Source organism: Dysidea avara, chromosome 12 (assembly GCF_963678975.1).
Source record: "Dysidea avara chromosome 12, odDysAvar1.4, whole genome shotgun sequence".
In the NCBI taxonomy this organism is placed as follows: domain Eukaryota; kingdom Metazoa; phylum Porifera; class Demospongiae; order Dictyoceratida; family Dysideidae; genus Dysidea; species Dysidea avara.
Window position 1 is genome coordinate 3,291,641 of NC_089283.1, and position 144,179 is coordinate 3,435,819.

At 38.7% G+C, this 144,179-nt stretch overlaps 8 protein-coding genes, 3 long non-coding RNA genes and 1 pseudogene across 12 annotated transcripts in view; 5 read left to right on the plus strand and 7 right to left on the minus strand.

Moving 5' to 3' along the window:
* Positions 1-14,103: 14,103 nt before the first annotated feature.
* On the minus strand, positions 14,104-14,895 carry LOC136240362 (uncharacterized). The gene is made up of 2 exons (XR_010693776.1): positions 14,841-14,895; positions 14,104-14,334 (listed from the first exon to the last, which is right to left on the minus strand). It is a non-coding gene; the product is annotated as an uncharacterized lncRNA (long non-coding RNA).
* Positions 14,896-47,531: 32,636 nt separating this feature from the next.
* LOC136241295 (uncharacterized) lies at positions 47,532-50,450 on the plus strand. The gene has a single exon (XM_066032491.1). It carries the CDS (start codon positions 47,532-47,534, stop codon positions 50,448-50,450), a length of 2,919 nt encoding a protein of 972 aa, XP_065888563.1.
* A 2,458-nt stretch (positions 50,451-52,908) lies between these two features.
* LOC136241239 (uncharacterized) lies at positions 52,909-54,280 on the plus strand. The gene is made up of 4 exons (XR_010694219.1): positions 52,909-52,975; positions 53,192-53,709; positions 53,768-53,874; positions 54,177-54,280. It is a non-coding gene; the product is annotated as an uncharacterized lncRNA (long non-coding RNA).
* A 516-nt stretch (positions 54,281-54,796) lies between these two features.
* LOC136241238 (uncharacterized) lies at positions 54,797-55,791 on the plus strand. The gene is made up of 3 exons (XR_010694218.1): positions 54,797-55,406; positions 55,457-55,509; positions 55,568-55,791. It is a non-coding gene; the product is annotated as an uncharacterized lncRNA (long non-coding RNA).
* Positions 55,792-64,273: 8,482 nt separating this feature from the next.
* Positions 64,274-66,791, plus strand: LOC136241297 (52 kDa repressor of the inhibitor of the protein kinase-like; annotated as a pseudogene).
* A 1,043-nt stretch (positions 66,792-67,834) lies between these two features.
* On the minus strand, positions 67,835-90,388 carry LOC136240154 (epidermal growth factor receptor-like). Of its 2 annotated transcripts, none has more exons than XM_066031049.1 (23): positions 90,293-90,388; positions 89,504-89,576; positions 88,976-89,050; positions 84,622-85,104; positions 84,534-84,569; positions 84,313-84,446; positions 84,123-84,264; positions 83,953-84,063; positions 83,793-83,904; positions 83,339-83,733; positions 81,235-81,397; positions 81,102-81,177; positions 74,055-74,887; positions 73,887-74,001; positions 73,785-73,826; positions 72,111-72,224; positions 70,616-70,711; positions 70,368-70,553; positions 70,253-70,316; positions 70,034-70,201; positions 69,158-69,304; positions 68,470-68,570; positions 67,835-68,403 (listed from the first exon to the last, which is right to left on the minus strand). In XM_066031049.1, the coding sequence occupies exons 2-23, from the start codon at positions 89,517-89,519 to the stop codon at positions 68,035-68,037; spliced, it is 3,978 nt and encodes a 1,325-aa protein (XP_065887121.1). In that variant the 5' UTR covers positions 89,520-89,576; positions 90,293-90,388; the 3' UTR covers positions 67,835-68,034. The 2 variants fall into 2 exon arrangements, with proteins under 2 accessions (XP_065887121.1, XP_065887120.1); XM_066031048.1 differs by having other exon boundaries at positions 84,492-84,569.
* Positions 90,389-91,414: 1,026 nt separating this feature from the next.
* Positions 91,415-96,985, plus strand: LOC136241298 (uncharacterized). Its single transcript, XM_066032492.1, has one exon. It carries the CDS (start codon positions 91,415-91,417, stop codon positions 96,983-96,985), a length of 5,571 nt encoding a protein of 1,856 aa, XP_065888564.1.
* A 4,664-nt stretch (positions 96,986-101,649) lies between these two features.
* LOC136240145 (epidermal growth factor receptor-like) lies at positions 101,650-111,912 on the minus strand. The gene is made up of 22 exons (XM_066031032.1): positions 111,672-111,912; positions 108,961-109,443; positions 108,830-108,907; positions 108,651-108,784; positions 108,455-108,596; positions 108,294-108,404; positions 108,112-108,223; positions 107,671-108,065; positions 105,147-105,309; positions 105,018-105,093; positions 104,126-104,967; positions 103,933-104,074; positions 103,818-103,883; positions 103,656-103,769; positions 103,506-103,604; positions 103,265-103,450; positions 103,157-103,220; positions 102,937-103,104; positions 102,743-102,889; positions 102,593-102,690; positions 102,381-102,536; positions 101,650-102,316 (listed from the first exon to the last, which is right to left on the minus strand). Exons 1-22 carry the CDS (start codon positions 111,781-111,783, stop codon positions 101,744-101,746), a joined length of 4,461 nt encoding a protein of 1,486 aa, XP_065887104.1. The 5' UTR covers positions 111,784-111,912; the 3' UTR covers positions 101,650-101,743.
* A 6,177-nt stretch (positions 111,913-118,089) lies between these two features.
* Positions 118,090-121,299, minus strand: LOC136240175 (uncharacterized). The gene is made up of 4 exons (XM_066031084.1): positions 120,669-121,299; positions 119,575-119,653; positions 118,791-118,980; positions 118,090-118,342 (listed from the first exon to the last, which is right to left on the minus strand). The coding sequence occupies exons 1-4, from the start codon at positions 120,850-120,852 to the stop codon at positions 118,286-118,288; spliced, it is 510 nt and encodes a 169-aa protein (XP_065887156.1). The 5' UTR covers positions 120,853-121,299; the 3' UTR covers positions 118,090-118,285.
* The window catches only part of LOC136240161 (epidermal growth factor receptor-like), a 93,959-nt gene continuing 71,078 nt past the window's right edge, over positions 121,299-144,179 (minus strand). Inside the window, exons 10-11 of the mRNA XM_066031060.1 lie at positions 121,535-121,610; positions 121,299-121,481 (exon numbers count right to left, since the gene is read on the minus strand). Coding sequence (XP_065887132.1) covers positions 121,302-121,481; positions 121,535-121,610 — 256 coding nt within the window. The 3' untranslated portion in view covers positions 121,299-121,301. The remainder of the gene's footprint in view (positions 121,482-121,534; positions 121,611-144,179) is intronic.
* Positions 124,813-126,541, minus strand: LOC136240173 (epidermal growth factor receptor-like). The gene is made up of 6 exons (XM_066031082.1): positions 125,551-126,541; positions 125,420-125,497; positions 125,241-125,374; positions 125,054-125,195; positions 124,888-125,008; positions 124,813-124,842 (listed from the first exon to the last, which is right to left on the minus strand). Exons 1-5 carry the CDS (start codon positions 125,900-125,902, stop codon positions 124,986-124,988), a joined length of 729 nt encoding a protein of 242 aa, XP_065887154.1. The 5' UTR covers positions 125,903-126,541; the 3' UTR covers positions 124,813-124,842; positions 124,888-124,985.
* Positions 142,402-144,179, minus strand: part of LOC136240160 (epidermal growth factor receptor-like) — an 8,174-nt gene continuing 6,396 nt past the window's right edge. The window contains exons 12-14 of the mRNA XM_066031059.1: positions 143,417-143,495; positions 142,982-143,174; positions 142,402-142,686 (exon numbers count right to left, since the gene is read on the minus strand). Of these exons, the coding sequence (XP_065887131.1) occupies positions 142,630-142,686; positions 142,982-143,174; positions 143,417-143,495 (329 nt within the window). The 3' untranslated portion in view covers positions 142,402-142,629. The remainder of the gene's footprint in view (positions 142,687-142,981; positions 143,175-143,416; positions 143,496-144,179) is intronic.

The window sequence follows — 144,179 nt, forward strand, 5'->3', positions numbered from 1 at the left end:
TTCACTTCTTTTTTCATCATTGCCTTTCTGAGGGCCGCACTCTTTTTTTACAGCTTGGCTGTTTTGGATTAGATTTCACTTCATTTTGTATTTGTATACCCAAAGTCAGCCTATGGCCGGCTTTAGGGCTTTTTAACTTATCATTTTTTCTTTACCACAGGAAGAAGAAAAGATGAAGCAGGGTGATTTCTTTGTAGCTGAGCTCTCTAAAAGGTGATCTTTCTAGCTGATCTCTCTACCAGATGACTTGTTTGTAGCTGAACTCTCTACAGGGTGATTTGTTTGTAGCTGAACTCTCTACAAGGTAACTTCTTCTAGCTGATCTTTCTACAGGGCAATTTGTTTGTAGCTGAATTCTCTACAGCGCGATTTGTTTGCAGCTGAACTCTCTACATAGTAGTTTCTTTGTAACTGAACTCTCTACGATGTAACTTCTTCTAGCTGAACTCTCTACAGGGTGACTTGTTTCTAGCTAATCTTTCAACAGGGTTACTTGTTTCTAGCTGAACTCTAAACAGGTGATTTGTTTGCAGCTGAACTCTCTTGCATGATGGTTTCTTTGTAGCTGAACTCTCTACAAGGTGATTTCTTCAAGCTGATCTTTCTACAGGATTACTTGTTTCTAATTGAACTCTCTACAGGGTGATCTGTTCATAGCGGAACTTTCTATTGGGTGATTTGTTTGCAGCTGAACTCTCTACATGGTGGTTTCTTTGTAGCGGAACTCTCCACAAGGTAACTTCTTCTAGCTGATCTTTCTACAGGGTGATTTGTTTGTAGCTGAATTCTCTACAGGGCAATTTGTTTGCAGCTGAACTCTCTACATGGTAGTTTCTTTGTAGCTGAACTCTTTACAATGTAATTCTTCTAGCTGAACTTTCTACAGGGTGACTTGTTTCTAGCTGATCTCTCTACTGGGTGACTTCTTTGTAGCTGAACTCTCTACATGATGGTTTCTTTGTAGCTGAACTCTCTATTAGGTACCTTCTTCTAGCTGATCTGACTACAGGGTGACTTGTTTGTAGCTGAACTCCCTACAGAATAACTTGCAATGTAATATAATTCTATAGTGGAGTAAATTATAAACGTAGCTGAATGCTCTATTAGGGTGACTGTTCTGTTAAAGTATCTTGATATCGCATATGCTACACGTAGTTGGCTTTGGAATCATAACTCAGTGGTTTGTACTCCGATTCTTCTGTACTACTGCAAGGACTTTCTATGATAATTATTTCAGCTACACACCGATTTTCAGCTCACTGCTCTAAGCGGTTTGCCTGGTAGGCGTGAAAAGTAATAGTATTTTTTATTCATAAAAATCGATAGCGTAATTTTGACACAGGTTGGGTTTTGTGTTATATCTCGATGGCCTTTTAACTGGATTCTTTTCAAACCACAAAAAGGCACTCCTACAATAGTTACGCCATCTACATAGCAATTTTCAGCTCATTCCTTCAAGCGGTTTACCTTGTGGGCGTGACAGACCTTCTACCTAATTTTACGCAAATAATCGGTCATAACTCCGTGAATGTTCATCGGATTCCTACCAATCTTGGTACCGAGATTTGCCTTAATGAGCCCTTTACGTGTGTCAGAGTTCAGCCCTATTAGAGCACACATTCGTGTTTTATGACGGATTTTGCAAAGTGTGCGAAACGAAGAAGAAGAAGAAATAACGAAGAAAAAACCCCAAAAATTTGGCCGCTCGTATCTCGGAAATGGCTGGAGCGATTTTCTTCAAATTTGGAATGTGGACTCCCCTAGCTACCTAGCCGGCACTTCTGTAACAACTTTCAAATTGGTTTCAATTGGATAAGGAATCACGGAGCTACAAAGGTGTGAAAATTGCGTTTACTTTCTTCCTGTAAACATACTCACGGTGTGGCGCGCCGGCTTCTTGGACCGCACGACACACTACCGTGTGTCTTGATGAACTCTTGATTATGGTGATTTCCAACATGACCGTTGTTGATTGCAGGCACCTCTGTAGAAGTACACAATGATTGAACTCAAAATTTAATGCCTATGCTTTCTTTATGTTATGTATACTGTCCTGTTGTATTGGATTGCTGATTCTTAGGGTGTGGCCCCCATACTGATTGTTAACTGCTGCTGATTTTTAGGTTTTGGGACATTTCTATTCTGATAAAATGAATCAACCACAGAATGGCTATGCTGCATAATAACAACTCATGACAGATGCATTGGAGCATTGAACTTTTAGTATGCATAGTATTATATACCTGTTGGTATACAATTAGGAGAATACATAATAGCTAATCATAGAAATAAAACAAAATTAATGTGCCAAAATTTTCATAAAGCAAACTTCATAATGGAACTGGTACAGCTCATGACAATTCTTCCTTGATTCAACAATCCAATACAACAGGACAGTACATAACATAAAACATAAGCATCAAGTTTGGAGTATTCAATCATTATGTACTTCTAGAGGTTTCTGCTTATGTATTCTATTCACCTAGCTATAGTAACTTTTACTGGTGCAGGAGTTATAAACACAGATTTTCCTAATCTTTTCTTTCAATTGAACTTGCCATTAAAAGGCCAACTTGGATAACATACTTAGAATATGCAGTCTTTAATTTGTGGAAGGAGATAGGAATCACCCTTAGTCAATGTATGTTAAGCATTTAAATGTGATGAAAACTTCACCTTTTGTTTTGCATTCATCATTACCTACTTCCTTTATACCATTCCATGCTAAAGCGCTTTTCCCATAACATTTCAAATTACATTGCTATAGAATATTTCAAAAGCTTTGGTTTATGTTTGATAGGTGAACCATGCATGGTGACGATTTCCAAGAATTTGTGAACCATTCTGATATTATTATATGGGGAAAAGTTCAAACTCTAAATCATCATTATATTAATTGCCTATATGCTCAGACCTTTTGACACTTGTATTTGTTCCAAAATTCTAGAACGTATTGTTCATTCTACCATATCAAAGCACTTAGAATACCACCAAACACTTTGTGATGAACATCATAAGAGAAGAAGTTGTGAAACTCAATTGATTTCCACAGTAAATGATTTTGCCAAATGTCTGGCTCAAAGGGGACAATGTGACATCCTTCTACTAGATTTCAGTAAGGTTTTTGATAAGTCTCTAACTCGCTTCTGTATTACAAGCTATCACATTACGGAGTACAAGGGTCACTACTATCTTGGCTAAAATCATTTCTAAACCACAGATCACAATAATTATGTTATTCTGGATAACCAAAAAAGTGATACCACCCAGGTCCTTTCTGGTGTACCTCAAGGCACGGTTCTTTCCCCTCTATGTTTTGATTCATATTAACGACTTACCTCTTTCGATTCACAAGAAGATCACACTGTATGCATAAGCTGAAGCTACCGAAGCTAACCAGAGTACCAACTCAACAAAGCCGAATATCATCCTAATCTTGAGGTTTGCCTGTGACTATAAAATATGATGCTGTATTGTCATTAATAGTATTGATTGTTATTGTCATGAACAATATTGATCACAACAAAGTATAAAGAATAATAGTTGTAGTTTATTGTGACTTATTCTATAAGGGAAAACACTGTGATTTTGAGTTTGAGCATGAGGTGACACAAAGTTGGTGGATTAGAATTTTTTCTTTATTCGGCATAGTTTCAGTTGCATTCCAGGTCCCTAGAGAACAGTTATTAATCAATCAATGCTACACCCTAGCTTGCTTTGAACTTATTATATACCCAATTCTAGTGTGCTTGATGATACTCTTGTGAAAGTAGTGCTAACAACGTGGCTGCCTGTCCAGTTATATAACCAGAAGGCTTGGACATCTGTTTATGCAACTGGACAAGAGTTATGCACATTAGAACATGTACTGTATAATTATTTATAGTAAATAATGTATATTTTTCTGGTTGGCACAGAAGGTACAACTTACGTATGGCTGGAATAACTATTGTAAAAATTCAGTGGCATAATTAATAAAAAGAAAATAGACCAGCCAGTTGGTACATTCAGTAATGTACTAGATCTATAATGAGCTTTTCAGCAATTCACTTTAGTATAGTGCATGCAGAGAGTCACCTGGACTACAGGCACATAATTATGTAGCTTTTCAACATATATAGCATCAATATTGAGGTAGCTAGAATCTTGAGTGGGGCTGACAAAAAAGACTCTATATGTACTGTTATACAGGCGGCAATGATGTGCACCTATGTATTATTAGTCATACTGTGTGGGTGTGGCCAATTAGGAAATGGCACGTAAGTGCATCCTTTGCCACTGGTGGAGTTTTATTCATATCAGGAAGTTTAGTCAAAAATGGAAATTAGAGGGAGGATTAGGTGATTAGTCCAATTAAGGTTAAGACCAAAGCAATTAAGCTACCGCAAATAATTATTTTATTGTCCACATGACCACAAACGTCTTCTGGGTGACCTCAATCGTTTGATGATTCTTCCCTCTCACATAAATATACGAATTGTCGGAGCACTGTAATTGGTCACTATCTGCCTAGCAGTATTCATGCTTTAAAGAGTTTTATTGATTTCACTCAGCCATCTATTGCCACCAAATCTAACATAAGACAGACTCTAGATAGAACAGCCAACACTTGCATTTAATTACATGCTCATAACGAATTTTCTTGGCTTGGAACTGGTCTCCCTAAATTTGTAACTACTAATTACATTTTTTGTTTTCTGTATACTTCTGAGAGAGAGAACCATCATTATTATAAATGTGAAAACACAATAAGTAGAGTTAGCTTACAGTATGTGCGACCTCGCACGAAAATGAATGTGTGTATGTTTGTCAGTTTTGTTCTTGTGTTTACCTTGCTGTGCCCACACAGATCTTTTTACTACGATCTGATTGTGGTCGCACGAGACCTAGGTCGCACATACTGTAAGCTAACTCTACTTATTGTGATTTATAATAATGATGGTTCTCTCTCTCAGAAGTATCGCCAGAGCACTGTAATTTCAGAAGTATGAATTTCATACCAAAGGGATGACTCCTGTAGCAACTTGAGTATGAAGGTCATACTCACGAGTCATCCCTTAGGTACTATGCCGTCATACTTTCGAATTTACAGTGAACGCTCCATAGCTAGCTACTTATAGGCTTTACGTCCTAGGCAGCAATTTTGTTACATCACTTACAATCATACACTCACATTAAGAAGGTAGCTATGCGACTATACAGTAGGTTATCACAGATCCAAAACTTGATAGAGGGATAGCAGAGGACGATATCAAGACTCACGGTAGTGAGTCGCGCGGCCAGTAAAGCAGAAACGCGCGCCGCAGACAATAAATGACGCGACCACTACGTGAGGATTGTACAAGAACGAACGTTGTCAAATTCGGCCTTCCTGTAATCCACCCGTCACTTACGCTATCCCTCTGAAACTGTGGAGTTGAACTCGTCGTGTCACTAGTAACTACCACACAAGCAGTGAAGCAAATCCATGCCGATTGTTTCGTGATCGAGGTTGCCGACATCAAAGGGGAAGTTTCATTTTTTTTTTAAATTGCATGCGGTTAGACGCAACCGCAGGTGTATGCCTTGCGTTCCTTTGTGCATTCCGAACATTGATCGCCCTGTTATCGCTTCAGTATTCACTCAATCACCTCAAGATTCACATCATCGATTTCACCATACATGATTACCCTACAGTCGTGATTTCAGCACCAAACGAAGTTTCAGTCGTCCTCAGTTTTTTATTTTTATTTTTTTAATTTTATTCCGGCCCTAATGGCACTCCCATCCTCCCCGATCTCTAGCTAGAAGTTAAACCTAATTTAATTTAAAAAGCAGAAAAAAGAAAAAGCAGCTAAACCTACAGAGCCTACACAGGCCTACAAAAACACCGCATGGACCGCCAGCATACACACAGCAAAATCCCCGGACAGGGGCCTTGTCGTCATCAGTCGACCTAGAGGCCAAATACAAATCCCAGATTGTTGTTTTCCGCAATACTCGCTTGGCATGTAGGGCAATGTGTCTTTAAACTGTTCTGAAAGTTTCGTTCAGATTGAAACATTTGTTTTCAAGAATGGCTAGTTTGAAATTTGAATTTAGTCGCCCCCACGTCATTTGCTCTCTAAGAATTTTACTCGGAATTTAAAGAATGACGCAGAGCACAACTGCGGTCACTGGGTATTGATGAACTGGCGCTCTATGTAGTTAATCAGTACATATAGCCACCAAGAAGTGTGCTGCCATAGATTATAGTCCATAGATATAATCTATGGTGCTGCATACCATCCTTCGTTTTGAAATTAGTCGCCCCAACACTAGTCTCGTCCTCGCAGACCCATTCTCCGGGGTGGCGCTTATCGATTAGAGATTATAAGCGCCCCCTCCGAAAGGGTCTGGTGAAATGCCCATACCATTTTTGTCCGAGAAATCGCCAACTATGGGAGTGATAATTGGTGTTTAATACGTACACAAGATTTTACAAAAGGTGACGATTAAACAGTATTTATCATTTTATGGCTGCGCAGTACAGATTTTACAAAAGCAAAGCTTACCTCAAATCGTCACCTCTTGTGTAGTTATTAAACACCAATTATCACTCGCCGGAGTTGGCGATTTCTCGGACAAAAATGGTGGGCATTTCACCAGACCCTTTCGGAGGGAGCGCTTATAATCTCTAATCGATAAGCGCCACCCCAGAGAATGGGTCTGCGAGGACGAGACTACCCCAACACGGGGGTCCGACACCTGTTGAAATCACGTACGCTCTCGGCTGAAATCAGTTTTGAAATCAGAAATCAGTTGCTGAAATCAGAAATCAGTAAACAAAATCAGAAATCACACAATTGCCAAGAAATCACTTGAAATCACTATGAAATCACGTGAAATCACAATGAAATCGTGATTTTCACTCTCTCTTCGCTCGCTCTTTCAGGTTGATATGATTATGTACTCACTTCTGCTGATTAATTCTAGATGCTATATACTCCCCGGCTATACTTGTCGCGGATTTCCATACTTGTGATTATTTGAGGATTCATTGGCCTTGACTCATGCAGTTGGGCTGCTATACTCGGCTCTCGGCTAGCTAGCTATGCCGCTGCTCGACCAAGACCTTGATGAGGTGCCCGTCTATAGCGAGACACTAGAATCCATACAACCCTCAAGCAGATCTAGACAACTATTATACTTCCAGCATTGCTATTTCTAAACTACCCACTACCATCACATGTATACCTTCTAACATTACTGAACTTCAACTGTAGCTAAAGCTGTGATAACAATAACAATCATTGATTAGCCATCATACAGCTAGCTGTACATAGCTAGGTGCCAGACTAGGTGTAACAGGCAGGTGAACTTGACAAAAAAATCTAGACTAGCTAATTTTAGCTGTTTGTGCATAGCTAAGTGATAAAGTCAATCAATCTTTTTGCAGATTCATCCGTAACAAGAATTAAGAAGGCGATTGCACTATACCATAGCTACTGCAAGTTAATATGCAAAGGTGGATAAAAACTTGATCACTTCATCAGGAGAAATGCTTGCCTCCATGCATGGTATTTAGACTCATTATAATAAGTATCATGTACTTGTACAGCTACGTATTATATATTATACAGCTGGAATTATGTTGCTGTTATAAAGATTCCTTTATACAACCCATGCAGTAAAATAATGTTATAGTATTTATTGTGTGTTTGAATCATTTTATTCAAGTAAATGATATGACTATAGAATTATAATATAAGATACACGTATCTATCAAAACTCAAGTCTTTTTACTGTTACACTGATTACAGTACCACGTTTCCCCTATCACAGATAGATTTGAAATGCTCAAACATGCAGTATGATACCATTCATCACAATTGTCACAGCAGATCATATCCTCGCCACCACTATCTGGCAGTCTACAAACACAATAAATGTAGCATTTCTCTACACGAGCTATTGTAGCAGCCCTTTTCCGAGTTTTTATAGTTGGAAATAATGATATCTTGTTGTGCTTCAGAATTTCAGTCAAGTGTAAACGTAACTCTGCTGGATTATACACCACTGTTGTTGCCGGGTCTTGGCCCAATAGTAAGCTAGAAAGCATTGCTGTGGCATAAAGCCCACAATCCACGGAATTTGCTTGTCTTTGAACATTCATAATTGTAACATCAAAATACTTTTCCTTGGATTGAATTAACCTTGCAATAGTTTTCAGAGTATCTTTGCTGGCAAATGTAAATATCGAATCATATAAACAAACATTACTACCTTCAACTTGTAGTAACGCCCAATGTGATCGATTAGGAATAAATAAAATTTGCAAAGATTGTGCAAAATCTCTCACATTCAACAAGGTTTTGTTGAGTATTAAAGTATTGTGTAATCCTCCAATTAGAGGAAATTGCATCTTTGCTACATTGTGAAATGCATTTATGTGATTATCCTTCAGTTTACTCCCATTGAGTATCAGCTGTTTGTCTTTGCTGGTAAGCGTGATTCTTCCATATATTGTCCATTGTAATTTCACTTCAGCATTAGATACAGGTATGTCACCATCGTTTATAAGTATTGGAGAATTTCTACTGTTAGCAGATGTATGGTTATCGGCATGTTGGCTGTCCTGAAAAATGTTTTGAATAGTTAAAAGGGTACTTGAATTAAGAGTGAACTCTTCTGATGTTATCAGTTTCATGTTATCTGAATTGGTTTGGCTAATACCACTCTGGATTGTAGGAGAATCACCTAAATTTCCAAAGCATGCTGTGTTTGGTATAGTACACAAGTACATCTTCATGGAAATGTGCATATGAGTAGTTTCATTAGAAAGAATAAATTTTTGTGGAAATTCATGATTTTCATTCGTCAATGCAGTGTACCAGCTACACAGTACACCAATGTTTGGGTTCAAAACATCAGCAGTTAAGCCACGGTATTGTTTAGCACTTACTTTTTTTTCTTGATAGTATGAAAACTGAAGTATACGTCCAATTTTCCATTCATTTGCAGCTGTTCTGAAGACACACATGTCACCGACAGTAAACAGATGAGTTCACTATAGCATGCATTACGGAAGGGAGTTGGGTCTTTGCTGGTTTAGAATTTGTACAGAAAGGCTGTTTGCTTCTCACACGAAGCAGACGGTCACTAGAAACCCGTTCAGTTTCTTGAAGTAGCCAAACTGCTGTGGTCTTATGAATATATACACTCTTGTCACCACTGCATACTTCCACAAAACGAGAGTGCTTTACTTTAGATGGGTGTTTTGTGGAGGAAGTTGACTGCATTTCATATACTGGTAGTCCACTGACTTCTATTTTTTTAAACGATGCAGAGTGCAAAGCATTCAAATATTCAGCAGTGTTACCATCAATGATTTTGGCTTTGGAAAGTTTGAGAATTCCAGATGCTACTTCTCTTGAATCTTCAGGAGATGGTTCCTCCTCTGGCACAGCTGACTCAGAGACTTCTTCTTTGTGATCATCATTCTCTTCTTTTACTAACTCATTCTCTTTCAGAAAAAATACTGGCTGTTTATCCCACTTATCATTAGCTTTCAGTAGCTGTGACATTCCTAATTCGTCAATACTTTTCTTAGCATCATCTAACGCTTTGTTAACAGATTTTGAAATGTCTTCAAGTGAGATAGAAGCAACATTGTGATACACGGTGTTTGAGTATCCTTCTTTTCTTTTGTGAGACTCAGGATATCTAATTTCTGTTTCTTCTGACTCAGATTCCAGGATCCCTTGAACATGTAGTCTGTGGAGCCTTTGTAACAACCCTAACATTCCAAAGTTAATGACAGTAGAAAACACGCTGCTCATGCTCCTAGCGGAACGAAATACTTTCTCACAGCACTGTGATCCTAGAATCCATGGGAGAAAACTATTACTGTCTGATGCATAGACAGCTTGCAATGACAGGATGTACACAATTAGTGAGTGAGCATTCAGTTCCACACATGTGTAGGTATTGCAGGTGATGAAATTATCAGAAAGATTGTACTCTGGGCAGAGCAATACCCACTGACACCAGTACCGTAAAAAAAAACACAATACCATGCCTTCTCTACTCTTACCAAACATTCTAGGCTCTTGTCTAAAAATGTGTCTGTAATTGACTTCATTATTTTCAAATATACAACAGTACCTTTGGCATCTGGGATACTCATCAATATTTCCATGACAGAATTACTGGTCATTCGTGTGACGGCTTCATAGTTCTGTTTATCTTTATGATTAACATCTCTTTCTCGCAAACCATGTTGGTCTTTCGAAAATGCACTTTGTACAATTCGTAAATGGTGATTTCCAGCAGCAAATTTACCTAATGGCAAAACAATTGATGGTCTTAGCAATCTTGATTTAAGCTTAACAGCAACGTGAACTGGATCTTGTATAAATGTTATCGATGTTGGTCGTTTCAAAAGAAACCAAGAATTCCAGGTTGATGGTATTTCAATTGTGTTAGCAGCTGGAGACATTCTGGACAGGGATCCTGGGTAGGAAGACAGTAATTGTGTGGACACTTGCATTGCTTTCAGTTCCCTTGAATCTCCATCTGCACCAATGCTTAGGAGATGAATACCTCGGCTTTTGAGTTCACTGTTAATGTAATTCCATCGTTTTAGCACTAGTGCAGCACTGAATCTATTATCCGTTCCAATGCAAGACAAACAAAATGCTGGGACTTTGTCTGTAAGTGGTTTCACCATATAAACAAATGCATATTTCGCTACACTTGAAACACTGAAAAACTCTTGCATAGACTCAAAATCAGTAGCAATGAAAGCATCACTTTGAGGTAAACCATTATCACAGCAGGGTAAAACAAAGCCAACAAGTTTATCAGATTCTACATCGTACTGCACTTTTTTGATGACCCGAGTAGCATCTTCACCAATACTTACTACCTTGGGGCATTTAAAAGCAATCAAATGGTTAAGTAACTCATCAAATCTGAAAACTCCTTCATGGATTGGTTGGTAATCCTTAGCAACAAACCTTTGGACTGTCCGGAGACTAGGCAGTGCTTGTGGCATGTTGTTATGTATATCTACTGATGTTAACGTAGGAACATTGTCTGGAGAAACACTTGAAGAAGGACACGAAGAACTAGTATTGCTTTGTTCAGGCAATGGTAAGCATGGATTTTCTGTAGGCAAAACATCAGCAAAATCTGAAACATCATCCCGACCAGCTTTAAGCTTTGTTTGTGAGCACTTGGAATCAGCTTTAGATGCTGTCTTAGGTGTGAAAAAATTATGGATGGTGTTATCTTTAGATGTCTTTAGATTATTTTCAATACACTTGGGGATATGTCGAGTGTAATTAGATAAAAGTGCTCCTCCATCTTTGAAACCAAGCGTGTAATTTTTATGACATAAAGTGCAATAAATATAGACACGAAAGTTAGGACCAGAACAAGAGCTATCGGTGTCTTCAGAGGCAACAGATTTGACTTCAAAATGTTCGTTTTCTTTAAAATCTTTTATCGTTAAATGATTAGGATTTTTTCCTTCTCTTTGCCACTTGCAAATCTGTTGGCGCACCATTGCCACTGCTTTTGCTTGATTTAAGCCATCATTTGATTTAGAAGAATTTGTATCTACCAAATTTGTATCGCTCTTAGCCATTTTTTGTTTGAAAGGAATGGCAATGTTACTCTTACCACTGGATCGCTTACAATTCAATCGTTTAGCTTTTTCTTCTTGATCTAGTTTCTTTCTATTTGCTTCAACAAAATCAACAATCCTTTGTCGGTGGCCAGGCAAAAATTTGAAAGTGCCATTGCTTGTAACACCACGTTGAAAGTGAGGGTCTCCAGCAAATTCTGTAGAAATAAATTCTTCAACTTCCTGTAAAGAATTTCCAGGGTTCCTACTGGTATCCATTTTGGAAATTACTTGTAGTGTGTCATAACCAGTAGCCATAAAACTTTCGACAACATAATCAGGCAGCTCATTTTTCAAAGCAAGACGAGCCTCTTCTTCTTTTGACACAATTATCAGCTCTTCAGAATTAGATTCGCTTAAGCTGTCGTCCATAGCTCTTTACCTTGAAAGACCTACAGGGAGTATATGTTAACAATAGCCAACTATACATAAATATGCTACTGAATGAGAGACAATATTAGATTACAGCCAGTATAAGTCACCAAGGGAACTATCACTTCTTAATAGCATTCACACCCTTTTAGCTGCTCAAACCTCAAAGATTTCTTATGTACAAATACTCATATTGGAAAATATAGGATTGGTTAGTTTCAAGCAATGGAATTTACTAGAAGTGGGCTGAGCTAGCAGCTAAAAAGAAAAGGGCCACAAAACATTAGTTTACAATGTTTAGCAGGAAGAGTATATAATGCATATATATACACTTCAGTATATCCTATACTTAATTAGTTTAACCCATGTATATGCAGTCATGACGCTAGCTACACTAGTTATCATGTGGTTCTGCTTAAATTATTAAGGTACACATTATTGACTACGCAGGTATTAACACCATTAACACCATAGCATTATTTAATTTAAATAGCAATGCTAATTGCCACTATGACAATTCCTCATGACCAATATCTGCATTGTAATATAAGTGAGCCAGGTCATCCAGGTTGTCTGGGTCATCAGCATTCAAGTTTTCCCTGGTCAAGTGAGTCTCATTCCTTTTATTGAATACTTGGATCTGACCAGGATGATATCACAGAATTGCAAACAATGCACTACTTAAATAGCCAAAAATAAGGAGCTACCTTACAAAATGAGAATGCATTTTGTTATGCAGGGAAATATGCAGAGCCATGCCCACTCATTGAGGAAGCATTTCACCCTTCAGGTATATGCACAGAACCACTGTCATGTTGCTGTTTGTATATAGGTCAAGCTATAGGTAACTGGTCTGGCAAGCAAGCCTGTTGTAAAAAGCTTAAGTGGAGCCACACCTACTTATTAATCCATCATAGCTATGTTTTGTTTCTTGTAGATGATTCTTATAACCTCAATATACTCTACGCAACAAATAAACCTGAGAAGTTATGGATCTTTTTAACTTCATATTTTTACACAGGGTCTATACTACTCAATCCAGGTCACATCTGGGTCTCATCCAGATTACTAATCCACGTCAACAGGTCATGCGGGTTAGCAGTAGTAACCCACTTACAGCACTGATTAATATTTAATACAATATATGCATTGGCTCAAAGTTATGCTTTTAAAACAATGGATGATACACCTATAGGCTTAGGAATGTCAGTCACAATAGCTCATATGTACATGCTGTACATAATGGGTTAATCTGTTTTTTGATTGATACAGTATATCATCAGTTTAAGCTAGCTAGATTTCAAGGCATGCTGGAAAGGTGTCAGTAAACTAAAGTTAATCTCGATTGCAATTGGAACTACTTGCTAAACTGGAGGATAAGCTTTCCTCAGTTATCAAAAATCTCTCTTGCTTGGTATTAATAGCATCCAGAACCAATGCATGAATGTTCCTAGCTAGTTCACACCTCCGTTCAACACGTGGTGAGACAGGAGGTTTAACACCTCAAGCAAACAGCAGGCACTCATGATACACAAACACTTACCGCTACCACGAGGACAGATCAACCGGGCAACGCAATAAAGAGGCTCTACGAGGCTCAAATTTATCTCCTAGCAACTTCCACGACTTCTAACCAAGATTTTAAAGCTCGGAAATCCGAAAGGAAATGACGTGATTAACCGTGAAATCACGGAAATCAACCGTAAAAGAAACTTATGTCTGAAATCGTCTGGAAATCAGAAATCAGCTTTGAAATCAGAAATCAACTTTGAAATCAGAAATCAGTCCTTGAAATCAGAAATCATGCAATTGATATGAAATCTCGTACGCTTTTGGACGATTTTTAGAAGGTGTCGGACCCCTCGCCCCAACATAATTTGTCCTCTAAGGGCACGGCTTAAAGAATGACACAAGAGTACAACTGCGGTTACCAGTTGTTGACACAAGCTGTGAGTAATTAGCACATGTAGCTAGCTTAAAAGGAAGTGTGCAAAATCGCCTAATACAATTGTCACCATGCATTATTGCATTTTATAGCACCCCCACACAAAATTACACATGTAATTACAACATACAGAGGAGACACATGAATACCAAACACTTTTCACAACAATAATGTAAGAATTGTACAATAATGACTGTAATATAACTGCTATGCAAATGTTTTCCAGTGGCCCGCCATGGTAGCAAGTCTCACATGACGGCATGTATATTCATCCAAACACAATGGGAGTAACGAGTAAGTATGATGACAACAAGTTGGTATGACTCCATTTGTAGAATCCAGATGAGTGGGTGTGGCTCCAGTATGTCTAAACAGTTAACAAACATTCCTGTTATAAATACGTGCTAGAGTTGCAATATAATAGTATAGTATTTAAATGCAATAATACATAGTCTCCATTGCATCACTATCAAACGACACTAAGTGGAGGATATTGTTGCATCTCTAGTATGTACACTCTATCAGTACAACCTATCTTAATGGCCACTAGTATAGAAAGACAACCACTCTTGAAAAGCCAATTCCAATTGAGAATTTATACACTGTTACCTGCTGAATGAGTGAAGGTGGCAATAAACAAGTTCCACCGTAATTTATACACGTGATCTGATCCTGTATATTGGATGAGATCCACTTGGCCAGGACAAAATGTGACTCAAGTGCCCTGGATGATCCATACTCAACCAACTTATGACCCAGTGGCACAATGGAACTGACTATTTATAGAGAATACAATTATATTTATTTCTAAGATGTGTGGATGTGTGGACACATTACAACACATTACATGTACATACAAGACATGCTACGTACTGTTTTAGCATTTCAAGTCACCACATTATACACGTACCAGTCAACAATGCTTCAGTAAACCTGAAGAAAAGTTACGAAAAATAAAAATTCACATAAGTACAATGAAACCTCATCATTAATATGGCAGGCTGTGGGACCAAAAAATTTGGCCTGAATAACAAGGTGGCCTTATTAATGAGGTCATAAGTAATGCTTAGCTATATTTGGGACATACTAGAGGTGGCCAATATAATGAGGTGGTCTTATTAAAGAGGTGGCCACTAAGTGAGGTTTCACTGTACATATAGTTCACAATATTGTGAACAATATTAATGGTTATAAAACAATATACACTGAAACCTGCAGGTCACTTCTTGTGGAAGATTGCTCTCTACACAAAATGACACATTCAGAGATTGTATTTAGATGGATGATACAGTAACGCATTGTGACTTCAATACTCGTGATGTGTCACTGCTAGGCAGCAACCATATACACGGCACTGCCACATCGCACTTGCTCGCACACACAATTTTGCTAAAGATTTTACAAACTGATAATTAAGGGGTGTGGCAACTAGCTGTTTCGCTCGCAAGACTGTGTGGCAGCTGTTTCCCTTCTGTACAAGTGGCCACCAAGACAGGTCCACTGTGGATGAAAGCCAGGCATTAGATATTTGGTATTTCATGTGTTGAAGACATTCCAGGGCTTCTGGTAGTCTCAAATCTCACCACAGTTTAACTCTGGCAGTGTTGTGGTCACCACTAAACTACTGGAATGCTGTGTTGTGTTCATCTTATGCTTGGCTACTATATTGTAGAACTGAAATGGATACTCTGAAAAATATATCCTATGGATAATGACTTCATCACTTTCTTCATCAGGAGCTTATAAGGACCAATAGTGAAACTTTTTACACTTGGGGCTGACAGTCAACTGCCTATGTCTGAAGCAGTGCTTTTGGTGCTCTAACAGATTGGCTGCCCCCTTGCTGCCAGTACTCACTGTCTCATACGCTGTCATACACTAAATCCATCTCTATAGCCAGTTAGAACAGCATGCTACTTACCTTTTTTTAAGGCCGCATAATGCAGCCACCTCTTTAAAAGGCAAGGTTAGAAAATTTTGTCCCTACGGCCTGAATAATGACCAGTTTTCACTGTACTATTAGTGATTAGTGATCATGGGGGATTATTTATTAAGATACTAAGATATACAAACGCTACAACCTCTAAATATAGCAGTAAATTTTTTACCCTGGTCCAATGTCTCGTAATAATCGTGACTTCGTGAGAGACTCTACTGTGACAAATACATGTTTATCATGATATGTGCTAATCGCCTTTTTACAATTAAGTTTTACAACACAAATACATGTATAGTTAAACTCACCAATTGCGACTAAATCCCTTCAACACGAAGACAAGTAACACGAAAAGACAAGTAATGAGACAACCTTGGAGACAACCTTGGAGACAACAGCCACACAAGCCTATTCTGGTGCGTTTATTTAGTAGTAATATAAATTTTAAAGGCGTTTATTTACATCAGGACATAATTACGTGCCCCTCTATTGTCTCTGTACATACTTGCCTTTTCTTTACTATTCTCATTTCATTTCACAAGATCTCTTGGCAGGGGCGTAGCTTCTTCACTTGAATTAGTCAATGCTTGAAGTAGATCGAGATACTCTAATAGAACAATCACATTTCTACAAGTGCCATATTTTTATATTGTAAAGTCTGTAAGTAGCTAGTAATTTAAACTATACAATCCGATGCTAAGCAGAAGTTGTAACTATGCTAAATATTGATTGCTGTGTTACAGCTGTTTTGTGACTGCTCTAATAGAGTATCTTGATCGTTTCAATGCAGTACAAGATGAAAGGCAAAGTGTTGTTAAGGGTTTACTAGTTAAAATGGGTGTTAGTTGACTGCAGTTGCATGCCACTAACAGGGCCGTCCAGAGAAATTAGAGGGTCCAGGGAAAAGAGTTAAAGAGGGGCCCAGGGGCAAGGAAGGGTCTACATCCTGACTGCTCTATTAGAGTATATTGATCTTTCTTTAAACAATTATTCAAGTGGCCCCTTTTGGGCTGTGGTAGGGGGCAAAATACCCCCAGTTACCCCCAATGTGGGCGGCCCTGGCCACTAAAATTACAGTTATATTTTAATATTCTGTCACTGTAATCTGGGGTTTCTGTCAAAACCATGGAAACTCACCTACTGTAATCAACAGTGCATTGCTTATTCTAACAAAAAGTATTGAAATCCCATCCAAAAACAGCTTATAGCTGTAAAAAAAAGTGCGCGTCCAAGTAAAGCAGAGTTAACTGCGACAAAAAGTAATGATATCATAATGCGGCCATGTGCGAGGTGTGCAAGTTGTAAAATTAATATTAGCTAATCAGATAATACAATGTTATTGTTAAAGTGTTAATGAGAACTATGTGATGCTGCTAGTTTTTAAGTGTGTGAGCATCTTCATAAATGCCACATAAATTTAATTCTCAATAAAGCAATGTGTATAGATTCTCTGATAGTAATAAATAGTTTGAGTTTGGCCACCTTTCCTTTGTTCGTAGCATTGCTGTATACAGGAAAGGCGGCCAAACTCAAACTATTTATTACTATCAGAGAATCTATACACATTGCTTTATTGAGAATTAAATTTATGTGGCATTTATGAAGATGCTCACACACTTAAAAACTAGCAGCATCACATAGTTCTCATTAACACTTTAACAATAACATTGTATTATCTGATTAGCTAATATTAATTTTACAACTTGCACACCTCGCACATGGCCGCATTATGATATCATTACTTTTTGTCGCAGTTAACTCTGCTTTACTTGGACGCGCACTTTTTTTACAGCTATAAGCTGTTTTTGGATGGGTAACCACTACTGAAAATTATTACCGTTAATTGAACATTTCTAATACCAAGACTGAAATGAAGTGATAAAAACTGTTTAACAGCAGCCACACTGGACAAACGGAAGAAAATGAGTACAAAGGTGTCCTATTTCCTGCTTGACTCTCCATGAGGATGCGCTAGCGGCGTCCGCTTTCCTTTCTTTAATTCCATGGGAGCGAGCATAGAAGTATATCATAATACCTTCTTCAATGATTTTTGGGCTCAAATACAAATTATAAGGTGTCTAGAGTGCAACGCATCGATTCTACCAACAAACTTACTGTACACGTGATCCTCTATAAATCCGAGAGCGATTTACGTGCAGGGAATAGCTAGGAAGAGTGGGGCAGACCGACTAAATATACTAAACGTGAAGCACACTTTCGAATGGTGCTTATTTAAACTTCGCTAAAGGCTTGGTTATACTAGTCTCGTGCCCAGACCGCTTTTTTTCTTTTTGTGTAGGGCGGAGAAAAAAAGGGTCTGGTGGATCACCAATACATTTTTTGCACAGTCGGGTCGACAACTTTTGGGGAATCGTTGATTTTTAAAATTTTTTTATGATTTCTTTTTTCCCTGTAGAGCAAACGTGCGCCGTATTTCCTATTGTTGCTTCGTTTTTATTATTTTCGTAAAAGTGTGTGTGTACCTATCTACAGGTATATATATAATATATAGCTAAATATTGGAGGCAACAAAATTTGTATTAAAGGCAACAGTAACGTCTGTTATATCAGCAACCTTTTTTCGTGTTTGTGGCGATTTTATTTTGCTTAATGCTAAAGGTGATAGCATCCAATATTCTTCACAAGTCTGAACTCCGCCTATCTACCTATCTACATTTGTCCGTACGCACCCATGTGAGCAAAATCGTTTAATAACGGTAAAAGCAGCTTTTACATAAGAAATAAAAGTGAAATGAAGTCTGTAGCAAACTTCTGCACAGGTGAACTTTGCTCTGAGGTTTTTTTTTTTTTTTTTGCCAGTGCCAGCATAATTCATTCATTATTAATGAACACGTTTTAACAACACATAAAAACAAATGTTCTAATCAGTAAGAATACGGCTCTCCACTAGGCGCAGCTCAGTGGAAACAGTGGGGAGCTCGGTTGACTGCAGCTTTCTGCTCCCACGGATGGCCAGTACAGCGGAACGTAATAGGGAAAATGATAAAGCACAGCGCATCCAGGAGAGTGTCTGGTTGTAAGACGTATTGTGCTTCTGTGAAAAAAGATCTGCCAAACGGTTGTAGAAAACAGTAGCCTCCTTACCCAAACCACCAAAAGTTGAAAAAACTAGCGGGGTGAAGATCCACAGTCAACACTGCGTATACGATCCCCATATTCTCGCTTCTTCTCGAGCTCATGTCGACGAAAAAGGGAAGCAACCCGGGTCTGATGATAACTTGGTGCGTTGGGATGGAAAACCCTGACGTCAAACAATGCACCTTGTCGTCTGCCCCAGAAGCCCCTTGCATGGATGTCAGCTCTTGCGGTATTACTGCAGTTAGCTGAAGATGGTGTAATTAGTTCCCCATTAAGTGGCAGTAATGGAGGTTCAACGGTAACATCATGACACACTTCTTGTAACCATTCTGCTGTTAAGTCTCGAAGTTCATTATGGCGGATGAAAGTCAAGCCACCATGTCGACAAATCATGGCATGATCAACACTAAATGAAGTTCCACAAACACAGTGACTTGGAATATTTGCTAGTTGCCAGCCATACCTCAGACACAGTGCATCTCTAAATTCTTGTTTGTTCAAATGAAACCTCTGCTCTTGAAGTGGAAGAGCAGTTAACCAAAGTGAAGAGCATTTAACACTGATTAATTCAATGGTTCGTTGAAGCGGAGGATCTACACGAGACTTGATATTGGCTAAGCTAGAAGTCATTATTTGTTGTCTGGACTGACGGATGGTAGAGCGAGCCTGTTGAAGGCAAGGGATATGAAAGTTCTCAGTTTGCTGTTGTATCATAGCAACTAAACTAGCACTCAGCAGTCTAGATGATGAAAACTGGGAATCACTACAGCAGGTGGGGTTGGTAATGTTCAGTCCACCAAGGCGACAAGGGAGTGAAAGTAGTTCCCTCTCCACCTCAGAGCTGGGCATTTGACCTGTTAAAGCAGGAAGAAAGTGTTGGTGAATAGCTTCTTCAAGTGGTTGAAAGAATGCACCCACTGATTCGATGGTACGCATTACATAATTCCAGCGATGCTTGATACTGTGGGTAAAAGCACTGTACGCACTATGAGGATGAGTTTCAACAATGTTTGATAAAGATAAAATCTCCTCAGACCACATTTTTACTTTGTTAGAGACATAGCTTTCTGTAAATGATCTAGTTCCAATAGCAGCACCCAAGTGACGTTGACCCTCGCAAGAAATCTGTATATCAGTACCATTAAACAGTGTTTGAGCAAAATTGAGTTGATCTGGCTTCACTATGAGGCATGTTTTAGCAGCATTTGGAAAGTAGCCATACATAGGGCCATAAGTCAAAAGATGTTTCCACCAATGCAATAAAGAAGCAAGTTGTCCACCCGCAGTGGCATCATCAGCATACAACACCTGTGAAACATCCGGCTGAAACTGACGAAGAGAACGTATTAAGGGGGTAACGGCCAGAGCATACATGGCCATAGCAAGAGGATCACCTTGTGTTGTGCCTTCTGTCGAAGCTATCTCTCCCTCTCCAGTAATGAATAGTCTAATAGGCACCCCATAGGTGTTCTTAAGAATAGTTGCAAAAGATGGACACAGAATTGAAATGTTATGCAGAGCACTTTGGCGATTAACCTGGTTGAAGGCATTACTGGCATCAACCAGTAAAACAGCATCAGTATTCTCATGTGCAAATATTTCTCTCATGGCATGGATGGCAGCTTCTGCCCCTGCATCATGACCAGCACAAGTCTGTAATGCACCGGCAGCCAACTGAATGTCAGTACGAATAACATAGAGAATAGCTTTAGCAATAATTCTCCTTGAAACATCACCAATCCCAATTGGTCGTACTCCTGGTTTCTTGTCAAGTGGAATAAGCTGACAGGCAACAAAAGCCATAAGTTCTTTGGAATCAACCTCCTGTGTACACAAACGTCGTGCCAAAGCAGCTAGAGAGTTACATAAGCTTACTGAAGCACGTCCAAAGGATGAGCACAGCCTACGCCAGGAGTATGCATCCACACCAGATGGACCAGCAGCACCTTGGGTATGAAAAGCTGCCAATTTAATTAGATCTCCAGTTAAACGGTCAAATAAAATAGGATCATAGGATGGTGCATTAGCATTATCAGAGGATAAAAGGGACTCGGGAACTGCCATTCTTGCAGGGGGATGCTTGTCAATAAGGATGTCCTTCACTGACTGATTTAAAGGATAACCAGCTTCATCCAAACCACATGGTATCTGAGAGTCCAATGACAAGACACCACCTCTAGCATCTGCAGAAAGGAGTTTAACTGCAGCAGAAATCTTGCCCATTGACATTAGACGATCAAAATCACGAGCCACATTACTGTGACCAGTCTTGTGAATAGCAGATTGAAGATGATCCTGAATGCATTTTCCTTCCTTGATTAGGGCTGAAAAATCACCACAAAGCAAGACGACGTTCCAAACATGTGGTATGATCTTTGGTTTTACTCTTGGCATGACGTTTTTGGAGAAGTAGCACCTGAAAAATAAAACAGGCTGTGAGAGCAATAGAGTGAAGAGTTGTGTTATCGGCATAGGCTTGATATAGCCTAGCAAGCTCCAGTACAAATTCTTTACCTATCCTACCAGATGGAACTAAAAAACCATTACGTTTCCAGTGAATAACTTCTTCATAAGCATCATTAATAGACTCAACAACAGTAGTACCATCAATCTCTCCCCACTGAAATTCAACACATGGATCTGTAGGATAGAATGAAGCAGACGGTGGCAAATTAGTTGTAGTAGCTTGTGAGGATGATACAGATGTATAAGTGGGACATATAAACATATCCATCTGTTGTCCAGCAGCTGAAGTTACATTCACACACTCACCATGATACCACTTGTCACATTGATCACAACAAATCATAAAACGCCCATCCTCAGGTTGATGACATAAACAAAACAATTCTTTGGAATGATTATCTTGCAGCTTACATTCGGATGTTCTCAAAGAGTTGCTGCTAGCATTACGTTGCTGACGAGCCAGCAGTCGTGAGCTACGACGAGTTTCCATTTAAGAGTTCTAAATAAAGCACACTGTTCTCACCCAGTATAGCGGCGACACAATCACGAACCGAAAAAGATACAACAAAACGATGACAGGACAATCAGTTAGTACACTAAACCTTCTGAAACCATCCACAGTAAAGGTTTCTCGCACAGTCTTCATGTCGTACCATCGTCGCACACAACCCACAATAGCAACCTTTCTTTTCGGCGGACTGAAATACGGGTGTGGTGACTTTCTTCAGATACCTTCCATTTGAGGTTTTCAGGCATTTAGCAACTGAAAAACAACGGTGCAGGCCTCGTACACTACCAGGAATAGCCTATCGCTTCAAGTGAGTTATTTACGTGTAGGGATAACACACACCCAAGAACAGTATTACAAATATGCTATACAAAATTCTAACTAGCTTAACTACCAAACTAAGTACTTTAACTACAAAACTAGCTACCTTAACTACAAAACAACCTTAATTAATGACTTAGTTCAACAAGTCTATGCCATCTTCTGAGCATAAGCCATAATGCCTCAGGATCATTTTGGCATTATATCACCAGAGAGTAACTGACAAGCGCTGAAGTAATTGTTTCCTTGCTAACTGTCTGGGAATACCACTTTTAACAGTGGTATGGTCGGAAATCGTGGATAAGGTTGATAAAGCAAAGCAGCGGCGGAGGAAGTAGTTGATATGAGGGGGGGCTCCGCTGAACTGACCCAGACTTATTTCTATAGTTTGGTAAGATGAGACCAAGAAAAAAAAAAGGTCACAACCCACTGACAAGAGCTTTCCACAAGAGCTTTCCACCTCACCAGCTACCATTTCTAGCTGATAAACTACATAAAAATCCTTACATAGCTTGCTACACACTGACTACTTTATTAGAGTGACTGCTCTATTAGAGTATCTCGATCTTTATCACGGTTATCAGCCCCACTCCAAGAAAGATAATTTCGGTGTGATATCATTCTGAGGGGGGGCTTTAGCCCCCTAGCCCCCCCTTTCCGCCGCCTATGAAGCAAAGGGTGTCCAAACACCAAACGACTCGCAAACCAGGGGAAAATTCACCACCATGGTTGTTAACAGTTTCCAAATAATGGTCATCCTTAGCCTCCTCACCGGCAGCAGCAGCTACCGCTTCGGTTGAAAGGGGCGTATCCCTTAAGATTTAAGATTAGGTACTGGGCAGTCAGCTCAGCTGGTTTGCCCAGGGGGTGAAAACCCCAAATGGTACAATCAAATACATACATACATACATACATACATGCAATTTGATAATTAATTACAGTAGTGAAGGTTAAGTACGTAAATAAATTCATCCAAATTTCTTGATTCTATTATATTAATTGGCAACTCATTCCAGTCTTTAACAGTTCTAGGATAATAACTATATTTATAGGTGTTGAGGGTTGCTTGTGGCAGAATGAAATGATTGGGGTGATGTTGCCTGGTACAAAATTAAGTTCTTTGATAATGTGAGGGGATGGAGATTGGTAGTGTATTATTAATTATTATATAGAATAGTGTTAATCTTGATGAATGACGATGTTGTTGTAATGTAGGTATACTAAAAGAGGACAATAATGACGTAACACTATTTCTGGAGTAATCTGATAAAATCCATCGAGCAGCTCTTCTTTGCACCTTTTCTAACTTATAAATGTCAGTGTTATAATACGGATCCCAAACTGGGGCAGCATATTCCATAACTGGTCGAACCAATGTTAAATACGCTGTTCTTTTAGTATCAGATGGGCAGTTGTTTAGGTTTCATTCAATAAAATTTAGCACTTTGGCTGCTCTGTTACTTACTGTTTGTATATGTGATGACCATGACATAGTGTTATCAATCGCTACACCTAAGTATGTATGGCACTTCTTTATATCGACATTATGACCTGATAAGGTATACGTATATTGTATGGGGTTCAGGGAACGAGTACACCTCAGCACAGCACATTTCTCAACATTTATTTTCATTTGCCATTTGTGAGTCCATTCACATATTTTATATAAGTCTTCCTGTAACTGCTTTGAATCTTGCGGTGTTATAACAGTCTTGTAAATAACACAGTCATCAGCAAACAATCGAACTGAAGATGTAATGTTTTCATTTATGGCATATACAAGAAACATAAGGGGGCCTAGTACAGTACCCTGTGGTACCCCAGACTTAACAGTTGTTGCGCTAGATGATTCTCCATCAACAATTACCCTTTGATATCGTTTGGTTAGCCAGGAAGAGATCCATTGAAGAAGAGGCCCTTGTACACCATAGAATTTTAATTTGTTTAATAGTCTTTTGTGAGGAACTGTGTCAAAAGCCTTAGAAAAGTCTATAAACAATAAATCAGTCTGTTGCTGGCTATTCATAGATCATTGGATCTCATCTATAAAATCAACTAGTTGTGTTTGGCAGGAGTGGTTGGGCCTGAATCCATGTTGTAGAGGATTTAAAGTGTTTAGTGATGTAAAAAAGGACATTATATGGTGAAAAATAACATGTTCCATTACTTTACAAAGGACTGATGTTAGTGAGATTGGTCTATAATTTGCAGGAGAACTTCGATTTCCCTTCTTGAAGACAGGGGTGATGTTAGCTGACAACCAATCCTGAGGGAGAGTAGCATGTTCTAAAGATTGGGAATAGATGGTCTGCAATACAGGAGCGATTTGTGGTGCACAAAGCTTAATTACTTTAGTGGGAAGATGGTCAGGTCCAGGAGCCTTGGTAGGATCGAGCCTCTCCAGTAGTAGTTGGATGCCATGGATTGAGAAACTGAGGTCTTGAATTGAAGGATGAACGGAGTGATCTAGCTGTGGTGCAATTGATAAATCCTCAGTTGTGAATACAGACTGAAATTGGTTATTTAAAACACGAGCTTTATGTTTTGCATCAGTACAAATATTTTCTCCATCCTTAAGTGGTGCAACTCCAGTGATATCTTTTCTTTTTGTCTTAATATATGGCCAAAATCGTTTTTTACTTGAAGAAGAATCATTAAATAAGTTGGTACAGTAGTTACGATGTGCAGTTTCTAGTAATGTGTTAACTTCATTTCTAGCTTGCTTATAGTCACACCAGTCAGTGTAGTTACCTGTTCGCTTAGCCTTGTCATACAGGCACTTTCTCAATTTCATTTTCTGATTATTAGCGGATTAATCCATGGTAACTTGTCCCGTGATTTTGCAAGTTTGGATGGAATATGCTTGGAAATGGCTGTCTGAATAGCATCTTTTAGAAGCTGCCAGTTGTGTTCGATTGAGTTCTGCAAAGGATCTGAAGCACTAAAATGTTCTTGAAATTCTTGGAGTTCATTTTTTAAACCAGTTATGTGACCTTTATGATATAGATATATTCTACTTCTTGTTAACTAGGGGACGGTTGCAGTTGATCGAAAATGTTACTATCTCATGATCTGACATTCCAGGGGCAGTATAAAGTTCTTTAATTAGAGATGGTGTCGATACAAATACAAGGTCTAGTACATGATTTTGCCTAGTTGGTGAACTGACAAACTGTTCTAGGTTGTGGTTATTTATAATGTCAATAAAAGCTTCATTTAAGTCATGTCCATAGGTGGGGTTGGGTAAGATGGTTCCCTGACCATCACTCCATTCAATGCTGGGAAGATTGAAGTCTCCAGCAAGGATAAAATTGCAGCTTTGATTTTGTCTGGTTAATTTAACTATTGATTCATTGAGTTCAAGAATTGATTGTAGGTCAGAATGTGGTGGTCAGTAGTATGAGCAGATATAAAGAGATGGTAAGTTATGGAGGCTTATCTTAGCCCAGATAAGTTCTGCAGTAGTATCTAAGTTAGGTTCTTCTGTACAAACTAAGGTATCTTTAATTCCCAAGAATACACCCCCTCCACCAGCTGATCTGTCTTTTCTGTATATACTGAAACTTGCTGGGAAGATTTCAGATGATAAGTAAGAGCTGTCAAGATGTGATTCACAACCCACTATAATATCCGGCTCGTGTTCTTGTAAAAGTCCACAAAATCTAGCTCGTCTGGATGTTGACCTTAAACTACAACAGTTGACACTGATAACTTTAATTATATCAGGTGATATATGGTTGGTGGATGACTTGTGCATATTAAGTTTAAGTATGTGATTTTTACCGCGATTAGGGTTATCTAAAGGTGTTAGATTGGAATCATTAAATATTACATTATCAGTGCAGCGGGAGTGACTCATTGAGGCTCGCGCTGCACTATTTGTCCGTTTTTTATTCTATATTTCTTTGCACCTTGATTCATTTGAGTTAGTTGAACTCTTAATGCTTTATTTTCCCTTTGTTCTGATGGAGTAAGGTCAGGAGTTATGAAAATTTTACGTACATGATCTGAGTTCTCCTCCCTCCTAAGTTTAAGTTTATTACGAAGGATAGCCTTTTTCTCATCAAGTGATTCTACAGTAATTTTAAGAAGCCTGGTACGAGAGTCTTACGTACGCGAACGAAAATGAAGAGCAGCTTTGAGGTTTTGTCGAGAGAATTTGTGGGGAAAACACGTTACTCACACTATAAAACAGTTTAGAAGATAGTTCTGTGTGAAATATGTTGGTAAAAGCGGTTTGTTTACCAAACGCTTCCTTAGCAGTGCATAGCAACGTAATTGAACGAATTACGAATATTTCATGAATTACAAAATACGAGAATTAGCTAATAATATTATTGCACAACCCAAAACTACCCTATTGTAAAGTAGTAATACATAGTTGGTTAATTCATAGTAGCATATACTGTCTATAGTTAATTTCAGATGAGTTCGCTAGCTGCGTGGCGCCTGGCTTTTAGAAGTAGCACAATATCAACTTGTTATTATTATTATTATTACTAGGACCGCGTCATATACAACCAAGTACATACACCATCGTTGCAACCTACCCATTGGGAAAGTATAAACAGTGCCATAGGAAACACTAAGAACAGTGTGCGTGTACCTGTGGAAATGATACATATACATACGTACACAGGCAAGGGAGTTTAACTGGCATCAGAAAACCACAATACTAAAACACAACCTACACAAAAAACCAAGTTAAGTTAGCTATATTGAAAGTAACTATATATTGTAGGTGTGACGTGTCTCTGAAGATGACTCAGCAGTGAAGTGAGGCTATGCAGAATAAGGGATATGGTGAAGGCACAATTAGCAATTGATCCCAATCAAGCCAATATGGCACAACAGACTCTGTTGTAACTAGAGGCCACTGGTGATGTACCTGTATATCAGCAGTGTGGCATTGGCACAGTGATCACAGTCTATAACATTATGCATACAGCCATGCACAACATACAGGAGATAGTTACACATTGTTGTATATGCAGCACTGCATCGGCTTCTTGTTTAGCTATTACAGACTCACAGTAGACTAGTAGTTAAGCCGAGTGGAAAATAATTCCAGCCGACAGCAAGCCAGATGAAGGTGCCGGTATAATGAAAATAATTCCAGCCGCTAGCAAGCCAGATGAAGGATGAAGATGTAGACCTATAATACAACTACCGGTACAAGTATTACATTACTCATTACCTTGTTGTTACAGCTGGTTGTTTATGAGTGCATCAGCTGGTATCCCAACTTGTCATCAGCTGGTGACACATTACAAGTATGTTTAAATGTATTTGTGTGCAGGATATGCGTTCCAGGCGTCATGCAGTGAAGGACCAGGTCCTTCACTGCATGACGCCTGGAGCGCATATCCTGCACACAAATACATTTAAACATACTTGTAATGTTGTTGCTTGGACGTTTACTAATCTTCTCCTTCGAGCAATCAGTAATTAAACAAGGGCGTGGTGCCGGGCGTTATATAGAATTACACGTACAGTAAGCTCATCAGCACGAACAGGCGTACTTATTATACGGTTGTGCCTTCATTCACAGGCGAATCTATCCCCACTTAGTTCATGTCTCTAGGCCTCGTAGTTTTCTCAAACATTATTTATTTATTATTTATTTATTCATTCATTATTAATGACGTAATTTTAACCGTATTTCGTATTATTCTTACTACTTGGTTGTATAATTATTACTAGGACCGCGTCACATACAACCAAGTACATACACTAACTTGCAACCTACCCATTGGGCAAGTATAAACAGTGCCATAGGCAGCACTCAGAGCAGTGTGCGTGTACTGGTGGAAATGATACATATGCATACGTACACAGGCAAGGGAGTTTAACTGGCATCAGAAAACCACAATACTAAAACACAACCTACACAAAAACCAAGTTAAGTTAGATATATTGAAAGTAACTATATATTGTAGGTGTGACGTGTCTCTGAAGATGACTCAGCAGTGAAGTGAGGCTATGCAGAATAAGGGATATGATGAAGGTACAGGGGCGGATCTAGGATTTATAAAAGGGGGGGCTAACTCAAGGTACTAATCTCTTGGGTAGAGGTGTGCAAAGCACACTTCCCAGCATGCGAAGCGTGCTGGAACTAGGGGGTCTGGGGGCATGCCCCCCCAGGAAAATTTTGAAATATAGATGCTAAATTACTGCAATTTGGAGACATTTCCACATAAAATTCACAATATTTTCTGCCTGTAGATATTTTATATACTGCCTTTAGATTATTGGTATGGCTCTCTGAAGCATGTTGTTAATAGAAAAGTTTGGGTAGGCACAGACAACCAAGTACATGATGCACCCCTCTACAATTGCACAACACTGAACAGGTGCATGTTAGAATAATAATGTTGAAAGTGGAAATTTTTGAAATTTGAACAATACAAGATTGAATCTGTGAGCATTTTCAATGGAAATTGTGTACCTGAATTAAGTATTGCCATACATATTAACTACACAAGTAGATGAATGAAGCCCTTTAAACAGACCAATGCACTTCATTGTATGTATAGGTGCAGGCAGATTTGGAAAAATTCCATAACAGAACCAACTACATGTTTTCAGTGAATGTTCTATTAGAGTAGTTAGCTGACTGCTCTATTAGAGTATCTTGATCTCGTACATCTCCAATGCTGATCCGGGTCCTTGTTGCATAAACTTTAGCATAAATCCACTGATAATACCTTGGAAAGATGTTTATAAGGTGGTTTTATGAGTATTTCTGTATAATTCAAAATACACATACTGTGCGTGTACTCATAGTGTGTCAGTAGACAGTACAATGGACTTTTGTTTCAGTATATAGAATACATTTTGAATGGGTATTAGACATTTCAGAGCCAAGTTTAAAGCTTAGCATTCTACAAAGTTAAGCATACTGAAATAGTGTAATTAGCCATATAGCAATAGAAAGTTTTTCACATAAAGCATGGACACATACCAGTCACAATATATTACTCTACATAACATAACAGTCCTGCACCGTACAGCTATGGCAGGTACCAGTGCTAAGATAAAAATACCTTCACAAGATACATAGCATTTATGTTTCAGTCACATTTTGCCATTAAAAATATCTTATAGGCATGCAGTGTAGATAAAATTATCTATATGTATATATACATTTGTTAGTATTGAACACAGTTACATGGAATATATCAATGGTAGTGCCAGAACAATTGTGTGACAGGTTCAGAGGATCACCATATTTAAGAAAACAAAATGATTGCGCATGTAGGGTTTGTGCATGTGAAGTTTACATATACATCCTATGCACAAAGTCTTCATAGTGCTTGTCTTCAAATTATGTAATGTTGCTGCAGTTGGTTATCAAGATGTACAATTAGCCATATGGCAAGCCACTACAAATAATATTAATATTGCAAACCTGCAGAAAATTGGCTGAAGTTAATGGTTTTGCAATGATGTTTAACTGAACAAGTTGCCCTCAACATTGCACAGCTAACCACTATAAATTGTTAGGCTGATTTGTGCACAAATTTAGGGTTATGTACAAGCATGAAAGAATTACAGTGCTTCATTTAGTAAGTGTTTAGCAGTGAAGCCACCTCCATGCAACTTTGACTTTTGCACATTAATTAATTAATACAGTATGATGTTTAGAAATTGTAAACAATTGCAATCAGTATGGGTATTGAATTGAAGGGCACACTACAAGGAGCAATTTAACGTTTGGATTGGATCTGTATCTTGTTCTGTTCAAACGTTATGCTTACTGTTCCATGTTCAATTATCATACTAAACAAAATGGTACCATTCTACAAGTGATAACGTAGGTTATCATTGCAATCTCCACCACACTGGCACAGGGCAGTACATTGTAGAGCCGTTTTTATGCACTTGAACTGTCTTCTGCACCTTTTCTTGCATCCACAACTCAGTAGCTCCTTGGATGCACTGCTGACTACTGGAAAGTTGTCCATAATGGCTTCTAGTTATCTAGATCGGTGACCATCTCGTAAAGGAAAACTTCAAATATAGCTAAGCATTACTTATGACCTTATTAATAAGGCCACCTTGTTATTCAGGCCAAATTTTTTGGTCCCACAGCCTGCCATATTAATGAGGTTTCATTGTCGTACTTATGTGAATTTTTATTTTTCGTAACTTTTCTTCAGGTTTACTGATGGGCACTATGAAGCATTGTTGACTGGTACGTGTATAATGTGGTGACTTGAAATGCTAAAACAGTATGTAGCATGTCTTGTATGTACATGTAATGTGTTGTAATGTGTCCACACATCCACACATCCACACATCTTAGAAATAAATATAATTGTATTCTCTATAAATAGTCAGTTCCATTGTGCCACTGGGTCATAAGTTGGTTGAGTATGGATCATCCAGGGCACTTGAGTCACATTTTGTCCTGGCCAAGTGGATCTCATCCACTGACAGAATATACAGGATCAGATCACGTGTATAAATTACGGTGTAACTTGTTTATTGCCACCTTCACTCATTCAGCAGGTAACAGTGTATAAATTCTCAATTGGAATTGGCTTTTCAAGAGTGGTTGTCTTTCTATACTAGTGGCCATTAAGATAGGTTGTACTGATAGAGTGTACATACTAGAGATGCAACAATATCCTCCACTTAGTGTCGTTTGATAGTGATGCAATGGAGACTATGTATTATTGCATTTAAATACTATACTATTATATTGCAACTCTAGCACATATTTATAACAGGAATGTTTGTTAACCGTTGAGACATACTGGAGCCACACCCACTCATCTGGATTCTACAAATGGAGTCATACCAACTTGTTGTCATCATACTTACTCGTTACTCCCATTGTGTTTGGATGAATATACATGCCGTCATGTGAGACTTGCTACCATGGCGGGCCACTGGAAAACATTTGCATAGCAGTTATATTACAGTCATTATTGTACAATTCTTACATTATTGTTGTGAAAAGTGTTTGGTATTCATGTGTCTCCTCTCTATGTTGTAATTACATGTGTAATTTTGTGTGGGGGTGCTATAAAATGCAATAATGCATGGTGACAATTGTAGTAGGCGATTTTGCACACTTCCTTTTAAGCTAGCTACATGTGCTAATTACTCACAGCTTGTGTCAACAACTGCTAACCGCAGTTGTACTCTAGTGTCATTCTTTAAGCCGCGCCCTTAGAGGAAAAATTATGTGGGGGCGACTAATTTCAAAACGAAGGATGGTATGCAGCACCATAGATTATATCTATGGACTATAATCTATGGCAGCACACTTCTTGGTGGCTATATGTACTGATTAACTACATAGAGCGCCAGTTCATCAATACCCAGTGACCGCAGTTGTGCTCTGCGTCATTCTTTAAATTCCGAGTAAAATTCTTAGAGAGCAAATGACGTGGGGGCGACTAAATTCAAATTTCAAACTAGCCATTCTTGAAAACAAATGTTTCAATCTGAACGAAACTTTCAGAACAGTTTAAAGACACATTGCCCTACATGCCAAGCGAGTATTGCGGAAAACAACAATCTGGGATTTGTATTTGGCCTCTAGGTCGACTGAGGACAACTGAAACTTCGTTTGGTGCTGAAATCACGACTGTAGGGTAATCATGTATGGTGAAATCGATGATGTGAATCTTGAGGTGATTGAGTGAATACTGAAGCGATAACAGGGCGATTAATGTTCGGAATGTACAAAGGAATGCAAGGCATACACCTGCGGTTGCGTCTAACCGCATGCGATAAAAAAAAAAAAATGAAACTTCCCCTTTGATGTCGGCAACCTCGATCACGAAACAATCGGCATGGATTTGCTTCACTGCTTGTGTGGTAGTTACTAGTGACACGATGAGTTCAACTCCAAAGTTTCAGAGGGATAGCGTAAATGACGGGTGGATTACAGGAAGGCCGAATTTGACAACGTTCGTTCTTGTACAATCCTCACGTAGTGGTCGCGTCATTTATTGTCTGCGGCGCGCGTTTCTGCTTTACTGGCCGCGCGACTCACTACCGTGAGTCTTGATAACACTTCTGTTTGCAAAGAGTACGAGTATTTATCAGAGCAGACTCCACTTCCAATTGAAGTGGGATTATTTATGCATGCAAGAACACAGGAGTGTGATCTAACAGAGTCACTATTTGAACTGGGATTGTCCACTTCATATGACCATGTAATGGGAAATATCAATAGCAATGAATGTGGGCAATATCATTCTGAAAATGTGGTGTGCATGTACTATGAATTTACATGAAGGAGTCTCTATTACAGCAGCAATTGACAACATTGACCACAACCCTAGTTCAAAGATTCTTTTCACTATTCCAACATGCTAACTTTGAAAATGAAACTTGTGTTCACAAACAGGGATGTGCAATTGATCAGTCATCCAGAACAAAGGCACCGTTGGAGCTCCCAGCATCATACACCAATGTTCAGCCATTGGTAGAATCGAAAATGGATGTTTCATTTCCCAAAGCTGACCACTTTTTTCAAAGTGATTTCAGTTCCAAGATTTTAATCAGGCACTACAAAAGATTTGGGTGAAGTTATTACAATCAAAAGCTAACTGCATTAGAATGTTGTTTTTAATAAGAGGCTTAGTCAAGTCAAAGAAAATTTCTGAATAACAATCAAGATTCAGGATAGCAACATATCTTGGGCTGCATATCATGCAAGTCAACAATATCCATCGGGCTCTTTATACCCACTACTACAGCTATGCAGCCGTTATTCAATGAGGATTCCAAGTCAGTAGTAATGATAAGGCATTCCATGGATGTCATTCAACAAGCTGTACAGAAATTAAATTCTGCTCAAGTACCAGTAATTACCTTAGACCAACCATTATATGTAATTGCAAAGTTGATACAATGGAATTGGCCAGAGAAGATTATTTTGTTATAACTCTTGGTGGATTAGACCTGCTATAGGTGGCCAATATAATGAGGTGGTCTTATTAAAGAGGTGGCCACTAAGTGAGGTTTCACTGTACATATAGTTCACAATATTGTGAACAATATTAATGGTTAACAATATACACTGAAACCTGCAGGTCACTTCTTGTGGAAGATTGCTCTCTACACAAAATGACACATTCAGAGATTGTATTTAGATGGATGATACAGTAACGCATTGTGACTTCAATACTCATGATGTGTCACTGCTAGGCAGCAACCATATACACGGCACTGCCACATCGCACTTGCTCGCACACACAATTTTGCTAAAGATTTTACAAATTGATAATTAAGGGGTGTGGCAACTAGCTGTTTCGCTCGCAAGACTGTGTGGCAGCTGTTTCCCTTCTGTACAAGTGGCCACCAAGACAGGTCCACTGTGGATGAAAGCCAGGCATTAGATATTTGGTATTTCATGTGTTGAAGACATTCCAGGGCTTCTGGTAGTCTCAAATCTCACCACAGTTTAACTCAGGCAGTGTTGTGGTCACCACTAAACTACTGGAATGCTGTGTTATGTTCATCTTATGCTTGGCTACTATATTGTAGAACTGAAATGGATACTCTGAAAAATCTATCCTATGGATAATGACTTCATCACTTTCTTCATCAGGAGCTTATAAGGACCAATAGTGAAACTTTTTACACTTGGGGCTGACAGTCAACTGCCTATGTCTGAAGCAGTGCTTTTGGTGCTCTAACAGATTGGCTGCCCCCTTGCTGCCAGCACTCACTGTCTCATACGCTGTCATACACTAAATCCATCTCTATAGCCAGTTAGAACAGCATGCTTCTTACCTTTTTTTAAGGCCGCATAATGCAGCCACCTCTTTAAAAGGCAAGGTTAGAAAATTTTGTCCCTACGGCCTGAATAATGACCAGTTTTCACTGTACTATTAGTGATTAGTGATCATGGGGGATTATTTATTATTTATTAAGATACTAAGATATACAAACGCTACAACCTCTAAATATACCAGTAAAGTTTTTACCCTGGTCCAACGTCTCGTAATAATCGTGACTTCGTGAGAGACTCTACTGTGACAAATACATGTTTATCATGATATGTGCTAATCGCCTTTTTACAATTAAGTTTTACAACACAAATACATGTATAGTTAAACTCACCAATTGCGACTAAATCCCTTCAACACGAAAAGACAAGTAATGAGACAACCTTGGAGACAACAGCCACACAAGCCTATTCTGGTGCGTTTATTTAGTAGTAATATAAATTTTAAAGGCGTTTATTTACAACAGGACATAATTACGCGCCCCTCTATTGTCTCTGTACATACTTGCCTTTTCTTTACTATTCTCATTTCATTTCACAAGATTTCTTCACTTGAATTAGTCAATGCTTGAAGTAGATCGAGATACTCTAATAGAACAATCACATTTCTACAAGTGCCATATTTTTATATTGTAATGTCTGTAAGTAGCTAGTAATTTAAACTATACAATCCGATGCTAAGCAGAAGTTGTAACTATGCTAAATATTGATTGCTGTGTTACAGATGTTTTGTGACTGCTCTAATAGAGTATCTTGATCGTTTCAATGCAGTACAAGATGAAAGGCAAAGTGTTGTTAAGGGTTTACTAGTTAAATGGGTGTTAGTTGACTGCAGTTGCATGCCACTAACAGGGCCGTCCAGAGAAATTAGAGGGCCCAGGGAAAAGAGTTAAAGAGGGGCCCAGGGGCAAGGAAGGGTCTAGATCCTGACTGCTCTATTAGAGTATATCGATCTTTCTTTAAACAGGTATTCAAGTGGCCCCTTTCGGGCTGTGGTAGGGGGCAAAATACCCCAGTTACCCCCAATGTGGGCGGCCCTGGCCACTAAAATTACAGTTACATTTTAATATTCTGTCACTGTAATCTGGGGTTTCTGTCAAAACCATGGAAACTCACCTACTGTTATCAACAGTGCATTGCTTATTCTAACAAAAGTATTGAAATCCCATCCAAAAACAGCTTATAGCTGTAAAAAAAGTGCGCGTCCAAGTAAAGCAGAGTTAACTGCGACAAAAGGTAATGATATCATAATGTGGCCATGTGCGAGGTGTGCAAGTTGTAAAATTAATATTAGCTAATCAGATAATACAATGTTATTGTTAAAGTGTTAATGAGAACTATGTGATGCTGCTAGTTTTTAAGTGTGTGAGCATCTTCATAAATGCCACATAAATTTAATTCTCAATAAAGCAATGTGTATAGATTCTCTGATAGTAATAAATAGTTTGAGTTTGGCCGCCTTTCCTGAATACAGCAATGCTACGAACAAAGGAAAGGTGGCCAAACTCAAACTATTTATTACTATCAGAGAATCTATACACATTGCTTTATTGAGAATTACATTTATGTGGCATTTATGAAGATGCTCACACACTTAAAAACTAGCAGCATCACATAGTTCTCATTAACACTTTAACAATAACATTGTATTATCTGATTAGCTAATATTAATTTTACAACTTGCATACCTCGCACATGGCCGCATTATGATATTATTACTTTTTGTCGCAGTTAACTCTGCTTTACTTGGACGTGCACTTTTTTTACAGCTATAAGCTGTTTTTGGATGGGATAATTATTACATGTGACAACTGTGTTGGACTTAATGTTGGGCTATTGTGAATCATATCTGCTAGTGTCAGTAAATAGACTTGATTTGGCAGTCATGATCAAAATGAATCAGTAAACTTTGCTTGCATTTCTAAGACATTTCTTTGAACGATCTTGGCTACTCTTGCCAGACATATAGCATCATTGTCAAAGTCCAACTCACATGCTTTAAGCAGAGCTGGACCCAGATCATCATTAAAAGTAAGGAACACATCTCGTCTTTTCTTGTTGGCTTCATGCTCTGGAAATTGAGCTAATATGCTATTTTTGAGGTCAGCACTGTGAGTATGACTATTTAGTTGAACACCAAGTTGCTCTAATCTAACAAATAAAGTTTGATAGCTTAAAAACTGGAGCCACATTAGCACTCACTCTTATATCATCAATGTATGCCACCAATTCTGCCAAGGCAATGCCAAGATTAAAATTATCACTTTGATCACAATTATCTTTAACATCTAATGCAGCTGCCCTGTTGTAAAGTGACGCCAAACATTTAGGATGATATTTAACTTCCAATGCAATCATGTCTTCAGCACTCAACTTGGCTGATGAAAGACATTCATCTTGAAGATCGTGTGCATATTTTCGCACACATGAGTCCAGGTTGTAGCTTTATGGAGTGATTCAGATCTACTTTTAAAGCAAAAAAGCAGATGCTTTTGCTATCAGTATGCTTTGGTGCGTGTACTTTCTGCAAGGAACAATCTCAAGCTCAGGTTCATCTGCTATAGAGCATTTTTTCTGCTTTCTTTAGCTTTGTTGCACTGAATTTATTGTAGCATGATTTGTGCCACATAACCTGATTATATATTATTGCTGCTTGGCTGCTTCCATACCATTTCCTTCATCCAAACAGTCTAAATCTACAGGCGTTATTTAAAAAAAAATAGGTATGGCTATGCACTGCAGTAAAACAAGCATAGCTTACACTGCACTGTGACAAAGTTGTAGCTGTTTATAAACATTGCAAAAAGTTCTTTCATGCTTTGGCTTTTCAAGAGATTTATGGTTATCATAACAAACAAAAATCAATACATAAGTTATCTAGCTACTTGATTGCCACATGTTCTGCCTGCTATACTGTGAAATAGGTTACAGAATGATGTGTAGTATGATTATTTGAAAATTAGTCCTGAAAGTGCCTGTTGGTTATAGCTACTTCTAAACGTATCTGCCAGTTGTATGCAGCCATGCAGTGTATGTTGTATATATAGTGAATATACCATACTTGATAAATTAAAGATTAAAACTTAATTATTGCCACTTACTGTATACAAACCTGTTAATACCAGCTGTTTAGCCATGGAAGCAATTGTAAGGTGCAGGAAGATCCATTAAAACTTAAAAGTGGTCAGACGTTGGGAATTTGAACCTGATACAACAGGGCTAGTGAGTTACTTTGGTTACTAGTGACAGAAGGAAAAATGGTAATCTAGCTAGCATGAAAACTTTTAGTAGACAAAGAAACCTGGAAATTATATATTGAGTACTTTGACTGCTCTATTAGAATTCTTGGCTGCTCTATTAAAGTATTCCAATCTTTTCAACTCAGCGCCCTTAGCTTTTTCCAAGTCACATATACTTAAGCTAATGCTTGTAATAATAATACTAATCCACACAAATTGGAACTCTAAATTATACATGGAGGCGAGTGACCAGAACCTAAGATATAACTTGGTGTGGCCTAATTCATAAACTATCAATCATGATGTGCGTTTCACAGGAAATGAATGTCACTTGTCCAATTTGAAATTTGTTGCTTCCCTTTTGACCATCAATTTTAAAATCTTTATAAAGCACAATGTTTTCTGATATTGAGTCAAGTCATACACCTATCAAGGCTTTACAAACGAACAAGGCACAATTAGTGTAGTGGTTGGCTATACAAATAGACATTGACCTATGTATCATAATTATTACAATTTGTTGACTACAATCTTCACCATAAGCATGTCAAGCTGTGAAAAATGGTGCAGCCTTAAAAAGCCTGGGTGAAAAAGTTGTGAAATCAAAGGTGGCAGCCAAGAAATGGCTGCAATGATGTTAATGCTAAAAAACTTTAATATGTACAGCCATTGTTAATAAATTTTAGTATCAACATCGTTACAGCCATTTCTTGGTTGCCACCTTTGATTTCACAACTTTTTCACCCAGGCTTTTTAAGGCTGCACCATTTTTTCACAGCTTGGCTGTTTTTGTGTAGATATTATTATGTCCACAGACCTTTAATGCAGCCCTTTGCCTGCATTAAAAAGCATGTAAATAAGTAAATAATTGCTTATGATGTCATCTTCTATTTGTGATGTTGTAATAAGTAATTCTTTGTATTCTTTACACAATATTTAAGGATAATTCTGAAATCCTGGTAATATGTGTCAGCATATGACGGGTACTACTCCATTGTATAGTAGCTTGTGTTGCACTGCCCCACTATATAGCTATATGACACAACTATATTCTGCTGTATGGTAACTTGTGTTACAGATGACACCTGTTATATTCTGCGGTATAGTATCCTGTGTATCACAATGTCACACTGTATGACATATGGTGCATGCTGCCATGCATGTATAACATAAACTAAAAGTATTTTCAGTAACCTATATAGGTATGTATGTTTTAATTACCTAAAACTATAGCTAAAAATTATATAACTGAAGAAAAACAGAGTAATTTCCATCACTAAATCTAAAAAGGATGACTAAACTATAACATAAATAAAATCAAAACATTGCTATACACTATAACTAAAACTAAAAGGTTTAAGTAAAGAAACAAAGAAAATAGCTATAGCTAAAACTGAAACAACAAAGAGAATATAACCATAACTAAATCTTAGTAGAGCGGCTAAGCAAAAATATCATTCACTTTTTGATATAAGCACCAAACTTGGTATAACATTTGCTTAATTCATACTATTTCATATTAGATACAGTGCCATTAAAATTACAAATCATATTGCACTCAAAGAATCTGGCAAGTAAAATCAATAGAAAATGTATTGGGGAAGCTATAAACGTGCTCAATAGTAAATATACTGAAACTTTGCATTTGAATAGATGAACAAGGGATGGTCATATCCAAAAGCTGATCAAGGGAGGTGTCATCCAGGTTATTGGCTTGCAATGTTAAGAAGCACAGAGAGTCATAGTATGCATATATCAAGTCAAAGGTGGCCTGGATGGCTAAGTTAATGCTGTTTGGTATAGATAAACCTGTATATTATAGGGACATGTGTGTGTACAGTATCTTTATAAAAGGTAAATCTCATTTTACCAATACCAGTAATCTATTTACAAAAAAATTAATGGTATTTCATAAGCTAATATATGCAGTGGCTAAGATATTAGATGGTAACATCAATATTATATTTGATCATTAATACGATTCTAAATATACATATATGAGTTTGCAGCTTGTCATGACATTGGAATGAAGCTATATATCACCCATGTAACATTCACATGTTCAATCAAACATTCTACTTAAAGAATAAGTTATTTTGTAGAAAGCTAGCTTGAATGTCAAGACTGCATGGTTACACAAGCTGTGAACCATATATCATGTATATTAAGAAACTATCATATATTATAAAGACAAATACCACTTTTATATAAAAGATACCAATTTAAAGTTACATGCTATGGCTTAATTCACATCTCAAATTACATTTCCCCATGCAGGTAATATAGCTATGTGAGAATTTCATACTTTTATCTGCTGTGCTGCTATTACATTGTCATACCATATACTGCATCTGTGTATGTCTTATCTACACACTATGCATGCATTGTATATTGCTGTGTTGTACTGTATTGTGCTCTCACAAAATAATTAAGTATAGTGCATGTAACAGAGTCCATTACACCATAGCCATGTTGCACTAGGGGGCACCATAATTAAAGTACAGTAAATAGTGTTATTTTAATATGACATTTAGTTAATAGTTTTAGCCATGCAATTCCGTCAATAAATTAATTATATTAATCTTTCTTGTTTTGTGGCTAAGTAACAAATTTTGATGAAATTGTTCACTTTGTGATAAAAACACCAAATTTTCTGTGGAAGGTAAGGTAAACTAAATTATATGAGATATGGTGTCACATCAAAATGATTGCCTTAGGGCATGTTTTGAAACTTAAACTACGTAGGTTATAAACCTATTTCTAGCTGCAAGTGCATTCAAAATCTTCATTTTTTGCTTGCATCGCATGGCTGTATTTCAAATTTACGGGTGCAATCAGCAAAATGTGATAAAATAACCTATTTTTAAATGCTTCTAATGGAGTCAATATTTCAATCAGTATTAAAGTACAGGCAGGCACAATCCAATCAAAATAATACATTGCACATCTTTTGGCTTGATATATGCATACCATGACTCTCTGTGCTTCTTAACATGGCAAGCTAATGACCTGGATGGACACTTGACCCTTTGGGACACATCTCATGACATTTTGAGACAGATACATTATATAATAATTATGTAGCTAATACTAGTACTTGGAAGTTATATGTGACAAGTATACCCTATATAGCTATATCTATAATACAATGCATGGGTCCAGTGTATACTGCATGTATGTGGCAAAATAGGCTATTTATTATAATGTATATACTCACAAAAAAATTCGGTGTAAGTTAAGCATAATTACTATACATGCATACAGTATGATCCTTTGAATGGCAGCTGGGATATATACATGGTGCAAAACTATACACTTAATCCCATGCATAACAGGTGATTTCTATTTCAACACTAGAATAATCATTCTGTAACTTGAGTCATTGAATAATCATTCTGTGTCAAAAATAGTTGTGAGTTCTCATCATGGAGTCTGATGAAAGGAAGAATTCTTCAAGGGAGTGATCTGGGCCCTTTACTTTTCCTGGTGTATATGAATTTGCTACCTTCTACCATTACTGAAGGAGTTTTACTGCAATATATATACTGATGATACTACCTCAGGGCCTAATTCTGCTCAGGTTGCTGCAGAAACACCATGCAACTAAAACTAATAAACACTTGGCTTAAACCGAATGCAGCTCTATGCAGGCAAGTCTTGTGTTGTGTGGTTTTGTTCACCCTGCACATGGGAAGTTATCTCATTCACTACCCAATATAACTATCAACAACATTACTTTGAAAGATACGGACACTCAAAAATATCTGAGGCAAATTTTTTGATTGTCACTTGACTTGGAAAGAACATGTTGTTAAGGTTTGTAAAAAGATGTCATATTATCTGCATCTGGTAAACTATAACTGGTGGGTGCTTCCTGCAGAGCTTATTAAGCTCCTTTTGGAGTTACTGGTTTTATCTCATTTACACTATGCCTTTCCAGTTTGGGGTACATCATTACACCACGGGTACATGCAACATGTTCAGCAGCTGCAGAATCACGTTAAATTTTAATCTCTGCAAGTTTGACCATATTACAGAGTACTATGTCTACCTTCAGTGGATGAAATTCTCCCAACTAGTTGAATTCCACTGCATCTGTGTACAGCCAGTACACCTCTATTAGAGGTATTCCACTTCTTCCCCTATAATATTTGGAAATCACACCACTTATGACATCAGAACTCCAGTGTATTTGCGAATTCCACCTGTTGTCACTTGTTGTTCACTCAAATATTTTTCAGATATAAAGCCATTCAAATGAGGAATTCTTTACCATCTAAGCTTAAGGAAAAATAATTTCTACATTGGTGCTAAAACATTCATACTACAATCAATGAACTGATTCTTTAAATAATTATGATTAATGTTGTTCTTGTTTTTGTTTTTGTATTTGCTTTGTGCTGTCACTTAATTGTCTCTGTAACTGTATGTATATTTGTTGTAAATGTCTTTTTGTTACTCCAACTAGGAAGAACGGCTTTGCTGGTTGTTGAGGGGTTAAATTAATAATCAATCAATCAGCAATCATCATAAAGCCAGTAATTGTGGCATGGTGAGGTAATCATTGCGGCTGCACAAAACACTTGCATATATAATTATAGTGTGGGATCTTCTTACTACAAGTTACCTAGGCAGATTTGTGAAAAATCATGGGTTTTTACGTACAAACATGAAAGTTGGTAGGATCATATAGCAAGTATTTTTAGAAGTGGAGTCACCTCCAACTTTGATCTTTTGTGACCTTTTCACATTAAAGAATAATTTGTTAATTCATTTGTTAAGTTGTCTTAAAATTGATATTGGTTTCACCCATTTTATGCTCAAAATAGTGTGACCTTTGTCTATATATCACCCATACAACACTCAATTTGTTCAAACTAAGTGCCAAATTGAACATCTTTACCCAACAAGTTCATAGCATATTCAATGGTAGTTTTTACCAGCAGCAAATTTATATAAATCCAGCCACCTAAACAGTTACATCCTTCATCTACATTCTTTGTTTGCCATTCAATTTTGTAACTAACCATGAGTACTGCAGATAACATGTGCAACCAAAAGTGGAGATATCCAGGGGTGTGGCATGGGCGTATGTGCCCTCCTCTAAACAAACCTCATGATTGCATGTTCTATAAACAATTTAAACTACAATGGGGTTTCTGTAATACTAGCAGGACTTCATTTTAAAAAAGGGAGGGGTGTTCACCCGGCCTTTTGACAAACTTCTTAAATTCTAAATCAAAATTTCAGTGAAACTTGTATGCTATTTTTTATTGCTCTGGAAAATGCTTATTTGAATTTGTTCACCTTATAGCTAGCATATAAATTTGCAAACATGGAACATGTTTTGGTAACCTATAGAACTGTGAAACACAAATTGTGTAGTTGGATAAGCCCTCAGACTCCCCCACATCTTGGGTGTGTCTCTCTAAAGGCAAATAGTCAAGGGGATACAAGATGTAGGTAGTTCAGGATCATAGACTCAAACAGTGAATAAGGGACCAACATGTTAATAAATTTACTTATTTCCTTTCATAAATTATGTTTGCCAGATATACCTGTTTTGCATCAAATGTAGCTAGTTACCAGCCAAAACAATGATGTCAAATTGATCATAACCGGCCATATATTTTGGATAGCTAAATCTTTTTCAGGAGTTTCCATTGGGTTTTCAGAAATAATCTTTTCCCCTTCTGCTAGCCTTAGTAAGCATGATACTTGAAGGTCCCAATCTTAAAGACCAATGTTAAGACACAACCTTGCAATCCATTGCCTATCTGTTCAAATTCAGATTGTGGCACTGATTCCAGGTTTTTTTGGGTGTGGCCAGCATGGAATACCTGAAATGCACTGCCAGAGCTCACAACTGCACTGTTACTATTGTATCATACACCAAATGATCCAATGGAATATGGTACACACATTATTCAGACGTTTGTCATATGCATCCTGCTGTATGACAGGACTAGTAAATGCGCAGACATTAACAATTTACAATGGGAACTGCAGATCTCACCAACCGAGGCTGCTTTAGAACAGAGGGAGCTATTTGTCAAGGAGGCTACATATGGGGTAGTCACTGTTACAGGGACTTGTATGGCAGTGAAACAGATATGGTATTAGTATATAAACTACAGAATCTATATGTAAGTAATTGTAAACTATAGAACTCATGTACAAGGTTCATCATATTATTTGTTTTGCTTTTTCACAGTTTTAGTGGTATATCTAAAAATGGGTGGGGCTTCCAATGGCCTTATTAACCAGATAGCTATGTTTATCACTGTAATATACATGCAATTGTTTTCTTATAGTCTAATTAACACACTACTGTAAAGTTTACCTTGACCATATGTACATAATATGTGACCAGATTTTACAGAACAGAACCAAATCGCACATCAGACAAAATCAAACTAACACCACCAGTGGATAGCTACACTATCGTACTACAAGTTTTGACCCTCAGCACTACTCAAACTACACGAGGCTGGTTTTAATAGACGTCTTTTCTGGGTGGTGTGGAGTGCCCAAATGGCGGTTTCAGGCCTTGTGAAGGACCTGGCTTGGCAAGAATCAGTGGTTTACTGGTGGACAGCCTTATAATGTTGGCCAGACGTGTTCTCTGTAGATTTTGCTACATATCAGCCACTAAGAAGCCAGCACAGCCCTGTAATCTCGTGTCTGGACTCCAATCGTGGTCTGCCTCCATTTTGAGGCCTATCTTTTGCCCTCCCCGCCACCCCCCAGCCTCCACCCCTTTGTGAGCACTCGTGATACTACTTCGCTCGTCTAACTGCTCAGATTTTCTATCTTATTTGGCGGGAAACTGTACAAGCAGCTACAAGTACTGGAAGTGGCTTGAAAGGTAACAGATTGATGCATCTTTTGTGTAAATTTCATACGCGTGCTTGCTATCCTTGGAGAGTTATGCTGGCTTCAATTCTTTAAAACCGTTTATCTCGAAACTTCTAATGTGCGATTTGGATCGTTTTTCCAAAATCCAGTCACATATATAGGGGATAGCAATTATGGTTTAAATAGATATTTCCTAGTATGTTTCCCTACTTTTAACACTTCTAAAATTAAGTAAATGAGAGCATCTACATGATTGCATAAAACATCAATGAGTTTACAACTGATGAGAGTCTAATATTGTAGTCGTTCATACGAAGTTATACATGGAAGAATGTTCTCAATATAAATGCTGCACACAGAGTGCATTTTGCATCTGCTATACCAAAATAAGTAAATTACTGTAATTCTATATCATATGCAGTGTTGGGCAAGTTACTTTATAAAAGTAACCAGTTACATATTATTTGCAACTGACCTATTTTAGTTAGTTACATATTACCCATAAAATAATGTAACTATAATAATATTACATATTATATTACTTTGTGTCCACAGCCTTATCAAAAGGGGCATGGTCTGCATTGGCCCAATATCCAGATTTGTTTGTAAGGTGATCTGTACCAAATTTGGTACCACTATATAAATGCACAATTGTTAGGCCAGCATTTGTTAATACCTTGTTTCCTGTCACCTGCATTGGTATTGTAATTATTATGGCATTTATAAATAAATATATGTGTCCAGCATTTGTCTATGAAGTTAGCATACCTCAGCACACAAATATGATTGTTTATTGGAGTTTCACAAGCAAAGCCAATCATTTCACAGGTTGTTTGACCAAGAGTTCATAATACAAGTAAGGGAGAGAGCATCTACATCCAGAGTCAAGTAACACAGCTTGTTCACAGAATAAAGCCTTGACCCATCAACACTAATAAGCACCACCAATCAACAGTCCTGTATTACCAGAAGTATTAATTTGATCAAAAGTAAACTTCACTAAGCTTAACACAATGATTTTGTACAGGCTATATTGGAAGCTGGATACTTTCTCCCTTACTTACATTATGAACTCTTGGTTTGACCCTACGGATGGTCCATTTCTCTTCACTGAGGCAGCCAGCTGGCTATCTCATGCTTGTTTTGCAGTGTTTTCAAAAATAATAAAATTATAGTTAATAATAACTGCCCACCAGCACTAGTTGAATGTTCTTTCGGGACAGGAGACAAGGAATTAATAAATGTTGGCCTTATGTATTTTACAGATTTTAGATGATGTGAAAGGTCAAAGCTTATTTTTACCTCTCTGCCTGAAGACGATTGTAAATGCACAGTGCCACTCCCCTGATGGCTATACCGCCTGGCAGACTGTTAGAGCGTTAATCGGGTGGTTGTGCGAAGTTGCCCAAATCCAGTCATGGATTTTTCTTTCTCCCTTTTCCACCTTTTCAAACACACTTTCTGTAACAAATTTAAACAGGCTGTAGGTAGTCTCACGTAGCCAGACCCTTTTCTTTCTTATGTGTGGGGGTGGGGAAGAAAAGGGTCGGGTGAACATAGTATAGCATTGTCGTTGGGCTATCCCAAGATTGTAGGGATTCTACTGCACAGCTTCCGGATTGTTGATTGGCACGAATGACGTAATTTGCTAACATTAGCATCCTGTTACCATAGCTACTACTGAAATATCTATGGTAAAAGGATGCAAATGCAGCAGATCACGTCATTTGCACCCACAAACAATCTAGAAGCTGCACAGTAAAATCCCCACAATCTGGGGATAGCCCAACGACGATGCTATACTATGTTCACCCATAGATTATATAATCTATGGTTCACCAGACCCTTTTCTTTCCCACCCCCACACAAAAGAAAGAAAAGGGTCTGGCTACGCGAAACTAGGTTGTAGGACCAGGTGTCAGACCTTCAGTACTTAAATAAACTAATATCCATTAGGTTCCAAATGGGATACTAGACACTCTAGAGTTCCTTAGATACACATACATGAAATTGACAAGGAGAAAACATGCTGACCGCCTGGCAGACTCCTGTAAGCATTCGAGCGTTAATCAGATCAGTGGCTGCAGGTTTGAGGCTGCCCAGGTCCAGTCATGAATGTTTTTTCTCCTTCCTCCACCAAAGAGCCGAGAGCATATTAAATGGTCTATCCAACATTTTTGGCTCGATTTTTGTACTGGATATTAGTTCAGTTAACTTATAAGCTATATCCCAGTAGGGCTCACTCTAGGGACCTTCAAAGAGCGTCCTTCTATGTCTCAGTCATCACTCACACTCTAAAACCAGCCGAGCTAAAACATCTCAAGCAGTGGCTTCTTGAATTTCACAGTGGGCTCTGAGAACCAACACTGCCATTAAATTTGCCATCTTGAGTACTAACTGGGCCACTCAATTAGGATTCGTGAATCGTAAGCCGGTTTCACATCTAAAATACAAGGAGTGCATTATCCAGATTTATTTTATTCAAGATTTTAAGCGGCCTCCGGTCTTGTTGGGACATGGTCGAAAAACGGTAAAGTGGCGCTTCGCGCCGCATTCCTGGTTTTACAATATGCTTTTATTTATTAAGTTCATTTTTGGCACGGATTACCTTCCATATACATAGGCGGATCTAGGAGACACTGTCAGGGGGGGCCAAGGGGGGACAAGAAGTTTTAGTGCACAACAGTGTTTATTCTACTATGAGCTATGGGGAAATTCTAGAACACAAGTTATATTCATTTGCATAACCTTATTCAGCATATAGCTGGATGAACGATGGACATACAGTTTGTAAAACTGTAGTTGGAGAAATTTTTAAAAATCAGACCTCCCAGGTTTGAATTTCAGAGCATTTTTGATAATGCTTAGCTTAAAAGTGTATGATTTGCAATGCGTACAAAGATTGGTTAGCCTATCTGAGATAACCTGTTTGATGGTAAAGTGTATACCAAATCAAAATAAGGAGTAGCTAACATTGTTACGATTTGTAAAATTTGTAAATTGATGACATCAGAATTGCGACTATTCTATTAGAGTAGTGACTGCTCTATTAGAGTATCTCGATCCTTGCACAAAATTCAAATTTATTTGCCTCACTTTCTTTACAGTGTACAGTTTAACTATAAATGTTAGGCACATTTATAAGCGTTGTCTTCTATTTGCCAATTGGCTTTCTATACTTCTAAATGCAGTGTGAATGCATGATTCTAGTTTCTGGTATACATATGGTACTGTAGGTCCAAGGGGGGCCAGAGAAGGGCCAGGGGGGGCACAACACCCCTTGGCCCCCCCTCAGATCCGCCTATGTCCATATACATAACGTAATGCAACTATGGTTCAAGTTTGAAAACCGTACGATAATGCATTGAATGCGAAAAACGTGATGCGCACGCGTAGCGCTACTCCCCCCTGGCAATGTGCCACTTCTCCTGACTGGACTATTATTGATGAACAACTTCGCCAAAGGTTGAATGATCTTCACTTTAACCTTAGCAACGAGATTTGTGATTCTGGAACTGCAGCATTAAGATTTTCTGAGATACTGAATGAGCTCTTATTAGAATTTGATGTTTTACGCTCCCACGGCCATCATGGAAAGCATCGTGTAAGGAAAATTGAGTCTACCGTTTCTGAACTGGCCGCTATGAAACGTAATCACCGTCATCAGTTATCCACCAATCCTAGATCATTCTTGACCGTGATGCGTGCTCACAATAAAAGCCTCCGCTGTTTTCGAAAGTTTGAGAACGACAGGAAAGTACTTCGAAATGAGAGACGTTTTCGACAGAACCCTTGGGCATATGCCCATGATCAGTGTTTTCCATCCAAGGACTCGTGTGAGCCTACTTTTCCTATGTCCACTGCAGTTGGATATTTTACTGAAACCTATGCTGAAGGCAGTGTCTCTTACACTGGTCTCCCTGAGTGGGTACTAAAGAGTCTTCCAGATTCCTTCAATGTGCCATTTAATGATTCTGCCATTACTCCTGGAATTGTCAAGGGAACCCTTGGCCGCTGCTCAGCTAAGTCATCTCCAGGTCCTGACAACATCACATATTTCCACCTCAAGAATTTACCAGCGTCTCACCATTTTCTAGCCACATTATTTAATAAGCTGTTAAAATCTAAAACTTCTCCACCTATGTGGTCTGCTGCTAGGATTAAGTTATTGTATAAGCAGAATGCTACAGATGACCCTAAGAACTTCAGGCCAATTGCTCTTACCTCCGTGGTGGGTAAATTGTTCCACAAGATCATTAGTCAGCGACTGGAGCATTATCTTATTACTAACAATGTTATTGATACATCTGTACAAAAGGGCTTTATCTCCAGGTTTCCTGGAATTTTTGAACACATTTATTCTGTTTCTAACATCATAGAAAAGGCTATCTCCTCTAAATCACCGTTGATGATGACATTTATTGACCTTCAGAATGCATTTGGGTCTGTCCCTCACCAGTACATATTTGACATGTTGGAAGGAGTTCAGGTCCCAGCTCCATATGTTTCATACATTAAATCTGTTTACTCACATTTGTCTGCTACTATTCAATGCCATCAGTGGACGACTCCACCAATTTCTATTCGCCGTGGAGTGTTTCAAGGAGACACTATGTCTCCCATAATATTTATTCTCACGTTTAATCCTCTACTGAAGTTAGCAGAAGATTTGAACAAAGGCCATGGTTTCCTTTTTCAGTTGTCGATCCCTAACTCTTCCGACCTCCCTCCAGTTGGAGCATATATTTACATTAAATGGTTGGAACCAGGTGATGAACTCCCGGGGTGGTACAAGGCACAAGTTAGTGAATACAGCCTGGATGGTTCATGTAAAGTAGTCTATGATGATACTTCTTCAGTGATTGTTTCTGAAATTGTCTTGCTTGAAGAAGTTGAATGGCTACCCTGTAACAAGCATTCAGCTCGGTTTGTTTCACTGTCAACAGGACCTAAACAGTTGAAACTTCGATGGAAATCAGAGCTTAAGACCGCTACATCTTCAGAACATTCTACCAAGGCATATGCCGATGATGCAACTTTAATCTCTACATCTAAAGAAGTTCACACTAAAGTGCTAACTGAAATAGACTCGAAAGCTGGTGATGTTGGCTTAAAACTGAAGCCATCTAAATGTGTTTCCTTATTGTTTGATGGCACAAAATTTTGTTCTTGTGGAATAACTCTATCTGGTGGTACTACCAAAACTATCTTAGATGGCCCGACCAAATTTTTGGGGAAGTTGATTGGAGTTTCTGCTCATGCTACCAAAAGTGCTTCTGGCAAAGCTATGTTTGCTAGGTTCTCTGACCTTATACAGAAAGTTGATAGTTTGCCATTAAGACCTGAGTACCAAGTATGGATTTATAGGAATTATGTTCTCTCAATCATCAGATTCCATCTCACTGTTGATAGTGTTGGACCATCCACTATCAATAAAATGGAAAATCTAGCTACTAAATACCTGAAACGTTGGCTCTGTTTACCTCGCAGTGCCACTCGTGTGATCTTGAACTATCCAGGTGTTTGCTGTCCTAGTGTGCGTTCAATTTCAAAGCAGTGTAAACTTAGTTTACTTGCCAACATCTCCTCCTCATCAGATCCGATGATTAAGGAGTTGGCCTTACAAGTGGATCTTTCCTCCAATTTCCTCCAGATTAACAGTTCTCATCAGGAGTTACTCAATGAAGCCAGAGCTCAACTGGACTCTATTCCTACGGCTCGCAAGCTCTACACAGCTAGCAAACACCTTGCCATTTCTAGAGAATTGACACTATGCAAAGAGAAGCTGGACACTCTCTCTGTTCAATGTAAATTTGAATCAAGTGCTGTTCTGGAAGCTGACTCTAAGCTGTGGAATCGACTCCTGTTGGGTTTTCATCCAGGCCAGCTTTCGTTTGTGCTGCGAGCTTCATCAGATACATTACCAACTCCGTTAAATTTACGTCGCTGGCATATACAAACTGGTGCAACTTGTTCACTTTGTTTGTCACCTCGTCCAACTTGTCACCATGTGCTAAATGGGTGTCCTGTGGCTTTGCAGCAAGGCAGGTTTACTTTTCGTCATGATGCTGTTTTATTATGTTTGATGTCTGAGTTGCAAGCTTGTTTGGATAATGTAGAAATATTTGCTGATTTGGATGGCAAACGTGCGTCTGACTCTCCTCCTGCCACCATTCCCCCTGCTGTACTAGTGTGTTCTCACCGACCTGACATTGTTATATATAATGCAGAAATGAAATCTGTTGTACTTCTGGAACTTACCTGCCCATTTAATTCTCGTGCTGACCTTTCTGCTGCATGAGAACGTAAGCAGGAGAAGCCAGAATATCTGCAAATTATTGCTGAGCTTGGGTTTTGTTAGTCATTACCACACAGTTGGAATTGGTTGCCTTGGCCATTACCTTACAGAGACAGTAACATCTATGAAAAGAGTTTCAAATCTGAGTTTTTCCAAGACGAAAGCATTGCTTGATAGAGCAGCTGCTGTGGCTATAACTTCCTCTCAGAGAATCTTTTATGCACGTAGTAATCCAACCTGGACACTTTAAGTTAAGTTTTGTAGTTAATTATTTTTGTATGTATCCTTGCCATGCCTACGCGGATCTTATCTTTGTAGTCGCATGTGTCCGAGGTTCTGTATGTAATTTTGTCATTTCATCATTATTCTGATGGTTTCAAAAAAAACAAAAAAACTTCAATACAAGCCGTCATACATTGTGTACAATAATAAAAACTTACTTTCAGGCTTTTCCGCATACGTGAAGTTGACAAATCGTTGACAGCCGCTTCGACAAATCGCCATTCGTGACTCCGATGAAAACCGTAATTATGCAGAGCTCAGCAACACGTGATTTTGTAACACGTGAGGTAGAAAGGATACAAGTTTGGGCGAAGTGATGAATGAATCGTTCTATCAAGAAGTGTATCAAGTAAGGGCGCTTCACCTTGATGTCCTTAAAGGTTAGGATTATCATGAGTTTATTAATGAAGCCTGTTTTGGACGACGCGCTTTATATAGAAGTTACTTCATTGTGTCTTTCCTGCAACGTGATTGTGAAGTTATATCACCATTCGGCCGGCTGTGGGCGTGCGCCTGGTTTACTGAAATTGTTTTCGTAAAAGTGTGTGTGTGTACCTATCTATCTACCGGGTAGTTATAAAAACCGGAATAGAAACGGGAAACGAAACGAAACGAAATCAGCCTACAGTCTAGTGGAGGACAATCACTATATTTTGCACAGTTACACTATAATATATGCACGCACTACCTGTTTATGCATCAAGCAAGACTCCAGGTGGAAGATTTTTCTGCACAGCGCTTATCGATTAGAGATATTAAACGCCTGCTCCTATCCGAGGGTCTGGGGACCCGCTGGGGACTCTACAATAGAAAAGTTCTGTGCTTGGGTAGGTGAGCGTTGGTTGTTCCTTGACCACTTTCATAAGAGCAATAACTACTTGATCATTACAAACCGTTTACGGTAATGATTGGCTGCATGAAGCCATGCCTTTAAGAGAGGGATGAAGCCATCTGTGGCTATTATGGCACACCTCTTATGTAAGTGGTCAAGGGACAATCAACGCTCGCCTACCCAAGCACAGAACTTTTCTATTGTAGAGTCCCCAGCGGGTCCCCAGACCCTCGGATAGGAGCAGGCGTTTAATATCTCTAATCTACAAACCACACGCTACCTGCTTGCCACGCCGTCACTTTTATTCAGTAAGAATTATAAATGGTTGGAATGGACTCCCATATGACTCAGTTAATGTTCATTCAACCAATTTGTTTAAGACACACCTAGATAGATTTTATTATGATTACCAGTATGATATTGTACAGTTATTTTTGTAGTAGTTTGATTGTTTAGATCAGGTTTTTACAGGTTTTGCCTCCTTACCTGTACCCCCAATAATAATAATAATAATCGATAAGCGCCGTGCAGAAAAATCTTCCACCTGGAGTCTTGCTTGATGCATAAACAGGTAGTGCGTGCATATATTATAGTGTAACTGTGCATAATATAGTGATTGTCCTCCACTAGACTGTAGGCTGATTTCGTTTCGTTTCGTTTCCCGTTTCGATTCCGGTTTTTATAACTATCCCTATCTACCTATTTTGTCCGTACGCACCCACGTGAGCAAAATCCTTTAATAACGGTAAAAGCAGTAAGAAGTAAAAGTGAAATGAAGTCTGTATTAAACTTTTGCACAGGTGAACTTTGCTCTGAGGTGGTTTCTTTTCGGCGGACTGAAATACGGGTGTGGTGACTTTCCTCAGACTACCTTCCCCTTGAGGTTTTCAGGCATTTAGCAACTGAAAAACAGCGGTGCAGGCCTCGTACACTGCCAGGAATAGCCTATCGCTTCGAGTTGAAAGGGGGCGTATCCCTTACGTACGCGAACGAAAATGAAGAGTAGCTTTGAGGCTTTGTCGAGAGAATCTGTGGGGAAAAACACGTTAGTCACACTATAAAACAGTTTAGAAGATAGTTTTGTGCGTAATATGTTGGTAAAAGCGGTTTATTTAACAAACGCTTCCTTAGCAGTGCATAGCAACGTAATTGAACGAATTACGAATATTTCATGAATTACGAAATACGAGAAATAGCTAATTATATTATTGCACAACCCAAACTACCCTATTGTAAAATAGTAATACATAGTGGTTAATTCATAGTAGTATATACTGTCTATAGTTATTCCAGATGAGTTAGCTAGCTGCATGGCACCTGGTTTTTAGAAGTAGCACATCAACTTGTTTTACAGGTGTTTATCTTAATGCGATACAATGGGTGACTACTGTCTATTACAGGAATACAGTGAAAGGTAAATAATACATAAGTGTTACAAGCTATTTTAAGGGAGTACTTGGCTGAGGAGACACCAGGTCTCGTGCTTCCTCTGAGCAAAACTCTCTTATTTTGTTGTAGACGTACCACTGCCGTTCAAGTGAAAGTCCTGGTGGGTCGATCACTGCTGGCAACTGGTATTGTGCTGGCTTCCAAGTTTTGTCACTCAGAAGATTGATTTCTTTCTCAACAGTGTCGCTGGAGGTTTTTACAAAAACTGATCCATGATGTTGTGCTGAAAATCTAAAATGATGGAATTTAGTGATGCCCTTCAGTGCCGTCGTCTTGGTATCAAAGAAGCTATGTCCAGTTGTATAACAATACGGAAGAGGTGCCATCATAACTGCCAACTAGCTGAGGGTGATTGACTGTGGCTAACCGGTGCACAACTCCAGCTATCTCCTCCAAGGTGCTTACCTTTTTCCTTTTAAACAGTCGTTTGAAAAGGCCGAAGCACCAATCGGATGAGAATTTTGTGTGACCTACAAGCAAGAATGATATGGTTATTTCCACATGTAGCCCCGTCATCACTCTCCACAGTAAATATTCCATCATGTACCGATTCTTGTTCTGGCCACAACAATTATTAGCATGCAAATGTAGGTGGGTCTCACCAAAACTATGTGTCTCAAGGTAATGGTGAAGCATCGAGATGGTAGCATTGGACCCCTTACCAACATTGAATGCCTCGTCAATGAGATAGTTAACTTGGTATGAGACATAATTAATCACTGTTGTTTATAATGCTGGTATGTACTTACTTGTCTAGGTATTGCCTCACAGCAGACGCCAAATATGGCGCATTTACGGGGAGTGAGAAAATAAATGGCCCGGGCTGCATAGGATCACTAGGATAATGGACCTGTTTGGAGAATGGTGAGCATTGTTCATACCTAACACCAGTACCTGCTGAGCCATATCAAAACTATGGTGTACTGTTGTTGATAGTAGCAATGGCCTGCTGACAGTCCCAAATGGTGGAGGCTGAAAGTTATCCCCAAATTCCTTTAAATTTGTGTGAGCTTTTTGGCAGATCTCCTTGTAAAATGTCCTTTCTAATGCAACCAATGTCAGTTGGTTTTCAGCTGTTTTTAATACCTGTTGTGTGTGCAAAGTATACAGTAGGTCACTGTAAGACTAACATTGTGATTTACTCACATTGCTTTTTTCACTGGTAGGTCTGTTTACAGTCTTCAGGATCATGGTGTTATTCTGTTGGCAGGTCCAGCACAAATCACTCATTGGCTTACCAACAACAATGAATGGAAGGAGTGACCTCCAGTAGGGCTGGGCGGTTTCTCGGTATTATAGTAATACCGCGGTATTGCAATGAAACAATATCTGTATCGCGTAGATTTCGGTGAAACAATAATATCACGATATCAATATTATTACGATTTTTAGTGTTTGTGACAGCTTATTAAGCCCTTAAGGTTGTTATAATACACCTCAAATAATCACGTGATACTACTGCAAACAAGGACCTAGTACTAGCTAGTCAATTTTTTTTTACAAAGATCGAGATACTCTAATAGAACAGTCAGCTAGGATCGAGATACCCTAATAAAGCAGTCAGCTACTCTAATATAGCAGTCATCTTTAATAACCGCGATAAATAGTAATATCGTGATATATTTCTGCATGATATATCATGAAGCAAAACTCCAATACCGCCCAGCCCTAACCTCCAGTACGCACAAAATGTGGTATATGCCACTACCTGCATTCCAGCTGATCTACATGACTCCTGATAAAACTCCCAGATGGTCTGTGATGTTCAAAATAAACGGGTGAGCAGTTATGTACAGTGGAACCAGCTTTTGGCGGTCACCTGTATAGAAACACCACCTGTCTAAATTTCAAATCCCAAGAGAGAATTTTATACCCTATCAATCTGTCTAGACAAGCCACCTGCCTTTTGCCAATTTTTTTGGTTCAAAGGTAACCGTTTCCATGGTTCCACTGTAATTGACAAATGACATTTGTGTAAACTTTACCCATACCCGTTTGCTGCGACTTGATGGAAGGAGTTTTATATCATCTCTTTTATACCCTGGAATCCTTCCTGGAAGTAACAAGGCATTTTCCTCAGCATAGTTTTGTAAAAATTTCACCATGTACTTCTTTGTTGAATATGGGAATGAATGCTTTGGTGCCCGTTTGGTGTTTTTGTGAACACGTGTCTCTAGTCCATTCTTAATGTAGTGCTGCTTAAGGTTTTGGTGCCGATCTTTACCAACTGCATGTAGGAAGAGGAAAGTTTTCCGACAAATTGTCATACCGTGGTGTTTGTATTTCATTGTTACTCTACTCCTTTCTGTTGTATTACTGTGGCGACCATCAATGACTGTTGGTGTCAGTAAGACTGCTGACTCGATTTGCCCCAAGAGGACTAAGTCAAGCTCATCGTGAGTTAAAAAGTTTGCTTGTGCACGTGTTTGTATGTAGTGCTCAATAGGGAACAAAGTGCTGCAAGGACTGCCATCAGGTTCTACCAAGTCACACTTACAAGTACGTTCAACATACTTCCTACATTTTGCTACGTCACGTGATTCTGGAATGTTGCTAGGTATGGATGGCTCACGATCGATGGCTACAAGTGATGGAGTTTCTTCATTATGAGGTGGAGTTACCACAGCTGTGGTTTCAGCAAGTACTTCATTCACCACCAATGGCACAAGGCTGTCATCATCTTCAAACAATTCTATTAGTATACACGGACTATTATACACTAATCAGTTTTTCCATTACTTATTTACTTGAATTTTAATTAATTTTTTGTGTCAATCTTAACTATGTTTTACCTCTGTCGGAGAATGCATTTTCATCGTCATTGTACACTGCTTCATTGTATGAAGGTGGCATCTGTTTAAGTCTCTCCACCTCTTCATCGGAATTGCTTTCATCACCAAAATTACAATAATTTACACCTCTCTCTAGTGTTTCCGCTTTACTTTCTGTTTCATCATCATCCGTCACTTCGTCATTTCCGGTGAAATATTCAGCAATAAGCGCCTCTATTTCATTGCTGTCACTGTTCTCTGAGCGAACGTATTCTTCGCTGGTGAGTGTGTGAAGAATAGAAGCGATGCTTCTAGCAGCCATGGCCTATCTTCCCGCCGAGAAGACAGACCGATCGATTTGTTCGCCATCCGTGTTCTTCCGTGTAAGGTACAGCTTATTCTGTTATAACTTTTTATTTTTTTTTAACCCGGGCTTGATGGACTGCCCTTGCCTACCACCCCCAGCACATAAATGGCCTGTGCTGGACAAACCGGGACTTTCTTAGTCCACGGCAAACTGAGACTCTGCCCGAATCAGCTCCACAATTGGGGGAGTCTTAACATAGTGACCGATGGATGAGCGGGCTCCGCGGATGCATTGTATGGAGGACCGCAAGAGAGAAAAAGATAGACAGCACCTTAACCACCCCATGACAACAGAATAATCATCGCCCCACTTGTTTGAAAGTTGATGAGCCAAGCGTTGATAAAAAACAGAAGCCTCATGAGCCAGACCACCAGAGGCAGACATTACCAGGGGGGTAAAAGAGGCATGCTCCTCCTCACGAATTCTCTGAGCATACGCACGTTTCTTAATGTTCTCGTGCCTCCGATAACAGGAGGCCAGTGATGAGGACGCATTAGAAGCAGCCAGAGGGTTGAACACCCACACATCCACAAAACATCTTTCACTTCTTCCACCCCAAAAACCATTCATGGCGATGTCAAGGCGGGCACCATCTTGGATATTGGCAGAAGCAGGGTAGTCCTGCTGTGAAACCGGCTGGAGCTCTGGTTCAACAGCTACCTGAGAGCATACTTCAGTCAACAGGGTAGCAGTTAGATCTCTGATCTCATTGTATCGGATAGAAGGTAAGCCACCCTTGGGACAGGATAAAGCATGCTCCACTGAAAAGGAAGTCCCACATGCACAGTGAGCAGGAGTCCGCTGAGGAGACCACCCATAACGTAGTGCCATGGCATCGTGAAACGCCGACTTATGCAGTGCAAAGCCATGTTCCTGTAGGGGCCGGGTGGTAAGCCAGTTGGAGGCCCCTTTGGTTGAGGCTAGATCTAAAGCGCGTTGAGAGGAGGGATCTAAGTGGGTACGCAAACTGGAAGATCTATCCGAATAGTTGGAAGATTTGGAATTGCGGATTGCGGACTTGCGAGATAGCTGTTCTGTTTTAACAATAGCGGAATTGATACCCCGGTCCAGAATGAATTGTGAAAGAGGCTCAGTAATGTGACACGAGGCTGAATACTCCTCAGCTGCAATAAGAGTTGGGTTTATGATACCCAAACCACCATATCGAGGTGGAAGGGCAAATAATTTACGGATTGTGTCATTTGGTGGAGAGCAACCCATCAAAGTAGGGATAAGTACCAGCCGGATGTTGTCCTCAAGGGGTTGTAAAGCCTCTGATATGTTTGGAGTAGTGCGACAAAGGTAGAGCCAATGGCTTGACAAGCCATGAGTGAGAGCGGAATAAGCAGCATGCAGCTGAACTTGTGCGAACTTGGCAAGCCATGTAATCTCTGCTGACCAACCAACAACCTTGTCCCTCACAAATTCCTGGACATAAGCGTTTGAACCAATGGCAGCCCCAAGGTAGGGACGGCCCGCGGAAGTAATTTGAACATCAGTATCTGAGAACAGAGTAGTAGCAATTGAATGGAACCTTTCCTTAGAAACTAACCAAGTTTTAGGAGCATTCACAAAATAGCCAAAAGCAGGTCCCTTAATACAGAGCTGGTTCCACCAGATGAGCAAGTCCTGTATACTGCCACAAGCACAAGCATCATCAGCATACCAGACCTGGTCCACTGTCCCATGAAGTTGATTGATTAAAGGCACTGTAGCAAGGGCATACATAGGCATAGCTAGTGGGTCTCCCTGTGTAGTACCCTCCTCTGATAAAATAACCTCCCCAGAAACAAGCAAAGAGGCTGGAGACCTATAAATATTGATCAGAATAGTGGAAAGTGGCGGGCACAGTTGTCTGATGTTGTGTAGAGCCACCAAACTGTTCAGCGAGTTAAAGGCATTGGAGGCGTCCACCAGCAACACAGCCTAACTCGCTCTATGTATGCTTAAATAAGTTGAAACTTCAGAGCAAGATGCGTTTAATAAGTATCAATGCATTGGTGTATTAAAATGAGTTTTTTTTTAAATTGCGATTTTTTTTGTTTTGCTTTTTACGCAAAATATTAGTTTGTGCGTCGAAGCCGGGTTTTGTCAAATCCGGTCACATTTTTGTATTATATTAAAAGGATTTATGAGATATTATGACAATTGTGTGTGGTACAGTGTTTATACAACTAAGAGTTTCAGGGGCGGATCCAGAGTCTGGAAAGAGGGGGGGCACCTTGCTGAAAAAAAGTTGAAGAGCAAAAAAAAAAAAAAAAAAAGGTCACAACAATAATAGCTAGTTATCCTTTACCAAATATATTATATCACGTATGTTATGTAAAATAAAATCCTATTTATAGCTTCCTAAGTAAGCTACACTTCCTCATGAACACTGTGACTGCTTTATTAGAGTGATTGGTGATTGACTGCTCTATTAGAGTATCTCGATCTTATATACATTTTTTTAAGGGAGGGGGGGCATGTGCCCCCTGTGCCCCCCCCCCCCCTGGATCCGCCACTGAGTTTATAACATAAAAATGAGTGTCAAACTGCAAAATCGCACAGAGTCCCCCTCCAGTTGAGGTAATGAAGGGTGAACTGGTAGTTGGAGAGTCTCAAAACTTCATGGTGGTGGCATCTTGTCTTCTGGGCTGGGAACTTTCTATAATTATGTACTGTTACAATGAGTAGTGAAAGAAATCACATTTGGGACCAAACTCATGAAGTACATCTACACTAAAATGTGACCAGATGAGCAAAAGAATCTATCATTCCTCAAATTCCATTTTATTGCTTCTCTGTTATTGATAGTAATGAAAGAGAGTGGACAGCCTAAGTTTTTAGTCATAGTCTTGGAGTTAGTTGGAACAGCAAGAAGTTACAAGTGCTTAATTAATTAATCATAACCCATGACTGAAACAAGCTATAAGATGGGACTGGCTAAAGCTGTTCACCATTAACTGGCAAATCCATCAAGGTATATAAGTGCTTTTTTCTATATTTTTGTGTGCACAAAGAATAAGACCATGCATGCATTCTAACGATCAGACAATGGTAATAACTGCCCATAATCACGTACCTTTAAGGCTTTAACTGCATGAACATGACACAAGATTTTCTTACACTTCCTGAACAGGCAAGTCCAATGGCATATAGACTTTATTGATTTCAGTTGCATATCAAAGCAATTAAATTATGCACACAATTTTTATGAGACATGCATATTTTTTATCCAGTTTATTTCAATAGTAATAATAGAATTTGCCAACCCCCTCCCCTCTCCAAAAATTGTTTTGCTTAGCTGGTAGGCTTGCACCAAATATGCCAACATAATTTTGAGCATAATAGGCTAGCAAAAGCATCAAGCATTATGCCAGCATAATAGGACAATTTTCAAGAATTTTAATTAAAACACGCAATGCGCGCACCCAAAATACTGCACAACATGAACACACTGCACATTATTACTGTATTTCATATCAAAAACCTTGCAGTGTTATTATTTTAACAATATTTCTTGACACACTTTATGGAAATAAGATCAAAATACTCTAATAGAGCAGTCACTTACTCTAATACAGCAGTCGGGAAATGCAGATATACTCTAATAAAACAAGTCAGCTCTCGAGCATAATAGGCATAATTGACTCAAGCCTATTAGCTGGTCACAAATTATCTTCAGGATAGCTGTCCACAACTACATTGCACATGTGCAGCAATAGCCAATAAAGTTGACTCTTTGCAGAATTCAAATTTGTTGTTCAAATTCCATTGGCTACGTAGTCACAAACAACCAACCTCTGTATGTTGGGACCTACTTGACATGATCACTCTAATGAGGGTGGTCCTATTAATGAAGTCATGAAGTACACCTTAGCTATGTTTGGGACTTAATTGACATAATCACTCTAATGAGGGTGGTCTTATTAATGAAGCACATGAAGTACACTTTCTGAAGTACACCTTAGCTATGTTTGGGACCTACTTGACATGGTCAATATGATGAGATGGTCTTATTAATGAGGTCATGTACACCTTAGCTATGTTTGGGACCTACTTGACATAGTCACTATAATGAGGTGGAGGTCATCAAGTATGCTTATTTATGTGTGGGCCTGGCCATATAATGAGGTGGTTTCATTAAAAAGGCCCCATTAATTATAAAGATAGCATACCTTAGCAGTGACATGTGTGGATGCTGAACCCCGTCATACATGGTGTTGTATAGTATCTCAATCACAATGCACTCCTTAAATTACAATGTGCTGACAAGGACATGACAGCACTGCAGTGGAACTAAATAATATAGATTAAACAATAGTGTTATCAAGGTGTCCATGTTCTGATTTCACAGGTGTATATACACTTATATATACAAATAGAACCATGGACAAGTTTCCTGATTATCAAGGTGGATCCATAATGTGTACTACCTTTAATTTTGTTTTCAATTGGGCCATGACCAGTGCCCTGATTATCAATTTCAGGAGCCTCCACATCACTAAAATTCTGCAGGGATTTTCCCCTTGTTAACTCTCATCACAACTAAGTAGTTGCCATAGTTCATAAGTTCCCAGTGCCTATGTCAAAATTTTATGACTAAGCAGCTTGATGGTTGCTTCTCTCATATAGACTTTAATTAGCTTCCACTAAATCTTTACACAGAAATATACATTGAAATACACAAAAAAAAAATTAGACACCCAATTCATACACACACACTTGCGCACATGCATGCACACACATACACATACACTGATACACACACGGACACATACACACACACACCCACACATGCACACACGGACACATACACATACCAGTGGAAAAGAGAATTAGTAGAAACAGTGAATTGGTAAATTAAAGTTTAAATCAAGTTACAGTACAGTATGGAACAGCGATTTGACTAACCTTTAGAAGGAAATTAAATTAGTCTTTCAAATATTGCATATGGTGTCCACATTTTTGTGGGGAAGTATAATATCTATGATATGCTACAAAGCATTCAAATTCCTGTAATGTAACACCACTGCACTCCGTAATTCAACAAAAATTTAATCCCTAGACTTAAAACTTTAATGTGAAGAAATGGTGCTGAAAGATAGAGTATTGTTACTATGAAGTGTTACTAAGCTACTATGTAAAAGTGCACAATATATGGCAAGATATTTTGCTTAAGGACAGTTTTTGTATTTGAATAAATACTTTTTGCCAGTTGTCCTCATTTTTTTCTTGTAAAACAGCATAAAGTCTATCTGAAGGAGTAGCAACTTTTCAGACTACATTCAACATCACACATGGTCTATATGAAAACACCTTAAAAATTTGGCAAACACAAAGTTTAAGAAATTTAAAAAAGCAACAAGGATTGATATATATTAGATGTCTGGATGATGATGATGCATGTCAGTGCAACAGAATATGGAACAAGTACGTAGCATTACAGTGCACCATTTACTTTTAGTGTCCTCCATTAGTCGGACTCTTACACACAAGGGGTGGCATTTATAATAGTTTAAACCCTGCACCATATAACTGAGTGTGCCAAAATACAGCAGACTACCAGCAACAGAGATCACAATAGTGCGATGTCAATGTTTCCAGGGGCTCAGATGTCTAGACTGGTGATTTGCTTAGTGCATTGATTCAAGTGCGTGTGTGTGTGTGCGTGCGTGCGTGTGTGTGAAATCTCACCTTGTACTAGTTACACTCACGTGTTTTTAATATGTTTGAGCTGGATAGGCCAAGTAGTTACAGCAGTCCTAGCAACACCGCTGACTCCATAGAGCATGAATAGTTTCGTGCATGTGGCACAAGTACGCATAAAGTAGTTTCCGGTATAAAGTCAGTTTGTGGTTAAAATGGTGATCACGTGATCTGTAGGATGTCTGTACATAACGAAACCCATTCCAGATGCGGTATGCGTGGGTTCACCAGTCATAATAATTATTTACAAAATGCAAACAAAGTTAACATGCAAGCACATAGAAAATTTTGGAATTTTCAACTAGAGTCATAGCACATTGATAAAAAGTACTGAAACAAGCTGGAGTAGTGCACGATATTAAATCACAGTAAAACAATAAGAAGTGTCCCTACTGTGCTCAAGATTCCATGAATGGAAATGCACAGTAGGGATATAACACTTCTTATTGTTTTACTGTGATTTAATATTGTACGCTACTCCAGTTTGTTTCGGTACTTTTTATCGATGTGCTATGGTCCCTACTCTAGTTGAAAATTTTCCTGTGTACTTGTTATCTATGTCCCCAGCATTTTGTGCGTACTAAGCATCTCTAAAAACAATTATCGTGTTGCTGTTGTTTAAAAGATTCATAGCCTTTTACACAGCTTTTAAGACTTCACAACCATCTGCAAAGGCCAAAATTTCTAATCAACAGTGAGACACTACTAAGAGATGATTATTTGCTGCTTCAAAAATGCAGCAACTATAACAAGAGAAACTGACTTTCCCCCAACCACCTACAATTTAACCTGTTTGTGCCCCTCCCCTTGCCAGCTCTTGGATCCGCCCCTGGACACGCCAGCTGAGCTACTGTGTGGCTTCGTTGCTAATTATAATTTAAAGGCTTCTCTGAATTGCTAGATAATCTGCAAAACTAATTTTAACGTATCATCACGTATCATATAGCTAGTTGTAACCATAGTAGTAGTGTAATGTAGCTAGCTAGGTAATTTAAAACTTACAGTATAGTTATGTATTATTATACTTTGTATTGTAATAGCACTGGTACTGTTGATGACGAGGCTGATTACAGAGCAATTACTGATGATGACGTGATTGTGTTGGATTCAGAAGAGGAATCTTCACAGCAAGATGATCAGGCCATTGTACTGAGTGAGGAGAGTAATTCAGACGGAGTCGGAAAATGACCTAGAGGAGCATAACACTAGTAGCAATGATGACATTGCAGTTGACACCACCAGTTATCTATTATGGTCCACTCAGTCAGAGATTGCTAACAGCAGTGATCTTACCACTTGTGATGCCCGACAATCTGCTAGTGCTGGTAATGACCAGACTCAATTAGCTATTCAGGATGCAATAAGTAGTGGGGATTTTGGAAAGATTGCACAATTAAAATCTCAAATCAATCTCACAGATCAACAAAAATATTTTCTGCTGAAAAGGCATTTTGTTCCTTCTATCAACTACAAATATCCCACTCATGTAGTTAACAAGATTCATCGACATTTCCAACACAGATGACTAGAGAAAAATCCTGGCTTGGTATATTCTGAGTCAGAAAGTGGAGGATACTGTAAGTAGAGGTGTACCGATATAGGTTTTTGGCATGTACAGATATCCGATATTGATGCCACCAAAAAAGCCAATAACCGATAGTCGATCCGATATTTGCATTATAGTTAAAAGTGTACATTTACCTACCCTTCAACAACATGTGCATGTATTCATTGCTATACTCTGCCTGTGGTGGTATACAGCTTGAGTTTCTATTGTGCAATTCAGACAATTAGGCACCCACAAACATTTTTATGTATACTCCCATGAAGACTTTAACGGATATTTCTGCATTACTCTGCATTCTAATGGCTTGTGAGAAAGCTGGTACAGCAAGTTTCCTTGGTTATCCTGTGACCCTTCTTTTTATTACGAGGTACTCCATAACTGCTTCATTTGTAAAGACTGTATTAAGCTTTCCTGCAACAAACACTAGAATCGCGTGTATTTGTATGGCTTCCCGTAGCGTAGCGCTTGTTTCAAAGTGAACAATAAGCCTCTGGCACTAAACAGTCACATGAATAACATAGAAAACCAATGCACAATCCGTTTATGTACAAACTATTGTTACTGTATAAATATCGGTAGCGATATCGGTCCTCCTGCTGTTCTGCACCGATACCGATATTGGTAAAAATTACCATTTCGGTGGCCGATATTATAGCCGATCCGATTATTGGTACACCTCTAACTGTAAGTATTGTGTTCTATTTGGTAAGACCGAGCCAACTGTGAAGGAACTTGGTGTTTTTGTAAACAGGCCCTTCACTAATTTTAAAAAAGCCCCAGGGCTACTAGGGAAGCATTTGCCATTTTCATGGCCTTGGAAATTCTAAAGGAAACAAAACTCATCAAAATGCAGTACAAGATGCAAATATGTTTGCTAGAAGTATGGAAAACATTGATGCAAGAATAGATTTCCAACTAATTATAAACACCGCAAACAGCAAGACAGCAGCTGAGAACAGACTGAAGCTCTGATCAATAGCAGAGACGGTGATTTTTTGTGGAAGGCAAGGCCTTGCTTTTCGTGGTCACCGTGATGATAGACCTTCTGTTGAAGAAAACCCAAATAACGATCATGGTAATTTTCTTGGTTTGCTCAAGTTTTGTGTACAAACTGGTGATAAAGTTCTTTCAAATCATCTTGAATCTGCTGCTGGCAATGCTATATGCACCAGTAAAACTATTCAAAATGATGTCATTTCAATTTGTGGTGACCTTATTTGTAACAAAATTTTAGAGAAGATTCGTCACACATGTTATTTTTCTGTCCTAGCAGATGAAGCTATAGATGTGTCCAATGTGAGCAGCTATCAATTAGCATCCGCTATGTTGATGAAGAATCTCCAACAAAAGTGTTAATGGGATTTCATAAATGTGTCTCAGGGGTTACTGGACAAGCGATTGCCAATGACATACTTTCATAACTAGAAAAATGGAAATTGCAGCCGCAATTTCTTCGTGGTCAGGCATATGATCGAGCTGAAGCTATGGCTGGGAAATCTAAAGGTGCAGCTGATTGTATAACTGCAAAACACCCTAAAGCATTGTACACTCACTGTGCTTCACATAGACTAAATCTCTGTGTGGTCAAATGTTGCACTATCAGAGAAATCAGCAGTATGATGCAGTCATCTGATAAAGTATCATGATTTTTTTAGCAATTCTCCAAAAAGGCAGTTGGCTATGGAGAAGTGGATTGACAATCTGTTTGCCAATGAAAAGCGTAGGAAGATGTCATACTCGCTGGATTGAGCGACATGAGGCTTGTGAAAATTTTTATGGATTTATTTATGCTAATGGGAAATAGCCAACAGTTCTCAAGCAGAATGGAATGCTGAAACCAGATCAGATGCCCAGACACTGTTTTTTACAGTGCTCAGATTTTCATTTGTCGTAGCTTTGGTAGCTACACAGAATGTGCTGTCATACATCAAAGGGCTATCCGTGAAGCTTCAAGGTTGCTATGTCAATGCAATTCAGGCTTACAGAGGTATTCAGAATGTGAAATCTACTTTGGGTAAGCAAAGGTGTGATGTGGAAAAATTTCATTCGCAAATATACAATGAAGTTACAGTATTATGTCAGAGTGTTGGAATTGAAGAATCAGTACCAAGAGTTACTAACAGACAACACAATCGGCAAAACCTTCCATCTGATAGTCCCAGTGAGTATTATAAGTACACAACAACAATTCATATGCTAGATCATCTGATCAGTGAACTAAATTTTCGATTTACAGAGTTTTCATCTCAATTTCTCTTGAAATTTGCTCAACTTTTACCATCAGAACTAATTAAAAACACAAAGACCAAGAATACAGATTTTGATGATTTAATAAAGTTTTATGAAGATGATTTACCTTTATCTAAGGGTTTTTCTGCAGAATTAGAGTTATGGAAAAACTATACTGGTCATCAGAAACATGTAAAGCTGATACAGAAGCCTTAAACACCCCTGAGAAGGCATTAAAACAACTTGACAAGGATTTGTATCCTAACATTTATACGTTGTTGACATTTGCTGCCACTGTTCTAGTCACTAGTTGTGAATGTGAAAGATCCATCAGTATGCTCCGATTAATCAAAACTTCTTTAAGGAGTGCTATGACTAGGGACCAGTCTATTTTGCTTTTTTTTCTACCTATTTTTCTTTCCAGCAATTCTTTTATTTTTCACCTATTATGCTCCATATTTTGCTCAAGATTATAATTTTGCTCAGCACTGATCTTTGTTAATTGAATATTTCCAAGTGCAAAGCTACAGTTTCGCTTTAAAGTGACTGTTCTATTAGAGTATCTCGATCAGAAATTACTTCTAACATGTAAAGCAAGAAGCCAGCTAATATTGCTTAACATGTGCGACTGTTTTATTAGGGTATCTCGATTGTCACTTGTTGTTCTTGTAACAATTAGCTATGCATTGTCGATATTTTAGTGTGTCTGACTGTTCTATTAGAGTATCTCGATCTTTTGTGCAATTTTTATGTCCACTTCACAAAAATTGCACGTATTATGCCAGCATTTTGCTCTTTGCTTTTACCCAACCATTATGCCAAAATTTTTGCTGGCGAAATCGACGGGTCCCTAGCTATGACACAAGAAGGACTAAATGGGCTAGCAGTGATGCAGTATCATCATCAAATTCCACTTGAGGCTGATGAAGTAGTTGAGGAGTTTGCCATTCGACAGCCAAGGAAACCTCTGTTGTAATTTACCAGCATGGGGACAATTCAAATGACATAGTAGTATAATCCACTAGGCTGTAGCTACCTATAATAAAATGCTCTGTACATAACTATAAGATAATAAGACAGTGAGTCAGTAGTCATTCAATCAAAGTACATTAGTATAATACATGGATCTTTAATGTGTGCTCATACCAGGCCATAAATTTGTGTCAGATTGCGTCAAATTTTATCTGAGGGTTGAATTTTCAAAATTTTCCTGTGGGGGGGGGCATGCTCCCAGATCTCCCTAGAATGTTCATGCTTTGCACTTCGCAGAGTGTGCTCCGCACGCTGTGCAGTGACTCTTACCTTTAGACCCCCCTTCTAAAAATCCTGGACCCACCCTGGGGTTCACCAGTCATAATAATTATTTACAAAAAAAGTCAACAAACATGTACACAGAAAAATTTGGAATTTAGGGACCATTGCACATCAATAAAAAGTACTAAAACAAGCTGGAGTAGTGCACAGTATTAAATCACAGTAAAACAATAAGAAGTGTTATATCCCTACTGTGCTCTAGATACCATTATGAAAATGCACAGTAGGGATATAACACTTCTTATTGTTTTACTGTGATTTAATATTGTGCACTACTCCAGCTTGTAGAGGTATCAGACTAAAAGTGAAATGGTAAGGCTCAGGTGGAAAATTTTGAAACTGCACACTCTGAGATGTTATCTGGAGGAAGTTTTGGGCTGTAGGTACTGTGTGAAAGGTGATAGCTCTGACGATAAAACTGGTCAGTGAACAAAAGGTACCTGTTTAACACTTAAATCTTACCATTTTAACGTTTCCAAAATAGACACAATGCAAAATCTAAACATAACGATGATTATTTTAGAGGTGCTTAATATGGGCAAAGTTGAAATGGAAGTTGTTCTAAGTGAAAACAGGCTAGATAAGTGTTGTTTCTCTCAATTGTTGCCACTAATATATGCTAAGTATTCTATGTTCACTACTTACTTTTATCAAGTTTGCAAGTTTTTTTTTGTTTTTTGATTTCAGCCAAAAAGTGGTGAGGCTCTAGCCTCACTGGTTGCACCTACTCTGACGCCCTTGCCAGCTTGTTTCAGTACTTTTAATATTGATGTGCTATGGTCCCTGCTCTAGTTGAAAATTCCAAATTTTTCTGTGTACTTGTATATTACACTACAAGAGTAATGTACTGTACACGTAAAGTATACAGTATACGGTGATTCAGTATCAAGATCAATACAGTTGATGTTAGTAAATATAATTATACAAAGCTAAGTATAAAAAAATTGCATAAGGTTGAATGTGAATACATATAGGGGAGCAGAGTTTGTGGACACCGCAATTTTAATGTGAAAGTAAAATAATATCTGTAATAATGTGCAAAATTTTGCCAAATAATATATTATTGATTATCTGTATACTAACAGTTAGTCAGTTTTGAGCTGAACATAATCATGATCATCATTGTTGGTAACATCATCGTACTCATCTATCACAGTAACAGGGTCATTGTCACTGGTAGTCAGGTTATCATCCTTTTCATCAACCACTTTAGTATTGTTATCACTGGTTGGTAGTGTGTCATCATACTCTATAGCTTCAGTGATGTAATATTCATTGCTTTTGGCTGTTGGTGTAGTGTCAGCCTGTCGTATTTTTGGAACATTTAATGATGTCGATTTGATGTAACCATCAACATAAGTATCAGAGTAACCATATGGATATTCATATTTTTCATAAGGACTTTCCTTGCTGCTGACTGGTAAAGTAACATACCTCTGCAAGCTGTCATCACCCTATTGATAATGGTATAGTCCAGGGGTATGTATTCTATATTACTATCTACATTACTATACACTCACCATAGTAAAAACATATTTCGTTGGTTCATCATTTAGAAACTTTTCCATTGTACTTTCTAGTTCAGTGAATGATGGACGAGCATTGTAATCAACTGTCCAACCTATTATTACACTCTGTTATATATAGTATATAATCCAACAACTGAATGTGTTACTGTATAATACTCTCAATAGCAGCTTGACGTATTATATTGATATACGTCAAGCGATTAGCCAATAGAATTAGTATTACACTTGTTTGTCAAGGTCCTTGACAAAAATCTATAATACTAATTTGATTGGCTAGAATAGTGTGGTGTGTTTCTATTAGAAGTAAATGTCCGACTTGACAACTATTGTTACCATAGTGATAGATGCCCCAAGGTATAAGTTGCTTAGCAACGGTTGCTAAGGCAAAACTCATTTTGAGACCATAGCAACGGTTGCTAAGTGTGATTGGTCTTTTGCAGTGGTTATTTTTGAATTTCTGTTGCCTAGTAACAGTTGCTATGGTTGTCGGATTAATTTGCAATAGGACAGATGGCTGTGGTATTCGGGATTAGTAGTTCTCGCATTGTAAACAGGAAGGAAATAGTGCTCGGCTTTGCCTCGCACTATTTTACTCCTTCCTGTTTACAATGCTCGCACTATTAAATCCCGAATACCACAGCCATCCGTCCTATTACATATACAAATACATTTAACTCACATTTTAGTAGTTCATTGTACAAGTCTCTTGAACATGTTTCTGGTTGCTGTAGTCTCACACCATTGTAAATAGATCCCAGTAGTTCTTGGGCTTTTATACCGGGATAAGGTCTAGCACCAAATGTAAGTATCTCCCATACTGTCACTCCTACAAAGTTGTACATAAAACTTATGATGCCTACATGCATTAACTTTGAAGTTGTAATGAACAATACATGTTAGTTGTAGTGTCTGCATACAATATAAAAACACCTAGTCACTGGGGATGAGGATATATTATGTTCCAAAAATTAAGCATTATGCTTTCAAGTAGAGTTCCAAAAATTAACTTCAGACCCCACTCATGTGGATTCTCGGTTAACCGAACTTTGGAAATGACTGCTCTATTAGAGTAATGACTTTTCTATTAGGGTAGTTGAAAATATAGATATTTAAAATTTTTTTCTTTATGCTATTTTAGGGGTTATTTATACACAGTTTCAGAGATACAGACTTTTCAGACTTATAGACCACCTCTGGTCTCAAGGGGTTCAGATATCTGTTGTTCTGCAGCACTATGTTTAAAAAATTATGCCACATTTTATGTCCATTTGTCGCTGTATATGTACTATATCATTTACATTTGATATTTCAGCTTAAATGGTTTTCTATTCTTTAAGCTGTTTGTTATATTACTAGAGTTTTCATATTCTATGTAACTGCTTTATTTATTAGAGTAGTAATATTGTGTGACTGCTCTATTAGAATTTCTGACTGCTGTATCTGATCTTTTCAACGGAGTCAGATTTTCCTACAATCACCTAACATAATAACATAATCCCTAATTTCCACACGTATCTATTATGTCCAAAATTATTTTGGCATAATTTCCACTCACCGTATGACCACACATCAGATTTATGTGTGTAGAGTCTGTTTATGAGAGATTCTGGAGCTAACCATCTGACTGGAACTTTTTCTTTTTCTGATTTATAAGTTGTTTCTCCAACATCAAGGATTTTGGTGAGACCAAAGTCAGTAATCTTAACATGCTCAGGTCCTTGAACTGAAAAAGCAACAATGCAACTATACATGGTTAAGCATTACAATGATGTACCTAGTACATTTCTGGTGGCCAAGTCACGGTGCACCATTCTTATGGTCTCGAGATATTTCATTCCCTGAACAATGTATATACCTTAGTATAAAAATATTTACTACAAGGAACCAACCGCTGCAATTTGTGCTGCAAAAGTCAATACAGTTTTTGCAGTACACTCTTCCTTGACTGATTTCAAATGATTGTACAATGATCCCAAAGGTACAAACTCTGACACAAGCATCATTTTTGCTCCTAAACTCAATCCATAGAGTTGTACCACATACTCATTGTCAATGGATGCCATAGTAACACCTTCCTGTGGTATTGGACACATACACACACACACACATATGTGCAAAGTCAATAAAATTTACATACCTGGAGTAGTTCTGTTTGACTGGCAGATGTTGAGATATTCAACACTTTGATAGCTACTGTGTACTTGCTTTCATCATCTTCTGGTTGCCAGTATCCCTACACGAGTGTGTTTTCAAGAGACATGGAAAATCTGATTTCAAGGTTTCACAAAGTATTCTTGGTGATGTACAAACAATTTTTATCCTAATTTTATAACGGATCTGCTTGTGAGGACGCTTAAATGTGATTATATAGGGGACTGAATGTAAAAAACAAATTAACTAAAGATCACCGGAAAACAATGGTTATGCCACAAACATGGAAAACTCACATACATCTGCAAAACTACCATCCCATTTAGCACACCTTGCACTGGTTTAAAATAATATTAGTGTTATGTGCTCAGCACAAGCTAAATTTGGCTTTATTTTAAGTTAGACCCTTTTGGTGGTGAATTTGGTGGATTTTGGAGGTGTCTAAGTTACTTAGACCCTTTTCATGTTTACTTAGACCCTTTCATGTTTACTTAGACCCTTTTCATGTTTATTATGTGCACCCGGACTGGTAACGTTGGCAACGCATCGTCACCTGAAAATTAATTTTAAACCCGTTATGGGTGGAGTAATGGCTTGTTTCTACTAATGAACGCTACATTTCTCTGTCACAAGCAGCTGTCAACAATGTTAAGGTACAACAACTACATAAAGGGTCTAAATAACTTAGACTTCAGACCACAGGGGTCTAAGTAATTTAGTAACCCTCAGGCCCTGTAGTAGCGCCTTCGCTTCGCTCAGGCGCCACGACACAGGGCCATCGGGTTACTAAATTACTTAAACCCCTGTGGTCTGAAGTCTAACTATTACGTAGATGCATGACTCAACAACTCTTATTAATTCCAAACTACACCTATCAAGCAATCTCACATGGTCACCAAACTGATGTTGTATACCTAGGCTTTCAAAACGTTTTAAACATAGCCAACTACTTACCAAATTGTGGACTTATGCAAGTGGTTTGAAAGCTATTTGACCAATCACATACATTGTGTATGTGTTATCAATACCTTATTTGACACTTCACCAGTCTGGGGTTCCACAAATAGTAAATGACTTGGATAGCTCTACATAAGTGTACAAGCAGTTACAGCAACCTCTAATTGAAATAAATGGGCCCAATGTTGCACAGATAACATACATACAATCCCAATAGGTGGATATAGTTCCACATATGGCTACGGCTCCACGTATGGCTATAGACAGCAAAATAGTACATATTCCTGTAAGTTTGCACAATTGCATTTTCATCAGCACAACTGAGCTTGCTAATTGTATGATCAAACATGATCTGATTGGCTGAATATTGGATGAGACCCACTAGACCTGTGACTCAAATGATCTGATGACCCAGCCCACTTCGCTGTTGTGCACATTTATTTTATTAGATTTAAGGTAGTGTGACATGTAATAAATTGTAGCTACTTAAACCACTCAAGTGACATGCATACACAATTTTTAACCTTATAAACCGTTCCAAATGCTCCACTTCCAAGCTCCTTTTCTAACTCCAATGTGTTTTCTGATATAATAGTTAGTTGTGCTGTGTTTGGTGCAGCTTTAGGAGGTTTTAATATCTATAAGATAATAAGAAGTAGTGTATGCACACAGAATAAACCAACAAATATTGTTGCTCCCAGTAGCTAACATGTGAATAACCATGCTTTCATAAAATAATATGTGTATAGATGTTATACTAGCTATGTGTTTATGATGTCACTTTTTATGTGAAGAAATTACAAATGCCATGCATGAAAAATGCTCTATTGATCATGCACATGGTACACATATTTGGTTTTTGCATTATAGCTCCATAATCCTTTGTGTAGGTGACATCAAACAAAGAAAGAGTACTTTATTTTTCCATACTGTACAGTTGAGGTGTGAAATGTATTTTATACCCCCAACAACTACCAATTAAAACTTCAAAACTTAAAAATTAAGTACAGTTAGGTCAAAGTGTAGACACCAGCGGTTTGTTGTCAACGGCACCCAGAACAACTGGATGCCACTGAAATAATACCAAAACTCAGTAAACAGCAGCTTAGTCCACAGAACAATGCTGGGGTTTATACACTACACTACATGAATTTATAGGCATTTTGTAGCTACACTACAAGGAAGACAGAACACTAGTGCACCTAAATTAATAACACTCACCTGGACTAGTACTGCTAATACATGTATAAGTTTACAACTAGTATTATGAACAGTGGAACCTCGAACCCCTTGGGACCAGGGATGGTCCATAGTCTGAAAAGTTTGCATCTCTGACTGAACTGTGTATAAATAATCTTAAAATAACATAAAGAATATTTTTAAATATCATTATTTTCAACTACCCTAACAGAACAATCACTACTCTAATAGAACAGTCATTTCCATAGTTCAGCTAACCAATAATCCTGATAGATAACTGAGGTTCCACTGTATGCTGCTATGTTAGTATGTTTCAATCCTCTAGAGTATTTCATTAAACCATTGCCTTGCTTGGGCTATAAGAATAACACAGCATGTGGTGCTTGGTCTTGTGATAATAAGCTTTGTCTCATACTAGATTAGCATTTTGGATGCATGTCTTATGCTTTAATATCTGTATAGCACCTGTTGCAATGTCACAATGATTTATATGTACTGTTAAATGCACTACTGAAATAAACAAAATGTGACTACAGTCCTACTAAAGTATTTGTAATAATATAGTAGATGAATATTTTTTACTGCTAACTACATTTATATTGCATGGAAGCTTGTGCCAACTTATGCTGGTATAATTTTGAGCATAATAGCTAGCCAGCAAAAACATTGAACAATTTGCCAGCAAAAAACGATTTTCATCAATTAAATGCACAATGCAAGTGCCAAAAATACAGCAAAGCATGAACTCACTACGCCTTCATACTGCATTTCATATAAAAAGTAATTTTTACTGCTTAGTCGACTATTCACACTTCACAGAAATAAGATCAATATACTCTAATAGAGCAGTCACTTACTCAAATGCAGCACAGTCAGGAAAGGCTGATCTACCCTAATAAAACAGCAAACTCTAGAGCAGTACTCAAAAGCATAATAGGCTACTTCTAAAGCATAATTGGCTCAAGCATAATTGCATGGAAGTGAAATGCATAACTTACAAATTGTTCATCGTGCATTGCAAGGTAGGCAATCCTGGCTGCCTGCAGGATGTACAGACAACATTTTATGCAGATTAATTTCAAAAAGTAGGTTATACTTACCCGATAATGTTTGTTACAAATGAAAATTAGAAATACCGTGATGACAATTATCAATATCAATACTACTCCTCCAATTATGCTTCCTATAACTGCAGCAGATGATTCCCCTTCATCCCTAACAAAAAAGACATCATAATGACAATGAAAGTTAAATTTTTGCATCATTACATTTCTAATGTTGTTCCTATGCATGTTTGATTTTCTTCCACTGCCATGAAATTAGGATCACAACAACCAAACAGTCCTAGATCATCACCCTCTGGTGGAGTGATGGTGTATCCTGGAGGATCATTACATGATGTACAGTTGGTGGACTCTGGACCAACACATTCTGCACAATAAGGATGACATTGATCACATGTTGAATTAACTATATTCTCATATTTGTTACTGGGACATCTTCCTGAAGGTAAACACTCAAATGTGTCACCATCACTCAAAGTATTCTTAATATTCTTACAAGCAATACATTCTTGTTGACTCCCACCAAGACATCCATCACACTCTTCATGACACAATAGACAACGTTTGGCACTGACATATTCTCCATCTTCACAACTACCAACACAAATGGAGCGACCTTGATTGTCTTCTCTTAATGCAAACACACATTGTGAACATTGATGGGCCTCAGGTCCATTACAAGATTGACAGTGTTTATGACAAGGATCACAAAATCGTGTTGGGAATGGAAATGGTTCAACAGGATCAAATGGAAGATTTAAAAATGTTCTGTTAATACAGCCACCATCAGGGAGACATCTTATTTGACCTAAAGTCTCATTTCTCAACACATGATAACAACGATTACATCCACCATCTTCTAAACGATCACTAGGACCAGTACATCCAGTTTGTGGTACACACACACTATTACAAGGGAGACAGAAGTTAGTGTCATTAGGATAAGTACCTAATGGACACTGTGAAACACAAGTGATAGTGTTGTTGGCAGTGGGAAGAGCAAAATTCTCACATCGACCAAAACAGTCACCAGGTGCCTGTAATATATGACACAAGCTAATTTGCATAATATACCACTTTGACACCTCAGATCAAAGGAAATCACAAGGCTATAGTTCATGTATTGCCCTTACCACAACTGCCTTTGATGCTGAGGCAGCAACAAAGCATTGGTTCCTTTTGATTATTTATACAGAGCTGCTTAAAGTGTTGCATTGTGAGTTTGAGTTTAACATGTTGGTTTAGTTAAGCTAGGCATTGTTTGAAGAAAAAGAATTGAGTGAGCATTGCATAGTTCAGTTACTAGGCCTCATTAAAATAATTGTATGTGGGGATTGGTTTTTGTCACGAAGCCGAGTAGTTCTAGCTATTCAATCCGGCACTTCAGTTCTCAATACTCAGTTTAGCACACTCAATTACAGACTAAATTTTGCACACAGATACAGAGTATTTATACAAGCTGTAGTGCTAATGTCAGCAAAAGGTCAACTACACAAGCTTACAAAGAGAGTTAATTACCTGTAAAAACTAGAACAATAAAGAGACAGAGATATGTCAAAACAACCTACTGATAACTTACAAAAATAACAACGAAGACAGGATTAGGTAAAAACACCTGGCTAATTACACTAATAAGCTACAAAAAGTAATTATGTATGCATACAAAGAGATAATTAATGTTAATTAAGTATGAAGTCATAGCTGTTTACAGCCTGCTTCTTCACATCCCTCCCTCCTTAAGCTGATGGCTGGGGCTGCTTGTAGTCACTGCCATTTGCTCAGTTAGTTGCAGTGGTCCTCTAGATAGCCCATCAACGTTACCATTCTTACGACCAGAACGATGACATATCTCAAAGCAGTAGGGTTGAACAGCTAGTGCCCCTCTGGTAAGTCGCTGGTTGTTGTTCTTCATTCGCTCTAACCAGGAGAGTTGCTGATGGTCGGTCTCTATAGTGAACTTCTGTCCATATAAATAAACATGAAACACTTGTAAGGACCACACAATAGCAAGGCACTCCTTCTCAATTACAGAATAATTCTTCTCTCTAGGCAAGAATTTTCTGCTAGCAAATGCCACTGGATGTTCTTCTCTGTTCTGATCTATCCGACTTAAGACAGCCCCGAGTCCTTGTTCAGAAGCATCTGTCTGGAGAACATAACACTTAGTAGGCTCAGCAACCTTCAAAATAGGAGGGGTAAGCAACAGTTCTTTCAACTTACAAAAAGCTCTCTCACACCGGTCACTCCACTTAACCTTGTCGGGATTCTTTGCCTTGGTCAACTCTGTTAAAGGCTCCGCAATGGTAGCAAAATGTGGCACAAATCGTCGATAGTAACCAGAGAGGCCTAAAAATGCTCTCACTTCCTTCTTGGTTGCTGGTACTGGGTAGTTATCCACTGCTTCAAGCTTCTGAGGGTCTGGTTTCACGGTTCCTCCTCCAATTACATGACCCAAGTAGTGTACTTCAATCTTCCCAAACTGACACTTGGACATATTAACCGTTAATTGAGCCTTCTGAAGACATTCAAGGACTTGACACAAATGGTTAAGGTGTTCTTCCCAGGAATTACTGAACATAACAATGTCATCGAGGTATGCCCTAGCAAATGACCAGCATTCTCTGAGCACATGATTGATCATCCTCTGAAAGGAAGCAGGGGCACTATGTAAACCAAATGGCATTACCTGAAATTCAAATAGTCCAAATGGTGTAGTGAATGCAGTCTTGTCCTTTGACTCTTCAGCCATTGGTATTTGCCAGTAGCCCTTGGCTAAATCAAGTGTTGAAATGACTACTGCTGGCCCAATTGTATCAATGAGCTCCTCTATTCTAGGCATTGGGTAGGCATCAAATCTGGCAACTTGATTCAACTTGCGGTAATCCACACAAAAACGAATACCCCCATCTTTCTTATTGACAAGAACAATTGGTGAAGCCCAGGGGCTAGTTGAAGGCCTGATCACACCTGCCTGTAACATTCTGTCAAGCTCCTGCTGAACCTGCTCTCTCTGGAAATAAAGCACCTTGTAAGGCTTCTGTTGTATTGGAGTTACATCTCCCACACTGATGAAATGCTGAACAAGGAGAGTCCTTCCTGGTTGGATGGCTAGTACCTGTGGAAATGATAACGGTATTTCACACAGTTGTCCCCTTTGTGGTTCAGAAATGTTCAAGTTCACTTCCTGGACCCCATCTACTTCCAAAGGAAAGAACTGTTCCTCACTGGTCTCCTGCCAGCACTGAGTATCTTCTGACTCTGGAACAGCCTCAGCTGGGCCCATGGCCATTGAAACAGCCTGTACACTGGGTTGAGATGGCATGACATACCACTTCTTCATCAAATTTACATGGTAAACTTTTCTTTCCTGTCTCCTACCTGTAGTCTCGACCTCATAGTCAACAGTGCCCAACTTCCTTGTGACCTTGAACGGGCCAGTCCACAGCAAGTTCAGTCAATTTGCTGTAGTGGGAAGTAGTACCAACACCTGGTCTCCAACCTTAAAACTTCGAGCCTTTGCTCTTGTGTCATAATATAGCTTCTGCTTCTCCTGGCTCCTGGATGAGTGTTCAGCTACCAGCTGTGCCATTTTTTTTTTTTTAATTTTTTAATTTAATTTTTTTTTTTTTTATTATCAATTTTTCCAAAGATGGGTAACACAAAAGGCAATACTGCCTGTACAAGGTGATCCCCAACACAGAACATACATTCACATGTACAATTACACACAAACAAATACAAAAGGAACATGAACTACTTAATAATTACAAAATCAATAAACCTAATTACAAAAAAAGATAATGTTTTAACCTAGTCTTAAAACTGCCAGCAGTCCTTTGAGATAAAATTCCAAAATGCCATGTCTGCCAATCGCTGCCTCATCTCTACCACATATGTATTCACAGGAACTGCAGCTTCCTTATCTCCAGTCCACCCTTCTCTCAATACATCTAAAGGACCTCTAACATGGCATCCATAGAGTAGATCAAATGGGGAAAAGCCAGTTGTTTCCTGTGGAACCTCACGGTAAGCAAACAATAAATATGGCAAATACTCATCCCAGTCCCTCTGACTTCTGCTTACAAACTTCCTCAGCATACTCTTCAGGGTCCCATTAAACCTTTCCACCAGCCCATCAGTCTGGGGATGATATGGGGTGGTCCTGATCTTCTTGATATGAAGCAGCTGATAAATTTCCTCTAGTAGACTTGACATGAAATTCGTTCCTTGGTCAGTCAGAATTTCATCAGGCACTCCAACATGAGAAAAAAGGTTTACTACCTCTCTAGCTACTCTAGGAGCTTCCACACTTGGCAGAGGGATGGCCTCAGGGTAGCGGGTAGCATAATCACAAATAGTGAGGATAAATCTGTTCCCTCTCTGTGTACGGGGTAGTGGTCCAATGACATCCATAGCTACTCGCTGGAAGGGCAGTTCTATCACAGGCAAGGACACCATCTTGGCCCTGGGGGGAGACTTAGGATTACTCTTCTGACATACCTCACATGTCCGACAATAGTTAGCCACATCTGTGAAGACTCCTGGCCAATAATAACGTTGTAGGAGACGATTCTTGGTCCTGGTGATCCCCATGTGATGAGCTAACTGTAAAACTGCTTGTCGGCACTGCTGGGGCAACACTAATTGTTTACAAGTTCTTACGTCCCCTTCTGATGACCCCTCAGGTCTCCACTTCCTGTACAGCAGCCCATCATGGTAGTAACAGCCAACTCTAACATCACTCCCCTCTTCTCCAGCCTCATCCTGACCCTAGTCAATGTAGGATCAGTGGTTTGCCATTGCCTTATGTCATCAGCATTAGCCTCCAGTGGACTGTGTTCCTCATCTGTGGAGGTTGGTAGCTCCTCCCTCCTTTGCTCATTGCTCTCCTCTATGGGATCACTCACAGTACTGCACTCACCCTGAGGATTACTGTCAACTGGTATGACCTCATTGTCATCACTGGGTTCAGGTCTGCTACTTTCTTGTGCACCAGCAGTAGAACTGTGATTCCTTCTTGCTTGGGCCCTGGTAGTGACCATCACTGGCTTGAGTTCATAAATGTCTGTACCTAGCAGCACAGGCACTGGTATACCAGGAGCAACTACTACCTTAGCAACTTGTGACCATTGCCCCAGCTTAAGGTTCACTTTTGCAGTTGGGTAGCTCACCATATCCCCATGTACACAAAGGATCTTCTCCTGGTTGTCATTGTCTAAGCAGTTAGGGTGGATATAATCAGCTGGCACCATTGTCTTGGTACACCCTGTGTCTATCAGCATTTGGACTGGCTTACCATTCAGCATACCACGACGCAAATACTTTTGACTCTCCTTATTCCAGGCCACCTCATCACAAGCCTTCCCACTCAATCCAGCATTGGTTTGCTCATGTCCCTGATGATCTGGGCAACTATACATTAAATGTCCAAACTTTCCACACTGAAAACACTTCTTGTCTCCTTGTAGATTGGTTTGGCTTCTGCCATTTCTCATCGGATTGCTCTGGGGTCGATCTTTTGAACCCAAACTGCCAGCTGAGTTCTCCAGAAGATGTGTGCCAGTTCCAGGTGGGGTTGAGGAAGATGTCTTGAGATTTGTCTTCTGGTTACCCTTATGAGCTAGAGCATAGTCATCTGCAAGAACTGCAGCTTGTCGGATTGATGTGGGCTTTCTCTCACGTAGCCAAATTCGGAGGTCATCAGGTACACTGACAAGAAACTGCTCAATCATTACAAGCTATCAACCCATCGAGTAAAGTGATCTCCCAGCCGGTCGGCATACTCCCGATAAGATTCCTCACCCTTCTTACAGTCCTGTCTAAACCGTTGTCGATATGTCTCTTCATTTATTTCATATCTCCTCAGGATTGCCTCTTTCACCTTCTCATACTGGATTGCATCCTCAGGGGTAAGAGTTGCATATGCCGCCATCGCTTTGCCACTAAGTAGCCCTGCCACTTGTGTTGCCCATACCTCTTTTGGCCATTTCTGTTGGGTTGCATTCCTCTCAAAGGTAGCTAAAAAATGTTCTACATTGTCTGTTGCAATTAATTTCCGGAGCATAGGCTTTGGTAACTTTGCCTTTGCTGGGTCACCCATCTCTTCCTTTGGCTGGGTGTCCTTGAGAGCCTTCATCTCTCGTTCATGAGCCAATTGTTGCTGCTCCATCATTCTTCTGTTGGGACTGGTGCTGTTCCTGCATAGCACGGTTCTGTTCCTGCATAGCACGGTTCTGCTCCTGAAGCATTTCCAGCACTCCAGCCAACGATGATCCATCAGAGTCTGCACCTTTATCTGCCCCCTTGTTAGTCGGCATCACTGAGTCCTATATACAAAACGTAGGAAGACAGAGAACAACTACTCAATGCAAATAGCTAGACTATAGACCTTTCAGGGTACCATTATCACTAGAAGCCACGGTACCACAGCGGATGAGCTTCGGGTTACAATAATCAGTAGAGCTGTCAATCGCCACGCAATTAGCTTCAACTGATCCCACCGCTGCCACCAAATGTCACGAAGCCGAGTAGTTCTAGCTATTCGATCCGGCACTTCAGTTCTCAATACTCAGTTTAGCACACTCAATTGCAGACTAAATTTTGCACACAGATACAGAGTATTTATACAAGCTGTAGTGCTAAGGTCAGCAAAAGGTCAACTACACAAGCTTACAAAGAGAGTTGATTACCTGTACAAAAAACTAGAACAATAAAGAGACAGAGATATGTCAAAACAATCTACTGATAACTTACAAAAATAACAACGAAGACAGGATTAGGTAAAAACACCTGGCTAATTACACTAATAAGCTACAAAAAGTAATTATGTATGCATACAAAGAGATAATTAATGTTAATTAAGTATGAAATCATAGCTGTTTACAGCCTGCTTCTTCACAGTTTTCTATATAGTACACTGCAAGATGCCACAGACATTCTACGCCTAAGTATTTATTTTAGCACCTTTGGTTACTATAGGTATCTTATTTGGTTTAAAATTGTATCACTACAACCAGTGAAACCCACAATCATTTCGTTTTTGTTCCCAAATTTAAACCCACAATCGATGTTTGCAAACTTCTGTATAAAAAAGTAATAAAGTGAATGCAAGTTCTCCTTCCTTCACCTAATAGGTGAGCATACCAGAGTGGTATATATTACTTATACCATGGCCACTTGGGATTTGCCTGATATATATACCCACACCCAAGGGCCACTCGTGGCCATGGTATAACTATTAAATGAACTTACTGGACCAGAACAAGAATCATTGCACTCTTCATGACACACTTCACATGTCATTGTAGAGTTGTCAGCATACAAGAATCTTATGCAAAGCAAAATATGATTTAATACATACAACTATTACAAGACGGTCACTTACAGGGATAGGAATTGTAGTCTAGTAGAGTTACAGGAGTCAACACAAATACGTTCAGCTCCATTCCTGTACAGATAAATTCTACACACTACACAGTCAGTATCAGATGGACCCCAACACCGATATGTCTCATTACACTGGTTGTGACATGACATCCCTGCAGCAACTATATTAAGTGTGAAATTTATAACAATGAGTATAATTATATCACATAATAAATGTGATCATAATATGCAAAGCTGCATACTCAGGTGAGGTCTTGAGCCAAATATAGCACTTGGCTTTGCCTAGCTTTGTATCTAGACCACACCCAATGCTATATTTTCCATATTGCACTTGTTGCAGTGCATTGACTAGCAGCAAAAACAACTGCTACACAGGTTAGGTCAATAATTGGCTAGGAATCCTTGTAACAACTTAAGCTCACTTACGTGGTTACCCCTGCACCGAGAGGTATAAAACATCATTAGATAATCTCAAAGCATAAATTGAAATAACTGTTACTATAATATCAGTTAGCACCTGTAAAGGCATGCTGGAGAACACAATTAAACTATGTGTAAGGATTGTGAAGTATATATTCACCATCGTAAGTAGTTGGTTAAGTATCAATCGTGATAATAAAATGGCAGTATGTCACTCAGCCCCAGTAATTTGATGACTAACTACTCACTAGAGGCACCAAAGGCATGTTTATAAATAGGGCAAAATATATTGCAATGTTCCCCCCATGCATAACACGACCATACAACATTCATCACAATTTGGCATAATACAGTGCAGAGTTTAAGCATTAACCACTCAGATATTGGGATACAGATACATGCAAATTATAACTAAATAGTTCATTCTGTCTGTCCACTGTTATACATAGGAGTAATAGGTCCACATCGGTTAGTGACATGTCTCTTTTGGGGTTCTAACGAGTGTCTGGCCTCTGTGCCTTGACTTACATTTTATTTGTAATCATGCTGGCCATCATCTGTATTTGTATTTGACTCAAGGTACAAATATGGGTACGGGTTTGTACTAATTTCCCAACACTTCATGCACATCATTTCTTAGACCCTATTGTGGTGGATTTTGTAAGCGTCTAAGTTACTTCATGTTTACTTAGACCTTTTAATGTTTATCACATGCACTTGCATTGGTAGCACTGGCAATGCATCAGTACCTAAAAATTACTTTATGATGGCATGTTTCTACTATTATTGACGATACATTTCTCTATTACAAGCAGCTGTCAGCAGTGAAAGGTACAACTACTGTATAAAGGGTCTAAATAAGTTAACTTCAGACCACAGGGGATGCTCAGGTTCCACGACACAGGACCATCAGGTTACTAAATTACATGGTCTGAAGTCTAACTATTACTTAACAAAAACTAGATTACTATAATTTTTATCTTGCATTTAACTATATCTAAAATTCTGATCCTGGTAGCTGACAGCGATGATACAGTGGTTAGTTCTCTGATGTACAGTATTACAAAAAGTGAGCTCAGAAATCTCTACAATTTTTTTACTGGTTTAAAATACAGTATATTAAAAACCACATATGGCATTAATGTTGTGAAATCAGTGCAAACAAGCTGCAAATAAGATGTTTTCTTGTTTCATATGCCTGCTGTAGCTAATGTGAGTGCTAGTGATTTCTGTCACAGGCACATAAAATACAAAAACATAAGTTTTGCTTTGTTCATGGCTTGTCTAGCCATATCTTATTGTAATTGATCATATCAACCACACAGTACCTTCTGCTGGTAGCACAGTGGAAAAGGAATGAGAAGACATGCCTCTTAAAATATTGCATATAGGTCAGTCACCTTAGGTCCGCTCAAGATACTCTAATAAAGCAGTCACCTGCTATAACAAGAAAAACCTAGTGCATTTATAACTATTATTCGAAGAATGAAGTAGAATGTAGGTGAAAACCCTATTTTGGCATTGAATAAAATAACTGTTAGGACATGCCAATATTGGGATTTACCATGGAGCTATGTTATAATACCATCATTCATATAATATCTTGTTTTACTAGATTGCTTAGATCCCTATATACTTCAGATTTAAAATAATAATATACTAGTCATTATTATTCGACTAACCACATTCATTGTAATTCCTTTGTGCAGTAGCACCATCATATACAACCGTTTGGTTAGGTGATGCTTTGTAATACTCCAGTTCTCCAATATAACACAAGGTAGGATTGTTAACTAGCCAAATATCTAACCCTGATATTTCCACTAGTTTGGGAAAGTGTATTTGTGTTAGACTGACAGTAAGAAGAAGAGTGGAGGTTGAGTTGTTGTCATGAATGGCCAGAGAAACAAAATGATTGTCTGATAAAGTAGTGTTCCCCTCAAATCCTCCAATGTACATGAGGTTAGGAAGATAGTCAAACACTTCCTCTCCCCAGTTAGCAATGACTAGTCGTCCTAAAATCACTTCAATACTAGAGAGGTTTTCCTTAGCTTGCGTTAAGTTGAGATCCTGAGAGCTGTGAAAATACAGTATTATAATTATAAGTTAGTTGTACTATTAATATCAGTCACTTACATGAACTGTAAATATGTTATGAAATTAAAAGTAAGGTCACCATTAACAATAGTGCATCCAGAAAATGATGGAACTGTAGCAGGTAACAGTTCTTCATCTACTCCTCTACACACTGACAATAAATATACATACAGTGAATGAAACACCAAAAAATAGTAACCTCTTCCTCCCACACACACTCCATTTGGACATGGTTCACAAATACGTCCCACTGTTTGGAAACCTGGTTGACACTCACTTACACAAAATGTTCCTTGTTCAAAACGATTACCTGTGTAGTATTACATTTACCACTAGTACTATCACTGATACATTGTATAGAGCACTTACTAGGACACGATTCTACACAGAGTGAACCAAAATGAAATTTGAAATTATCATTATTCTCAAATTGCTCAGTTCCAGGATTGTATATTTCCCTTGGAGGACAGTTAGTTGCACAAGTGCCATTGTTGTTGAAGTTCACACAGGCCTGTATAATGACATTTTAACCATTAGCAACTCACATAACACTACTCACGGTACACTGGTTATCATTAGGTCCCACACAACCAGCTGCACATTCTCTACTACAACACTGAGGATTCCCTGCCATGTTAAGGTAACACCTCCTAGTTGAACAGTCTTCAAAACAAGTGCCAAAATTCTTTGTCACTATAGAACAGGATAATTACAATATCAAAGATATGAACTTCTTACAAGTTTGACACAATCCCGAACTCCAACAATATTGGTACTCACAGTGTGAACAATCACTAGCAATTATGTCTGTACTGCCTAAATGAAAATATCAATACACCATACACTGTTATGTACAAGCTTGACTTACTAGGACAATGATCATTTCCTATGTCTTGATATTGACTGTTAGGGCCAGTAAGAATATCCTCCCACAGGACACCTCTGTGATTACAAGAGCTGACAGTCACAATGTACACATCTCCTAATGTGATCTCTGTCAGTTTTGGTAGGTACACTGTTACATTGTGAATATATATTGCTGGATTTCCACTTGGTTCTGCTCCAAAATTTAACAGGTTATGTCCTCTGATGAGTCGTAAATTTGGTAGCGTTATATTATCAGTTACATTGATGTTCTGAATCAATAATGTGTCACCAATTTCTTCCACACTAGATAAGAATTCAAAATCTGTAGAACTATAAGTCTCATTCATTGGTCTGTTTACAATGTTAACACTTCCATCAATCACCCTACACCCACAATACATAGCCCTCATATCTTCTAAGAATTGCTCTTTTGATTCTCCCCTACTAACTGCATTTTCTAGTACACGTAAACCATCACAAAATTCTAATGGATAAAAGCAAATTTACAGTTACAAAAGGTACGTGACTGGATCTGTGAAAACTTGACATTATTATGTATTTATCAACTTCTTGATTATTATTTTCTAATCTACTTAGGTAAGTGTATGTATATGCTCTGGCAAAGTTACAGCCCTACAAATCAGCAACAACAGAAAACTTTTGTAAAAAATTGTACTATGTATAAGGATATTGGATTCCATATTTGGGTACAATCCTTTGTGATGAACAAGAATATTGCAATCCAGAAATTTGATTTGCTGTATACATAGACCTCAAGAGAGACTAAGTGCTCGAGGAAATGTTAACTTCCCAGTATTTCAGCTTATTTTCCTGAGTGTAACTTTGTCTCATGTTGAGCCTCACATTGGGCCATGTGTGCTTATCAGCCATGGTTAATCATCATGCCTTATGTAGCTAAAGTCTTTGAGCAGGCTGTAGGACCACAGACCTTCAGCACTTGTGCTGTAAAGCATTAATAAATAATAATAAGAAATAAATAAGAAATGTGTATGTGCTCAACAAATAATATGCGCTTAATAGGCACGTACGCTTAACAACCTGACTCTACCTTAATTACAGGTGTATACCAAAACAGTTGTAACTTATGAAGAGTGTGACATAAGGAGTTGCAACTTGCACCATCATTTTCACCAAGAATAGGGAATAAGGGAACTTTTTCCTTGTATCACTTTTTTCATTACATACAAAGATGAATTTAGTAATGAAAGGTCAATTGTGTACAATCACTTTGCCTGGATGTTAGCAAATGCCCATAACTTACATATCCTTTTGTCTAGTGCAGCAAAACAAATGAATTACTTTTGAGTAGGTGAATAAGATGATTTATATAGAGTTTTTTTTGTCAGACCCTTCCTTCACTAAGAACAAAGCATTTAAAAAATTATGGACTTTTAGGTAATACACAAGTATTTAATCCATTGAAGGCTTTGCACTGTAAAATTTAGGCTTGCATGTGATTATGGCAGATCTGGTCATAATTTTAAGATAAACAAAATTGCCATCAAATTTTTAATATTGTTTGTATCACTAATAATATTTATTACTTAATTTGATGGTTGTTGGGACCCACCTCTGGGAATAGTGGCATCCGCCACCATTTATTGAGGATTAAATTACACATATGTGCTCATATATATATACATTTATTTACATAGCTATCCACCCTTCCACCACACCAAGCTCTATATTGCCCACTCTTTTTCCTAATGTTAATCACATAGCATTTTCCAACAAAGCCAGTAGTGTACGTGACATATACACTACAATCATGCAACAAGAACACAATGACACCATAATAGCAAATGAGATTATATGTACATGAGATCAGACAATATTTAGATCATATAATATATGATATAGAGAGAATGAGTTTGGATGAATAATGGGCGACTGAGGAAATCATAGGACGGGCAGTAGCTCTTCCATAAATATGGTAGATGAATGAACATAGCATTTGTGGCTTAAAACAAGTGATGATAGCAAACTGCTAATTGGACACGTCAAACCGCAGCAATTGATCACTAGCAGCCAAAATGATAGTCAAAGCTATGTCATGAACATTAATATTGACATAAATTGATAAATATTACTAACAATTATTGAGCTGAGTAAATGTGTTAGTTAATATTACTCAAAGTATAAATCGGACATTTGTTTCACTGTTTATTAACTAGATGGTTGAATTAGATAGTTCATATGACTCACAGTGCATGTTTGCTCTAACTATAGTTAGTATTTTGAAAGTTGCTTAAGAGTTGCATTCAGCCATGAATGGTAACACAACTTATTGAAATGATAAAGAAGCAAGGCGGGGATGAGAAACAAACAATAAATTATATGTGGCCTTAATATATGTACAAGTAGAAAGAAAAATAGAAATTTTAAGTTGGATTTGGGATAAAAGAAAAAGGTATAGTGAAACAAGGGAATTGCTAAAAAGTTGTGAAACAAGATACCCAAAGTTGTCTATACTTCCAGATATAGCTATATAATCCCTATGCTTCAGTCTATAACCATGACTGAACCAGACATCAAATGTGACCAAATTTTGAAAATTTACCCTTTTAACTTGCCTCAAACAATTAGAATTTTGAAACTGGCATGGTGCTGTTAGCTAACAGCAGAGAAAACTTTTCAAGTACTGTATTTCAAAATTTTTAAACCAGGCGTGTGCCCATAGGGTGCGCGCCTGGTTTACTGAAATTGTTTTCATAAAAGTGTGTGTACCTATGTATCTACCTATGTTTGTCCATACACACCCGCATGAGCAAAGTTGTTAAAACAATGGTAAAAGCAGCTTTTACGTAAGAAGTAAAAGCAGCTTTTATGTAAGAAGTAAAAGTGAAATGAAGTCTGTATTAAACTTCTGCACAGATGAATTTTGTTCTGAGGTGATTTCTGTTTGACAGACTGAAAGATGAGTGTGGCGACTTTCCTCAGACTTAGCAAATTACCTTCCCTTTGAGGTTTTCAGGCATTTAACAACTGAAAAACAATGGTGCAGGCCTCGTACACTACCAGGAATAGAAAGTGTTTTTTGTTTTTTTTAAATGCAATTTTTTTTTGTTTTTAAAATGCACACATAAACAGTTCAATCAGACAAAAGGAGCTTTCCCTCACACCCCGCCAGAGAGAAGTCTGTCAGATCTCTCTGAGGCCGACCAGCAGTAGAACGTCTGCCACAAAAACACATAATGGCTGATTGCAATAAGGAAAAAGACGAACTGCAGCAAATAAAGGAGATGACAACATAATATTTCTGGCACTGCTTTGTAGTGAGAAGTGAAGCTAGTCATTTGTACATAACTTCTGTTGGTTTGCTCATTCGACCTAAAGCAGAAAACACAAGAGATGTAAATGATTCCCTCTCTATTTCATGAACACGTTGTTCATAAGTCCTTCGTTTTTCTCAGTCATGTGATCGGAAACAACTGGCAGAAGAAGTGCAACAATTTGTGGCTGCCAATGGATTGTAAACACGAACATCAAAGAAGGCTTGTTGATGGTGAACGCCCCAGAAACCTTGAGCTCTTACGTCCAAGCGAGCACCACATTCAGTGTTTGCAGAGCGATGAAAGAATCGTTCATTGGTAACAAGCTGCAAAGTAGGTTTAGTGGCTACATTAGGACACACTTCTGACATTGATTGGGCTGTAAGGTCTCTGATCTCATTGTGACGTATAGTTGGATTACTGCCATGGGAGCAAGTAAATTTAAAGAGGGCGTATGCCTTATGTACGTGAATGAATATGAAGAGCAGCTTTGAGGCTTTGTCAAGAGAATTTGTGGAAAAACACGATAGTCAAGCTATAAAACAGTTTAGAAGATGCTTCTGCATGTAATATGTTGTTAAAAGTGGTTTGTTTACCAAGTGATTCCTTAAAAGTGCACAGCTATGTAATTGAATGAATTATGAAAATTTCATGAATTACAAATTACGAGAATTAGCTAATATTATTGCACAACCCAAAACTACCCTATTGGTTAAAACAATAATAATACTTAATTTATAGTAGCATATACTATCTATGGTTAATTCCAGATGAATTAGCTAGCTGCATGGCGCCTGTTTTTTAGAAGTACCACAACATCAACTTGTTCTTGTAATTCAAGGTACGTATGCATGGTTTATTCTACCCTTATATGGTTGGAATTAAACTTATAATGCTCTGTTTCAGACCTAATATTTAATGTGTCAAATGCATCCGTAAGGGAAATTTTCCAAAATTCGGTCACAAATGTTCAAATGTATGATACGTATACATTGTTGAGTGTAACTAGGAAGTGATACACATGACTACATGTACAAATGCAAAAATGAGAGTGAAATTTACCTCTGTTGTTGCAGCTGGTTGTCACTGAAGTTATAACAGCAGCAGAAATGATAAGAAGTACAACTATCATGTCTCCTATAAGATAATACAATAGGATTGGACCATTTTATGCCACTAATGGAATTATTTATCAAACAACTTCCATTGCATTGCAACACTTAATGCTTGCTTCACAATTTATATAATTTTAGTTTTGCATAGGCAAGATCAAAAGGATTGAAAGTGCACTGTGTGAAGTTTGCTTTATAGATCACTGATAGTACAAGTGTCCTCGTTATTAACTGGTATGTCCTAGTTCAGGTCAAGAAAGTCTTTAAACCACTTTTTCCCACCCATCTGATTAGCTATAAATTACCCCTGCTGACAAATGTTAGCCTCGAGCTCATACATATCAAAGTATTAAAATACTGGAAAAAATGATCTAAATAACACCTTAGAAGTTTCAAGATAGTTGGTTCTAACTTTTGAAGAATTCAGGTCAGTATAACTTGGTGAAGATAGCTAGCACATATACAGTATGAAACTTACGCAATAAGCAATACATCAATCAGCTACTACCTTTTAGACCACTTCCAGTACTTATAGGTGTTTGTAAAGTTTCCTACCAAATAAGATAGGTATACGTAACCAGAGTAGTTGGATGAGTAAACTATTATAAAGGTACATTCAAGGAGGTTGGAATACTAGCAATAACTTGACTGTGCTAGTATGTGTACATGTACAACAAGTGCAACCCATATGCAAGCTGCCATATTATATAGCACATTTGTGAGCCACCAGGGGTGGATATAGAAATTTTCAGATGGGGTTTCAGGTTTTCTGGAACTGCGACTTCAGCTTCAGCCTAGCTGCAAGTTGAAGACCCCAAAAAAAAGGTCACTGCGTAGTTTTGAATACTGTGAAGGTGATCTCAAGGGGAAAAAGTATGAAGTCCTGCCAATAGAAAAGACTATATACTATAATACAGTATGTATGACTCTTATCACCCAGACGAATCATAGGGGTGTGTGCACTATTTCAGAGAGGGTTTCTGGAAACTCCAGAAACCCCCTAAAACCTCTCCTGTCCACCTAGTGAAAACACAACTACTATAGCTACATGTAGTAAGCATAATTCTGTTTTTGAAATAAATTGCACTGAAATACATAGGGTGAAAAATGCATGGTATGAAAAGTTTTATGCATTTTAGCCTTTTCAGTAAACACTGAAACAACACTACTATGCATCACAGCAAAAAGCTATCGCAAAAAAGGCGTTGAACTGAGCGAAACACATACACAGTCTTCTCCACCTAAACTGTGACACAACATTGATTACCTGTGATAATGCAGCAGTTCTAGTTCGTTCTACTGCAGTAAACAGGTACTGGAAAAACACGTTCGTCAGTTTTACTGGACACACCCATTAATTGATGAATCGCGGTGTGATACCGCAGCTGGTGGTGCCAATCTACAAAGTCAACACGTGTGGCTCACTATATTAGTTTTAGGAGGCAAGGAAAGACTAACAGCGAGCCAGTGAGTCACCCCCATCTACACTTCCACCTAATGTGATTGTGACCCCCTTTAGACCAGACATTGTTATCCATAATACCGTCACTTCTAGTATACTTTTATTTGAACTGACATGTCCATTGGACAGTGCCCACCATCTTGAGCAGGCTAGATCTCGCAAACAAAATAAGGCTGAATACCACCAAATTCTATCAGAGCTAGATCGGTTAAATGTTACCAACTTTTATGAGACTCTTGAGATCAGCGTTTTAGGTCACTTCCAGCAATTTTCAGTCACTAACACTTACAATGTACTACATTTTATTGATAAGGACATCAATATCACAAGGTCACTGGTTCGACGGATGCTGGATGATGCCTCGAAGGTTTGTATGACTGCATCCCAGAGGATTTTTATGGCAAGGGATTGCCGAGAGTGGTTGTGATAATGTACTTGTAATTTAATATTTTTGTTTTGTTTTGTAATCGTTGTTTTTGTTTGTAATTGTAATTACTTTTCTCCCTGTGGCATATTGTATGTATACGTATGACGTAATCAGATTATTAAGTGATCGCACGTGACGCTACCTCGTGCTTTAGTAGAGTTGTAGAGTCGGACGTTAAGCCGCCAAGGGGAATCTCCTACATGGTCCTTCGAGCCGCAGACTGAACTAGGGACGTGCTGCGATAAGTCAGACAGCAGAAATCTAGACTCCTGAATAATTTGAACCACAAACGCGGACACCTTGGTACCGGGTTATAAACGGTACCCGACCAGGCTAGTCATTGTTTTGTGTGAATGTGTATTTCGCTGCTGACTCCCTTAGATTGATCCCTGATTCCAGTTGGTGGGTACTAATTAGAATTCGTCGAAGACTCGTCCGATTCCGGTGGCAGTTGATCTAGTAGTAAGATTAAGGGTTTTCTTATAACATATTGTGTTGATATGTCGACGGACGAAGCCCTTGCGAGACATAAGAAAGTCAGAGGCGGGCATAGATCTTCGGCCACGAGGCTAATGCGCCAAATAGAGGAGGCTACCGACACTACAGCCGCTACGCCAGACAAACTACTTCAGTGGAAAGTTTCGTTAACCGAAAAGCTGACTAAGATACGCACCCTTGATGACGAAATCTTAACCCTGATTGAAAATGATGCCATCGATGAAGAAATAGAACAGGCAGATGTGTTCTCAGAGAGGTTACAGGAAGTGATTTGCCGTATAGAGCAGCTGATTTTAAATAAACCCAGTGTATCTAGTACTCGCCGAAGTTCCCCGTCTGCAACAACCCCGACAGGTCCTCCACCCGCCAGTAGACTTCCAAGCAACAGAGATGGTGGAAGTAAAGTAAAGCTACCCAAGCTTACACCAAAATCTTTCAATGGTGACCTTACCAAGTGGGAGTCGTTTTGGAGTATGTTTGAATCATCCATCCACCTGAACCCAAGCTTATCTGCAGTTGATAAATTCACCTACCTGCACTCCCTCTTGGAGGGTCCTGCATTGCGTGCTATTGCTGGATTACAGCTCACTGATCCCAATTATGATGAGGCTATAGATACTCTCAAGAAACGATTTGGCAACAAGCAACAGATTATCTCTCGACATATGGACTCTTTGTTAGAGCTAGAGTCAGTTCAATCAGGATCAAACATAAAGGCACTTCGTGGCCTATATGACCAAGTAGAATTTCAGGTGCGCAGTCTTAAATCACTTGAGGTTCCTGTAGATTCATATGGAAATTTGTTGTCATCACTTCTTATGAACCGATTGCCACATGAACTTAGGCTGATCATCAATAGAGGAATTGGCGATGACGAGTGGAACATTGATGACTTGATGGGTATTGTTGAGAAGGAAATTAGTGCACGTGAGAGAGCTTCTGGTCCTAGTCATGATCAACGAGGGCCGCAGTTGCATACAGCGGCAGCACTCCTAGCCAATGAAGGGCAACCGAAGTGCTCTTATTGCCGGCAAGGTCATACATCATCCTCGTGCACAGCTGTTACAGACATTAATCAAAGGAAAGTAATTCTGAAGCGAACAGGGAGGTGTTTTGTGTGCCTTAGAAGACATCATCTTAGCCGAGACTGCCGTTCTCCAGTCAAATGCACACACTGTAATGGCCATCACCACACAAGTATTTGCAAGAATAAGTATGCTGGTTCCCAAGGTAACAGAACACAAGGATATAACTCTCAGAATCACATTGCTACAACGCGACAGCCACCTACCCAGCTACCACCCACTTCACAATCACCTCAGCCACCTACCTCACAGTCTGGTTCACTGACAGTTCAGCCACCTAGTTTGCAGCAGTCAGAACCACCGTCTCATCAACAGACTCATGTTGCAGAACAACTGCTTACACCTACGACACAGCTGTATTGTGTGAAGACCCAGGTACCAGTATTGCTGCAAACGGCCAAGGCTTACATGTTCAACTTGAATGAACCAAACTATGGAATGACAGTCAGACTAATGCTGGATGGGGGGAGCCAGCGGTCTTACATGACACAAAGAGTCAAAGATGAACTAGGCTTACAACCAGAACATGTTGAGCAAGTGCAGATCAAAACATTCGGATCAGAGACCACAACTGTCCAAACTGTTGAAGTCGTTAGAGTTGGGATATCACTTAGAACTGGAGACACCATCCAGGTGACGTTCTCAGTAGTGCCTTTGATCTGTGAACCCCTGTCATGCCAACCCATAGCATACACCAAGGCAAAGTACAGTCACCTCGAAGGTCTTGATCTAGCTGACCACTCACGGATTGGTGACGAATTGCAGATAGATGCCTTGATCGGATCTGATTACTACTGGCAAATAGCAACTGGAAAAGTTATTCAGACAGAAAACAGCCCTACAGCCATCCACACCCACCTGGGCTGGGTACTTTCAGGACCGGTCTCTAGTTTCACCACCCAAGGTGACTCTGTTAGCTTGCATACTACTCATTCCTTACACATTGGCTCAGCTGAAGAGCGTTTGGATCATTCTCTAAAGGCATTCTGGGATTTAGAGTCTCTGGGTATCACAACAGCAGAACCCTCAGTGTACGATGACTTCACTGATAGCATTCGATTCGACCATGGTCGTTACACAGTAAGCCTCCCGTGGAAGCCAAACAAGATGACGCAACTACCTAGCAATTTTTGCCTTGCTAAACGACGTCTTGAAGGACTCCTTAAAAGGCTTCGTCAGGACCCAGAAGTGAGACTGGAGTATCATGCAGTTATGCAAGAACAACTTAGGCAAGGCATCATTGAAAAGGTGGTTGATGACTCACCAAAGAGTGCTAGTGGGACTGTACATTATCTTCCACATCATGCAGTTATCCGTAGGGACAAGACAACATCCAAGTTGCGAATCGTTTATGATGCTTCTGCGAGGGCAGGAGGCCCGTCCCTAAATGACTGTTTATTCTCTGGGCCAAAGTTTATTCAAAACATATTCGACATCATTTTGAGGTTTCGTAGCTACAAGGTAGCGCTAGTGGCTGATATAGAAAAGGCTTTTTTGATGGTATCGGTTAGTGAGCAAGACAGAGATGTTCTTAGATTCTTGTGGGTTGACAATGTAGATGATCATTTGCCTAACATTGTACCAATGCGGTTTACCAGAGTTGTATTTGGGGTATCATCAAGCCCATTTCTTCTTAATGCAACTATCAACCACCACCTCCTGACATACCAGAACAGCCATCCAGCCTTAGTGGATACACTCTCACGATCTATATATGTAGATGACGTGACATATGGCGCAGATAGTGATGATGCAGCGTATGAACTTCATACAGTGTCAAGGAAGATTTTCGCAGAAGGTGGTTTCAACTTGCGTAAGTTTGTCACAAGTTCCGCAAGTCTCCAGCACAGAATTGATGCTAATAGTCCGGAAGCAGGCAGCAACATTGCCTCAAGCAACACAGTTGTGGAAGAAGATGCCACGTACACAGACGGTTTACTTGCTGGTAGCTGCGCAACAGGTGATCAGAAGGTTCTGGGAGTAAGGTGGAACCCGTCTAGCGACAATCTTGAATTTGACTTAACCAACATTGCCAGATCTCTCCATGAACTGAAGCCCACAAAGCGTAACATAGTGGGAGTAGCTTCTCAGATTTACGACCCATTGGGGTTTTTATCTCCTGTAGTAATCACCTTGAAGATATTTTTCCAGGAGCTGTGTCGATTTAAGATTGGCTGGGATGGTCCATTGCCACAGGAGCTGGAGTTAAAGTGGAAAGGAATAGTGTCCAAATTTCATGGTACTGTTATGTTGATTCCCAGATTTTATTTCGCTTCTGCAGGTAGCAAGCAGCCCTGTTCTCTGTATGGTTTCTGTGACGCTTCAACCGTTGCATATGGTGCCGTTGTGTACCTACATACTGGAAATGATTCAATAGAGTTTGTGGCATCAAAAACCAGAGTGTCACCACTGCACACGCAGACCATCCCTCGTCTTGAATTGTTGTCATGTCTGTTACTGGCAAGGCTTATCACGCACGTACGTTCAGCACTTGCAACAGTCATAGAGATTTGTTCCAGCCAGTGCTTTACAGACTCCATGGTAGCACTGTACTGGATCAAAGGGGAAGACAAGGAATGGAAGCAATTTGTGCATAATAGAGTCAGTGAGATTCGGAACCTTATGCCAGCTGATCACTGGTTCCATTGCCCAGGCAAAAGCAATCCTGCTGATATGGCATCGCGTGGAGTCTCACCTCAAGAATTGGATGCAAGCCTACTATGGAGACATGGACCAGACTGGTTAAGTAGTATTGCCCCTGTCAGAATGCAGCAACAGATCACCATATCAGAAGAATGCATTGCTGAAATGGAGGTGAAAGCTAGCATGCCGTCATGCAGCATGTTGGTAACTGTAAAGAGTGGCGGAATTGGCGAACTGATTGACTGCAAGCGATTTAGTACGCTGCACAAGTTATTGCGAGTGACAGCATATGTACGGAAGTTTGTGCTACGATTTAAGTTGATCATTAAGGGCAGCAAACCTGTCATTGATTGGAATATTACTGTAGCTGACATAGAACAAGCAGAGTTTGATTGGATACTTGATAGCCAGATTTGTTTGGAAAAGGATGCACGGTTCCAGTCATGGAAGTCTCAGTTGCAGCTGTTTTCTGACAAACATAAGCTGTGGCGATGTGGCGGGAGACTATCCAAGGCAGACCTCCCCCTTTCAAAGAAGCATCCAATTCTGTTATGCAAGGAGCATTATTTTGCCACCCTAGTTACGAAGCATGCTCACGAACGGTGTGGACACAGTGGAGTTAAAGATACATTGACCGAGGTCAGGACTAAGTATTGGTTTGCAAAAGGCAGACAGTTTGTTCGGAAAATCTTGTATGGGTGTCTAAGGTGTCGTAAAGTTGAAGGCTTGCAATTTAAAGCAGTTCCCACACCGCCCTTGCCAGAATTCAGGGTAAAGGAAGCTCCACCATTTTCACATTGTGGGGTGGATTATGCAGGTCCACTTTATGTTTCAACAGCTGAAGTGTCAGATAACAAGGTTTGGATCTGTTTATTCTCGTGTTGTGTGACACGAGCCATTCACCTTGAACTGGTACCAGACATGAGTACCCAGAGCTTTCTTAGAGCATTCAAACGCTTTACAGCCAGAAGGGGTGTACCAACCCAAGTCATCTCAGACAATGCAAAGACCTTTGTTTCAGCAGCTCAATACCTAACAGACCTCAAGGTAACATGGTCCTTTAACCTGGAGAAAGCGCCTTGGTGGGGGGGATTTTTTGAAAGAATGGTTCAATCTGTGAAGCGATGCTTGAAGAAGACCATAGGTAGAGCCAAGCTGTCATATGACGAACTGTTGACCGCACTCACTGAAGCAGAAGCTATAGTTAACTCGAGGCCACTATCATACTTATCTAGTGAAGACCTAAAGGAACCTCTGACCCCATCACATTTGTTAGCCGGACGCCGAGTTTTATCTCTTCCTGATGGCTCTGGAACTGATACAGATATCAATGATGACAATTTCACCGTGGGTCCTAAAGATCTCAATTCTAGACTACAACTTCTCACAAGAGCCCTCGATGAATATTGGGTACAGTGGAGGGATGACTATCTCCTTGAACTCAGAGAGAGAAGTCACACTACAAGAAATATTGGAGTTCCCCGATCGCCAATTGTCGGAGAAGTAGTTGTAGTCCATGATGAGCATTCTCCACGTAGTCAGTGGAAATTGGGCAAAGTGATTGAATTGATGACAAGCAATGATGGCCAGGTACGCGGTGCAGTGATCAAGGTCATTACAAATGGCAAGCCTACAAAACTGCGTAGGCCCACATCTTGTCTGTACCCACTGGAAGTGATGCCCCAAACTGACAATGATGTAAGCAATCCCAAGCCAATTAGTGATGTGGAGATGGTCAGTAATGAAGAGGATGACACTGTCACAAATTCTAAACCTGTGAGAGAAGCAGCAAGGAAGTCCAGACAGCAAGTCCATATGTGGATGACTGAGCAACAGGATTTTTAATATTTATTAGTGTATGATTACATGTACCGAGTTGACCAGTGGTCAACTGGGGGGAGTGTGGCATATTGTATGTATACGTATGACGTAATCAGATTATTAAGTGATCGCACGTGACGCTACCTCGTGCTTTAGTAGAGTTGTAGAGTCGGACGTTAAGCCGCCAAGGGGAATCTCCTACACTCCCTTGCCATGCCCACGTTGGTATCACTTGATCACCAGCCTTGTGGTCGCATGTGACCGAGCCGGGGTTACTGAATTTGTAAATGTATATACATGTCTCATTTATTATGATGGTTTCAACAACATCCGTTGCAGCAGATGTAAGGAATGGTCTTCTCTGCGTATAACTCACTAGCAGACGGCGAAAGGTCTAAAGGTAGGCATTCCAGTATCCAAGATTGTTTAATAAAAAAATTCTCCGTATATTCCCCAACAGAACCCTGGCACAAAATGACAACTCGTGTTTAACTTGGGATTGCTCCGTCATCTGAGCTCCAATGAAGATGAAAATCGCTGTGGGGTTTGTCCACACGCTGATCATCATGAAAATCTTAGTTTTATCGTGCGCGTTACATATAAGTACGTTTTGTCTTGTTTTGTAATCTTTTCAAGCCTTGTAATATATGTAGAATACTTTAAAACTTAAAAAAACGTACTGTCGGGTGGAAGGTAGTCACTGGTGCTTACTTTAAAGTGCGTAGTTACTTCACTCGGGTTAGCGATTTTCAACTCCAGAGCAATTTTCTGATGGCTGAGTCATCAGCTCAAAGGTATGAACCACTTCAAAGTCGGCATAACAATGCCATAATTGAACCACAACTCCACCTTAGGTATTGTTGCATCATTGTGGCACCTCCACTTTAGTTGTTTACCTTTATAAGTTGTTAACTTGATGTTTTTACCAACTTGAGATAGCCACTTGCCTATATGGGTATACACCATTGTATTGAGAAGTGTGCAATAGGTGAAGCATATTTGTTCACCACAAAGTATACAAAGATCGATAAGATCCAATAAGACCTGAAGTTACTCTCATTACATGTACAAACTTGCAGCTAGAAGCAACTGCAGTATCAAGATAGTCCAGATTGCTAGATGGCTTCCTGATTCAATTGTGCCATTTTTCCCTTTAAAATGTATGGGGAGCCCTGGAGAAAAAATGTACCTTTTTTTAGTTTTTAAGCACTGTGCATGCCAAAGTAGCTAATTCCAACCCAACAAACTATATATTTCTGAGATCGGCAATCAATACTCTATCTATTGAGTATATAAAAAGCCTGTTTTTCCAAAATTTAAAAATCGGGCTGGGATGCCTACTAAAGGTTAGTTTATTTTCTATTTAACGCCCTTGGTTAAAGTAAAGTACAGTTATTGACACTATTTTCGTTACCCATTCTATGCAGTACAATTGTTAAATAGTGCTATATTATCTTTTAGGCTACCTGCTGTAAGTAATGACTGATAAAACACTAGTCTAATGGATAAAAAGGAAGTATCTTCTTGTGTGTTCAAATAGTTGTTTGCATTGGTATGCAATGTGTGTGCATATATTTGCCTATGTTGCTAGATGCACCCATCTTGGGCGACATATTGTTGAGATGCAACATTTAGCTAACAAAGTGCATGCTTGCAATGCATATAAAGATTAGTTAGATAAAACCTATTTGATGGTAAAGTGTACTAAATCAAAAATAAGGTGTAGCTAGTATTGTTATAATGACATTAGAATTGTGACTGTTCTATTAGAGTAGTGACTGCTCTATTAGAGTATCTCAATCTTAACACAAAAATTCAAACTTATTTGTCTCACTTTCTTTACATATGTACAGTATAACTGTTAAGTACATTTACAACTGTTGTCTTCTATTTGCACATTGGCTTTCTGAATACAGTGTGAATGCATGATTCCAGTTTCTGGTATCAATATAGTACTGTGAGTCCAAGGGGGGCAAGAGAAGCGCCAGGGGGGCACAGCACCCCTTGGCCCCCCCTCAGATCCGCCTATGCTTCCTATTAAAAAGAAAAGGGGTAGAGGGGGAAGGCATTTGCCACAAATGCCCCATGCTGGATCCGTCATTGCCTCGAAATATGTAGCTAGGCAGTACCGTATACCAGTAGCAGTTCCGGATCTAGATGGGTTTCTGGGGTTTTGACAGAAACCCCCTTTTAAATTAGTTCAGTGGCAGTATAAATACATAAACATTGTTGCACTGACAATTTGTCATAGCAAACAACTATGTACCACTGTATTTCAGTAGCACGCATGCAGTTGCACTTAATTAATACCATTTATAGCTATTAAACTCTCAGCAGCATTTCACTTTTCATCTCCCACTGCATTAAAAACGATCGAGATACTCTAATAGAGCAGTCATGTAACTACTCTAATAGAGAAATCAAAGCTAGAGTTTGTAGTCACCATATTATCCCTATATTTAACTATAGTATTTACAGTTTAAAGCATTAGATTTATTGTAATTGGTAACTGAAAATAGCCTAAATCTGATCTCAGAGCTTCTAAAATCTCAAAATTTTCTGGAGAAATGTCATCAGATGTCTTATTCAGCTATACCAACTTTCAGAAACCCCCTTTTAAAAATCCTAGATCCACCACTGAGTAGCTATTGCCTATAGTTAATTTTCTTATCAATATCCCCCTGGAAATAATTGGACTAGCCATAGATACACTGCACACACAACTATGGACTGGCTAATTGCTAAATACAATATCTGAACCATGCACTGTTGTAGATTATTATTTATCTATTTATTTGTTTATTTTTGACTTTACAGCATACAGAATTTCAATGATACATGGTTACAACAGATTAGTGGCTAAAGGTATGCTGAAGGTCCACTGGCAACCTGTACCAATAGGCTTTATAGTGCAGCAAACATTATTCTGTACAATTACATGGGCACAGATAGGAGTTGTACTAAAAGTAACTGGAAACTTGTACTAGCCACTCCTATTATACTAATGATTACTTACTTACTTACTTACTTACTACTAGCTACTACATTAAATTTACTACAGATGGAACAGGGACAAACAAAATGGAGGTTGTGTGGATTGTCTGGAGTAAAATTGGTTGTAAAATGATTCCAAAGAAATTTTTATAGGTATATGTACATCTTGATAGTAACAGATCTAGAGCAGGTAAGGCTTTGGAAGCTTTGTAAGGCTCCCTGGAAAGAAAGTTAGATGTTTCTCCTCAGTTTCATATTGTGAGCATGTGGAACATGTGGAACCAACAAGATGGTATAGCCAGTACTCCAGTCTATCTTATGCTTTCTATCATGCTGGCATATTTGACACAGGTCAGCGTCTACCAATCTCAATAACCTGTATCTGCTCCCAAAATATTAGAATATTCCTATATGACTTAATCAGTATATTGATTGGATTAATTACAGGGGAGAAATCCACACTGATTCACTATCCAAAGTTAATGCATTTGCAGGCTACCAGAATTTTGCATCAGTTTACATTCAAGATGATCCATCATAACATTCCCTCTCTTGAAGATGAACTATTTCCTGAAATTCAGCCAATCCAGCTACATTCATCTAGAAGGCATCTCACAGCTACTACAATTACTTAATCTAAAACCCTATTAAAGCTGCAGGTCCTGACAACCTACAATCCTACTTCCTTAAAGTGGTTGATGTACAAAATAATAACCTGTGTCCAAATGAATGTTTGATCCCTATCCCACCCTTCTTGATAAAAGGCTACTTCAATCAATGCAAAACTAGAATTAAATATATAGAGGTAAAATGACTTGTAATAAGTAGTTCCTTGACTGTTACTATGGCTAAAAATTCAGGCTCAACTTCAGCTAAACTTTTTCACAAATATGGCTAATTTTGGCTAAACGTATTTGCAAATACTCACCTATCAATTTTATGGTCTGTGCACTTTCTCCTTCAAGATGCGTCTAACCAATATCTTGACATTAATCATGTCTTTCCCTACCCCACTCACCCTATAGTTGTTAAGCTACATACAGTGGAACTTCATTTATCCAGACCCCACTTATCTGGATTCTAGGTTAACCGAACTACAGAAATAATTGTACTATTAGAGTAGTGACTGTTCTATTAGGGTAATTGATATTATTAAATTTTTTGAAAATATTCTTTATGTTTTAAGATTTTTTATACACAGTTTTAGAGATACAGACTTTTCAGACTTATGAACCACCCCTGGTCCCAAGGGGTTCGGATAACTGAGGTTCCACTGTATATAACTGTTGTAAAAACAAACCGATAAATTGTTTTAATTAGCTGGGTTTAATTTCATGTCAGTGGTTGTAGTAGAATCCATGTTAAGTATTAACTAAACTAGATAATAATAGATAATTATGCTACTTGCATATATATAATAATATAATACCTAAGTAGTTCAAGAGGCAATGTTTTTTGTTGTTGTGGATTTGCAAACAAAATGTATTTGATTATTTGGAGGTCTAAATATTTCAATGATAAAATTTTGCTGTTAACCTCCAAAATCTTAAAATCAGCAAAAATGTTTTCCCTTTAGGCTATAACTATAGATGCAATATTAAGCAACCAATGATACATCTGAAGAGATAGTCAGTCAGTCTTCAATTGTGAAAGTGCATGTGATTAGGTAACCTGGAAGATCCACATCACACGCAGACATTTGTTGTATAAATTTTGTTGTTTAGAAATACACTTACATATAATTAATAGTTATCTACGTACACACTTGGAGTAGTTCATATATTAATATTACTTTGTAGATCTTTTGTGTGGAGGAAGCAACATGTCTTGTGTCACTGCCATGTACCCTGAAGCCTCAGTTTCACGTTTACTTTCCATTCGATGAAATGATGGCTTTTTCTGTTCATTTCTTGTGGCATTTATTTCAGGTATCAAAGCATGTTCATCACCAATTGTTTGCTGGCTGTCATCCATCTCATCATACTCATGATCTGGTATATCTTCATATCCTTTGTCATCATCAACTTTCTGAACATTTTGTGGAGAAGCAGTGGTAGTGTTGGGTGCACGTGGCTGGCTTGTGAGCGTTGCATTACTCAATTCTAGATACTCACTTTTAACAGGTTGAGGTACAGCTGTAGGACTACGAATCTGGTTTGGCAATGTGGCATCACTTAAAGCCAGGTACTCATCTTTTGCAGGGTGAGAATCAGGTACAGGATTATCCACCTCGTTTGTCAAAGTGTCATTCTTCACAACTAAGTACTCTTTAGACTTTCCAATGGAGGTACTTTTGATAGTCTGATCCTTGGTTACAGTATCATCAGCAATATCCCCTTCATTGAATGTAAAGTTGTCATACTATAGGAAGGCAAGGTTTGTGCAATGAGTATATAGCCACACCAATTAACATAATGTAGTGTACCTCAGTAATTCCTGCAGACTCAGTTTGTGTGTTTAGTGGTGATGGGAGTTCATAACCACTGGGCTCTCCAATTGAGAATGGACTCTCATAAGGACTTTCTCCAAATTCTAATTTAATGCTTGGAAGATTGTCATATGTTTCCAGCCGATCATCAATCTGGTATGCATGTGAATATGTAAAATGTCTGCAATATAATATTAGTGATAACTTACCACTGTCAGTATATATCGCAGTGGATCTGACAGAAAATCACTTACTATGATTTCTAATTCTGTAAAGGATGGACGAGCATCAGGATTTATTAACCAACCTGTAACCATTGGAGTAGAACAGTTATTATTTCATTATGCAGGTTGGCTAACATTTCAATAAGACAGCATAAAGATCAAGGGTGCATGTATCAGGCTGGGTTAGTCTTTCACCCTTCTGGATTGCACCAAGGAGTTCACGAGCTTGCAAGTTTGGGTAAGGTTTAGCACCAAAGGTAAGTATTTCCCACACTGTAACTCCTAAAAATATTTGTTCATAATTTTACAACAGTACAGGATAGACTCACCATAAGCCCACACATCAGATTTGTGAGTATACAGTCTGCGACTAAGACATTCTGGAGCTAGCCACCTTACTGGTACTTTACCACCCGTTGATTTAAATGTTGTCTCTCCCACATCGAGGATTTTTGTCAGACCAAAATCAGTAATTTTGACATGTTGAGGACCTTGAACTAAACAATAAAGACTAAATCTCTTACTATTATTTTGCATGGTATATTTTACCTAACACATTTCTAGCAGCTAAATCACGATGCACCATCCTAATGCTCTCTAGATATTTCATGCCCTAGAACACCACTAAAAACAATATAACTTTTGTTATATACTCACTGAAGCAATTTGAGCTGCAAAGGTCAACAGAGTTTTAGCATTAAAATCTGACTTGAACTTTTTCAAATGATCAAGAAGTGATCCGAAAGGCACAAACTCAGATACAAGCATCATTCTTGTTCCAAGACACACACAGTACAAGTGCACAATATACTCATTATCAATGGAGGCCATAGTAACTCCTTCCTGCAATGTATAACAAGTAGTTACACACAGATAGTTGTGAGATGAATACACCAACCTGAAGCAACTCAGTTTGACACTGAGCAGACGTATCTTCCTTCATCACTTTAATGGCTACAGTGTACTTGTGAGCATCTCCCTCAGGTTGCCAGTATCCCTGTATGATGATAAATTTATATGTAAGCAATGGTATTATAGTGCTTTGCACCTTGTACACAGTTCCAAATGCTCCACTCCCAAGCTCACTTCCCATCTCTAATGCAGTCTCTGGCACCACACGAAGTCGTGCTTGATTTGGGGCTGCTTTGGGAGGCCGCAATATCTACAAACATTCGTATGGTAAGTCAGTAGCAGAATATGCATTACTGACATCTTCTGCCTTCATGTCAGCAAATGGAGACACATCATACAGTGGATTATCGGCAGTTCCAGCCATCTGTAAAATCATACAATACTGCATGACTATATATGCACTTGGTACCTACCTCTGTGTATTTGACTGAAGCAAAGAATGATTTGTATATAGCGCGTGTTGTTAATATGACTACCACCATTATAATGATTATGAGTACTAGACCACCTAATGCACCTCCTATTACTGGACCCACCGGAGTTTCATCTGTACTCCTGAAAATTATTTAGACTTCATTTAAATTAACAAATAGTTTATTCACTTACGTTGCCGCACCTCTTGATTGCCTTTGCACACATGTTTGATTTTCTTCCACTGCCATTGAGTTAGAATCACAACAACCAAACAGTCCTAGATCATCATCCTCTGGTGGAATGATGGCATAGCCTGGAGGATCATTACATGATGTACAATTGGTGGACTCTGGACCAACACATTCTGCACAATAAGGATGACATTGATCACATGTTGAATTAACCATATTCTCATATTTGTTAGTGGGACATCTTCCTGAAGCTAAACACTCAAATCTGTCACCATCACCCAAAAAGTTCTTAATATTCTGACAAGAAATACATTCTTGCTGACTCCCACCAATACATCCATCGCATTCTTCATGACACAATAGACAACGTTTGGCACTGACATATTCTCCATCTTCACAACTACCAACACAAATGGAGCGACCTTGATTGTCTTCTCTTGATGCAACTAAACATTGTGAACATTGATGAGCCTCAGGTCCACTACAAGATTGACAGTGTTCGTGACAAGGATCACAAAACCTTGTTGGGAATGGAAATGGTTCAACAGGATCAAATGGAAGATTCAAAAATGTTCTGTCAATACAGCCATCATCTGGTAGACACCTAACTTGACCTAAAGTCTCATTTCTCAACACATGATAGCAACGATTACATCCACCATCTTCTAAACGATCACTAGGACCAGTACATCCAGTTTGTGGTACACATACACTGTTACAAGGGAGACAGAAATTAGTGTCATTAGGATAAGTACCTAATGGACACTGTGAAACACAAGTGATAGTGTTGTTGGCAGTGGGAAGAGCAAAATTCTCACACCGACCAAAACAGTCACTAGGTGCCTGTAATATATGACACAAGCTAATGAAACATTATTGTGTAATGAACTTACTGGACCAGAACAGGCATCGTTACACTCTTCATGACACACTTCACATGTCATTGTAGAGTTGTCAGCATATGTAAACCTTTACAGCAAGTAATATATCTTTTTATAAACTATTTCAGGACTATCACTTACACATTTAATGCTTGTAGTCTAGTAGACTCACAGGAGTCAACACAGATACGTTCAGCTCCATTCCTGTACAGGTAAACTTTACACACTACACAGTCGGTATCAGCTGGACCCCAACACCGATATGTCTCATTACACTGGCTGTGACATGACTTTCCTGCAGCAACTGCGGAGAAATCAAAATTTTAACATGATATTGGACTTATACACATGACATGCACACAACTCACATGCTATGTACAGCAGGCCACATTTAAAATTATGATTGAATTGACTTTAGCCATTTGAGCGGCCAAAAGCTTTGATCTTTTTTTTTGTAAGGGGCTTATAGGGGCCAAGATTTTCTTTCTTTTTGCTAGGGACCCGCCGATTATGCTGGCATAATTTTGAGCATAATAGGTACCTAAAAGCATTGAGCATAATGCCAGCATAATAGGTTAAATATTTGTACAATAGTATAAACTCTTGCTGGAAAAATGACAATTGCAAAATAAGATCGATATACTCTAATAGAGCAATCATCAAACTGACTGTTCTATTAGAGTATATCAATCTTTTCTCTTATATGCAGCAAGAATTTATTATTTATGCTCCAGCCACTCATTGTTTTTCTATACAGTGTTAAACTAGTAGCAAAGCATATGAACTAAGGCATGAACATTGAGCATAATCGAGCATAATAGGTAAATATTGAGCATTAATTTAAGCATAATAGGTGAATTTTTGAGCAGTGCAGCATAGCATAATAGGTAAAATTATGAGCACAATCGGCGGATCCCTACTTTTTGCACACTTTACAAAATCTATTATAGAACGTAAACATGTACTAACCTCATTGGCTTAAAAATTATGTGAAAACATATCACATACAAAGCTTGCTAGCAATCTGATAAATATTCACAGTGTTACAGACATTTATTTGCAAAAAAAAAAGACTAAACTTTTATTATGGCCACAGGGTAATTGCATAAGGGAATAACTTGATAACCAGTGTGTAGATGGGCTAGTCATCATAGCAGTGCCTTTTGATGGTTTGAATGAAATCACAGTAATAGCAACAGAGTTAAAAAGCAAAAATTAAACAATTGTAAAATTGCTGGGCTGAGATTCTCTAATAGAACAGTCACTGCAAGTAAAATTTCCTGAAAAAGTAAGGTTTGAACCAGTGACCTCCACTCCTAATGCCCCAAATCCTTAGCCACTCATGAGTCACTGCTATCACAGTTGTATCTTCATTTCTACCTTTGCATATAAATGAAAGTTTTAGCTTAATAATAAAAGTTTTACTACTGGACAGTGATCCATGCTATTACCATGAAATTCCCATGATCCTATGAAATACCCATGAAAGTTGCAGTTGGTTTTTTTTTAATGCTGGAATAAAATAATGTACCCATGAACAACCCATGAACGAGTGAGTTTTCATGGGTTTGTATACCATGAAAATCTGTGAAATTACAGCCATGAAAAACCTGTTGAAAATCTATGAATAATATTCATTGGCTTTCCACAGGTTTTCAATAGGTTTGATTTCACAGGTTTGATTTCACGGGCTTTTCATGGGTTGTGCATACATACAAACCCATGAAAACTCACTCGTTCATGGGTTGTTCATGGGTACATTATTTTTGCTTTGTGCATTTCATGGGTATTTCATTACCCACGAAAAATACCAAGTGCAGCTTTCATGGGTATTTCATGAGGATCATGGGAATTCCATGGTAACAGCATGGATATATTGTCCAGTAGTGTTTATTGGCTGCTGCTTGGCTTTGTAAAACTCAGATGACATTAAAGCCATTGCAGCCTTTCTTGGTCACCACCATTTATCTCACAACTTGTTTTAAACCTAAAGGCCACACCTTTTTCTTGAAAAATGTCCCCAGAGAGACCTCAATACTGAACACCCAAATCCTTAACCACTGAGTCAGTGCTGATACCCTCACTTAATTCCTACTTTATAAATGAAAATCCTAGCTTAATAGTAAAAGTTTATGATCTACCAATGGAAATTCTATGTGCGTTCTATTAGAATTCCTTAAAAAGCATACACTCTTTTTTTTAATTACCAAAAAGCAATATAATTATTTTATTTTTATTTATTTATTAAGCTTTACAGCATGGGTACAATGCAATGCAAAATAGGGCAATTATAACTTCTGTCTTCAATAATCATTATTGTGCCTATAGTAAGATGAAATGTGTTTAAAAATAAATTCTAAAGCCAGCCATAGGCTGATTTTGGGGCCATATAGAGTACAAAAGAAATGAAATCTGCACAAAAACAGCCAAGCTGTGAAAGGGTGTGTATGGCCTTCAGTATCCTGGGTGAAAAAAGTTGTGAAATCAAAGGTGGCAGCCAAGAAATGGCTGCAATGATGTTTAATGCTAATGAATGTTAATAATAGATATTTATTAGGATTTTCTTTTTTTCATCCAGGATACACCTTTTCTCATAGCTTGGCTGTTTTTGTGTAGATATATAATTACAGCACAGAGTAACCAGCTATGCTGCTACTTCACGTACCACATTCACTGTAAGGCCTCACTGCTGTAGCACCATCATATAAAACTGTCAAGTTAGGTGATGTTATGTAATATTCCAATACTCCAATATAACACAAGGTAGGATTGTTGACTACATAAACACCTAATTCTGATATTTCCACAAGTTTGGGGAAATGTATTTGTGTCAGACTGATGGTCAGAGAGGTACTGGAGGCTGGATTGTTGTCACTGATGATCAGAGAGTCAAGATAAGTGTCTGGTAAAGCAGTTTCCCCCTCAAATCCTCCAATGTACATGAGGTTAGGGAGGTAGTCAAACACTTCCTCTCCCCAAAAGCTTATGGTTAGTCGGCCTAAGATCACCTCAATATGGGATAAATCTTCTTTTACTTGCATTAAATTGATATTTTGTTCACTACAAAATATCTCTCTATAGATATACTATAAACGTTATTACTCACATGAATTGTTCGTAAGTATTCAAATCAAAAGTGAGGTCACCATTAACAATAGTACATCCAGAGAATGTCTGAACTGCTGCAGGTAATAATGCTCCATCTACTCCTCGACAAACTGTTGGTACATATATACAGTATGCACAGAGATTAAATTGCAAAGTACATGCAGATACAGTATAATTAACCTCTTCTTCCCACACACACTCCATTTGGACATGGCTCACAAACACGTCCCACTGTCTGGAAACCTGGTTGACACTCACTTACACAAAATGTTCCTTGCTCAAAGCGAGTACCTGTGAAATACTACCAGTACTATCACTGATACACTGTACATAGCACATACTAGGACATGACTCTACACAGAGTGAACCAGAATGAAATTTGAAATTAGTGGTATTCTCAAATGATTCAGTTTCTGGATTGTATATTTCTCTTGGTGGACAGTTTGTAACACAAGTACCATTGTTGTCAAAATTGTCACAGGACTGAAAAATTTATGCTACACATGATTATTGTGTGATTAAAGCAGTTTTACTCACAGTACACTGGTTATCATTAGGTCCCACACAACCAGCTGCACATTCTCTACTACAACACTGAGGATTCCCTGCAATGTTCAGGTAACACCTCCTAGTTGAACAGTCTTCAAAGCAAGTGCCAAAATTCTTTGTCACTACAGAACAGGATAATTACAATATCAAAGATATGAACTTCTTACAAGTTTGACACAATCCTGAGCTCCAACAATATTGGTACTCACAGTGTGAACAGTTACTAGCAATTATGTCTGTACTGCCTAAATGAAAAATATCATTACACCATACACTGTTATGTACAAGTTTGACTCACTAGGACAATGATCATTTCCTATGTCTTGATATTGACTGTTAGGGTCAGTAAGAATATCCTCCCACAGGACACCTCTGTGATTACAAGAGCTAACAGTCACAATGTACACTTCTCCAAATGTTATCTCTGTCAGTTTTGGTAGGTACACTGGAGCTGTTACATTGTGAATAAATAATGCTGGGTTTCCTGAAGGACTCAGTAAATAATCTATCAAGTTACGTCCTCTGATCAGTCTTAAATTTGGTAGTGTTATATTATCAGTTACATTGATATTTTGAATATTTAATGTGTCACCAATTTCCTCCACACTAGATAAGAATTCAAAATCTGAAGAACTATAAGTCTCACCCATTGGCCTGATAATGTTAAGGTTTCTATCAACCACCTTGCATCCACAAAACTCATTACTCATAGCTTCTAAGAATCCTTCCTTTGATTCTTCACCAGCAACAGTTTCTTGTAGTCTGAGACCATCACAAAAATCTAGGACAGCAGTTATCACATTTACTATTTATACAAATTTGGTCACAAATAATAACATGTGGTGGAAGCCATGGCCAAAAATTTGTACCACACAAAAATTCCATTCCACTAATAAGGCAGCTGGTTATGATGGGTTTAGCACATGATGTTTATGATGGTTGTGTACTAATGTTCAGTGCAATAGCACAACTCTTACCGTCATGTCACCCATGTAAAAGTTTAATGCAAAAATGTTACTCACACATACAGTATAGCTTCTGAAAAATTTTACTTGAGGATGTTACCAGAATATTCTTCTGATCAATGTTGAATTGTACAGTATGACGACTGATGACCCTTCAATTAAGATATTACAACTGACCTATTGAGAGAATTAAGCATGACTTGAATTGAAACCATAACCGAAAGTAACTGCAACCATCATTCAATAATTCTGCTAAAACTAACTTCTGAAAGCAGCAACAGCAGTTGGTCACATTTCTTCAGTGACTGCAAACACTTTATACACTATTGGTGGAAGCATGCTCACTAACACACAACTTGTATGGATTATGTGTCTCTATATATACCATACAAATTCTTCCTTGTTCGCTTGTTCAAAAAACATGGTAACATCTTGCAGTTGCACTGCATTTCAACAGCTTCCACTAAGTAATTAGCATGTAGCTGATACGTATAAATTCATGTTGCATACCTATAAACACTGTATTACAAGTGCGTATAGCTCTTTTATGGATTGAACTGTGTAACAATTTAGAACTGTTCTCATGTTTGTATCTAGTGTGCACTACAGGGGAATATTTAGTATAATAGAGAGGCTTAAAATCCAACCTGAGGGAGGATGAAGCCCAACCCTTCATACTTAGTGAGAAAAAATACTCATTATCTTCATGAGCCAACAAGCACTGCAGGATGTATGCAAGGTATGTTCATCCTAAGCCATGCAAGAAAAGGATAGGCTGGTAAATTAAGGAACTATAGCCATGAAAAGGGGGTGACACACATTGATACTCTGTACTCCAATCTTCACCTTCAGTTAAAGCTGGTTGACTCGTGAAATAAGCCTTAACTCGTGATTTGTACTAGAATGCGCTTGACGCTTGACTGAATTCTTATTAATAGATGTATTTTTATATCCAAGTGTACATCATTATAAATTTAGTCTTATTATTATATGAATTGGTCAGTCACATACTGAAGGTATGCTAGGATCCATACAATGAATTAAATACAGAGATTGAAATGAAAATTAGCATAGTTTAGTTGTTTTGAGCATCGGTGCCATGGGGATAGCTATGTAGAAGATGGATTAAAAGTAACAGCAACTTAAGTGCAGTGGGACTTACGTAAGTGTGCCCATATTTTGTACTAATATATACATGTCCTTGTGCTTAACTTACTTTTGTCTTTCTGTCAGTGTAATGTATGTGCCCCTCAAGGGGTAGCCAACGTCTTGGGACTCTCGTACACTATCTGAGAAATCCAATTAGAAATCCATTAAAAATTTAGAAATCCCGATCCACGTACAAAATAGGTTACTCTCATTTTCGTCCGTTCATGAGTTCAATTAGGGTCACTGCTCTATACAACATTTCAAATTGACAGTGCAAAGTACACCTGTGTCTCATCTGAAGTTCCCAGCTACTCTCTCATGCAGGTGCTTCTTTGCAAAAACTCGAGGAAAAAACATCACCGTAAAAATCAAAAATAGAATTATATTGTATTAACAAATATATTTTAAATACAGAAATATTTTTGAATAATTAAATATTGGGACTCTCGTACACCATGTTGGGTTTTTGCGTGGGCGCTGGCTACCCCTTGGTGCCCCTCAGATAATTGTACAGTGCACGTGATCCTTGATATATTTAATTGACTGCGTAATGACACAAGTAGAACCCTCTACACTGGCTGGAGACATTAAGACAACTAGATGTACCGCTTAATTAGCTCAATAATCAAGGTGAAACAGAAAATGGGAAAAAAATCTCTCCAACCCCACGATTCAAATGGCTGCAGGTTACCCACTGTCTAGTCGAGTGCCACACTCATCTCCTCCACTGAGGAAGGAAGGGATTTCTTCCTCAGTTAGCTAATCTAAGTATTTATTATTAGAGTGCCACCTCCTTGCATGTATCATAGATTATCTCGATAATCTAGAGCCGGCATGGTTCAGTGCTCCAAGCACTGATAAAGCTACGTATATGTATCATCACAGTTCAACTCACCTCTTTCACTGCAACTGGAGGCAAGCGTAGCAGCAAAAATCATCAACAATTGAACAGCCACGTGCCAAACTCCGAGTCGATAACAGGCCGTGACACAGTGGTCACAGGCCATTTCTCTGAGACTGATCAGTCGTCACTGTAATTCTTCAACAAATGCGGTAGGTTTGGCAACTTGCTTGACTATATACGGGAATAGTGCAACACAATAGAATGTGCTGACTAACACGTAAACAAATCAGTCACCAAGTGGGCAGGGCAGTTGGAGTGCATGCGCCCTCGTAAACCAAATTCAAGCTTTCTTTACGCGCAGTAGCTTATTGTCATATGCAACTTCAATAGCTGATACCCGGGTGGCTATTATCTATGCTGAGACCAAATCAGCTATACGTCATTACAAGGGCCTTCTGCAAGCTTATATAAAAGCAGAAAGAAAGTGAGAGATAAACGTCATAATAATTGACAATTACATGAACAAATAATTACAAGGGGTCAGGAGTCCAGTCTCAGGGTTACCAAGTTATTACTAAAAAGTATGGAGCCCTGGCAAGACCAAAAAAAAAAAAAAAACTACATACAAAACTAAACAATTATACATGGCTTCTCAACAGGTAAACAGATCAACTACATCCCAAGTAGTGGAAGCACGGGAATTAAAGATCCTATATGAGCAGGAGATTGCAACACGAGCTGTTTGCTGAAGAATACAACGAATAGTATTCTTCGGTAGATGGCATACATCGCTTAGTCTAGAGACAGTCTGTGGCATGAAATGGCCCAAACAGCCAACCTCAATTGTCACAAGATTAACTGAAAATCCAGCCTGTTGAAGGTCAGTCAGTAATGAACCATAGCGATCTTCTTTACGGTTCCTTGCAGCTAAAAGATGATGTTCAGTATTAGTAACTACAGAGAGTTCTAATAATGTGATGGAATCTGTGGAAACTACCACAAGATCAGGTCTGCTTAAGGTAGATGTAATATGAGATGAAATGGTACTTGGGGGACTAACACTTGCCTGGTGGCCAGGAAGATCTGCATAAATCTTATAACATGGTGGTAAATCTTTCTTAAAGTTGCGAACAAGAACCTGCAGAACAGAGTCATGACGCCAAGTGTATCTGTCTTGATCAAGTGCAATGGAACAACCTATGGTTAGTTGTTGGTTGAGTACAGTGACAAAGGGTACAAACTGGACTAGTGATTATATTCCAGCGAGCCAGATTCATAGGTGTTGGTAAGGTGTCACAACCGGCACGCAATAAGAAAGAAAGTTGCTTTTCAAGTAAACCATACAATAATCTCTTCCACAATTGACAATTTTGTTCTAGGGCAACTATATCCAGGAATTTATTCTGTACAGTCAATGATTCAAGAGTGGAATTCCAATAGTGAACATGAGAGGACTGCAAACTGGTACAAGCCTTGCTTTTAAAAGTAGAGGAATGGATGTTAGAAACTGAAGATTTAGCAGCAGAAAGAACATCAAAAACAACATCTGGTGCATCCTGAAAGACATTAGACAAGAGAGAATGCCGCAATTCGACAATAATTAGGTCAACAGAGCGTTCAACAGCCAGGATATAAGATAGCTTAGCAGATTCTTTGAGATGAGGCAAGAAAGGAGGTTTAAAACATCAGGATGGAAAACAGTTCCTGGAGTGCAATTACGAGGTAAATTTAGCCACTTTTTCACAAACCTCAGCACAGATGATTGAGCAGATTGAATGGATGGCATTGTAAGCCTCTCCACAGCAATATGAAAGTGAAGAACAGATGTAACAAAGTTTTTAAGGATCCACACTTTGTATTCCCCTCTAATAGAACAGTTGTCAATACGCTGGAGATACAATAAGATTTGCTGTTTGATGTTGTCAGAGGCCAGCTTACGAGTAGCAGTGGGAGAAATACCAATTGTTTTGCCTAGAAATTTCGTACAGTTAATACTACAGATATTGATAGTATTACCATTAGACATTGAGAACTCTGTAGTGGGCACGACACGATGGCCATTAAAATGAAGGGATATGCATTTGGGAGGTTGAAACTCAAAGCAGATGTCAGCAGCTTTTAGCACTAATGAAGTAAGAGCTTGTTGATGTAAGTCAACTTTACTAGAAATGACAGTTAAATCATCAGCAAAACCTTTTGCTTTGTGAACATTGGAGGAACACGTCTTTGGTTCAGCAAAAGCTGCCCTAACAGAAGCTGAAGGTTGGGTGTTAATCGGTTTATCGACTCGAAAGTTCTTACGGTAACGACCAGTAAAACACCACTCAACAGTATGTAAATCCACTGACAGCTCTATATCACCGTTGTCATAATGTAAACTACAGGAACCATCACAATGATAGGAGGTGACAGTAGCTCTGTACCAACCAGTAGGAGAGTCTGTAGAAGAATCAGACCAAAAAACATAAATAGGTACACCAGGTAGAGGTAAATCAGTTGAATGGGGAGCAAATAACTCAACAGAGTACCCACAATGTTCTGACTTTGAATGGAAAACAAACAATGGATTGATAGCTAGGTTAAACAAAAGGGGAGACAGTGGATCTCCCTGGAACACTCCCCTATTAATTTCGAATATTGTTGTGTTCCAATCAGCTGTGGAAACATAGGCACAGAGATGCGAATAGCAACTGATAATATATGAAATAAAAGCAGATGGTAGTTCCAAGTATTGTAGAATATCGAAAAGGTACTGATGGCAAACTGAACCAAAAGCATTTTTCAGGTCAAGAACAGACATAATAATGGGCTTCTTGGAAGACCTTGCATTGGCTAACAGGGAGTCAATACTAAAGATGTGTTCCATTGTGCCGTTGATTCCAAAAAGAAAACCTTTTTGGATGGAAGGATCAAGCAATTTGTTCATTAAAACAAACTTCTCTAAGCGTAGTGACAATATACAATGAAAAAGTTTCCCAATTACTGATGTTAACGTAATAGGACGGAAATTCTTAGGAAGACTAGTATCACCTTTCTTATACAGTAATATGGTTTTGCCCTGACACCATGATGTAGGAGCAGAATGAGATTGTAAAAGAATCTTGGAGTACAGAGTAGCTAGAAAGTTGTGACAACTGGGAAGTTTCTTCAAATGAAAATAAGTGATTCCATCAGGACCTGGAGCAGACGACGATGAACATTTTTCAAAACTTGCTTGACTTCACTTGGACGAATAGGAGACATATCAAACTCAGATGTAAGATCTGAGAATCGCCAAACTTCAGAAATCCAATCAGGAAGGCCATGATATGAGGCTGGCATGACATCACAGACTCAAAGTATTGCAAGCATGTCTGTGCAGAAAAATCAGGAGCGGTTTTATTAGGTGGACGACAAGCTTCCTGAGCAAACTTCCACGGGATTTTATGAAAAGACTTCTCTTGAGTAGAACGACGTAAGGTATCTCTTTTGGCAGCATGCAGAGTCTTGTTAATTGTGTAAACGCACAGCAGTCATTATTATTATCTATGTCGTGTTTCTTTGATTGTATAAGTACTAGTAGGGCGGCTTAGTGAGTGGAAGTGGACATTCTGGACAAAAGCACCAATTCTTTTCCAGTATACTGCTTGTATGTCTCTAGCTTTCATCTAATAATAATTTCATTACGGGAGGCAAACCATCGCTCGGAATTTAATGAATGCCCTAGTAGAGAGCTTTGGATTTTTTCACCGGCAACACAGTCCAAGAGAAACTTGCTAATAATTATACTTGGCTCATAAGAAATGGTTACTCTCAGCTTTCAAATGAGGGCATAATTTGTAGCTGTTTTTATGCTATGCTTCTTTAAATTAATTACCAGAAATCCACACTAAAACATTCAAAGATAACTGAAACTTTTAAAACACTACTGTGTGTTGCTGCATAACACCTTTGGTCAGAAAAGAAATTAATAAATTAGAATTGGTGAACACATTGCTTACAATGCTGTGTAGGAATAAAGTTAATTATCAATAATTAAATACCAGGTACAATGACTACTTGTCATACAATACGTAATACATGAAAAAGTCATGTTCACAATTATTAATCATGTACACATGCATATACTGTAGCTGAGCCATGTCTAACAGTGCATGGTATTTACAAAGTTCAGTGCATTTCAAATTAGCTTCTCTACCTGAACATCTGGCACCACATCCATTTTGGTTCTTACATCTACTTTGTACAAGCCTTTGCAGCTACAGGTAAAGTATTTTATACAGGAATCCAGTGAATCCACACATTAATTTTTTGTTCTCATAAAGTACGTATACCCACAATTTTCTAGAGATGGTTCATTTCTTGAACTGGTACACCAAACTGCAGCTTGGTATAATTTAATTCACATGCTTGGAGTAGTGTATCCTGTGTTATCACAGCAAAAGGTTGGAGGACCCTGCATTAAATGCCACATCAGCAGTATAATCATTTCACAGTGCTCTTATTACTATTCCTAAAAATGCTGGATGTAAAATCACAGCTTGTAAACTGAAATAGTGGTAATGAAATAATTATATCTCTCTTGACCAGGCAAGCTCTTGAAAATGGAATTGATGTTATATAATTATAATGTGTAAAAGTCTTTCTTGCATCAGATGCCACCCAAGCTTCCCACCAAGTGATGAACCTGCAGTTTGATACTATGACATCTGTGTCAATTATACTCACAAGAAAATGGTACAGCTATTAACCAGTGCATCTTGCAAGGAGTTCACCAGTCTGGAATATGCTTCTTTGTTGTGTCATTGATCTATCATTACGAACCCTAAACAATTGAAACTTTTGAGTTGAATTCTCTTCATGAAAGCAATTTTTCACTCTTATGTTGCTAGTTATTAGCTCAATGCCCTCGATCACCACAATTATGCTCCAGCACACATCCAAGTCATGGAGATTTGCCAACATCAATCCAAGCACTAGAAGTCTGGAGTCTTAGAATCATTTCCTACATCCATATCTCCTTAGCATGTCATAATGCACTTTTTGGTGACCAGAAAAGCATCTGTTTGTACGCAGCAAAGCAGTAAACTGGTGGAGATGCTTTGTTCTGGTAATATGTGAAAGTACTTTCAGTTTGTGCCTGTACATTGGTCTACCCATGCCAGGTGCATGTCATGCTTGATTTATATTGGTTACTTGCTACACAAGTCAATATTTTAGCAACCATTCACTGGCTGTATTCTTGAGATTTTATAGCAGTGATGTAGCCAAATTTTATGGGATGCCAGGCCAAGCTACATTAATACTATAGCTATTATATATATGTAGGGGATATTATACCTTAGTGTACAATAGCAAGACATACTAGTGTTCAAAGTTACCAACCTAGGGGGGGATCTGGGCACATGCTCCCCACCCCCAAAGGAAATTTTTGAAAATTATATGCCCTGAAATAGTGTGAGAGTGATTTCAGCAGTATTTTAAATAGTTGTTTAACGTGTCAGCAGTTATGTAATGTAAGAATACGAAATAATGGAATATTTAGAGCTGGCAATAACCAGATGCGGGCGTTGGACGGGAAACAGAGAATTTATTTGGAGTGGCCTAATAATATTATACTTTGCATTAATTGGGCTAAGTAACTTGGGTGGTTTTAGGTAGTTTCAGTCAAAAGCATCTTTTGAATTTGGTTCTGTAGTAGCTAAACTAACTTATTTATATAAGATGACATGAAACTAAAAAGTTTAACATTGCTCTATCCAACTGTGGTCTTGTTCATTATGTTTTGTTATTTCTTAATATAGACACATTTACATATGAAATCAAATTAATGATTGCATTGATAGTCTGACTAAATAATGTTGTTATATATGGTATATCACACAATACGGCATTGGTGATCCCCCAGAATGACACATGACGCATGCTCCCAAAATTCCACTACCATAGTCAAACATCTTACAAAATGAAAACAACCTTTACAGAATAGTTCTAGTGTTACAAACACCAGATATAAAACAATACCAGCAGCATTGAGGGGTGAGCCTGAGTTACTCACTAATTATGTAGAAGAAGCATGTGTAACATTTTATTCAAGTTTCTATAAACATAGTGTTATCCAAGGTACATATGCAATTATAATAGCACTAGTATTTTGTATGTTCATGAAAATCAATGTGCTTTCTTCTACATCTACAGACAATCAAATAGTCAACATGTAGCTGGCCATGGCATCGTGTTTAGTCTTGCAAAAACAATTAGTGGCTATATGAAAGCATGAATATAATCACAATGATATTATTAAAAATGTGACATGAAGTGGGTGCATTATGTTTTGCAGCAGCAATGCATGTATGTGAAGTGGTCGGGAGGTGTGTAGGCAATTCCAGTGTGATGTTCTTGTGGTCTTGAATTTACAATATATCTGGCTTATAATTTTTGAGAATAATAACAGCAGCAGACCTTAAATGCTGCACTAGATTGCCTTAAATTTGCATTCCCATTATATGTCTGTAATAATTATTTTATCATATAGCCTTATGAGGACCATACATCTGGCAATGCAAAGTAAACATGTACTTGTGCTCTAGTCAATAAGTCATGTGTGGTTGATGTACCACACTGTATGTGTCACATATAAACTAGCTACAATTATCCAGCTTGTTTTTTCAGTTGTGTATGCTTGTTTAACAAGGGTGGAGGTAGATCGTGAAATTCTTTGCTGTCTTCATGCGTCGTCTAGGCTGTAAAAACAAATAAACATAATATAATTGTCACTATATCACCATGCAAGATAGTCATGCAATGCCATTTTAAATTTTTGAATTTAGTTTTACTTTTTACATCAGGCTATGCAAAACAGCAAGTCCAAACAAGTCATTACTTGTAAAACAATTAATTTAATACCTAAATTCAAAACTACTAATCACTTATGGACAAACCACTTATGGATTGACAGGTCTGGGAGACCAGCATGTATAATTATTAATGGTTTTGCAACAAACGATGGAGCACTTTTTTAGTTAATACTTACTGTAAAAAAGACACACAGGTAATATTAATTAGATATAAAGGGCAACACCATGCAATTTGGTAGCTTAGACCTACTGTATGCATTTGCTGACTGGGCAAATTTAATTATAAAGATTTTCTACTACAATATACACCATCATTAAAACAATAACAACGTACACGACCATTAGCAGCTCTGTCACGTTTCTGAATACATCTAGACCACTTCTTTAAGCACTTCAAGTTACTAGGATCTCTACAAGGATGACAGGTTGGTAATGGACGCACACTCCGAGAGTAATAAGTTGCAGTGCAGTATCCAAGTTGAGGGTCATTGGTACATGATGAATTGTCTGCTTTTTCATCAGGGCTAAAGTGCAAGAAAATAATGTAGACAGTAAAGTGTATACCCAAGAAACTCGTGTGTCCTTAACATGTAAAACATAAAGCCAAAATACGTTTTGTAATGTATACACAAAATTGATAAATACCATGTTAATGTTGAAACATGCTACCATTAAAATTACTAAGCTTGCATAACTGAAATAGATAATAATTATTGTTAAACAGCTGCAGATTATACACCTGAAAAGCATAGCACTGATGAGGGCTGCGGGTGGGTCATTACTATTATCCATTACACTCAATGTCAAGTAGTGGTTAGGTTACGTTGTTCTATTTGATAATAGTAGTGTATAGTCTAGTGTGATTGCAGCATTCCTTTAGACTTAGTTAGAAGTTTGTTATAGGCTATTCATGATACGTATATTGACAGGAATTGCAAGGTATAAACTATAGTAATAGTGAATGACAAGTCATAAAGTGGATAAAATAAAGCAGTAATGGCAAAAATCTCTGTTAAAGTAGGCTCTAGTGAAAGACAGAATTTCAACAAAATAATTTGGAATTCATTGACATCTATGTAGCTGCATAGAGTTTCCATTCTTTGTACTGTTTAACTCACATTTTACACAATATGGTATTCTGAGTCTTGCAGATGTTATGTGAACACTCTGGTACTGTGTTATCATCTTTTGTGGTACCTGAGTGTTTAGATCACATTATTGTTATACATCATATACACACCTATAGTTACGTGCTACACAGATATGAATGCAAACAGAATTTACTCCATTCATAATTTTTCATATGTGTACTTGACAACAGTGGTGGGTCTGGGATTTTTTTTCTGCATTCTTCACAGTTTCAGTTACATGTTTCTGACTCCCTGTATTCACAGGCCTAGCCTTCTCACAGGTCCCTAGTGGGATAGTACTTAATACATATTACAAGGGTAGTAGAACAGGCCAAAGGGGGGAGGAAACTTTAGTTACACAGTGGACTGTGAAACATATAGCAGACAGAAATTCCATTCTGTGGGTTCAGACAGATTTTGGGATAGAATTTTGGTTTTATTTGTGATGTGAATGTGACTGTTCTATTAGAGTGGTTGACAGCTCTATCAAATAAGTCGTAGTTCATTAATGCAATGGGGTGCTCATAGTGTTTTATTGATACTAGTATTGCAAAGAATTCACATGCTTGCTACTTGCAAAATGCTGTGAATATAATGCTCAGCTCTGTCCCTGTGATGAATGCTTTCACATGCTGAAAGTAACCAACATTTAAATTCTTAGAAATTTTCCTCACATCAAGCTCCCTTTTTGCTGAAATTATATGAGACTCCATTGTTATCTTGGTAGGATTAAAAGATCACATTGTGAATGAAGTATTTGAAATTGTATTATTCATTTAGTAACCTGGGTCTACAAACAAACAAAAAATAAATAAATAAATGGAAAAGGAAAAAAGACGGGCATGTGCATGTGGGCACATAAAACTTGTCCAAACTTTCAAACATAACCTGTAACTTTTTTAGTGTTGTCATGCAATTGCCATGCTATTTTCAGTCCTTTCAATGAATGTTTAATTTGCTTTGTAGCTAATCCTAAATTTAAATAATGCAGCTATTATCCAGATATGTCCTGTAATGTGATAAGTTGTAGTTTGTGACTACATGCCTAGTTTTCATAGGCCAGTCATAATTTGTTAACATACATGTTTGACGGTCTTTCACTGCCATAGAGTTTCGATTACAGTGCCCATATATTCCAGGATTATCACCCCTTGGTGGAATGATGGTATATCCTGGAGGATCATTACATGATGTACAATTGGTGGACTCTGGACCAACACATTCTGCACAATAAGGATGACATCGATCACATGTTGAATTAACCATATTCTCATATTTGTTACTGGGACATCTTCCTGAAGATACACATTCAAATCTGCTATCATCACCTAAAAAGTTCTTAACGTTCTTGCAATCAATACATTCTTGTTGACTCCCACCAATACATCCATCACACTCTTCATGACATAGTAGACAATGCTTATAGCTTACATATTCTCCATCTTCACAACTACCGACACAAATGGAGCGACCTTGACTGTCTTCTCTTGATACAACTAAACATTGTGAACATTGATGGGCCTCAGGTCCATTACAAGATTGACAGTGTTCATGACAAGGATCACAAAATCTTTTTGGAAATGGAAATGACTCAACAGGATCAAATGGAAGATTTAAGTACGTTCTATCAATGCAGCCATCATCTGGAAGACACCTAACTTGATCTAAACGTTCATTTCTCAACACATAATAGCAGCGATTACAGCCTCCATCTTCTAAGTGATCACTAGGACCAGTACATCCAGTTTGTGGTACACACACACACTATTACAAGGGAGACAGAAGTTAGTGTCGTTAGGATAAGTACTTAATGGACACTGTGAAACACAAGTGATAGTGTTGCTGGCAGTGGGAAGAGCAAAGTTTTTACATCGACCAAAACAGTCACTAGGTGCCTGTAATATAATATGACACAAACTAATGAAAAATTATTGTGCAATGAACTTACTGGACCAGAACAAGTATCATTACACTCTTCATGACACACTTCACATGTCATTGTAGAGTTGTCAGCATAAGCAAACCTATCAGTAATATGGGACCATTTATTGCTACAAGTTGTCCACTTACACATTCAGTGATTGTAGTCCAGTAGACTATAGGAGTCAGCACAGATGCGTTCAACTCCATTCTTGTACAGGTAAACTTTACACACTACACAGTCAGTATCAACTGGACCCCAACACCGATATATCTCATTACACTGGCTGTGACATGACATTCCTGCAGCAACTATAGTGAACAACAATTAATAGTATAGGTGTAATAGTTGTATCATGGGCCCAAGTGATTTGCCTGATATGTACACTCTAGCCCGAGGGTGTGTATGTCAGTTGCATGAGGGCATGTGATACAATTGATATGTACCATGTCAATCGCTAGCTGATTTCATGTGACAGGCAACTAATTACCCAAGGCAAACCACTAGATTTAATATACATTAACTAGTAAAATGCTCTAAAATTCCCCATATCATACTTCAACTATGCCCAGTTGTGCCCCATTATACCCCAAATATACTCCTAGAAAATTGTATTTTGACTGTTCTATTAGAGTATCCGAATGTTCTATTAGGATATTTTAACATGTGGTGACTATTCCATTGGAGTCTATCAATCTTTAGCCATTCTCCCCCTTCACTAGGGGAAATAAATCTGAACTGTGTTTGCCCATTTTGTAACATTATTCCATTCTGCATCATGCAAAATATGTAGAGGTTCAGCTTCTCTGATAACCAATGCACAAAATTTGTGCTGATCACAATGGCTCAATGCTTTTGCCTACCTATTATGCCCCAAATTATGCTGGCGTAATTGCCACATGCCTATCAGCAGCAACTAATACTATCCTTATGTTTGGTAATATGAATGTGCAAGTCCTGTGGGTATCACAAAAAAGTTCAATTAATCAAATTGTTTAAGCTACTTACTGCATATTTTTGGGATAATTCGTATATGTGTGCACGTGGTTAAAACACTGAGGTGAGTGGCTGAGTGCAGTGTAAAAATGCAACTGAATATGACAAAACCCAGCTTTGACATACAAAGTGTTATGGGTACACATGTTTAATGATTCTAATATTGATGTGCCTAGGAAGAAAAAAAGATTTTTATAAGCAAGTCACCCGGTAGAGAGTTCAGCTACAATAATAAAAAAGAGTAACTCTGTAGAGAGTTCAGCTACAAACAAATCACCATATGGAGAGTTCATGACAGGTGTTAGCTAGCTACTTGCCATGCCTACCATGCAGATAAACTGATTAGGGGAATGATTTGAAGACCAGAGTATAAATGGATTAAATGTCTTATAGAAAATAATCAAACTTAAAGCCACAACATGAAATTCAACTCTGTGTAGATTGAGATACTATAATAGAACAGTCAGCTAAGAAGTAAATTACTCTATTAAAGCATTTAACTATGTCTTGTAGACAATAATTAACTCAGTTATAAGCCACCCTGTAGAGCAGTTCAGCTACAATCCAGCCACCATGTAGAGAGTTCAGTTACATTAGAAGTCTCCTTGTAGAGAGCCCAGCTACAAGTTACCCTGTAGAGAGTTACATTAGAAGTCTCCCTGTAAAGAGCTCAGCTACAAGAAGTCACCCTGTAGATAATTCAGCAACAAGCAAGTCACCCTGTAGAGAGTTCAGTTACATTGCAAGTCTTCCTATAGAGAGCTTAACTACAACAAGTCATCCTGTAAAATTCAGATAGAAACAATTAAGTCACCCTGTAGAGAGATCAGCTAGAAACATGTAATCCTGTAGAGAGTTCAACTATATTTCTAGTCACCCAAAGAGAGTTTAGCTAGAAACAAGTCACCCTGTAAGCATAGGCGGCGGAAAGGTGGGGAGGGGGCTAGGGGGCTAAAGCCCCCCCTCAGAATGATATCACACCGAAATTATCTTTCTTGGAGTGGGGCTGAAAACCGTGATAAAGATCGAGATACTCTAATAGAGCAGTCTCTCTAATAAAGTAATCAGTGTGTAGCGAGCCACGTAAGGATTTTTATGTAGTTTATCAGCTAGAAATGGTAGCTGGTGAGGTGGAAAGTTCTTGTCAGTTGGTTGTGACCTTTTTTTTTTTGTGGTCTCACCTTACCAAACTATGGAAATAAGTCTGGGTCAGCTCAGCGGAGCCCCCCCCTCCCTCATATCAATTACTTCCTCCGCCGCTGCCTGTAAGTGATCAACTGGAAACAAGTAGAGAGTTCTGCTAGAAACAAATCATCCTGTGGAGAGTTCATCTACATATACACAAACAAGTCACTCTATAGAGAGAGATCAGCTAGAAATAAGTCACCCTGTAGTGAGTTCAACTGCATTTCAAGTCACCCTGTAGAGAGATTAACTAGAAACAAGTCACCCTGTACAGAAAACAACTAAAAAAAGTCACCCTGTTGAGAGTTCAACTATGTTAAAAGTATATGCCGGTATTACAAAGAAATCTAAAGTGATATCTGAATTTGACAATTTCTGAGTACTTACGATCACTATAAAATCTCTAATTTCTATTTGTAAACATTTAGATTAATCACAAACTGTTTAAGTTGCCATTGGCACTTGCTGGTTTAGAACATGCATGCAACGGTATCATACTAGATAGACAAATATGCTCACATTTTGTTGAAATTCACAAGTTTACACAGAAAATAGAAATGATCAAAGGTGTTTTAATGTACTGCTAACCCCTTACCACATTCACTGTAAGGCCTCACTACTGAAGCACCATCATATAAAACTGTCAGGTTAGGTGATGTTATGTAATACTCCAACAATCCAATATAACACAAGGTAGGATTGTTGACTACATAAGCACCCAACATTGATATTTCCACAAGTTTGGGAAAGTGTATTTGTGTCAAACTGACAGTAATAGTAGCAGGTACAAAGGTGGGGTTGTTGTCACTGATCACTAAAGAGTCAAGATAATCATCTGGTAAAGCAGTGTCCCCCTCAAATCCTCCAATGTACATGAGGTTAGGAAGATAGTCAAACACTTCCTCTCCCCACCCGCTTATACTTAGTCATCCTAAAATCACTTCAATACTGGAGAGGTCTTCTCTTGCCTGAGTAAAATTGACATTTTGATTGCTATGAAGTATAAAACATTATTATACTTCATATAGAGCCAGTCACTTACATAAACTCTATATATGTCACCACATTAAAAGTGAGGTCACCATTAACGATAGTGCATCCAGAAAATGTGCGAACTGCTTCAGGTAACAATGGTCCATCTATTCCTCTACACACTATCAATACATGCACACAAGTACACAATAAATGTATTTATTCACCTCTTCCTCCCACACACACTCCATTTGGACATGGTTCACAAACACGTTCCACTGTTTGGAAACCTTGTTGACACTCACTTACACAAAATGTTCCTTGTTCAAAACGAGTACCTGTGAAATACTACTGGTACTATCACTGATGCACTGTATTGTATTAAGTATGTACTAGGACATGACTCTATACAGAGTGAACCAGAATGAAATCTATAATCATCATTATTCTCAAATGTTTCAGTTTCTGGATTGTATACTTCTCTTGGTGGACAGTTTGTAACACAAGTACCTTTGTTATCAAAATTCTTACATGCCTGTATAAATGCTCTTATCACACATTCACTTAACACTATACTCACAGTACACTGGTTATCATTAGGTCCCACACAACCAGCTGCACATTCTCTACTACAACACTGAGGATTCCCTGCAATGTTCAGATAACACCTCCTAGTTGAACAGTCTTCAAAACAAGTGCCAAAATTCTTTGTCACTATAGAACAGGATAATTACAATATCAAAGATATGAGCTTCTTACAAGTTTGACACAATCCTGAGCTCCAACAACATTGGTACTCATAGTGTGAACAGTCACTAGCAATTATGTCTGTACTGCCTAAATGAAAATATCATTACACCCATACACTGTTATGTATAAGCTTGACTTACTAGGACAATGATCATTTCCTATATCTTGATATTGACTGTTAGGGTCAGTAAGAATATCTTCCCACAGGACACCTCTGTGATTACAAGAGCTAACAGTCACAATGTACACATCTCCTAATGTGATCTCTGTCAGTTTTGGTAGGTACACTGGTGCTGTTATATTGTGAATAAACAATGCTGGATTTCCTGAAGGACTCGGTAAATAATCTATCAAGTTACGTCCTCTGATCAGCCGTAAATTTGGTAGTGTTATATTATCAGTTACATTGATGTTCTGAATATTTAATGTGTCACCAAATTCCTCCACACTAGATAAGAATTCAAAATCTGTAGAACTATAAATCTCATTCATTGGTCTGTATAAAATGTTAACACTTCCATCAACTACCCTACAACCACAAAACTCATAGCTTCTAAGAATCCTTCCTTTGATTCTTCACTGGCAACAGTTTCTTGTAGTCTAAGACCATCACAGAAATCTAGGACAGCAGTTATCACATTTACTAATTGAACAAATTTGGTCACAAATGAAAACACGTGGTGGAAGTCATAGCCAAAAATTTGTACCACACAAGAATTCCAACCCACTAATAAGGCAGCTGGTTATGATGAGTTTAGCACATAATGCTTATGCTAGCACAACTCTTACATCATGTCACCCATGTAAAAAAAGTGTCACTCACACATGCAGTATAACTTCTGAAAATACAGTATGCAGGGAACTGAACATTTTACTTGAGGATGCCACCAAAATATTCTTCTGATCAACATTGAATTGTTTGATGACCGATGACCCTTTAATTAAGACATTACAGCTGACCTACTGTATTGAGAGAAGCACGACCTCACAATGGAAAGTAATAACAATCCACATTCAATGTTTCTGCTATAATTAACTTCTATAAGCAGTAATGGCAGTTGGTCATATTTCTTCAGTGACTGCAAACACTAATGGTGGAAGCATGCATTCTCACTAATGCACAAATTGTATGTGTCATGCATGTCTATACCATACAAATTCTTCCTAGTTCATCTGTTCACCTGGTAGTATTTTGCAGTTGTACTAGTGGGTAGCTGATACATATAGTATAGATTATGTTATGTTGCATACCAATACACTACTTACACAATATTACAAATGCGTACAGCTAGCTCTATTATGGGTTGTACTGTGTAGCACTTTAGAACTGTTACTCATGTCTGTATCCAGGGGAACATTTAGCCTAAAATAGAGAGGCTTAAAATCCAAACTGATGGAGGAAGAAGCCCAACCTTTCATACTTAGCAGGATGTATGCAAGATATGTTCATCATAAGCCATGCAAGGGCTGGTAGATTAAGGAACTACAGCCATGACAAGGAGGTGGCACATATTGATACATTGCACTCCAATCTTCACCTTCGGTCAAACTGGTTAATCTATGAAAATAAACCTTGACCCTTGATTTGTCCTGGAAAAAATGCACTGAACTCCTTAGTTATTGATGTATTTGTTTTACATCCAAGTGTACATCATTTATCATACAGTATGATAGTACTGTATAGTAGGGAGTAGGCATGGCCCATGAAATAATATCACCTAAAAAACAGCCTCAATTTCCCCTGACAACGATGAGGCAGCATTGGTTAGGTAAAACTAATCCCAAACAAGCTTTCAGATCGACCTGAAATGCTTTCAACACGTTGCTACAGAATTTTTTTTTTAATTATAGAACGGAATTTTCTACTGACTGACTGACTGAGAAAGTAACTGACTGATGCTTTCAGACAAGCGTAACTTGATAACGGCTAAGGCTACAGGCTTGATTTTTTCACTGCTTGACATCGCTTCATTTTGGCATTCTACAGTATGTACAATGCATTCTTCATAGACTTACCAGTATCCTCCTTTGTGTCCCGACCATTTATCTTTGCTGACAGCAAACCTTTGGTCCCGGCCATTTATCTTTGCTGACAGCAAAAATTGTCGATTTGGAAACAGCATGTGATGGCTTCCCTTTGTAACAGAAATCGTCCATATTTTTTCAAGTGACTATTTTGATAGCAGAGGTGTACAAGCTATACAACCATACTGATAATACAAGATAAGCTATGAGTAAATGCTCAGGTAAAAGTCCTTAACAGAGGATGCAGAGCACCTCTGTTTTACTTGCAGAGGTGCTTTTCAAACAGTTCTTGATTCGAAATGCTGCGTAACGGGTTGAACAAAGCTCACAACGAAGTGTAATAGATACTTCACTTTTCAGACTATAATTGGGGCATGTGGTACCATTCAGATGCAGTATGTGTGGGTTCACCAGTCATAATAATTATTTACAAAAAAAGTTAACAAACAAGTACACATAAAAATTTGGAATTTTCAACTAGAGTAGGGACCATAGCACATCGATAAAAAGTACTGAAACAAGCTGGAGTAGTGCATGATATTAAATCACAGAAAACAATAAGAAGTGTTATATCCCTACTGCGCTCAAGATACCATAATGGAAATGCACAGTAGGGATATAACAGTTCTTATTGTATTACTATGACTTAATATCGTGCACTATTCCAGCTTGTTTCAGTACTTTTTATTTATGCGCTATAGTCCCTACTCTAGTTGAAAATTTCAATTTTTTGTACTTGTAAATTTAGTGTCTGCTATAATTATTATTTATTATTTGAATTGGTCATTTGAAGGTGTGCTAGTGTCCGTACAGTGAATTAACTACAGAGATTGAAATGAAAATTGAGTATCGGTGACATGGACATAATGAAGATTGAATAAAATCAGAGTTAAAAGTTGACAGCAATTTAAGTGCAGTGGCACTTAAGTGTGCCCATACTTTGTAAAATTTAATACATGTACTTGTGCTTAGCTTGACTTTTGTCTTTCTGTCAGTTGACTTTTGTCTTTCAACCAAGGATAAAGACCAGAGTACAGGACATATTATTACACTAACAGTAACCAGCACTGAAGGTCTGACAGCAAATGATGCTGCAGCCTTAGGATTATTTAAAGAATTAGAGACTTTATAACTATGACAACTAGATACTCACATTACCAACTTTGTCTGTACTTTGGTTGGACACAAAGTTATAATAAAAAAAGAAAAAAGAATACATTACAGACATATGGTAATGCAAATTTAAGGCTACATAGTGCAGCAGTGAAAAGACTGCTGCTGTTAGGTAGCATCAAAAGTTATCAACCATCTATTACTACATGATTTACAGTGTTGGGAGTAACGCGTTACATAAGTAACGCGTTACGTAATATTATTACTTTTGTGGTAACTAAGTAATATAACGAAATACACTATAAAAACAGGTAATATAACTCAAGCTACTTTACTTACAGATGTAACGCGTTACCTAAGTAATATAGTTACTGTAACGAGTCTAATATTACATAATGTTATTACTACAAGTAACGAAGTTACTAATCTCGTTAGTTATCCTCTGAGTAAAGCCTAGCCACAACGAAGTAACGAAGCCTACTTAATGAAGTTATTCACCAGCTTCTTACTTATAACCAAGATTTGCACATTGCCCAACAACGCAATCGTGTCACGTGATAAAGTGGTAGTTTCACACGCGACAGCTTAAGGCTGTGGATACAAAGTAATATAATATGTAATATTATTACAGTTACTTTATTTTATGAGTAATATATGTAACTGTAACTAAATAGTTCAGTTGCAAGTAATATGTAATATGTAACTAGTTACTTTAGTGTAAAAGTAACTTACCCAACACTGATGATTTAGCATCAGAAAATCAGGAAAATATTGGTGTTATCAGTTGGCAATTTCACTATTTTATAATATTGCATTTTTAGTATCATGATACAAATGTATGAGAATATGTAAATACTGAAATTGCCAGGTGATATTTTCCTGATTTTCTGATGCTAAATCATGTAGTAATAGATGGTTGATAACTTTTGACGCTACCTAAAGCAGCAGTCTTTTCACTGCAGTACTATGTTGCCTTAAATTTGCATTCCCATATGTCTGTAATGTATTCTTTTTTCTTTTTTATCATAACCTTATGTCCATCCAAACTTGGTCATGTGCTCAATAATAAGGTGAACTGAACAGAAAATGGGCCAAAGAAAGGAAAAATTATCTCCAACACCAGGATTCAAACGGATCCAATGTCTAGTCGAGCGCCACACTCAGTCTCCTCCCGCACTGAGGAAGGATGGATTTTCTTCCTTTAACCCAAGTATTTAGTAGAGTGCCACCTCCTTGCATGCAGAACCACTACCACCATGATTCGCAGTTGCTCCAAGCACACTGATAAAAGCTACGTACGTATATGTATCATTACAGTTCAACTCACCTCTTTCACTGCAACCGGAAGCATGCGTAGCAACAAAAATCATAAGCAATTGAACAGCCACGTACCAAACTCGATAACAGGCCGTGACACAGTAGTCGCGGCCCATTTCTCTGAGACTTAGCTATCAGTCGTCACTGTAATTCTTAAACAAATACGGTAGGTTTTGGCACTTGCTTGTGGGTTGCTTGACTATATACGGGAATTGTGTAACAACAACAGGATGTGCTGGCTAACACGTAAAAATCAGTTTTAGGTGCGGGCGGGCGGAATTCAGCAACAAAGCAACAATGAAATAACTGCTCCATTAGAGTATTTTTGTGATTTGCTGACTGTTCTATTACTTGAGTATATCGATCCGTACTATGCACTTCGCCCATTTTCTTCTCGCATTTCTTGCAGGTTGCAGGTTTTCACTGATAAAATACAAATCATGGCACTTAGATAGTTAGATTTAGCATACTTGTTGCATCCCAATATTTGTTTCTGAAATCCAGGTTTTTCAAAAAGCTGATGCGGGCATTTTACCAATGTATTTCTGAAATTTCACATTCTCCAAAAAAGGATGCGGGCGGTGGACCAGAAACATAATTACCAATTGGAGTGGCCTAAACAAATCAGTAACCTAGTGGGCAGGGTAGCTTGGAGCGCATGCACCTTCGTAAAAGCTTTCTTTATGCGTAGTAGCTTATTGATGTATACAACTTCAACAGCAGAGACCAAATCAGTATGCTTACATCGAAAGAATTATCAAAGACCTTCTTAGAGTAGAAAGGAAGTTATTTTACTTCTTTATTTATGTTGAGTTTCTTTGATTGTAGCTACATAGCTACAGTGTGGCAGAGTATGGAAAGTGTTTGCTGGTGGATGATGAGATGAGGAACAAGGCATCAGGTTTGTTCGAATAGATATCATCAATAATGTTCTTGTACAATAGTTTCATGCGATAATTATATCATAATAATTATGTGATAACTGTTCAATTCAATTCAATTCAATTATTAGCTTTATAGTGCAATGTTACAGGTGTACATGGTTGTACAACAATAGAAGTGAGTTATATACAATTGCACTAAAGGTAATCTGGTAAGTACCAGATCCCATAACTTAAATTAAGTACTTATCATTACTTATATAATTACAATTAGCTGCTAAATGTATCAAAGTTAGGTGGCTTGGGATGTTTGGAGCAGATGCTACAAGGACATGTAAAATGGAAACTATACTGGTTGTCTGGATCGAAGTTTCTTGTAAAATGCTGCCATAGAATTTTATTCCGTTAGTTATATGTTAAGTGACAAGCAAAACTGAAGCTACTAGTTAACCAATTCAGGGCCGGAGCCCCGGCCCGACCACTTTTCAGCTACTTGAATTTTTAAAAAGATCGAGATACTCTAATAAAGCAGTCATCATAATATACTCTAATAGAACAGTCATCGAAATACTCTAATAGAGCATTCGGTATAGAATATAAGTTATATAACCACTGTTCTACTTAATCTAAGCCATTACATCTATGTTAATTGACTATCCTCAAATCACTCAAAAGTATGTGTGAGGCACTGTATTGGGCTAATTTATCATGTATGTCATGCATGCATCCCAATGGTTTCTGTATCTCAAAGAACTAAGCTTTCACTGAAGTGAAATTAGATATGAAACTAAAACTGTAGTACAAAATTACCAGAATATATCCTTGATGTTAACAAAAAGGAGAAAGAGGCTTTGCAAGTAAAATAGCTTCCAGATGCCATTTCAGAGCATCTATTTTCAAATTTTTTCCTGGGGGAACATGCTCCCAGGCCCCCCTAGCTTGGCATGCTGTGTGTACTTAGCACATGCAACTGAGTGTCACATGAAAGCAGATAATCTAAAATCACATCAGGTCAATAAAAAGTAGCGTGCATAACTATGACCTCCATTGCAGTCCATGGATGGCCAGACCACTCAAAATCTCTGGGCTCCGGCTCTGTTAATCATGCCATTTCTGCATTACAAATTTCCTGTATGGGCATGCTCTCAGATCTCCCTCCTTCCCCTAGATAGAGTATGCTTCACATGCTGAGTGTGCTTTGCACACATACTGTATACAGTTAGTTGTATCAAATAGTTGCCACATTTCTCAGTCCCTACTATAGATTCCCCTGTTAGCATGCCCCTTACATCTGCCCTTGCATTATTAACACAATAGCAGCTTTAGAGATTACATGGCCAACTAGCACAATAATTTCATGGTATATAGTACATGTGTTAAACCCCTTTAGGAATGATTTACATATGTACTGTACATACAGTAATGCCCAGGGATAACATTACAATCCCTTGCAAGTGTTCAAATCCAGGCCACTACTTGACATGGACACACGACTGGAAGACGTCACATGCGAAGATACGCAGTTACTGGAGCAGCCACCTGAGGAAGCTCGTATGTCGTGGCTACATGTAGTGAGTTAGCTAGCACACACATGCCAAAGAAACTTGAATGGACTACATGAGTGTCAACTGATCGCGGGTGTGACATTACCTCTGGGTAGTACTGTAGGTTGGCACAGAATACTAAGGTTTTATGCAGCAAGTAATATAGAGTTGATCACATAGCTCATAAGTGTCCACAGCAACAGATAAAAATCTAAGATTCTATAGCAAAACTGTATGCTAATCTAAGCAATATCATGTTTAAATTGAAAACATTTTTGATAAAGCATTGAAAACAAGCTTTAGTATTTTAATTGTGTGGACAGTAATTAATAGCACTGTACCAAGTTTCATGCTTTTATCATCAAAAGCACAATTGTTACACAAATTTACTGGGCTAATACTTGATCAGTTGGTTCTTAAACCAAAATTTTGCTGTCACCATTAGTTACAACCATTGGTCATCCAAGGCCATGTCTAGGATTTCACGGTGGTATAGTTCTTTGCTATACAGTGCATCATATCAAGAGAAGATATAGTGGCAATAGATTTTCATGTAATTCGTTCTCATTGTTGAATTTCGTATAGGGTGTTGGAATATAGAAATTTCAAGGTCTATGATAGCTTTGGCTAGTTTTTGAATAATTAGCATTGTAGCTAGTTGACTTGTATATAAATAAAAGCATTCAATCTGAACATTAAACTTATGGTCGAAAGAATTCACTCTTGCCACCAGTATATGAATGCTGCAATGGTTTGTAAACTCAGCTCCAATCAAAAGTTTGCTCATTAGCTACAATAATAATATTGATAGGTGCACAGATGTTCACTTTTATATATGACAGGATTTTTGGCACAGTGTAATAGATTATGAAAAACTGGTCAATTTCAGCTTGCACTGTGCTGCCTTTTAAAGGTGGATCTTGATCAGTAAGTTTTGGTGAGGGGTGCCCAAGGAAGGTAGTTATGTAGCAGAGGAATTTGGGATGTTTCAGGACTGAGATATTTGATGTAGAGCAATTTTATCTAAATCATATAATAGTACTATGCTCTGCATTGATCAGGGATCAGTGACATAGTTCAGCCATGAGCCTAACATAAAGAATAGCATACAAAGAACCATATGCATGTACATTATTTTCCATGAAAACTAGCAGAAAGAGTCCTTAAGGTGACTTCAAAAAATTCCAATTATTCAGTAATTATATTATGATGGGTGTTCTATCTAATTGTTATAGTTTTGATATATTAATATGTCATATGTAAAGGTTATGAAAAGCACTATTTTACAATATTTAAACGGTGTGCATTAATTAGAATCCCGAAATTAGTAATTATACACCTTGTAATTTTAAAAAATACATTGATGTTTTATGTTTCAAAAACTACAATGGAACATAGTAGTGAAAATTTTACACTTGTCAGGCTTGTTCAGATAATTAGGAATATTGTAAATTTTCACTTTTCACCCTAAGGTCCCTTTCCATTTTCCAAATTGCAAAATAGCTAGCTACCTAGCTGACTTTAATGTTCCCATGGGATGGTGTTGCAGATGTCAGTTTTCATTATGGCAACTGTGGAGGACTATAGGGTTGTAGAGAACAGTCAAGAAGCGGAACACGAGGCCTTAAGGATGATCACGTGATTATATCCAATCAAACATACGCAATCTTACAACACTATCAGGCGTGATACAAGTGGGTGTGTGTGTGCAATAGTCACGTGTGTGCGTAGTGCCTATATATTGTATAAGTGTTCTGTCTCTTACATCCCCCCACCAAGCATGGTGTGGCTGGATAGTCACACATGCTGATATTAGTGCCAAGTAGGGTCTTCTATCAGGCGTTTCGGTGGTCTGTGCTGCCGGTCTGATCGACGCATGTCTGCTGTCTGATCCTGGGATGGTTTGTGACGGTTGCGTCCTGTTGAATTAGGTTCTTCGTGTGGTAGGGAGACGTCTAGCTGGTGTGGGTTCCTCTCAGATGCATCCAGAGATGCTGGAGTGCGACGTCTTAGGAATCTTCGGTTACGTACCAGTACACATCCACCCTGGGTCTTGATCGAGTATCGACGATAGGGACTAATGTGAACTACTGTACCGTATATGTCCCAGAGCTTTGTCCTCGGGTTTTGAAGGGCAACGTTTGATCCCAACTGGATGTCAGGCAAGTTTCGAGCGTGCGCATTGTAACATCTCTCTGATTGTTCTAAGGTGTGAGTTGCTTGTTTCTCTGCGTCTGCCACGTTTCGTTGCCACTCTGGTGCAAAGGAACGTCGGTGCGCTGGTAGTGTATCCTGTATGGGTCTACCGTATAGCTTTTGCGCAGGGGACTGTCCATCTCTGCGGGATGGTGTATTCCTGTATTGCAGTAATGCGCGGCATATCACATCAGTGTTCAAAGACCTCCTCCCCCAAGAGGTGGCGATTAATTTCTTCATAGACTTCACCGTAGCCTCAACTTTTCCATTACTCTGTGGGTAATGTGGGGACGAGGTCTTATGGGCAAACCCCCAATGTTTGGAAAATTTACTGAAGAGGTTGGATGTGAACTGGGGGCCACCATCAGACCACACGATGTCTGGAACAGCTGTACGACAAAAGGCTTGAGTTAAAGCTTGGGTTAAGCGCTGTGTGGATGTGTTGAGCTGCATCGGGATAATGTCAGGCCAGTCGGTACAGCAATCTACTATGATGAGAAACTGCTGGCCCCCGTAGCTACAGAAGTCCATTGCAATCTCCTGGAACGGTCTTGCGGGTCTGGGTTTGGACATGATGTATTCCTTGTTATTCGATGGAAGCCGGTCTTGACACACTTTGCATGAGAGCACAACATTATCGATATCGTTATCGATTCCAGGCCAATAAATGGATAACCTAGCTCGCTCCTTGGTCCGTACTGATCCCTGATGGGACTCATGGAGGCTGATTAACACCTGGCGGCGCATTGAGGCTGGGATCAACAGGCGACAGCCATAGACAATCAACCCATCATCCACTGAAAGGTGCTCACGTGCACTCCAAAAGCACCGGCAAGACTCCGGCAGCTGGTTACGGTGATCTGGGAAGCCATGGGTGATTGTGTGTTTCAGCTGTTGGTAGGCAGGGTCATGGGCCGCTGTCTCGCGTAAATCTTGAAGCCGGATGTTGTCATGTCCAGCACTAGTACCTGCTCTAAGTTCTGTGATTGACGGTTCTGGGTGGTGTTGATGGTCAAATTCTGCGAGTGCGTCATCCAACTGGGGGTTGGAGACTGGGTTACGTGAGAGGGCATCAGGGGCACTGTTGCTTTTGCCTTTAATCCATTTAGCTGTGAGGTTGTACGCCATCAAGCGAGACTTAAGGCGTTGGAGTCTGGGGTTCTCAATCTCGTCCAATCTCTTGGTATTAAGTATAGGGACTAAGGGATTGTGGTCAGTTACCACTGAGAATTGTTGAAGGCCTGCTAAGAACATGTTGCATTTTGCCACAGCCCACGCGACTGCGAGTAACTCCAGTTCTATAATGGCATAGCGGGATTCAGCATCGGACAGGAACCTAGAGCCTGCCTGAACTAAGGACCAACTTTCTCCATGCTGCTGTTGGAGTATATACCCCAGTCCCTGCCGGCTGGCATCAGTGCTAAGACGGGTTGGCTTGGTGAGGTCAAAGAAAGAGAGGGCTGGCTGTGTTGTTAGGGACTTTTTGGCCTCCAAGAATGCTGCGTCATGGCTGGGCATCCACACGAACTCGTTTTTCGTGCTTAAAAGCGGTCGAAATGGGTCCAGGAGTGAAGCAACCAAGTTAGTGCTGGATGATAATTGGTTAATTAATCCGACGAAGGAGCGGAGCTCGGTACGTTTGGTTGGAACGGGGTAGTTTGATATTGCTGATGTGATGGATGGGTCAATTTGGTAACCCTCCTCAGATAGCAAGAAGCCGGCAAAGGTGGTCTTGGTTTGAAAAAACCTGCTCTTCTCCAGGTTCAGTGCAATGTTGTTGTCAGCGCAGCATTTCAAGAATTGTTTCACGTGTGTGACATGGTTGCTAAGGTCGCCGTCGTATATTACAAAGTCGTCCACCACGCGCCTAAACCCTGACAAGCCTTTAAAGGCTTCTGTCATGCGGCGGTTGTAATGCTCCGATATCGAGGAGACCCCGTAGGGTGCTCGAAGGTACTTAAACCTCCCAAATGGGGTTATAAACGTTGTCAAGGGTTGGCTTTGTTCATCAAGGGGGCACTGGTGGTACCCTTTGAGGGCATCGATGACTGTAAAGAATTTGGCATCGCTAGCGGCGATGTCAGCCACGGCCTGAGCTGGGGTAAGTGATTGGTATCGTTCGCGGACGACGAAACGGTTAAGGTGGGATAGGTCGACACACATACGGATTTTGTCTGAATACTTCTTTGGGGCAACCACAATTGGTGCACACCATTCGGTGGCTTCTGTGACTGGTGCGATAATGTGTTCTGACTGCAACAACTCGAGTTCGGCTTTCAGCTTGTCGCGATAGGCGAAGGGAACAGATCGTGGTGTGCTTACGCAGAAGGGCCTTGCATTGGCCGACAGTGATATGTGGAATTGTTCCCCTTCCATGGTTCGAATTTTCCCATCAAAAACTGTTGGAAACTCTCTTTTCAGGGCGTCCACCGATGGTGGGGCATGAGGGAGGGTGGTGGCTTTGATACTTGGGGACGAGGGGGGGGGGCTGTTGAGGGGGACGGGAGCGGGTAATGCGGGGGCAGGACGTGTAGAGCCTTAGCGGCCTTCCAAGACATGATGACTCCATCCAAGGTTGGGAAGATGTACATGTCTTCTTTATGTTCTTTACCTGCAAGTTGGAAGTGGACACACATCTTTCCTATGGGGCACATTCTCTGGCCATTGGCTACTCGGGGTCTAAACTCTGATGGTAAGAGGTTCTCTTTGTACTCATTCAGGGGCGGTAGGATATTCTCTCCAGCAGCTGAGATATCAGCACCTGAGTCTGGGAGTATCGCAGTACGAACGGATCCGTGGATTGTACTGACCTCTACCATGATGGTTGGTGCGGGGTCGATGGTTGCCACTTGCTTGACACTGAGGACAGTCATTGATGTGGTCTCCTGATCCACTTCATCTTCCTCGGCTGTGATGGCTTTGGCAGCTGGGTACTTCTGCCGTGGATGTTTCTGTGGTGGCTGGCGACTGTGGCAGGCTCTGGCAAAGTGGCCAACCTTGAGGCAGAAGCGGCAGGTCTGCTTGAATGCCGGACACTGTGCTCGCCCGCCTTGGTGTGCTTGGGCACCGCACCCTGGGCAAGACTTGAGGACTGACTGACTGGCTTGGGGTGACTTGTAGTGCGCGTGCTGCTTGGTGATGCGCTGGATGGTCAGCACGGGGTTGTCGGAGATATCCTTGCGCTGCTTTTTAGCAGCTTCTTGGGCACGGCATATGGCAATGGCATTGTCGAGGGTAAGGTCTTGCTGCCGGAGCAGGTGTTCCACTGTGTCACCGTCTATGAGCCCTTCGATAATCTGGTCCCTGATGCTCTTCTGAGAGCATGCCGCGGAACAGAAATTGCAGGTTTTCACCAGTTCTCGCAGGGAAACCAGGTAATCGTCAAAACTTTCCCCCGGCTGCTGCATGCGGCGACGCAGTCGCCGGCGTTCCATGGACTCATTAATGTGGCCTTCGACATGCCGTTTAAGGGCAGCTATAATTGCGCTGGAGTCGTTTCGCTCCTCCGTTGTAAGGCCAAGGTTGTCTACCACCGTGAGTGTTTCGCGAGAAAAACACAAAGTTAATGCCTGTACCTTGGTGGCTGCTGGTTCTTCACTCAGTCCGGATAGGGTTGAGTAGGAGGTCCATTGGGCTGTCCACGCCGTGAAGTCGGTGCCGCGATCCACGTCGAGGTCCAACTTTGGTAGGTCGCTCAGTCGGAATACATAAGGCATCTGGCCCGCTAGGAAGAAAACACAAGGGAGAAAGACTGTGTAACAATATGGCGTCACCTTTACGGGTGCCTCACACCGGCACCAGGGATTTGCTCCGAGGGTTAGATAGGTTACCCACGCTAGAACGTGGCTGCTCGCAGCGCCATGTAGAGAACAGTCAAGAAGCGGAACACGAGGCCTTAAGGATGATCACGTGATTATATCCAATCAAACATACGCAATCTTACAACACTATCAGGCGTGATACAAGTGGGTGTGTGTGTGCAATAGTCACGTGTGTGCGTAGTGCCTATATATTGTGTAAGTGTTCTGTCTCTTACAAGGGTTACATGCAGTGACTTATATTATTAGATTATTTGACTGATTGTCAGTCTATTAGAGCATCTCATCAGGCCTGTTTAAAGTTCTGTTTGTAGAGAGGGGAAGTCTCCAGTTCTTGTTAGGTTAGGTAATCCAAAGGCTGCGGCACATGTTGCCGTCAGACCTTCAGTACTGGTCACTGTAAAGTGCTAATAACAGTAACAATAACAACTAAATATTGCCTATATTTTCAGTGTTGACACTGAATACTGGGATACCGGAGCGGATCCAGGGTTTGGCAAGGGGGTGTACCAGGTAGTAGGTATATGTCTGCGAGGTGCAGCTAAATCTATTTCATATGTTTCAGGACTGAAAATTTTGATGTAGAGTGGTTTTCGCACAAATATACTGCTGTCTAAGTGGACTGTATTGATCAAGAGTTGACAGTCATGAGCAGTTCAGCTGGCTACAGCTAATAATCATTGTGGATCTAAACTGAATGGCATACACAAGCCCATGTGCATTTCATTTACAAATCAGCTAATTAAGTGTGTACATGGCATGTGATAGTGCTGCAGGTGCTAGTTTTCATACTCAGCAACTATAGAGGATTCTCAATAGTGTTACGTGGTGACTATTCTATTAGAGTATTTGACTGACTGTTCTATTACAGTATCTTGATCCAGGAGGACGGGAGCACATTTCCCCTGTGCTCATACTTGGATCCACCACTGCAACACTAAATATGTTTTGTGCTGTTTGTTGCCATGAGCAGAGGGATAGTTGTCTAATAAAATTGACCTTTAATTAGGGGCGGCTCCAGGGGAACATGAGGTTTCTGAAAACCAGCTGTACATTATATAGTGCTCATAAACTGTGTAGAACATGCATGACACATGTATCAATTATTAAGCATGTAATTTATGTTTGCGATCTGTGAACAAATTCATGCACATAAGTCAGACACACTGTGATGAATCGCCGATAGCTACAGTATACATGTGTTTGTGCTGTAGTGTGAATTGTAAGTGTACTACAACAATTAAGCTGATATGCTTTCTTGCTAATGAGTCACTATTGTATAGTCAATTAGATGAATGTTATTAGGATGTACATATGAGACCGGCTAGATGCATTTATAAAAGGTGTCAGAAATTTAACATTATGTGTACTTGTAGTTAGCTGCAGCTGCGTGTGTGCATGTGTGTTTACAAAAACATACATGACCTGATTTTGGAAAATCAGTCTATAATGTCACATGTGAAATACATAGAAATCTACACTTATATGTGTCACCAGTAAAGCATTTGTAATGTAATTTATTGCAACGCAATAAATTGAAGTTAACATGTCTTGGTGTGGACGTAGAATGGATACAGTGCAAATGTACGTACCATACCATAGTAAATGAAGCCAGCATTCTTTAGTGATTAACTAGCCTTTCGAGTAAAGTAATTAAATTCAGTAACACAGAATCCTTGAGTTGACTGTAAGGTCCATTAGAGAGGCATTGTATATTAGCAGTGCTAGCACCACAAACTGAAATCAACACTTGTTTCAGGTAAAAGTTGAACCAATCTTGTAGGATACATGAAACGTAATGATGTCATAATGATTCATTGTAATAAACTGGTTTGACAGGTTTGAGATCACGAGATCATGCCATAGTGCATGGCGTGTTGGCGGACAGAAAATCTTTTTTCTCTCCCTCCCACCCAAAACCATGCACGTGCATGTTGCAAGGGCATGTTGTTGCATGCGCTTGTATGGTTGTCCACATAATGTAAAATAATAATAAAAATTGAACCTTTGTATGCATAACTTAGTTACATCATTTGCTTGGTTGTTGTGCATCCAATTACTGATATTGAACTTAGATACACATATATAGTTAAACGGCAACTGAGGACCAAGAGAAGTAGAGGTTTTTGACTGGATATATAATATACCCCTACCCAGCAACATTATGAATGTATTTGTTAACAGTATACTACTATAGCTCACTATTGTTGTGTACATAATAATAGCTATACCCTGCTCTTGTCTGAATTACATAATATTGTAGTGATACTTGAATTCCAAGTAGTAAAGATATCCGCCTCCATTGTTAATCTAGGATTTTAAAGAAACTGTTCAACACATTATATATGGCTAGCTGATTATTGCCATGTGCAGTACATATGACAAACTGGGTGGGTGGTCTACCAGGTCTAGTGTAGCTATGCATATGTTTTCACATAATATTTGATTGCAGATTTAAGTTTTATACAATGTGACTCAGCATGTGTATAACACAATGTGGAAAAACCAGGTAGCCATAGCAATGTGGTTCAATATGAAAGATCATGTGATACAAATAAGTACATGTAAATTACAATTGAGTTGCTAAACATACAATACTGCTCCTAAAGTGTTTACTGGAAGTTCTATCCCTATATTAAGGACGTAGCTAAAGTCTAAGTAGCTAAAGTCTTTGAGCAGGCTGTAGGACCAGGTGCCCTACAGACCTTCAGCACTTGTGCTGTAAAGCATTAATAAATAAACATAATTATGTAGAAGTATAATTATGGTAACCTGGGAATGAAAGTCAAGCTCCAGTATGTAAGAATCCTGTTATGTGAAAGAAAACATGATTTACACATGTTCAGTTGAGCCATAGCAACATGAAATTCTAAAGAACCAGCAGCAAAAATTGAAACCATACACAACTTCACATGCTATCTAGCCTGATTGTCAAGTTGTTTATAAAGTTAAATTCTTGAAGTGTGAGTACATTATATTGTTATCAACACCTCAATTTCGGCATCTGTCACATTGTTTATGAAGTCAAGTACAAGGAGGGGATATAAACTAGTTAAATCACACCTGCCTTCGTGGCACATCTGTGATCAACACCTCAGCCTCAGTTTTCCTTTGTCTCAGGTTGATAACCGTAACAATATCCTATGTATACTTGTGGTAGGGGGTATATATAACTTAACTCAATGTTAGTTAAATAGCACTGCATGCGAACCATTTGCCATCTTAAAACTAAGTTTATAGCTACATGTACTACAAAATTAAATTCAAAAGATGCACTACTTAAAGCCATCCAAATCAATCACTGTTAGTTGATCCAATTAATAAGTATCTTAGAAACAGCAAACAGCACTTCTGAAAACTTCATTGGTGTGAAACTCAAACGTTTAACATTGGTCTATCCTACTATGGCATAATATGCTTTGCTATTCTTTATGTAAACAAAATTAATGATTGCATTGATGGTCTGACTATAATATTGTTATGTAGCTACGTATTGGTGAAAGTGTATCACACAGTACTTAGTATTACTATATAGTTGGGAACCCCAAAAATGACACATGATGCATGCTCCCCAAAATTCTGCCAACATAAGTATGTTCATGAAAATCAATGTGTTTTGTTCTATTTGTACAGACAATCAAATTAATAGTCAACACGTACATACAGTAGCTGGCCAAGTGGCCATGATGCCATGTTCATTCTTGCAAATATAATTGCACATAATTAGTAGCTATACAAAGGCATGAATATAATCACAATTGAACATGACATGAAGTCGGTAATGTAGGTATTGTAGCATTGCATGCAAGCATGTGATCATGAAGTGGATGAAAAGCATGCAGACAATTCCAGTGTGATGTTCTTGCAGTCTTGAATTCCCACTGGTTTACTGTGAAGTTGTATACATGTAGGTTTTCATCACTGCAATTTATTTTAACCCATGTCGATGAGATCTCAAAATTTCCTTCAGGTGATTGTGGTATAGATTATAGAGTTTTGAAATGCCTTTGTCTGCCTACAACGCAGTATTTATGATTTCAGTCCATACAAAATGTATACACAAATATTTTCATGGTTTTATGATGCTAAATCATAAAATTGGCTTATGAGGTATGTAAAAGCAGCAGTAGTTTCACTGCTACACTAAATTTGCATTCCCAGACGTAATACATTATTTATCTTTTTCATCATAGCCTTATAAAGACCACTAACATGTAAATGTGCTCTAGCAAAAGTCATGTGTGGTTGATGCATAATGTGTGCACACAATGTATGTATACACTAGCTACACTTCTCTAGCTTGTTCTTTCAGTTGTGTATGCTGTTTAACAAGGGTGAAGGTAGATCTTGAAATTCTTTGCTGTCTTCATGCGTCGTCTAGGCTGTGTAAACAAATAAACATGTATAATATTCACCAGGATAGTCATGGAATTCCATATTTACATCTGGCTATTCAAAACAGCAAATCCAAACAAGTGAAACAGTTAGTGTAATAACTAAAAATCAAATTACCTATGGATTGACTAACTTAACAACTGAACTGGGAGACCAGCCCGGTCATTAGTGCCTGCATGTATAAATGTAAGTTAAGACCTATACATTATATTGCTTACTGGGTAAATTTATTTATAAAGAATTTTCTACTACAATATACACCATCAAAGAATCATAACGTACACGGCCATTAGCAGCTTTGTCACGTTTCTGGATACATCTAGACCACTTCTTTAAGCACTTCAAGTTACTAGGATCTCTACAAAGACGACAGGTTGTTGGTAATGGACGCACACTCTGAGAATAATAAGTTGCAGTGCAGTATCCAAGTTGAGGGTCACTGGTACATGATGAATTGTCTGCTTTGTCATCAGCGCTAAAGTGCAAGAAAAAATATGTGTAAACAGTGTTGTGTATCCGTACATACAAACCCCGTGTGTATTGTTAAGCTAATCATGCTACTTATATTGACAGGAATTGCAAGGTATAAACTATAGTATGCAGTAATTATAATGACAAATATCCTTTTGGTGAAAGTTAAAGCAGGCTCTAGTATTTATAGGTGACAATGACATCTATACTTGCATAGAGTTCCATTCTTTCAACTATTTAACTCACATTCTACACAATGTGGCATTCTGAGTCTTGCAGATGTTATGTGAACACTCTGGTACTGTGTTATCATCTTTTGTGGCACCTGAGATTGTCATACATCATAATATGCACCCATAGGTATGTGCTACACAGATACAAATGCTCACAGAATTTACCACATTCATAATTTTTCATATGTGTACTTGACAGCAGGGCCAGGTACAGTAGTAAAGTAGAGCAGGCCAAAAGGTGGAAGGGGCAACTTTGTTAATGAAAGTTACACAATGGACTGTGGAGCATACAGCAGACAGGAATTCCATTCTGTGGGTCCAGATTTGTCTTTGAGATATGAATATGACTGTTCTATTAGAGTGGTTGACAGTTCTATCAAATAAGTCATAGTTCTTTATGCAATGCGATTTCTATAGTGTTTTATTAATACTAATAATTACAGGGTATTCCAAAGAATATTCACATTTTTGCTACTTAGCAAATTGCAACATGCTGTGAATAGCACTCAGCTCTGTCCCTGTGATGAGTGCTTTCACATGCTGCAAGTAGCAAACATTCAATTCTTCTCTTCCTTTTTGCCAAAATTACACGAGACTCCATTGCTTTCTTGGTATGATTAAAAGATTACATTATGAATTATTTGAAATTCTATCAAGTGACCTGGGCCTACAAATGAACAAACAAAATATAAAAAAGACTGGCATGTGGGCACATAAAACTTGTCCAAATTTTCAAACTTTTATTGCCTGTAAATAATTAATTTGCTTTGTAGCTA

Excerpts from the sequence above, each read along its gene's own strand:
- LOC136241295 (XM_066032491.1), top strand. The coding sequence starts at position 47,532 with ATGCGCACGCGTAGCGCTACTCCCCCCTGGCAATGTGCCACTTCTCCT.
- LOC136240154 (XM_066031048.1), bottom strand. Across the intron at positions 83,734-83,792 it reads ATAACATATTTACAGTTCAT|CTCTCAGGATCTCAACTTAA; the intron begins GTAAGTGACTGA and ends GTATTTTCACAG. Across the intron at positions 68,571-69,157 it reads GTACAATGAACTACTAAAAT|GTTGGACAGTTGATTACAAT; the intron begins GTGAGTTAAATG and ends GTGTAATAATAG.
- LOC136241298 (XM_066032492.1), top strand. The coding sequence starts at position 91,415 with ATGTCGACGGACGAAGCCCTTGCGAGACATAAGAAAGTCAGAGGCGGG.
- LOC136240145 (XM_066031032.1), bottom strand. The coding sequence starts at position 111,783 with ATGGCCTGTGACCACTGTGTCACGGCCTGTTATCGACTCGGAGTTTGG. Across the intron at positions 108,066-108,111 it reads AATACTTACGAACAATTCAT|TGAACAAAATATCAATTTAA; the intron begins GTGAGTAATAAC and ends GATATTTTGTAG. Across the intron at positions 103,451-103,505 it reads GTCAAACTGAGTTGCTTCAG|GAAGGAGTTACTATGGCCTC; the intron begins GTTGGTGTATTC and ends TATACATTGCAG.
- LOC136240175 (XM_066031084.1), bottom strand. The coding sequence starts at position 120,852 with ATGGTTAATTCAACATGTGATCGATGTCATCCTTATTGTGCAGAATGT. Across the intron at positions 119,654-120,668 it reads AGTGAAAGACCGTCAAACAT|GTACCACAAAAGATGATAAC; the intron begins GTATGTTAACAA and ends CTAAACACTCAG. Across the intron at positions 118,981-119,574 it reads AATACCATATTGTGTAAAAT|CCCTGATGAAAAAGCAGACA; the intron begins GTGAGTTAAACA and ends CTTGCACTTTAG.
- LOC136240173 (XM_066031082.1), bottom strand. The coding sequence starts at position 125,902 with ATGAATGAGATTTATAGTTCTACAGATTTTGAATTCTTATCTAGTGTG. Across the intron at positions 125,375-125,419 it reads CTCAGGATTGTGTCAAACTT|TGACAAAGAATTTTGGCACT; the intron begins GTAAGAAGCTCA and ends CCTGTTCTATAG. Across the intron at positions 125,196-125,240 it reads CTAATGATAACCAGTGTACT|GCATGTAAGAATTTTGATAA; the intron begins GTGAGTATAGTG and ends GCATTTATACAG.